Below are 102,913 nucleotides of genomic sequence, written 5' to 3'. Positions count from 1 at the left end.
CTTCTTCCTCGAACTCCTCCTACATTTTCAAAAGTAGACAAATCATCTTTTGGAATATGTTTTAGCGTATCCTATAGATGCGCAATAAGGTTTCGGAATTTTCAATTTTGTCCTGGGGGTCATTTAATGGCTAAAAAATGACGTTTTTTTTTTACAAAAAAACTGGTTTAAAAAACGTCATTTTTTTTTAGCAGTAGCCAAATGATCTTCTAGAATATGATTGGGGGTGTCATATTGAGACATGATCAGGTTCCAGAATTTTTTTTTTAATTAAGGGGATCAGTGGGCAACAAAAAATGACGTTTTTTGGCAAAAAAAATATGGTTCCCAGAACTCCTCTTACAACTTTTGGAGTAGCTAAGTCATCTCTTGGGATATAATTGGGGCTGTCCTATAGATGTGCAATAAGGTTTTAAAAATTTAAATTTCATCCTGGGAGTCAAATAGTAGCAGAAAATTGATGTTTATCACTAAAAAAACAAACATTGATCCAAGAGCTCCTCTTATGATTTAATGGATAGACAATCATATCTTGGGATATGATAGGGACTGTTCTATAGATGTGCAGTAAGGTTTTCAAAATTTAAATTTCATCCAGGGAGTCAAAATGTAGCAGAAAATTGACGTTTATCACTTTAAAAAAGCAGAGATCCTAGAACTCCTTTTATGATTTAATGGATAGACACATCATATCTTGGGATATGAAAGGAACTGTTCCATAGATGTGCATTACGGTTTTGAAAAATTAAATTTAACCCTGAGGCGCATTACCTACCGGTACATACCTTTTGATGCCCTTTAAGGATCAAGAATATATTTGGTTAAGGGGTGGGGATCTCAACCGTTTTTGAGATATTCGTGCACTTCCTGTTCAAGGGGGGTCATGACCACCCCCGGGGCCCATGACCTACATACCGTTTGATGCCCCTTGACACAAGGAACAAGAATATATATATGGTTTAAGGGTGGGGATCTCAACTGTTTTGAAGATATTAAGGGACTTGCTGTTTGAGGGCGTCAGGACCACCCACAGGGCCCATGACCTACATAACATTTGATGCCCCTTGACATCAGAAACATGAATATATATGTATAGGGGTCATGATTATAACAGTTTCTGAGATATATGGTAATTTCAAATTCCTGGGGGGTGGGGATGACCCCAGGGGTCAGATCTAATAAACCCTATATATTGCCAGTAACAGCCAATATATGATTATGAAAACCCTATATTATTATCTTTGTCCGTTTTCAAGTTACCATTTACAATAGAGTCTATGATTCTTCCTACAAGGTTCAATGTTAGACCCCACACCCTTTTGACACCCCCTCCCCCCCCCCCCCCCCCTCCCCCGAAAAGTGGTTGTCTAACCCAAAATGAGAAAATTCAAAACAAGGTGCACAACTAGATTTGCAGGCCTATCATATCCTAGAGTTTTGTACAATTATGTTCAGCCATCTCTGAGAAACAAGTTCAGAGCGGGAAAGAAGAAAAAGAAGATGAAGAATATATACATGTATTAAGAACCGTACAAAAACAATAAGTCTCCAAACTTCATTCAGGAGACTTAATAATTAATAAAGATTAAATAGAGATAGGATCATCAAACATCAATAATTTAAAGATAATTGACAATTTCTGATTCTAAGGGGGTCAGGATGACCCCTTAGGGTCATGACTTACATGCCATAATGATCTGATGCGCCTGCATGACCTAAGGAGGAATAATATCTTTGGATTAAGGTGGGGATCTCAATGGTTTTTATGATATTTGATAATTTCAGGAAGAGCACTTGGGATCATGACCTACATACCATCTTAAATGCCTTGAACAAAGAAACAATAATATAATATGTACATGATATATGATAAAATTTAAGAACCCAGATATAGATCAATCATCTGTTTTGTAATACTTCCTATGTATATATACATGTGCATGTATTAGTTTGTGTTTTGTTCTATACTATTCATGTTCATGACTGTAGTATGGCTTAGTCTTATTTTAAATTACATTAAAAAATTGTCAAATATATGACTTGGAACCCCCACTCCCAAACAAACTCAAATATAAACTGTTCCTTCCCCCCCCCCCCCCCTTCCTTGTCGAATAATCTATTAAAATCAAAATATAATTTGGGTGTCTAAAAACTTTTATAAACTGGAAAAAAATGTTATTCTTAACAAAAATTACATTACACCTTGCATAATTGACAAATGATCTATTGAGATACGATCAGAGGTCATATTTCTACCTTGGGATCACCTTGGGAACCTGCTTATAAAGATTCAGTCTTCTTAATACATTCTTACATGTGTACAGTAGCAAATTTTAAATCATTTCTTGATTGCTTTTTCTCTCGTGATTCACATTAACATTTTGGAAATTGCTTAATTCAATTTTTAAAGATTTATAAACAAAATGTTATATGCATCACTGCCATGTGTATTCACCTATTTGGGGCAATTGTAAAGTCTCCTAAACAAAGCAGTGACATCATTAGGCTAGGAATTACCCACATGGATCAAACACTACTGTATAACATATGAATAAGATAAAATACATTATTATTTCTAGTTCTAAAATGTCAGGGTGTCTCCAAGGGGGCATAATCTTACAATACAATTTTATGCGCAATGACACAAAGAGCAAAAATAAATTAAACGGTTTAGGGATGAGGATCTCATATCTCAGAAGTTAACAAAATATACAGTGTATCATATCATTTCCTATTTCATAAAGGCGGGGGGGGGGGGGGGGGGGGGGGGGGTTTAAAGACAACACCTGGGGGTCATTAATGTACTTTACACCAGTTGATGCATCATAATGACTTTAGAAGATATTTTGTATTTTCCTGTTTCGTGGGGTCAGAACAGTCCCATAAGGTCATGACCTACATTGTATTTGATGCATTATAATACATTAAGAAAGAAATACTCCTATTATTACTCATATAAAAAATATAAGTGTCTACACTTACTTACATATGTAATACACAAATTTAATAAGAAATTGTTTATACAGGGTCAATATGGGGTCAACTCAACAGTGCATGCAGTCTGACAAATGAAAAAAATAACTTTTGCAACTAAAATGACAGAAACTTTACAAATGCGATAGGATAGGTAACGATGATAAGCTTATTTAAATATTAAAAGATGATGATACAGTATGCTGCCAAAGGGAGATTACATTTAGAAAGTGAAAGTAGAACTTATATACATGTGTATGTATGCTGGCAGGAATCCCATGCTGGCATCTTATTATATTGTGCTACTGCTACTACATGTATTATGCTTACCTAAATTGGTCAACATCATAATGATAATCCAATTAAAACACAATAATGAATTCCTTTAGCTGATCTTAACTACCGTAATCCTTTTCTGCATACGGAAAACACAGACAATGAGACATGTATGTATGGGTGTTGCTAAAACGCGGAACGGAAAACGGAACGGAATGGAAAATATCATCACGTGTATCGCTTAAAAAGGGTATAGACTGGCCAGAAACGATTTACTTTGTATCTTTTATTTATATCTAATGAATGATTATCAACATGTTGCTATCTTATTAATATTCATATGAATGTCTATCAATTATAGCATTGTATTCATTCGGCTTTAGTTGAGTACGAAACGGAAAAATCAAATGTATACGAATTGGGAAACATTAACATGATTAAACGAGCAAATTATATAGCTATAACTTTTTACTTATTTCTCTTATATGGTATTGCTGGCATATTAGCGTAACGTACGCAGTTAGTGAAAGCGTTTTATGCCTGTTTTGAGTATTTTTATATTATTTTCAAATATGATGTACATATATATACTTACATCAAAATTGAATTTTCGGTGTTCTAGATGAAATTATCATACAGACGATACAGTATCATTGAGATGGAAGAAAAAAACTGTAGGACTGACGACATTAAAAAATTAAAATACAGTAAACATTAAAATACCCGGTAATTTGTGAAACTAGTAATTTGTGAAACTAGTATTTTTAGCAATGCAATTTTGTTTACGTTTGCATTACAAAGCATGCAGTTGTTTATTCCAGCAGCTATATACATATGATCCGAATAGAGAGCTCTAGACGTTGCCTGGTTTGATTTTCCGATTATATATTGGGACTATAGTCTGTCGATCCTAAAATATTCATGCAGCACATTTGGACGATTTATAATGGAAAATGTTGACATCTTTTCTCCATTTGGAAGTCACTCAGAAGACCTTGCACAATTTTTCAACACTATCATCCGGATCTGTTAAAATGCAAAACCCCGTAGACTTCTTTATTTTTAGCCGTGTATTTATACCAGCTGATAAGCTAGAGAGGACGTTTTAAAGAAAGAATAATGAGAATGTTTAATGCTTCTAAAAGAGAATCGCTTGAACCCTGAGGTATATAAAATATACAGCAAAAAGTGAATCGAGGATATTTTGGGACAGAATATAGTGGCCAATGCATGTACTGTTAATTTTGAGGAAATAAATATTCTTGAATAAATAATCTAATATTGCTAATCTTTCAAAAAAAATTAAAAAGGTACATAAAGTATATCGTTTTAGCATACTTAACAAATCTATGAGGTAAATAACATTAGATAAGATTTTCCGTTTTCCTTCCGTTCCGTTTTCCGTTCCGCGTTTTAGCAACACCCATGTATGTATACACGTGAACCCATCTAATCGAAGAGCTGGGTAAAACTAGTACCCGCTAATGAGACATGCAAACCTGTGTTGTGTACGTAACTTCAGACAAAGATCAGTCATTTGTAACATGCATGTATTTTTATGACCTATTCTTCAAATCCACTTGCACTATTTTATTAGGTAAATAACAGCTTTAAGGTGGTGCAGGACACCTGCATATTGTGATGTACATGTATACTTTCTATTGAGATAAACAATAAAGTATATTAAATATTGATTGAATATTTACCCCCCAAATAATGTTACCTAACATTGAAGCGCAATGGGTTTGAGCGTTTACATGTCTGTAAGAGCAGTTAGGTCCAAGGTGTATTTTTGGTAATTTTACAATTGATATAAATGAATTTTCATGGGGGGGGGGGGGGGGGGGGTCTGGACCCCTCACTCCCACCCCTTCTCTAAATCTGTGCACACATTGATGTTCATGTAGGCACACAGAAGCAAATCTAAAACCGGCAACCGCTTCGGGGAGGGGGCATAATTTAATTTTTAATTTTGTTTGTAAGAATTATGTAGACCATTATACTTTCTATGACATAAAATGTTAAGATTATTGATTAACTGAAAATTCACTGCAAACAGTTCTACCCCAAATTGCACATAAAGTGCTGCTCATGTCACGATGTGTATTATCATATGGGAAGGGATCTCATCCTTCAGTTATGAAAATTATAAATTTTAATTGTATTACCGGAGCTTGCATATAGCCTTCATTTTTAATTAAACTGGTACAAAACAGTGTTATTTAGGGGCAAACACATGGTGCGGGTATTACTGTCTAATGACAGCATCTAGTTTAATATGTAGTACATGTAATTGTCTTTCGTCAACGTGTGTGTGTTGTGTTGTGTTGTGAATGTGTTTTCTGTGTTTTCTAGGTTTCTTTTCATATATAATATAAAAGCAAAGTACGAATCCAAGTCTTTGATCGTTATTATTTAACGACCCTGTGACAGAAGTATACATCTAGTTTTTCTTAAATTATGTATGGATCTTTTAAATTACAAAAAACCTCGCCAAATCCTCGGCATCGAGCATCTAAAAGTTAATCCTTTAACGTGTTTTGTTCACCCTTTGACCGTAGTTCTAGGGTACAGGCCATTCTGATGATGTAAATATAGTAAAGAACAGAAAACCCTTAACTCATAACTCTTAGAAGTCTAAAATGTAGGGAACCTCGATCTTGCAACTGGCATTATAATATTATACATATTATGAATTCTATAAAAGGATACACCATACGAAAAAAAGACCTTATCACGTTTTCAGAATGGATAAGACAGGTTTGATGAATGTTAAAATCTCGCAATTAGCGATTAAAGCACAATTTGAAACCATTTTTCTTTTACATTCAATAATTTAGAAGTGAAAATGAAAGTACTTAAGTACTGACGGGAGTTGATTTTATCGATTATCATTTATTTTAAAATCAACTTGCGTGGCAATTAGATTCTAGTCTGTATTTAGTTTACGCTTTTTTATAATATGAATTTTAATTAGACATTTCAGACAAGAATATTGAGAAACCCGATATGAATCATGTTGTGTAATATTTAAAGATAGATTTCAAACTATGTATTAGTAATCGAAACAATTCTAAAAACCGTATGGATCCAAGCACTATTGATATTGAACTCCAGTCTCGTTCATCCAGACGCTCAACTGTCTCCGTTAATCTCCGACAAGCAAGAGAGCCTCTCTGTTTGTCGGAGATTTACTGAGACAGCCGAGCTTTTTGGTTGAACGAGACTATATTAAAGTCTGGCGTACGAATACATGAATATCTTAATTGTTTGTATTATATAAAATCTTACTATTTTCAGAGTATTTATAGATAAGTTTCCTTGAAAACAACGGTTGTAGATGTAGAAAACCATGAACCTGATTGCTTGCCGAAAATTAGCTAGTGTGAAATGTCAAATAAACATATGCGAATGGTAAGAAGTTAATCAAAAGCCGGCACGAAAAAGTTGAAACGGAAAGCAGGACTAATTACTGGCTCAAAAGTTTAATCAACTTAATGGGCTGTTTGTTGTTTCTTTATGAATTAATGGAATCTCTTTTACGTAAACAAAAGTCTGAACTATTAGTATTGGAAACTCTTTTACGTAAACAAAAGTTTGTAAAGAAATATAGAACTCAAAGATTTCGTCACAACATATACATTTGTACACCTTAGCTTCTTTGTGAAGTTCACAGTGTATATATTTTGGAAGCTGCGGCGCCTATCCCACACTAGAAAGCCTCTAAGTTTGACCTGCTTTACAGCAGTACATATTAGCAAATTTTCTTCAGCAAAGTATTTATAAAACATTGTAAAAAATTCTATAACAAAGAAAGGCGTTAAACTTTCAAGCTAAAACAAAACATCCGAAAGATTTAAATATAAAATTTACAGGATAAGGGAAAATATATCAGAAATATCAAAAACTGAGATCAACCCTGATGGAAATATTTAAGGATTCAAACAGTTTTCCTATTTCCAATAAATTGGTTTACAGGAGAAAAAAATATCAGAATTGAATCACAAATTTTGTCAAAAGAACATTTCAATAATTATATGGATACATTTTACACAAGTGCATATGTGTATTTGTTATTTTTTGTGGGCTTATGATTATGTTTCTTCATTTTAAATTAATGCTCAGCAACGTTTACCAATGCCAAGTTCCCAAGCCTTTCCTACAGAGTCCCAAAATACGCACCAAAGGCATGTTTGTTTGAATTGGTGTTTTTTTTAAACTTAAGATATATTTTTATTTTATTTTATAGTCGCTTCTCCGCGGATTAAAGTAATTGAAGTACTTGTTAAAAACTTAGTTAATTAAATGTCTTTGTTATCTTTCGAGTCATAACTTTAGATTTAGATAAGAGTAACTTAAATTTAAACAGACGATAGAATGTCCAAGGTTACTAAACTCTGTCCCGAGTTTTTGCTTCCAACACTTTTCGCTTGATATTTTGATATAAATAATAATTAAGTTTGTGCTCAAACTACGTTCATCTACTATATGAAAAATATCCAGATTATCTGTTTTGAAACGACCCCTCTACCTCTTCAGGTTTCAATATACATCCCAAAATAAATAGTTTACGGGGATTTTGCATTGCACCAGCCATTAATTAGCCCGAATAATAACGTTTGAAAATTGCGCGAGGTTTCCCGATACTTCCGAATGGAGAAAAGATGAAAACATTTGCCATTATAAATCTCCGTAAGAAATTTGTTTTCGTTCCTGTAACTTTAAGTAAAAAGGGATAATTTGTCAATGAAGATATCTTGGATATTTTCCATTTCATCGATTTCAGTTGTATCTCTTTCACAGGTATGTGTATTTTTATTAAACATCATCAAAAAGTGATGGAAGCAATAACTATGGACAGACTATAGGTAATTTTGATCGTTATGCACATGTATAGGGAAGTTGTCTGGGATGCCTAGATATGTATATACAAAACCAATTGATACATTTGGGATGTTTCTTATCGGAAAGTTACATTAATTTTGAAGTGTTTTGGAGTCCAAAAATATACATGTTTATGATATCTAGATATAAAAAAATAAGTTGTGGGAACATGGGATCTGCAAAGTTAACAACAGGTATATAATGTTAAAAATGGTATTGGTAAATTTGATCCGATTAAATGCAAGAGTACGAAGGATTGATAAGCAAGTTATTTTCTATCAAAGAACAACTGTCCAACTTCCATTGAATTGATGTGATTACGAAATCCGCAGACGTTGTCTTTGCGTTACTATTTTTGGCAAAGCAAACATTTCAATTCAAGGGTAAACAAAACGGAAGAAACACAGGAAATTAATGTTTAAATCTGTAGAAATGCAGCGCGATTCATTGATTCCCGATCCCGATTCATTTCATTCCGTGCCAATTTGTTTGCAAAGAGCATTGCCAGGAGACAAAAGGAAATAGGCCCGTAATCAAAGAATGCACCAGAAGAGTTATGACATTCGATCAACATCGCGTGGGATTAACTTCATTCTTGACCATTTTATGGGTACGATGACTTTCCTTGAGTTATGGGTGATTGTTTAGTTGTCAAATCACTGGAGCAGACAAATGAACAGTTACTGTTAAAGACGTGCGTTCAGACGAAGAAACAGAGACTGTTGAAGAAGTGAGAGCAGAAGAAGGGACAGTGAATGTTGTGTTCAGACGAAGGGATAGTGACAGTTGAAGAAGAGCGTTTAGATGAAGTGACAGCGACTGATGAAGAAGTGTGTTTAGGTGAAGATAAAGTAACTGCTGAAGAAGTACGTTCTGATGAATGGACAGTGACTGCGGACGAAGTGCGTTCAGATGAAGATACTGTGACTGCTGAATAAGCGTGTTCAGATGAAGGGACGGTGACTGCTGAAGAAGTGCGTTCAGAAAAGGGACAATAACAGCTAACGAAGTGAGAGCAGAGGATTGTTGAGGTTGATTGCAGACGAATGATTGAGCGGTGACAAGCTGGCAAGGAATCACTATTGATGCTGTAGCAATTGGTGAATGGGTGCTGTGTTGATTAGCCATGGTCTGACGAAACTGCATTAAAAGTTTGCCTTGCATGTACATTATACCTCAAAATGAACAGGCAACATTATGTTTTAGTATCCTTGATTTTGTGCTGATGAAGTAATGTTGAAAATCCAGACACTGTTGAAATTTGACTGCCAAAACTTGAAGCATGACCTGTTGTCTAATGGAAAACCCATGAGCACTTTTTCTTACCTGTTTTGAAATTTGTTTGCATAGTTTTGCTGTTGGAGCTCTGTGAGTTTACTGGCCATATGGTGATCCGATTGCTCGACAGCTTTGATGTTTTGATACAAAGTCTCAGAACTCTGGAGTTTAAGACCTTAGAAGGTTAAATGGTATGGATAGAAAATTGAAAAAATGTGGTTATGCCCTTTGAAGTAGATAGGTGAGTTAGAAGCATAATGAATGAAAGTCAAGGAAGTGTGTGTAATAGAAGAAGAAAGATTGGAGGCGCAACTCTTTGCAATGGAAGTAGAGGAGATGCTTGGAGAGGAAGTTTGTGCTCTGGGAATACCTGAAGAGGATATGCGTGCAGCAGAGGAGTGAGAAGATGTAGCTGGAACAATAAAGGTGCTATGAGGGAATGTTGAAGCAAGAAATTGTTGCAGTTGGTATTGTTGAGATGCATTAAGAGGATATGTGTGGAGTTGAGATGCGTGGAGAAAAGATGGCTGCAGCAGAGAAGCGTGAAGAGGAAGTCAGTGCAGTAGATAATGCATGTAGCATAGGGGTGTGACTTTATTTAGCCATGAACTCAATTCACTTTATAAACAGTGTACAAACCTAACCAGCAGCTGACATGTTAATTTATAAAATGATACCACTCTATAAAAACATCTCAAACCACGGGAACTCGAGAGGATGTAGATAAATCATATATTACCTCTTTCCTGTAAAATCAGAGTACTCAAAATTGAGGGGGAGTAGTATCCTTAGATAGAGATAGATAGAAATCTACTTTCGTTTTGGGAAGGTCGGGACAAATCGCCAAATGGGTTTAAGGTATTCTCATTTGAGAAGTGGACAGGCACAGCCTACATCCACTTCTCCTTGCAAGCCCTCATATTTTGATTTTGGAAAACGTGTATATGTCGGAACTGTAGACGTTCTACACTTCGACTCATTTTGACTCCAGTTTCCCTGAACTTTCATAACAGACCTATTATTTCTACATTTTAATCATTAATGCATGCATATATCACAAATAAATAAACACTAATCCACTGTCAAATCATTTTCTCATCGTCTACATTCTGGGTTTATATTATGAGATCGCTTGCTATTTTTTAGTCAGAAAAACTGGAAAAATATTTTTCAGATTGAAGGCTGAGGGTATTCTTATTATTTAAAGAGGTAAAAGGATGCTTTTAAAATTTAATAAAAATTAACAAAACACAAATGATAAAATAAGTAATTATGTTACATAAAACAAAAAAAATCATTTTAATCTGTTTAGTATTGTAGGAGTCAAACCCTACTTTATATAAGATTTTTTTACCCAGGTTCGTTCCGCAATTTATTTATTCTGGACCAAGGTTAACTCTCCTGAAATAAAGCAACTTGTAAAGTATTCATCAATTTATTATGAAAAAAAACATATACAAAAATACTGAGACTTACATGTAATACCTGATTCAGGTGGAAAAGGTGTGCACATTGGCCTTGAGTAGATACACTACTGATGTCTTAAAGCTTTGTCATGATTTAAATAGCCAAAAGAATAAAGAACTGAAAGTGACCAATAAAAACTTTTCATGCTTGACTGACATTTGACCACCGAAAGCCAGAGTATATCCCTCGATACAGCTATATTAAACAGAATACCTTTAATTCTAAGAGATGGTTTAAAAGGGCAGAATGTATACCACTTTGTAATAATTATTGTGACTCACTATTTGTTTGCACATTGTAAGATCGAGTTGATTTAGTAACGTTTTCGTCATTATTGTTTTAGATAAAGGACTATGTGCGGTATGGTCAAATATCTGCCCCCGATTTTAACCAATTTTTAAATAGTATCGTATAAAAATAAAATCTTCACAAATTATTGTATAGAGGATGCCTATAACTATAATAATGATTTTAGTCATCATTGCTCTTTCGCTGTGTATCTATGACGTCACCTAAATGACCTAATTCCCGCAAATTTGCAAACAAATGAAAATATTCTCATTTTTGCTCTATATTTTGCATTCGGAAGTATAGAGCGCAGGTCTGCTCAAGTGCGATTTTAACATATGTTTTTCTTCAGATAGTTATACACATTATTATACAAATATTGACTGGGGTTAAGGGCAACATTGATTATATTAGCCCCTGAGGGACGAAATATTGCCCGACGCGAAGCGGAGGGCAATATTTTCGGTCCAAGGGGGCTAATATAATCAATGTTGCCCGAAAACACAGTCAACATTTGTTTTGTTATATGAAGAAACAAACCAAAATTTAAGAAAGTGATTGAAAACAGATCGCCGTAATTTTCTCAGCTCAACAAAGAATTCACGAATTCAATTTTGTGCAAAGTTCATTTTCAAAATATCCTCCGCATTAAACGGTGACTGGTGATATTCCGCCGACCGTAAGAATTAAAATACAGATGTTCTACCTGATTTTCCTTTACAGTTTTTCGCAAATCCTTTCATCCGTTGTGATAGCAAACCGTCGCATTGCGCGTCCGTTGTTTACTTGGTTTGACTGACTGTCTATTATGACGTCACCTTGTTTTGGAATAGCAAATGGTTATTTACGTCATCGTTTACAAATCAACAAATCAGAGGCGATTATTTGAAATAGAGGGAATGTTCTCTAGATATTTTTCCTAGCCGGTCAATATCAAAAAAATATTGACCGGTCAATATTTTTCGGACGAGCTAATATTACAATTATTGACTATTCGTCTATATAGAGTTATATACGGAGAATATACTACTGAATATAACAAACTAAAATATGGTACTTGAGCAAGCCTGCGCTCGATGTTTCCCAGTCGAAAAACCATCGGAAAACACCCATATTTTGCTACAAAACATCAATTTTTCAAAATAATGCAATATTCATGACGTCATTTCTACATTATGACGTCACTGTGGTGATAACCTTTTACACCTTTATTTCCAATATGATTTTAGCTATCTTTCACCTAATTTTAAAGCTCTTTCTAAAACTTTGATTTTGGGGGGCAAAAATTGCATAAAACCGCACTTAGTCCTTTCCAATTTTATCCGAAACACAAACATTTTATCTGCGCAGACTGCGTTGACCTAGAAAACTTTCGGATACACAAAATTTAAATTGGGAATGTAGAAGTTGAAAATGATTTGTTAGTTGAAGTTTTCACTTAATAAAAATGATAGGATTTCCATAGATAGGCTGATGTTTTTTCGAAAGTTTAAATATAGTTAACGATAATTTGAACTTATAACTTGTATAAAGCAAACAATGCATTAATGTTTGTGACATATATATGATATCTTGTTTACTTTTTAGGTGTTTCATCTTTGTTCAAGGTAGAACTCACTGATCCAGGTTTGGAAAAACATTAATAACTGTGGTATAGTATTGAAATTAATTTTATTTAATTTTGATAAGCAGTAATTCATTCAGCTAATCTCTCATTATCAACAATAGTATTAGTTGGTTGAATTAATTGACATCTGTATACATTACTGGTACATTCAAAATTTGATTCAAATAAAAGGTTATCTCGGACACTACTGAATCGGGTGAAGCGCGGTAAGGCCATCAAAAATTAAATACTTGATTCTCAGGCCTGCATCTGATTTAACATTGTGCATTGACCATTTTTGTTATTAAATAAATAAGATAAAATTTTGATAGCCTGCGTACTTATTCCAGAAATAAAATTCTGGATTTAGGACCGCATTTTAGATATTTTTTGATTTTTTGAGAAAGCACAACCCAAAACACTTTTACAGTTTATTCTCTAAGGGGAAAAGCAAGTCTGGAAAATGTAGCCTAACAATTGACGACTTCCAAGCATATTTTAAAAGACTTATTGAAGGTAACAGCGTTGACCACACAGAAAGTACTTGTGACTTTGTGAATTATAATGCCGTATATGAAGAGTTAGATAAAGACATTACCTATGATGAAATTAGAGTTAGTAAGGCTATTAAAAAACTAAAATGTAACAAAAGTTGTAGTGAGGACTACATTGTAAATGAGTTATTTATAAGATGTAATGATATTTTGATGCCTGTGTTACATAAACTTTTTAACAAAATACTAATGTCAGGTTTATTCCCTGATCTGTGGACAAAAAGTTGTATTGTACCAGTCCACAAAAAAGGTGACATTGATGATGTAAACAACTACAGGGGTATCTCTATTGTCAGTTGTTTTGGAAAACTATTTACAAGTGTTTTAAATGATAGAATCCTAGAATGGGATAACAAATACGATATTTTGACTGATGCTCAGTTTGGGTTTCGACCAGTACTTAGTACAGTAGATGCTATATTTGTTTTACAATCACTTATTAACAAAACTCTATGTAACAAAAAACGTCTATATTGTTGTTTTGTGGATTTTCAAAAGGCATTTGACTCTATTAACAGATGCAAGTTATGGGATAAAATATATAAAGTTGGTATACGAGGGGAATTATTACAAGTTATACAATCACTGTAATACTGTGAAGTCATGTGTCAAATATGGTGGTGTTTTAAGTGATAACTTTAGTAATGACATGGGTCTTACGCAAGGTGAAGTGTTATCACCACTACTTTTTGCTTTTTATGTTAACGATTTTGAGATAAACTTTATAAAAAACAATTGTCCATCAATTGAACTACAAATGATTAATATTTTCCTGCTAATGTTTGCAGATGACATGGTATTGATTGCTGAAACCCCTGCTGGGTTACAGAGTATGTTAAATACACTTAAGGAATATACTATAGAATGGGATCTGAATGTAAATGTGTCTAAAGCCAAGGTTGTCATTTTTAGAAATGGTGGGAAAATATCAGATCTTGAAAGCTGGTCATACAATGAACAAAAACTAGAAGTTGTGAATACTTTTAAGTATCTTGGTATATTATTTAACTTCAATGGACAAATTTTACAAACACAAAAATATGTAGCAGATCAAGGTCGGAAAGCACTTTTTGCAATATCAAACACTATGAAAAATTATTCTTTTAATGTTGAAACTCAGTGTTCTGTATTTGATACGTATGTACATAGTATTCTTTCATATGCCTGTGAAATTTAGGGTTTCCACAAAGCACCCGATATAGAAAAGGTACATCTCAATTTTTATAAGAGAATTCTTGGGGTCAACAAAAAAACTACAAATAATTTAGTGTATTATGAACTGGGTAGATTTCCTTTGTATATTAGAAGAAAACTACGAATTTTCAAATACTGATTAAAAATTAAAAATACAAATAACATTATCTTGAAGGAGGCATACGAAAGCATGCTTGTCAATAACGATAACTGGATGGTTTCCATACAAAGCGAGTTATCTAGCATGGGTCTAAAATATTTGTTTGACGAAACTTGTCCAAATCAATGTAAAACCTACAAGATAATTGAGTGTAGAATATTAGATATTTATAAACAAAGTTTGATGTCATCGTTTCCGACATCTCCAAAGAGTAGGTTATATCAACACCTTGTGGATAATTTTTTTTGCAAACTTATCTTAGGAGACCGATTAATTATACTTCAAAAAAATTTATATGTATTTTTCGAACTTCATCACACTCTTTTAAAAATATTGAAAAAGGTCGACACAACAAGGTGCCAAGAAATGAAAGATTTTGCAATCACTGTAATAAAAAAGATTTAGAAGATGAGTTCCACTTTATACTCATATGTCCCTTTTACACTGAATTACGAAAGAAATATATAAAGAGTTTTTATTACAAAAAAAAACCAAGTGTTTTTAAGCTAGCTAAACTTTTAAGTGTTAACAATACAAAGGAACTCAATAATTTAGGAAAATATTTATCTAGCGCTTCCAAAATGAGAGCGCAGCATTGTAATAATACTACAGTTTAAGCTACTTATACATTTATGTTGATATGTACATGATTATATTGTCTTAATATGTCCACTCACTTACTGCACATTGCACATTTGTATATAATTTTATATGTATTATAATTTGTATTCCGATGAGTTGTAAAGCTCAAGGATAATAAATTGAATTGAAATTGAATTACTTAGGTCAGTAAAACGCTTAAATTAATAAAGAACATAATTGCAAGCATCGCGATGATTTAGATTTGATTATATAGCAATTGCAAATGGCCACCCAATCTATTTACGTGACGCTGTGTTTAGTTATGATCGCGACAGCATTGATTTTAGTTTTGGTATATGAAGAAAAATGTCAATTAACCTGTAATGCATATAAGAGGAGAGTTGCCGCAGCTTGCACTGTACTTAACATCCCATTATACTTAAACACATTGCTCTCTTAGGCCTCGTAGTTGTGGTATTTCTTGAAGAACATGATGACTTATTATTTCATTTAGTTTGAGCTAATAAACCCGATACATTCATTGCAAGGTAACTTTTCATTTGTTTTAAAACATTCCTTTTTCTGGATTTGAATTAGAGTTGCACGTGTTAAAATAAAAGGAAAAATACCGCATCCTTTTTTATGAAATAAAAATTATCACCGCCCGACTGCATCTGTTTTTGAAAATGTTGGCCTGAAAACCAAGAGATTAATTCTTTATGGCCTAATGTTGATCATTTTCAAATGCATTTTATTCAGCTTATCCCTCTCTATTCCTTTATTAATAGTATAAATTGATGACTTGATCATAATGTTTATGTTTACACAAGACTTTGACCCGTGCGTGCATGGGTTGGCATTTACATTTTGTAACATATGATATCGGACATTTACGAAATAGATACATCGATAAGGCGCCATATTGTTGACATTTACATAACCAACCTTTAAGCCTGAAATAATGCTATGAATTTCACTACACTCTGCTTAGTTAGAAAAATCTCGGGACGGGCCTTCACCACATTTAAAACGCCTCCGATATGTACACCCGTATAAATGTAGCAAAAATTGCAGATTCGCTCCAAAACGATTTTGGAGAAAATTAATGAAGCTGCATTGAAAATAACAGTCAAATAATTTACAAAAAACCATTTTGAGGCTATACATATCTTTCATTTAAAAAATCAATTCATACTAATGAAGGATTCAACACTTTTAACAAAAAAAATTCCTCGCTTTGAATTTACACACCATGTTGACATTCGGAACTCTCGGGATTTTTCTTGCACTGAGTTATGGTTATATGACAAATTTTCAATGAAAATTTACAAGTATTTGAAATAATGTGTCTGAGTTTATCCATAAAATGTGATATTTTGGAAACATAATCTAAAGAGCCTCCCGTGATTTAGGGTGAATGTAACGCGCATGCGCAAGATTGTAAAATCCAAAAAATTCAGATGATTTCCAGATTTTTTATAGGAATGTTCTTTGATTATTAATTAGCGAAGCTTGATTGAGAAAAAACAAAAACAAATTGGTTATCTTCAAGTACCAATGATTTTAGAATATATAAAACTAAAGACAGTACTCATCCGATTTTTCGGTATTAAAGCCCAAAAAAATCGAGTCAATTATATTAATATGGTAGTATAGATACAAATCTGAAGGTTGATTGAGCTAAGTTTCTGGGACACTACATCTTCGCTAGCCAAGGGTGACGATTCACTCTGCTACTCTTTTCACGTGAACGTGGTTTGGTGATAAGTTTTGCCGTAGTTTCGATAAAAGTTTATCGATTTGTTATTTTGAATTTCGACATTAAATTACAATGCTATTAAGTTACTCTTGATCGGTATGGAAGTTTACCAATTTCAAACAACTTTCAATATTGAACTTGGACACAGACCACACAGACCACACAGACCACACACAGACCACAATTATTTTTCCCTTTTATTCCTTTATACAACAATAAATCATATAAAACCGGATCAAATACAGCATACCTATAGAATGACACTAGTCCAACAACATATCCAAACTATAGGAAAATAGGGGACTATGGCCTCTAAAAAAACCTACCATGAACAATTCACTTTAATTTTGGAATTTGTGCAAACATTGGCCTCTTTACACCCATTTTATTGCGCCTATAAAGATAATTTTTATAATTTTTCCTGCCAGTATTTTTTTCAAACCTTCTTCTTTCCATCCATACGTGTACCATAAAAGGAACCAAATTCGACTATTTAGTACCCCTGGGAATTTTCGAAATAGTACATATATTTTTATAATGGAACTACTTGCGTGGTCAATGAGCACTGGGTAAAACTAGTGGTATGTGACCTGTTGTGGATTTTAGTTTTTACAGTTTTGATTCATTAGACCAAACACATATGTTAAGAAAGACAAAGGAACAAAATGTAGTAAAGAGAAAAGATTATAAAAAGAAATGTAATTTATTTTAGGTTCATTCATCATCGGTAAAATATGTTTAGTTTTAAAAAACAGCTGAGAATGCAATTTCAGATGACAAACAGTTATTTTTAAATCTGATGCTAAATTTAAAATGTAATGCTAAATTTGCCATCATGATGACAGAGCTACAGCTGACAAATCATTTTTGAAATAATGTTATATGGAACAAACACATACAAAAAAGACACTTGAAGTTTCCATTTTAAAATTAGTTCCAGTAATTAACTAAAGCAAGAAAAATTAATGAAAATGGACTTCATTTTAGAAATATGGAACTGTAGTTTTCAAGATGACAATATTTGATGTTTTAGATTGAACAATTTTCAGACAAGTGAAGTTGAAGTTTGGAGAAGTAAATGTCTTAGTCACTTGTCCGAATGGACAAATTGGACAAAAAAAGTTAATGTAGAGCCCTGACAATGCATCATTTCTGTTCTTAAATCATTTTTTTTTCATATATTCAATTTAACATGTGTTAATTAAGCTAGAAATTCACAGAGTAATTTATTATTTGGATTATTACAAAACAGTTCCAAACACAAGTTAGATAAGAATTAGTGTGTTAGTAATTCTCTCTCTCTCTCTCTCTCTCTCTCTCTCTCTCTCTCTCTCTGGTGCTAAAAGGTCACTCATCAGCTTATATATTTCTTCTGCCACACACACTGAGCAAAATAGACCGCCTCTTTTTTATCCGGTGTCAATGATGTCATTTGCTATGAAATAATGTCGCAGACGCTAACAGTAATGTTCCCATGCCTCTTTGTCATCCTCTTAAGAATCTTTTTCCCGAAAACTGCTGCCATCTTAACACTTTTATCCTCGTCGCCAAAAAGTTAGTCAGAAATCAGTCACACAAAACATATGTTGTTTATAAGGGCGGAAACATACAATGATATATAACAGACAAAACCAACATGATAAGGCAAAGACAATTCCGGAATACAGAACAAGTTTTGTATTCATGCGGGGTCTAAGGTTAACATTAGTAAAACTGAATGTATTGTGCTTGGTCCTTTCAAAAACATGTTTACAGAAATCGAGGGTATATCAGTCACGAACAAAGCAGTAAAATGTTTAGGAATTCATGTAGGTCATGATAAAATTGAATGTTATAATAAAAATTGGATGAAAATTTTTCATGATATAGATACTTTATTCGAATCTTGGAAAAGAAGAAAATTAACATTATTTGGGAAATGCACCGTAATAAACTCTTTAGCACTATCAAAACTCATATATGTTGCAAGTATTTTGGAAATTCCCGATGAAGACTTTATCAAAAGTGTTAATAAGTTGATATATAATTTTATTTGGAATAAAACTGATAGGATTAAAAGAAATACGTTAATTGGTCACGTAAAAGAAGGCGGACTAGGTATTACTGACGTCGAATCTAAGATTAATGCATTAAAAGCCTCATGGGTCCCCAGTTTAAAAGAAACAAAACATTGTATTAAAAGTTATGTAAATAGTTATTGCACTCCAATCAACATAGACATAAACTATTTAATTAATACAACTGAAAATAAAATTGAAAATTATGAAATATTAAAAACTATGCCGCTATTTTATAAACAAGCTTTTGCATGTTTTAACACATGCAAAGACTTACAAAACAAACTAAGCCCTGAAACATTTTTGAAGCAACCGATATGTTCAAACCTGATGTTTTTATATAAAGGGAAAACAATTTTTTTCAAAACTTGGCTTAAAAGTAATATTTTATTTGGTAAAGACTTATACTCTGAGGCGGGAACTTTAAAATCGCCCGAGGAAATAGCAGACATATTAATAAACAAAAATAACTGGTTGTGCGAATATAAGATAATTAAAACAATATTCAAGAATTATGAAAACAAATTGGATCTTAGAGTTTGCCAGTATATGAATCAAGTACAATTATATTCCCCTTCGTACAATCAATACTCAACTAAAGATTTCTATAATCATTTTATAAAGAAGAAATTTCAAAAACCAACCATGCAATCAAAATACAATAAAGAATTTGATATTCTCAAAAGCGATTGTGAAAATATTTATATGAATAAAATCGTTTTGTTACAAGACAAAAAGATTTCGGAATTTAATTATGAATCGTTAAATAATTTACTTTCAAATAATTATTTTGTGAGTAAGATAAATAAAAATTGTGATTATATGTGTAAAATATGTACAGAAAAAATTGAAAATTCACACCACCTTATTTTTGAGTGTGTGAATGTACAACATACATGGAAGATAGTGAGCAATATTTTTGGTTTTGATGTTAAATGGAAACACATAGTTATTGGTTTTTACTCTGTAAGAAATGAAACCACTGCCATGTATAATTTACTTTTATCTTTTGTTGCATTAAAAATTTACAAATATAAGATGTTTTGTAGACTAGAAAATATTGTAGAAACATCAGAAGGAATCGTATGTAATTTGAAATTATGCATTCAGAAATACTTAGAAATTCTACATTGTATCGGAAATACTAGATATTATGCATTCTTCAAAATGCTCTTGGATAAATTGTAGATAATTTTATGTTGTCATGGGTGACCTGGCCCGTGGTTTTTCACAAAAATAGGGAGGTAAAAAGAGACTATGATGACGATGGATCTACCTCCCTACAAAACGCTTTTCTTATTACAACCTATCAACTTCAATATTTCTGTACACTTCTCTTTATTCAGATCAATCAATAATAATATTATCTTTGTAAAAAAAATAACAGTGATTTGTATAAAATATTATTGTAACTTTATATATATATATATATGATAATTAGTCGATATAATAGCTGTTATTACTACTAAAAAAAAAAAAAAAAAAAAAAAAAAAAAAGACAATTCCGGAATACTACAGTGTTTTTTGGGGGAGTGTCATTATTACGGAAAGTATTGAATGCATCCAAAATACGGCTGGAAGTTATAAGCATCGCGGTGCTAATAATAGGAGTATGTATAGAGAGACGATGTTCAGAAACCATTATAAAATCTCCACGAAGGAATTATACCCGAGAAAGAGGGTTTCTTTGGGGGTCAATCACAAAAACAGTGGGGCTTGGTTTTTTCGGGGGTGTCACAATTACAGTGTGTTCAATGGATCCAAAATACGGCTGGAAATTATTAGCCTCGCAGTGCTAATAACTGGAGTATATATAGAGAGACGATGTTCAGATATCATTATAAAATCTCCACGAAGGGAAGTATTGTCGGGAAAAATTGTTTCTTTGGGGGGTAGGCATCAGATAAAAACTGGGGCTTTGTGTTTTTTGGGGGTGTCAAAATTACAGAGTGATCAATACATCCAAAATACGGCTAGAAGTTAGAAATTATGCTCATAACAGGCGGTTTTATAGACAATACATGAGACGAGTGATTTAAACAAGGAGTTGAATGACAATGCATTGAAACCTCCAACAGGTTTACTATCTTCTTGAACTACAGAATAAACGGCAACGATGCCAGTTATTTTCATTGGACATCCAATGCTAGAACATTCAATTTCTCCCAATTGTTCTGTTCTCTCTCTCTAATTCTCTCTCCTCTCTCTTTCTCTCTCTCTCAGTACTTTGTTTTCCTATATATTTTGAAAGTAAAATCATTTAACATCCAAACTATTTCTGTATAATATTACTTTGTGCTAATCATGTGCTTTGTGTAGAATTGTGTGGTCTCATTATGAATTTGTCATATATATATATATATATATAAATATATATATATATATATATATATATATATATATATATATATATATATATATATATATATATATATATATATATATATATATATATATATATTTATATATGAACTTTTATAAGGCAGTTATTTCTTCTTCTTTTTTTCGTGGTCACTCAGGAGGACCTATTGCTATCACTCGTCCGTCGTTGTGTGTCATTCATAGACGTCATAGTATACAGCTCTTAGACAGAGAGAACCAGTACCTGTCTGAGTTAGAGTCAGAGAGAGAGAGAGAGAAAAGTGAGAGAGAGAGAGAGAGAGAGAAAAGGATATATGTTAAGTCAGAAAGAGAGAAAGTACAAGAGAATAGGTTTAGCAATGAAACTCTCTTACTCTCTCTCAGAGAAAGCAACCATGTTAAAAACAAAGGCATAACAAATGAAAATAGACATGAGTTCAAGCTAAGCCAGAAAATATTAAGAGAAAGAAAGAGAGAGAGAGAGAGAGAGAGAGAGAGAGAGAGAGAGAGAGAGAGAGAGAGAGAGCTTGTGTGTTGATTATAATACTTAAATTAAAGTTTTATAACTGAACTAAATTATTTCGCTTTAAGGGTGTTGTTTACTCAGGGTTTGAGTTCTCGAATTCGGATTGTTATAAAGTTCAATGTCATGAGTAAAATTTGTTCTAAACATAAAAAGTATCTGTGAAATGAATTATTATTGACATAACATTCGATATTTCTACTATATTATGGAATAATGCCAAAACAAAAATAGACTTTTAGCCAAAAAGAGGAAATTCGGACTAAATTTTGCAGATTTTGTTTTCTGCTAAAACATTTTTGGAAGTACTCTAATATTAAAAGTTAAGATTTTATATTTTAGTTTATATAATTTTGCATATTTTCTGGTAGTTTTACCTCATTTATTCATTATAATAACCGTACGGCATGAACTTAAAAAATATTGAAATATGCTTAAAAACAAGAAAATATCAAAATGTTGATCATTGACCTCATATAAATTATATGCCAACAGAATAAGATCAATATAAGTAGTTTAATACTATAAATGTTTTTGTATTATCATCATTCATTTTTTTTGTAAAATTGGATCAAAAACAGGTAGGAATTTGAAAAGTGATAGAGGAAATTCGGACTGGAATATTTATAAAAATTGTGAAGGGAAACTTAATGCTTTGTATGTATTTATAATTAGTGTCACTGCCATTCATAAATTGTGTTTCATTTTCAAAAGTATGGCGGCATAGATCTGCCACCACTTGTCAGATAATTATGTTAACTTCTCATATGATAATGTCGACTTGTCAGATATTTATGTCAACTTGACAGATCTTTATGTTGACCTGTCAGAAAATAACCATAGTGACTATAGAGACTCAACATTTTGTTGTCAAAGCGTGTTAGTGCCTTTAACTGCCATTTACTTGTCATCTTAATACCATATAAATCGACATAAATATCTGACAAGTTTACATAATCATCTGACAAGTCGACATAAAGATCTGACATGTTAACATAATTATCTGTCAAGTTGACATAAAGATCTGACAAGTTAACATAATTATCTGACAGAAAAATTAATATGGCCACTAGTTTAAAGAAAATTATCATTCATATTGTAAGTCGACTTGTCAGATAATGATGTTGTCTTGTCAGATGTTATGTCATCTTGGCAAATAATTATGTTGACTTGTCAGATAATTATGTCGACTTGTCAAATAATTAGATCGACTTAAAAGATGATAATGTCGACTTTTCAGATCCTTATGTCGACTTGTCAGATCCTATTATTTCAAATTGATGGCACAAATTGGGCGTGAAAAGGTTAAAGTGTTGAATTCTTAACCACGTAAAAAGTGACAAGTCGACTTTAAGAACTGACAAGTGAACATAATTATCTGACAAGTCGACATCAAGATCTGACAAGTCGACATAATCATCTGACAAGTGGTGGCAGATCTATGCCACCATACAAAAGTGTTGAGCAATTTGTGATTTTTTCACAAATAAGAAAATCTTAATCACAGTGTAAAATTTGAAGTAATTTTCCTTTAATTTTCCAAAAATATACAATGGCCATTAACTCAAAAAGTAGGTCATTGACCTACTTTTTTGAAAATGAAAAATAACACTACAATAATAGGTCTATAACACACAATGGTTGGTTTTTCATTATCATCAGTGGAATTTTTTTTCATTCTGAGTAAACGTCATCCTTAAGTTTCAATAGTTGGTCACTTCAAGAGGATTTTTATTTCAGGACTCCACATGCTTTGCCTGTTAGTCAGTACAGATCACACTATGCGCTGCGTGCTACTTGGCTCCTCCTATAAAGATAGAAGAAAATTATCGAATGAAAACGTTTTTGTTTTATGTTTTCTTAAATCCTTATTTAAAAGAGTGTTCCTATTTAAAAAAAATTCAACAATAATTTCCTTACTACTTCATGATTATATAACTCATGTACTGACGATCAGATTCTTTTTCCCTCGCTGTCGTATTATATTTGTTGCTAGATAAATTCTTATTTATTTACATCTATCACTTTTAACATTCATTTGTTTTTGCCGTGTCCTGTTTACAACAAGTACACGTATGTGTGTAAAAAGGTAAATAAAATATAAACAGGTTAGTCAGCATTTGTAAAACGTCAGCTAAATCGCATGCATACAGTGAAGAGCGGACAGGTTCAATAGAATAATAAATATTGCCATTAAAAGCTATTGACTTGTTGTGTAAATCCTGTTGTGTACAAATCGTAAGAAATATGTTACATGTATAGTTTAACGAAAAAAACAAAAACTAATAGTCATATTTTGACTATATACGCGATCTAATTTCAGAAAAGAGAAGCGATGACGGGTTACATCTAGGTGTGATCTGTGTATACGAACAGAAAATAATATAATCAGTATTTTAATGAATAAAAAATTGTGTCAAAAAACTATATAACAGTTGATTTCAACATTTTTTATTTGAAATTCATTGTTTATCGTATTATTAACTGTGTGAAATTTTACATCGTTTAGGGTAATTTGATCTGCAATAGTACTACAGTAGTACGAAATAAAGAATGATCGTACGAATTATGTTTGAAAAAAAAGAAGAAAGATGCTTGTAAAAAAAACAACTAGCCGAAAATAAAGACAACGATAAAGGAAACTTAAGAAATATCGGAATAAAGTCGGGGCAATTTTTTATAGCAATTTTAATTGCATTAGAAATATTTAATTCAAGTACGTGTATGGAAATAAAAACTTAAGATGCTTTGAAAATCCCCTTGCATAATTGGCGCACGAGCACTTTACAACACTTTGCGACCGAATATACATACGTTGCACGAGCTCTCGCATTCGTTGCATGCGTTCAAGTGCTCGCATCAAGTCTTCTCAAAATAGTGGACATGCATACTATTCAGACGCAACCGAATGCGATCCAAACGGTTTTTAGCTCACCTGAGCTGAAAGCTCAAGTGAGCTATTCTGATCACATTTTGTCCGTCGTCCGTCTGTCCGCCGTCTGTCTGTCTGTCTGTCTGTCCGTCTGTAAACTTTTCACATTTTGAACTTCTTCTCTAAAACCACTTAACCACATTCAACCAAGTTTGGCTCAAAGCATTTTTATGGAAAGATGAATATTAATTGCAGAAATGAAAGAAAAATTTTCATTAAAAGCGGAGAAAACCTCAAAACTGTAAAAAGGGGGTGGTGCATTTTAAAAAAATATTCTTCTCAAGAACTACTGAGGCAAATTCAACGTAATTTAGCATGAATAATCTTTATGGGAAGGAAAATATAAATTGCGAAAATTATGGGCTAATTCTGTTTCAAATCTGAGTTATTACAAAAATAATAAGAAAGAAAAGGCGTGTTTCAAGCAATTTATAGCATCCATGAGTCTTCGTAAAATGGGTTAAGGCATGACCGGGCCAGGGCAAAACAAAAGATTGACAGTTATTAATCTGCCAATCTCATTAAAATTTCAAGATATTTACTGACCAGTATATTTGTATTTGCTGTAAATATTGCTGCAAAATAATGCGTTATTGGAATTGACGATTGCCGATCTGCCCCGGCTTTTATTTTGCCCCAGCCCGGGTTTGCTTACCCATTTTACCAAGACTCGTATTCCATAATTCTTAAACGAGGTTCTTTGTTTAAAGCAGCCATGACACTATATTATAATAAACGGGTCGATCTGACAATGATGAATTTGTTTGTTGTGCAACAGTTCGTGTACGAAGGGAATCTTTGAAACATGAAAACTACATTCAATTTGGTTCCGATTTTGTGAAGTAAGTTGAGGCTAAATATTTCAATGCGTTGACAGTTTTCACATATGACGGTGGTGTTAGCTTGTTGTGATTTTCGTTTCGTTTTCATTTATGCTTTGCGTTAACCTGGGAACTGTCGCTTGTATTTCCTGATTTTTACGTATCAAATCAAACAGAGACTTCGGTAAATCAAACAGCTTACTGTTTACCTGCGCAAATTAAGCAACATCTGATGTATTAAGAAAGAACTAAAATGCAATTCATTCAGGCTATCGGTAATTCGGTATCATCTTTTGCGTAATGTTAGAATAATGCAATTTGTTTTGTTGAGATGCTCGGCATTTTCTCGAGTTTATTCAGTTTAAATAGAGTTTAATATCGCTGACGGAAATATCTTGGTATATACATGTATATGATTCATTTTGAAAAATAAATTGTGTTCTTTATTTGTTATAGTGCATGTTTCTTGTGTTTAATTGTTTACAATTTCTATTTATATTACCATATTTGAGTGTAAAGCTTCGAATTATAAGCAAGATACAGAGATTTGCTCATAATTCTATGTTTGTACACAGATCTAAGGCCATTTATTTTTTTTCCATTTTAAATGCCGAATATGAAATACCAAGTTTAAAATCTTAAGCTGAATGTAATTAATAAACTCATGTGAACAAAATATGACTCAATCCTAGCAAAATTTTGAGCTCATCTTCCTTATAATTCTACGATCGACGCTGAAATTTTGGTTGATCATTAGAAATTCTATATGAATTAGAGTACGTTAAATACTTGTACACAAAAAAATTAAAGAATGATATGCTGTATATAACTACTCTCTGGGGCCCCCTCTTTATACATTGAATAATGTGAAATGTGAGTAAATAAAAACGACATTGTTAAACAGTTTCCATAGGTCTGACACATTTCTGTTGCGGGGATAAAAGAATTAACGCTATTCCTAAGACAATATTACAGCGGAAAATTATCCTGGTTTGTAGCCGTTTGTTATTTTTGAATAAAAATGAAAATAATGGGTGCATAGGCCATAGTAAATCAGAGTGACGTGCCTGTCAATACGGTAACATTGATTTTTATAACTCTTTAACATGTCATGTGACAACTTTTTTTTATTCCAGTGTATTCATCAATCAAGTGTGAGTAAAGTTATAAAAGTCACGAGTTTACGCAAGGTAAACAACAGTCATTTTAATTATAATGGAGAAGACAAATTAAATTATTGAATATTTTTTATTTGAGAAATTGAGCGCATTGAGGTGCAATTTTCTTTTTCACATATATACATGTAGGATTTTTTTGATAAAATACAATAACTATTATATTTAAAACAATACAATAACTAGTAAGTAGTTGAGGAAGAAAATGTACCTATATGCTCTCATATAGTTTGATCGCTTTATTAACTGGAGGGGGGGGGGCAGAACGAAAATACAGGGAATAAGAAGTTATATAACAGTGTACCCCTACCAAATATTTAGTTCTATATCTTGCGTAGGATTTTCTTATTCTGTGTAAAAACAGTTTTTCATGAAGGTACAATGTCAAAGATTACGTGTATGCAAAAATAAGTGTCAAATTCGAATACTTTACAATTTTTTTTTTGTTATTCTACCGAGGGCCATATGGCACAATATTTTTTGAACGACCATTGTTGCTCAGGTGAGCGATGTGGCCCCATGGGCCTCTTGTTTTATTCATATGAAATCGCCCTTGCAGATGAATTTTTAAACCAATCAAATATGATATAATAATAATACTGAAGCATAATAATAAACGTTGCTGCATCTCTGTTTTTCTCATGTTCTTTCAGTTTCATCTATGTCTACTAAAGAGCGACGAAAACGGGCGGTATATACACCCCCTCTGATTCGCACGATAATTCGTACCATGGAACGCATGATGGCACGTCCAATCGTATTGGCGCACGTTCAATTGTCCGATCACCTAGTCTCTCGCGCGATCCTATCGCATTGTCTTTCAACAGTCGCTTTCAATGTTCAACAGTCGCATATAGACGCAAGGTATATCGCAAGATTTAATGCATTTACATCGCACAACGCTCGCTTAGATCGTGCGAGTTTCGTAGGAATATTTTGTTTTCAAATGCGATTATTTCGGTAACAGTTTACGAGTCATATCTAATTTTATCAGTCTCACGAATATTCAGTCGCTTCTGCTCGTGTGTCAATTGTGAAAGGGGCTTTTAATTATCGACAGCTCGCTGAATTAACAAAAATATATCGGATTAAGGTTGCTCTATACACCACTTTTTGATGACGCAGTACGCAAAAAGTAAATCTGGAAACATGCAATTCCGGTACTGGCTGATTTAAACTGAGGCGAATTGTATGGGAACCGCTCTTTTAATGAATAGATTTAATTTGAAAATTGGAAAATTCATTACTTACAAGTAATGTGGTATGTGACACCTTCACGTTGTGTGGTATTATTCATCGAAATAAACAATGAAATCAAGTATATTTTTAGTGGGTTCACTACAAACCAGTAGGTGATGAGTTCGATTCCCGTTGAGAACAATAATTTTTTCAACTTTCAAAAAAATTTTAAAACGTATTTTTTGGTTGAATTCAGTGAAAGAAAATTCTAAACCAATGAAAATATTTCAGTTATGATATCCTTTAATGCACATTAATATCGACACCTAACGGGAATGAGAGGGTTGCTTTGAATTTCTCTCAGGCTGGGATACATACATCCTATTAGCCTTGTCAGTATTCCCCTTTATTTATTTGATTTAGTTTTGCATTAAAGTGAATATATTCACTTATACAGGGCGAAGTCTATAATGAAATATGTATGTATTTATCATTCCAACATTATATTTAGGAAATTTTCTTCAACTCAGAAATGAAAAGTCCCCAAGGTGTTTGGGCCCTGGGACTTAGGAACGGTAACCCTTACCTGAGGAACTTTTATACCAAATAAAGAACTATACATGATAAGAGTTAAATTCGGCTCCCATAATTCGCCATTTTTTAAGTGTTTCGGGTACAATAAAATGTTAACTAATTTTTTTAGAAAAGATAATATAAAATATATTTTTCATCTATTTATTTTATTTATTTGCACTCACTGGCAGTATATGACGTCAGAACTAACGCCATTTCTATAATTTAACCAAAATCAGGCAAAAATTGACATTTTTTTTTTATCTATTTACGAATGGGAAATATAGATCGCATGCTTGAACAAGGACATTTTTTTTGTCACTTATTAGTCTTGGTTAGATACATGTACATCTCTGATTAAAATATTTTATTTGGTCAAGAATGCGCTCTGTGTTTTCAGAAGGAAAAACTGCTTGAAAATAAGCTGTTTTACGCTAAAAATGCAAAAATGGCGGGAAAAGGTTGTCGTTACATTGTACGGTGCCATATTTCTAAATTGTGGGCACTTGAACCAAAATGAATATTATGTAAACACATCACATACATATTTGACTAAGAAAACAAAGAATGATAGTAAAATGATGATGTTCTTTTTAGGGGGTCATTTTAGGCCCTCATCATGTATAGTCCTTTAAGATATTTTTTGTGTTTATTTGCAATGGTTTTCATTAAAGTTTTTATGTCATATTTATTTAAATACATTTTCTTATAACATAAAGCAACTTTTTCAGATGATTTGTCAACAGAGTAAGAAAATATGAAAAATTATGTTTTGGGGAAATACTTAAAAAAAATTGCAATAATAACATTTTTGAATGTTAAAAAGTGTTATATATTTTTTATTTGTTTAAAGGAAATATCCATCATATGACAAACAAATTTCCCCAATTGTTAATAGCTGTCTTTTTAAAAAATAGTTTACAAGAACACGAAAAAACATTAAACAATTCTTTTAAAATACCTATAGTATCCCTATCATCATTTAAATATTTGATAAGTATATGTTTTTTGGTCTTCTATTGAAAATTGGAATAAACTGTGGGTGTATAGAGCCACCTTAAAGTCAGACAGTTCTTTAAATCTATCTTAATGATTTCATTTATCTAAAAGTTAATACTAATAATAACAGACTAATCAAAATTAAAACTACCTCCGCTTTCCGTTTGTCATTGAGTACAGGTTTCACGCAATGTATTAAAAACGGGGAACGGATAAATAGATTGAAATACATTTGAAATATATCATATAAATAAAGAAAACATATTGTCATATATACCACCTTGCTGAAGTATATCGGGCAAAAAATAAACAAAATGATATCGAGAAAAATAAGGACAAAGCGTTTAGGCCACGCATACCTCATTGATAAAGCGCGCAAACCGTTAACAAAGCATGCAGCTGTTTTTAGCAAAGTGTACCGTGTAAGAAGCGAACTGTTCCGTTCCAGTCCGTTCACAAAGCGAACCGTACCGTTCAAAAAGCGAACCGAAATAAACTGTGCAAGTGGTGTAGTAGCACGTTTCAAGGTCTGTAAAAGAGAGAGAGAGAGAGAGAGAGAGAGAGAGAGAGAGAGAGAATGATATATGTTAAGTCAGAGAGAGAGAGAGAGAGATAAGAAGGGAATGGTTTTAGCAATAAAACTCTCTTTCTCTCTCAGAGAAACGACCGTGTTAAAAGCAGAGGGATAACGAATGAAACAATATGTGAAAAACATGAGTTCAAGTTAAGCCAGAAAAAAATTAAGAGATATACAGAGAGAGAGAGAGAGAGAGAGAGAGAGAGAGAGAGAGTTTCAGGGAGATGATTTTCTTTCTCTCTCTCTCATCTCTCTCTCTCTCTCTCTCTCTCTCTCTCTCTCTCTCTCTCTCTCTCTCTCTCTCTCTCTCTCTCTGATGTCAATCATATTTTAGGCCTTTCTTTAATAAGTTGAGTGTTTCTGTAACCAGAGCCATATTGATGAATCATTATTATATGAATCATTATTATCTTTGTAGGAATGATATATCATTACATTAAAGAAACATATTTAAAATTTCATATTAAAATGTGAAAAGAATGTGGTTGACTTCATTTAAAACACTTTATTTTTAATTAATCAGGTTTTGATTTTGAGACCTAGTCCCTCCACACAATGGAAACAGCAAGCACTCCATGTAAAGTACACCAGTGTTCTAAGTGTCCGAGGGACACAGAGTACTATTGTGTAGCGTGTCCATGTGATCTGTGTCCCCAGTGTAAAGAGAACCATGTAAAGGATCTCAAAACAATTGACCATGATGTTGTGTCATACCGTGATAAAATCAACTACATCCCAACACAAGAGATCTGTGTGAGACATCCTAGCCATGTTTATATAAAGTACTGTGAACCTTGTGAACTCCCTGTCTGCTATCATTGTTCAGAACATAGATCACATGGATTGATAAATCTTCAAATAGTATATCAAAGAGAGCGCCAACAACACAGAGGAACCATTCACACCATCAGAAGTGAGGCTCTCTTTTACAGACCTGTTCTCCTGTCACGAATCAAAACTGATTTCAAAACCTGTCGCACAGAATTCTCCCTCTATCAATCAGAGATGTTAACAAAGGCCAAGACAATAAAGCATCTCATTGACTATATAGAATACTACTTCTTGTGTAATGTGTTTTGTGACCTTGATTTCAAACACAGATGTTTAAAACAGAAGAAAACTATGATTATACATATTGTCAGCCTACAGAGATATATTCACATATACGAACAGAGGAGAGTAATCAGACCGCTACAATTCCTCTCCTCCATAAAGACAGCCCTCCCCCAGATACATCCTACACTCCACACCACCCAGCTCTCCATGGCTGAGTCACTCAACATGAAGGGCGTGATGGAGTCACTGAGTGCAATCCACGTCTCGGACAGAGAAAACCGACGCGTAAATAAAAAGTGTCTGCTGAAACTGACGTCCAGTGCTGAGGTCCATCAATCTTTCACAGTGACAGGTGTTTGTGGTTGTTCACACATTTCCTGTGTGACATCAGACCGGGTCTGGGTCAGTGATGATAAAAACAATCTGATCTTGACAGACACAACAGGTGTCCCTCTACATCGTGTGAAGGATTTATGTAGTGATTTATATGGAGGATCACACACAGTGAACAGTGAGAGTGAACTGATTTATATAGATAGGAAATATAATATCAACAAACTGGCAAAGGATATGAAAACAACCACCACATTTATAGAGAAAACAGACTATACATGGGAACCACGGTGTGTGTACTGGTCCCCGTCCACTGGGGATCTACTGGTCGGGATGCGTTATAAATATACAAGGATAGGCAAGGTAACCCGGTACAACCAGAGCGGACAACTCACACAAACCATACAGAACAACAACACAGGACGGGAACTGTATAGAATACCTTACTATATAACAGAGAACAACAATGGGAATGTTGTGGTGTCTGACTTGTGTGGTGCTGTAGTTGTGACAGAGCGTGGAGGAAGACATCGTTTCTCTTACAAAGGACATCCATCAGGATCACGACTACAACCACGTGCAATCTGTACTGACGCGCTGTCACACATCCTAGTGTGCGATTATAAAACCAAAACAATACAGATGTTGAACAAGGACGGTCAGTTTTTGTCACGTCTAACGACACATGCTCCACGGGGCCTGAGTTATGATGTCAACACTCACCGTCTCTGGGTCGGATCAGGGTGGGTCAAAAGCAGGGTGCGTGTCTACAGGTTTTTCAGACAGGACTCTCTGAAAGGTAATTCTGAGTAATTATCATTCACATTAATTAGATATAGAAAACTAAGACTCACAGTCCGTGTTAATTATCAGTCAATTAGATACAAATAATTAAGACATGTTTTCTGTGTGAATGTTTGTCAATATAAACAGCTCATTGTTACAGGGTTAGCTGCATCTACCAGTCATTGGGATTCATTGTTTATCTAAAATAAAGAGAAATTATTTTTTTTTATGAGAAGATGTACAATCACATGTTATTCTAATTGATAAATTAATTTGTAATTTGTCTTGTTACGAGTACGTATGGATTGCATCGATTTAATTAATTACATTACTATCAAAGCGTGTGTCAATGTAAATAGGTTAAAATTATTTTTAGATATAACTCTGTCTTCATTAATTTAATTGCAGTTGCGTATGTATCATTCCATAACCTGTATGATATAGATTAATGAACAGCTAATTAATGACTTGTTGTAGATGGACACAGACCCCGTCCTGATGGGGAGGCCATGTTCAGCGCATCAGCCGTAGAATGGAGATAGTTTGAATATTGACAGCTTGTAAATCTAGGGTGCTTTCAAAACCACACATGTTGTTTGTCTCTTTGTTCAACATCTGCAGCTGAAATTGACCTGTGTATAATTCACATGGACTGTAATACTGACTCCTGTTTATTTCACACTTTGTGACCACGCAGAACAGTTTAGGCTGTCAATAAACTCCGTTCAGACAAAAAAGTATGGGAAATGTGCATTATGACATCACAGTATATTACAAACTTCGAAAGTACTTATTAATCTATTTATTAGCAAAATTATCTTATACTAATCTTTTAATTGAAAACAACAAATGCTATTACTTATAATTTTGATGTCCCTTATATCGTACACACTGAAAAATAAGCGAGAGGTCGTTCTAGCTTTACTACAAATATGACGTCATATGCTTTAAAATGACGCATTAAGCAAATTCAAGTACATGCACTGGCCTTAGGATCATGGGGCGTTCTTAGACTTAATTGATTAAGCTAAAATCTGTATCCCCGAGTACCCAAACTCCGTCACCATAAGCAGAAAACCTCCCGCGTTTCTCTGTAAATTATTTTTTGTGGTTTTTATCATTTGCAATCACTAAATATAATCTGAAACAATATAATTTATAAAATCAATAACAAAAATATTTTTATTTTTATTCAAATAAGCCCTCTGAATACGACGTTTATCACCCTTGCTATCATAACTTATGAACCTAACTCCGTCACCCACATGCTCTATGATATGGCAGGGAATGAAGACACATTAACAATTTAGTTAAAACTCAATTTGTATCTAGGCCAAGTTATAATAAGTAAAAATGGTGCATACAATTTAAATTGTATTTAATTTCATCGAAATGAAATGATCGCCAGAATAAAAAATGGGTCCATGTAACAACAATCACAATGGCCTTTTCAGAATTTATGGATGCCGTTTGATTTATGTCCTTATATATTTCAAATATTTTATATCATTTTAATATATTACTTATTAAATTATTTATTTATTACATTTTTAGAAATGTAGCATATTCTAAATAGCGATATACCGGATATGTCTATACCCTGTATAAGGCAAAAGTATCGGCATGAGCGATTTGACGTTATCATCAAGAGTAGTGCATAAAGGCTATTGCGGTCTGAAAAAAATGTATTAATTACCTTAATCAAAAATGTATTACATGTAAAATGTTTCATCTTGACCGCTCTAAAAATGACTGACCACCGTAAATCGTCGAATGGGCCCGCATGTCAGAAATATCGATATTTTAGTGCACCTGTGAAAAAGTTTTAGCTGATTTCACACAATTAATGGTGCATAAAATGAACAACGTTTAATTCTGTTATTTTTTGACATATTCTTAAATTTAACCGTTGCAAATTGTTTACATTTGATTAAAGACTTTTGACATGTAAAAAATGACGTCATAATCGTACTTGATTTCAAACGGCGAGGAGTTTCCGGAAAGTGACGGAGTTAGGGTAGTGACGGAGTTAGGGGGCTATGCGATACAGTTTTATTGTCTTGTGATTGAAAACATTGAACAAATAAAATGCTGGTATTCAATCATGTTCTATATTAAGCTTATGTTGAAAGAACCCCCCGGACATCTCCCATAGGCCACACCTCACAGATATATGGACATCAACAAAACTACATGTACATTATGTAGTATCATAAGAATCGTTTATAAGCACAAATGGAGATAGTATCGCTGCACAGTAAGCCAACTACAGTATTTATAAAGACAGTGAAGTTACTGTTGACAACACAATATTTGTACAGAGTTTATATTTATAGGGTCTCAGCTCCTCACTAACATATCTATATACATTGCATATATGTAAAGCACTAACAAGAGTGGATGTTAGGCCACGAAACCTATATAATATGTAATATGTAGAGTCACTGTTCTATAGACACACCACAGCTAACCTGTCTGGACGTCCATCTAATCACCCAACACAACTAGATCGGCCCAGCTTTAAAACTTAATTTTGGTCAAAAACTGAGTATAAATAATACAGAAAAAATCCAAATATAAAAATTGAAATTTGAATAATTTTTCAACGAATTAATTATAAGCAGAGCTTTTTGACTAAAGAAGGTAATATTGCTTATAAAATGACCACAGCCATTCATCCAGCTCTCTTAAATATATGGCGCCGTCACACTTCGCAGACATAGAGGAAATACCGTCCACAGCGGACTGTGGCCCAGTCTCCGCGGTAGTCCACCGTTATACAGTTCTCGTTGGTTCCGCCGTTGGGTTCAGGGCTCACCCAGTTTGTGTACACGATGTCCCTGCCTGAGGTCCCCCACTTATACTTCCCCTCCTTGGCCACGTCATTACCCCCCGTCCACCAAGATCCCCATGCACCTGAAACAAACACGCAGGTGCGACTTTTAACATTATTACATGTTCTTTAAAAGATCTGTATTTAAGGTTTGAATTTAATTTCAACAGAGAGAGAGAGAGAGAGAGAGAGAGAGAGAGAGAGAGAGAGAGAGAGAGAGAGACAGACAGACAGACAGACACAGAGAGAGAGAGAGAGCGGTGACATCATAGTTACCCTGGTTGTAGTAGAAGAAATACATTCGCTGGGAGAGCCAGCGGTTTTCTGTGGAGCTTTCAATTTCCAGTAAGTAACCACCAATGGAGGAACAGTTTGACTGTACAAGAAACAACACATATAACAACTCGTATGTCACCGATGGAAATAACACCGAAACAACAAAAAAGGCCTTAAACAACTCGATCTATAAAAAAAAAATATGCACAGACTGTCAGGTCCAAGTTCAGTTTTCTGTCTGTTTGATGTGTACAATACTTTTATTTTTATTTTTATTTCATTATGAGTATTCATATTACACCAGTAACAAATACTTAAAAATATTAAGAAGAACACAATTTCAAAGAGAATAGCATATTTAAATATAAAAAATAAAATGAAAACAACCCCGAAACAAAGTAGTTTACATGTACACCACACAAACGAAACTGTCTGAGACATATCAAATTATTCTGAGTACATGTATTTGTTTCTAAGACAACCAGGTGTTTAAAAGTTGAACATTACTTATAAATAGGCATAGTTTCGCCAAAAGAAAAATGACTCTAGTTTTTTTTTTTTTATCAGCACGCTATTGCATTGAACCATTTTAACAAGAGCTTGGACTTTGGGTAGTTGTGTCAAACAGCAATGTGACGTAGGCCTGTTTATTTCACTGCTGGCCACTGAGCCATGGCTCTTTGAAATCAACAAGATTTGTCTGGCTTTTGAGCTAAGACTACGCAATCGGTGCATATTTCGCTTGAAACCGCGTCATTTTTAAGTTGTTTTGACCCAAGAAATAGATAGCTTAGTCCTACTGAAAGTCCAAGGTCTTGTTAAGATGGTTCTAATAAGCATACGATATAGCGCAAATCTTCGACGGTAAAAAAAAAGGGTTGGGGTAACTTCCTGTTTCCCCTTGATAACCATTACACTGTAAACAACATATTCTGATTTTGTAATTAATATCAAAGTACTGAAGTACTGACGGAAGTTGATTTTATCGATTATTATTTATCTTAAAATCAACGATATGTTATTTTGCTTGGCAAGTAGTTTATAATCTCTATTTGAATTAGTCGCACATTTCCGACAAGAATTTCTAGAAAACTCTTATAAATCATGTTGTGTAATATTTAAAAATAGAATTGATTTCATCAAACTATGTATCGGTATTCGAAATATTTCAAAAAGTGTATGGATCCAACCAATAATGAACTCTAGTCTCGTTCAACCAGATGCTCGGCTGTCTCCGTTAATTTCCGACAAGTAAGATATCAGGTCACGTGATAGCTTGATGATGCGACCTCTAAATATAGACTGACTCTCTGCTTGTCGGAGATGTACGGAGACAGCCGATGGTTGAACGAGACTTTATTGAACTCTGGCGTAGGAATACATACGACTGCAAAAAACTTGTTCGTACTATTTAAAATCGTACTATTTCTTATGTATTTATAAATAAGTTTCCTTAAAAAAAAATGCTTCAGCGTACATTACATTCGAATTTATCGATTATTTTCAAGAACTAACTCTTGTTAGCGGCGATGATTTGTGCTTAGGTCCAATTAACACTGTTTCAGTTTCGGTTTGCCAGAGTAACTGCATAGGAGAGTTGATTAAAAAATCAACTCCCAATAACACAATCATATAAGTTTACACTTAGGGGAAAAAAACTTGTCTGCATAACTTATCTTAAAAGTTGGTCTATTCCCACATAGCCAAAAATATTTTTTTCATATTTCCATAGCCAACATTGATATGAGTTTTCGTATGTTTCCCTTTGATAATAATTAAACTGAAAATAATATATTACCTGACGTTGTTCTAACATTAATTGGACCAACGTTATGTACCTAACGCCAACAATGTACCTTACGCCAACAGACCTACTATTACTCAAACGTTGGCACAGCGCAAGCATGCTACGAGTACATCCTGGGACAGGGTAAAGAAATGTTAAATCCATTTAACCTCGTTGCACACCTGAAACTCATGGCCGGCGTGTTGCATACCTTACATTTTTTTCAGATTCTGTGGAAACTAATTGAGAATTTTTAAGTATGTAACGAAGATCGCTTGTGTTATAAAAAATTCATAGAGCTAGATAACCTTTACTGGGGTAGAAAGGAGCCATTTGTTATATGTCATGAATTATTCATGCAAACGACAAAAGTTCAATGAGTGAGCTATGCAATGGCCATGGTCAGTACATGTATGTGTATACGATACGAGCTCTGAAATTCCGATCGACAATGCATGTTTCAAACATCCTACCTTAGCGTGTCCCAAGCTAGCAGTTCTTAAATGGAAACAGTACAGATGTCCGTTATATGGTTCCATGGCCCGTGGACAGCCGGCTACAAATAGGAACGTATGTGGATATTGTTACTGTATAGAACTTCTTGTCCATTTTTATTTTCACTGTATATACATGTATTGCATTCGGAGACTTAAAATGGAGGCTCTTTTTAATATTAGAAGTATTAAATATAATTCAATAAAGAAAAGTTTTTGCATGGTGATTTATATATAATACCAAAAAAAATTATACATGAACGAAACATTAAAATACTTTATAAAGAAAATCACTAAATATATAAACCTATATATTATAAATAAACTTACTATATCCTGGTTTTTCGTAATACATCCAGCTTAGATCAGAGGAAATTCGCAAGCTCCAAGGAAGAATTCTCTCATCAAGGCAGTAGCACTGTTTCAGATCTCTGTGATATAGCAGCGCCACCGCTTGTGACAGAATACTGCAGATACTGGTAGCTGCTATCAAACTTGGTGACGAAACATTTAGAAGAATTGTCCTTGTCAGCGCCGTGGCGCCATCAAAATCCGCTCTTCTCTCAAACCCGTGTTCGATGTGCAACGAAGAAGCAGCATTGCCGAAAACTAACAAACAGTACATGTTGACCGCAAGAAACACACATGGGTGTCGGTGATTAGTCTGTGGCACCATTGTTGTATACATGCTCATATGAAAATGATGAAAGCCTAGTTTGTGATAAATATTAAGTAAGTGAAGTCGTTAAACTCAAAGTATGTTCCGCGTTACAAGGTCTCGATTTGAACAATGGTCGACCATTAATTGTTGTGTCATGCACGCATATGTTCAGAAGAAAGAATCGGATACCGCGCATTACTGAATAGGCCCGGAATATGTATGTCCCCAATTCACGCGAAGGCATGAGAAAAATTGAATCAAAGTGTTAAACAACTTAGAGATACTTCTTACTGCACGCAAAGGTTTATCAAACATTAATATATCTTCAAAACGTTAATAGGCAAACGTCAAAACTTTCTGGGCGAAGACTATAATTTGACAAATTTCAGTTGATTTTTTGTTCCAATTTCAATTTTTCACAATGCTTCTTCTGATGCGTAATAAAAAAAAAACGTAGAGATGAAAGCTCATTTATATCGTGAATTTTACTTTTACCGGTACAATGTAATGCAAACAAGTTTGGTTAATGCTGCTTCGTGTCATAAAAAGACGCAAATGTACTTAGGCCAGACATGTAGTTTTAAATTCTAAAAAAAAATTGAATAGGTGAATTAGAACCATTTCAACAAGAGCTTGGACTTCGGGTAGCTGTATCAAACAGCAATGTGACGTAGGCATGTCTATTTCTTTGTATTCCACTCAGCCATGGCTCTTTGAAATTAACAGGATTTGTCTGGCTTTTGAGTTAAGACTACGCTATTGATGCATATAAATATCGCTTGAAATCGCGTCATTTTTATTTTGTTTTGACACAAGAAATAGCTAGGTACGCTCTACTGAAAGTCCAAAGTCTTGTTAAAATGGTTCTAGATAAATTCAATCGTGGGTTCACATCATATATAATCAGAGAGAGAGAGAGAGAGAGAGAGAGAGAGAGAGAGAGAGAGAGAGAGAGAGAGAGGCTGGGGGTTGCAGAGGAAGTGGTTATGTTTTGAATTTTTACTTTAAGTACATGTTTGTGTTTTCTTAATTGAATTTTTTCTGAGAGGATTAGAGTGTCCCTCACCCCGACCCCCCAGTTGATAAGTACAAATACATATACATGTAGTCCATATACATATTCTGAATGGAGTAACCGTTATGGTTTAATGAAGTCAAAATGTGACGTATTATCAAGATTTTGAGTTGTTATTTTAAAACAATAGAATGCTGTCTTTAGTGATTCATGCGGGATATGAAGGTAAAGACATTGCAGATAAATACGCGTTAGTGGGTTGTGCATTTCTTTTTCTGCGTTGGCAGTGACATACTGTACATGCATTCATGTACCGCAAAAATTATCAAAGGAAGCATTTTATTGTTTATACAATGTATTTACATCTTTCTTTAAATAATTATTGTGAATGAAACAAATGGTAAAAGTTACTAAATTTTGTTTATATAAATCAGTAGCAAAAAGAAATATTGGCCAAATCGTCTTAATCTTATGTGAATTTGAGTCTGACATCATCATGATTGTTTCGTGCAGTCCGATTTTCCTGAGGTCGCTAAATGTTTCAGCCCTGTCAGTTTAGAGAACTATGAATCAAATTACAATCCGTTAAATTTTCTTAATTGGTAGACTGAGAAGTGAGACAAACAATATTATACTTTCGTGTTAAATACTGATATCTGATTGGTTTAGGCGCCGTTGATAATCCGTTCTATTACCCTCAGCGTTAGCAACACACTTAGCAACGGATAACACAACAAATTGCTACATGCTTGTAAATCATGCGCGTACGGTTCGCCGTAGAATTCACGCCAATTCTATATAAAAGCAGTAAAATTTTCTTTAAAATAAGACATTCAGTATAATAAAATAAATAGTGCCTGTTTGGGAGGGTAACTGTGGAAATTGACACCCCGAGACAACCATGTAACGATTCAATTCTAGTCAATTCCCAGGACAAAAAAGCTGATGTCTTTGGAAATCCAACTGATGTTTATAAAGATGATGTGGGAATAAGATAGCCCAAATGCCCATTCGGTTTAGATGTAAAATACAATTTTGAATTTATGTTTTTTCCATTAAGGAGGCCGGCTTTAGTTTGCGCTATTATGACGTTATGATAAAATGAAGCTTTGTAGGAGTGCGTTATAAGAAATAACATAAAAGAAAAAGTAAAAATTGTACGCTGTTGAAATTTTATATACAGAATGATGCTATCCTCGAGGACATTTTCCTCATTTTTGGAATGAATCCATTATACCAATCATCATTTGTGATGATCCAAATATATAGCAAAATTTTGTGCATTTTAGTTTTTTGAGATGGCCCCCACTAAAAACCAGACCGTAGAATTTTGTGTTTTTTACATATAAGGTAGGAAATGATACATGTATTACTAATCATATATAACAATTTGAGAAAAAAAGCTATTGTAGTATTTTTTTAAAACTGCTTTGATGTGTGGAAAATGACAGTTTCCTATATTTTCCTATAGTAAATATACCTCTATTTTGAGATGGTCCCTAAAAAGAACCAGACGTTCGATTTTCATGAACCTTCGCAAATGAACTAGAGTTGGTTTAAATTACATATGGTTAAATAAAGAGCTATGCTATAATATTGTAGTTTTCCCGCAAAAAAACCCCAAATCGGCCTCCTTATATCTATTCAAATATATTATTATACAAGTTTACAAAAGCACAATTTGTAACTATATTCAGTTTTTAATTTATTTAACAAAAGATAAGAAAAAAAATATTGCCTGAAATTTTTGTGGTATCGAACCCATAACATAAAAACCCTAGATATACAAGGTTATCTTGAGTCATGGTCAGGTACTATTACCACCGAGCCATTTCAGACACAACAAAGTAGGCTGTTTAAATATATTATGTGTGACTTTGACCACGAACTTAGTTACGGACTTGTATTAGTATTATTTTTTCAAAACGTTCAATTGTTGGGATAAAAAAATGATAATTTTAATGTATAGTGGGTCATCTCTCCACGTTTGTTTTTATTGAAATCGGTTTGTTTTCCAATAGACCTTATTTAGAAATTAGACTATGAGAAAAATATGGAGCACAGACCCACTCTATAAAAGGAAATGCCTTGAAGTTCTAAAAAATGACAGTATTTGGAGGTTTTGATACGTATAAGCCTGTTTGAGTCAACATATTCCAAGTATTGAACATATTTATAGGTTAACAATCAATGATGTGTTAAATATACTGTGGTTTCATCAATATTCGTTGAACGAAATGAGTAAGAAGAAATACAAATCATATTGAAACAGATTGTTTAATGGTACAGGGTATATTGAATCTACAAACAAAAACAGGGCAAGAGCTTTGTTTTCATATCAAAGAACTGTGAGCCCTGTATCTTGCTTATAACTCAAAGACTCAGACTCTCAAATTTCATTTGATTATTAGAAATGCATTCCTAAAGTATATTGTAAAAAATAGAAACAAAAAAAATAGAATTTGACCAAAATCGAGACCATGGTTCTTTAAGAATAGGGTAAGTCAAGTGGAGTAGTAATCTACTCTTTATTCAAAAGAGAGTACTGTAATCCTCAACTATTGAAAATTCTACACGTAAACCGTATGGTTGATAGCATTCATATAGAAATTCTACAGGTAAACCGTATGGTTGATCACATTCATATAGAAATTCCACACGTAAACCGTATGGTTGTTCACATTCATATAGAAATTCCACACGTAAACCGTATGGTTGATCACATTCATATAGAAATTCCACACGTAAACCGTATGGTTGATCACATTCATATAGAAATTCCACACGTAAACCGTATGGTTGATCACATTCATATAGAAATCCTACACGTAAACTGTATGGTTGATGACATTTATATAGATATTCTACACGCAAACCGTATGGTTGATTTCATTCATAGAGATATTCTACACGTAAACTGCATGGTTGATCACATTCATATAGAAATCCTACACGTAAACTGTATGGTTGATGACATTTATATAGATATTCTACACGCAAACCGTATGGTTGATCACATTCATATAGAAATCCTACACGTAAACTGTATGGTTGATGACATTTATATAGATATTCTACACGCAAACCGTATGGTTGATCACATTCATATAGAAATCCTACACGTAAACTGTATGGTTGATGACATTTATATAGATATTCTACACGCAAACCGTATGGTTGATCACATTCATATAGAAATCCTACACGTAAACTGTATGGTTGATGACATTTATATAGATATTCTACACGCAAACCGTATGGTTGATTTCATTCATAGAGATATTCTACACGTAAACTGCATGGTTGATAACCCTACACGTAAACCGTATGGTTGATCACATTTATATGGAAATTCTACATGTAAACCGTATGGTTGATAACATTCAATATGACATATGGAAATTCTACACGTAAACTGTATGGTTGATCACATCCATATAGAAATTCTACACGTAAACCGTATGATTGATCACATTCATATAGGTCATAATTTTTGTTGTGACTTGTAAAACTCTTGATCAACACAACTTGCATACTAGTATTTTTCAAAATGTTTAAATTTTAAGAAGATTTAGGACGTGGGAACATATTATGTTTAATGTAGGTCGCGGGTTTGCTTTCATGAAATTTTGTATGCAATTTAGACAACTCGAGTGGTCATTTTGTGCACATTCGTTTATGACGTCATAATGGAGACAACCCAAGAGAGAGAGAGAGAGAGAGAGAGAGAGAGAGAGAGAGAAATTACTTCAGAATGGAAAATCACAGCTGTATGGTCTTGATATGATTTAAAAGTGCTCCTATATTTTGTACCTCACTAAGAGACTGGGAGAAACAATAAAGAAAATCCAATATCACCAATTTCTTTCATTTTTATTTAAAAATCATGAATTTTTTAATAAAACATAATTTAGCTTGTATACTTGCTTGACTATATTTTAAAATATAGAAATAAGGTACAAAATATTAAAATGAAAATTTAAACCTTAAACAATTTCAACCATTCTCATAAAGCAATAGAATAGTGTGCAATAGTACAGATGTATGTTTAAAAAACAGCATGAGGCCCATGGGCCACATCGCTCATCTGAACAACAGTACCTTGTAACATTCTATTTCATAGCATATGCTATTTCTATTTCAAACTTTAAACCCCTTACTGGGCCCCAGTATTGGTTCAGGGTTTATGGATGGCTTTAAAGATTCAGAATCTACACTATTTGAGGATCCTTGCAAAAAAATCTCACAAAGTATGGCATTGTAGTGTCGAGATGAAGATTTTTAAACAGTTCTCAATAAATATTTCTGTTTAACTTTAAACCCCTCTTGGAGCCCCAGTATTAGTCTCACAATTTTACCAATTTAGAATCTACAATAGCCATGGATGCTTCCATAGTAATCTCACAAACTGTTGCACTGTAGTTCTTGAGAAGAAGATTTTCAAACATGTTCCCCATATATTTCTATGTCGAATTTGAATCCCTTCTGGGACCATGATATTAGTCCACAATTCAGAATCTTCACAATTTAAGGATGCTTGCATAGTAACCTCACAAACTGTAGCATTGTAGTTCTTGAGAATATTTTTAAACACTTTACCTTTATATTCCTATGTTAAACTTTGAACCCTGTCTGGGGCTCCAGTTTTAGTCCAGGGGTCACGATTTTTATAATTTAGAATCTTCACTATAAATATAAGCTTTTTAGTAAATATTGGCATATCTGGTACAGTGGTTCTTGAGAAGAAAATTTTTAAAGACACACAACCTATACTCATTGTTTTTCAAAATTATCTCCCTTATAAAAAGGGTTTAGCCCTTTATTTAAACAATTTAGAATTCCATTTAGACAAGAATGCTTAGCATCTATTTTGGTTAAATTTGGCCCAGTGGTTTTAGACAAGAAGTTAAAAATGTGAAAAGTTGGACGGACGACGGGTGATCAGAAAAGCTCACGTTAACCTTTGGTTCAGGTGAGCTAAAAATGACATCTGATTCTAATTTTTAAAACATACATAAAATAATTATCTTAAGCTACGAGTTAATTGTAATATTTTAATACGTAAACAATAACAAAAAAAAAATAACAATAATATAATCTGTGTAAATTATAAGCATATACACGTACAGAAAAAGGAGGGTGGGTTAGGAGGAATGTCAATCTTGAAATTCTGGGACTGCTTTATATTATATAAGTTAACATCTATAGGCCAAAAAATTATATGTATAAATGGTTCTCAGGCACTCCTGCACTTGCTCCAATGCATCTGCATTGATTGTATTTTATTGCCACATAACTCAATGATGAAAATTGAATTATTCCCCTTTGCAAATTTTGCAATAAAACATAAAATACCTGCCTGCCTCATTAAATTTTTCATTCTTGGTCTGACAACCAGTATTTTAATTCTTTTGGCCTTAATCGCAAAATTAATGAACATTTCAGGATGGGAGTCTGGCTAGTTGGGAGTTCTATTCCACTACCGGTAGTTCAGATTAATGTGACGTATAAATTAATACAATTATATATAAACCAACAGTATAAATTAATACAATATAAACCAACAGTACTCAAAGACTGACACATGTATTAATGCATATATAACATGTGCAATCACAGGAATATCAATACATTTCTGAATATATACATTGAAACTTTCTAAAATTTGGAGACTTTTAATACCATGAATTGATTTGTACTGATAATATACCTTGAACCCAAATTATATTTCATATCTTTTACTTATTAAAATCTAAAATAAATCATTGCTTAAATTATCATAAATATATTTTTAAAACATTGATATTGTGCTTGTTATAAAGTACATTCTAATGTTTAAAACAAGGACATTTTTCTTTCGGATACATATACAACTTCACTTTCATGAAATTCATTTTGTCCAATAATCTAATTTTCTTTGGTAATAAAAGTAACAAAGTTTAAAATGAGGCATAAAAAAAACAATTAATAATTTTTGAAATGCTTTTCGAACAAAATCCATAATATGTTCTTTAAAACACCTTTTTCATAGAATTTTCTTTTCTACATGTGTAAAATACCATTAAAACTATTAATAAAGGAAAACAATGCATTGCTATATAAAAACAATTGTAAAAATAATCAAAATGTTCACGCATATGTTCTCAGGCTGCTGCATGATTTGCAGTTGTTTTTCATCCAGTTTCCCAGCATCTTTGATGTGATTAATGGTCTCACATTCTTAAAAAAATATGTAAATTATATGCATCATATATTTTCATTCAGCAGCTGTTTTATATTTCTAATATATATATATTTTTTTTCTCTTTTATTTTCTATTGCATAGATATACAACATAGTGACATGTATATTCTTAGTACTATATTTTTCTTTTCTTTATTCCTTATAAAATGATAAAAACTTAAAATGCATAGAAACAAGCTAAATATTAAAAACTAAAGAATCTTTAAACACAAACAATTCCTAAGCTTTAATGACACGCCCATTTCTGACTAACAAGGATTCAATCAAATCAAATTAACAAAAACTAACAAATTTTATTCTTTATTAACACATGAGATTTATAAAAATGTGATGTATTTCTATGTAAAATTAAACCTCACTTATGACCCAATCCTCCTCAAATTATCTCATAACTTCCCGTAATATTTCCTTAAGTTAAGTTAATATTGGCCTAGCGGTTCTAGAGAAAATTATATTGACAGTGGTGGGAAATATTCAGATGACAACATCGGAGTTTAGACAAAATTTAACCGGAAAAGCTTAAGGAGGTATGGGACACTTACATATTGTGACGCATTGTTTATCGAAATAAACAAAAAAATAAAGTGTAATTATGTAAATAGTTTCTTTCCCAGTACTGTCACCTAACAGCGTAGCGCAGTGGGTTAAAGGGTTTACTACAAATCTGTAGGTCATGAGTTTGAATCCCGCTTGAATTTTTATGTCTCCAAATATTTCTAAAATCTAATTTTTGGTTAAATATCATAAAATTTGAAATTTCTACACCAGTGAAAGTATTTCAATAATAATGTACTTTAATCCACATCAATATCGACAGATACCATCTTAATTGAGAATTAAGTACAGCTAACCTTACTTGTTATTTACAAGAATATTTCAATTACTTACCGTATTGATTCCATCTTTAGGTTAAAAACCATCGGGTTAGAGCAAATATCACCAGGAGGACAACGAATATAAACATGGACATGAAAACTATTTTTCTTCTTCTCATCCGTCTCTGAAAAAGAAATCATAAAAACTTCAAAATGTAGTGTTGATTTTTTAAGCACTTTCCTATGTGTAAATTGCGCATCTAAATAAATTCATACCCCTTTATTTATATTATTTCCAAAATAATATTTTTGTATCCTACACGTACCGGGTACAGTAGATTCCTTATTTTACACCAGTACTTAATTTCGATTCAACCGTGTAAAAGCATCAAAGAGCGAGAATATCAAATTGCAAACACCGGATTTGTATCAAAGTTTCATAAAGTTTACATTCTGTTTGAAAAAAAAAAGCGAGATTTCAAAATCCTCGAGATTCTTGGGATTTTATGTGGATATTATTAATTCCTTGCATTTAATTAGGAATCTAAAGTATACCGGGTACAAAGCCTGCAGCTTTCAACATTTTTGTTTATTTTTGGTCTCTTTTAGAGCCATATATATAACTATATACCAAGTTTTGATTCACGCACTTCAAAAATATTTCATTCTAGATATACCGATAGAAAAGATATTTCAATATGATGATAACAATATGCCAGAAAAGCTGAAACTTGTGTGGAGGCATCCTCAGCTGGTGTAAATTCAAGTTTATTCAAATCATGATCCCCAGGGTTGAGTTGGGCCACAATGGGGGGGGGGCAAATTTTTAAATAGGAATGAATAGAGAAAAATTTAAAAATCTTTTCAAAAGGGGTTTTAATATCCCATACAGGCGATTGGTCCCAAACTGCTCAAATGCCTGTACTCACATCTAGTTCCGATGGAATCTGTTGATTTTGTCCATACTGTCCATATCCAACTCCACAAGTAGGACCTATTAATGATTATATAATATGTAAAACAAAATTTACTTACAAAATATGAAGACTTTAAGTAAAAAAATAACATCATGCATATGATAAATGCAAATAAAATTATGTTCAAACTTCTTTTCCATGAATCCAATACGTCCACAAGCCAATAGTAATGTCAACATCACTTCCCAGTATTTTGGGCAGTTGGTTTGAAATAAAGAATTCAAGACAAGATGTTCTAAAACAAGAGGCCCATGGGCCACATCGCTCACCTGAGGAACAATAGGTATGATAAAATCAGCCTAATGGAGTCATAATACAAACTATCTGGACAATGTACAATAATACATGTTGATTCTGTATAAATAAAATCCATTTTTCCCCTGGATATTCTTATGTTTATAATCATTAGTCCCTTTTCTAACAGGATGATTTTATAGTCATATCATATGTTGAGTATTGCAGTTCTCAAAAAGATCCTTAACAATTGTTTATATATGGGATATAAACGTACATAAACTCTGAACCTTCTTATGAGGCCAAAGAATTGTCCTGGGGCCAAAATCTTAACAATTATAAAGAATCATCTGGCTGATTAATTTCTGAGAAGAAGATTTTTAAAGATTTACCATATATATTCCTTTGTTAAACTTTGGCCCCCCATTGTGGCCCACCCTACCCCTGGGGATCATGATTTTCACAACTTTGAATTTACACTACCTGAGGACGCTTCCACACAAGTTTAAGCTTTCCTGGCTGATTAGTTTCTGAGAAGAAGATTTTTAAAGATTTACTCTATATATTCCTATGTAAAACTTTGACCTTCCATTATGGCCCCACCCTACCCTCGGGGGTCATGATTTTCACAACTTTGTATCTACACTACCTGAGGATGCTTCCACACAAGTGTCAGCTTTACTGGCTGATTAGTTTCTGAGAAGAAGATTTTTAAAGATTTACTCGATATATTCCTATGTAAAACTTCGATCCCCCATTGTGGCCCCACCCTACCCCCGGGGGGTCATGATTTTCACAAATTAGAATCTACACTACCTGAGGATGCTTTCACACAAGTGTCAGCTTTCCTGGCTGATTAGTTTCTGAGAAGAAGATTTTTAAAGATTTACTCTATATATTCCTATGTAAAACTTCGATCCCCCATTGTGGCCCCTCCCTGCCCCCGGGGGTCATGATTTTCACAACTATGAATCTACACTACCTGAGGATGCTTTCACACAAGTTTCAGCTTTACTGACTGATTAGTTTTTGAGAAGAAGATTTTTAAAGATTTACTCTATATATTCCTATGTAAAACTTCGTTCCCCCCATTGTGGCCCCACCCTACCCCCGGTGATCATGATTTTCACAACTTTGAATCTACACTACCTGAGGATGCTTCCACTCAAGTTTCAGCTTTTCTGGCTGATTAGTTTCTGAGAAGAAGATTTTTAAAGATTTACTCTATATATTCCTATGTAAAATTTCGACCACCCATTAAGGCCCCACCCTACCCTCGGGGGTCATGATTTTCACAAATTAGAATCTACACTACCTGAGGATGCTTCCATACAAGTTTCAGCTTTCCTGGTCTTATGGTTCATGAGAAGAAGATTTTTAAAGATTTACTCTTTATATTCCTATGTAAAACTTCGACCCCCCATTGTGGCCCCACCCTACCCCCGGGGGTCATGATTTTCACAAATTAGAATCTACACTACCTGAGGATGCTTCCACACAAGTTTCAGCTTTCCTGGTCTTATGGTTCATGAGAAGAAGATTTTCAAAGATTTACTCTATATATTCCTATGTTAAATTTCGACCCCCCATTGTGGTCCCACCCTACCCCCGGGGGTCATGATTTTCACAAATTAGAATCTACACTACCTGAGGATGCTTCCACACAAGTTTCAGCTTTCCTGGTCTTATGGTTCATGAGAAGAAGATTTTCAAAGATTTACTCTGTATATTCCTATGTAAAACTTCGACCCCCCATTGTGGCCCCACCCTACCCCTGGGGGTCATGATTTTCACAAATAGAATCTACACTACCTGATGATGCTTCCACACAAGTTTCAGCTTTCTTGGTCTTATGGTTCATGAGAAGAAGATTTTTGAAAATTTCTTAAAAATTTTCATAAATTCCTAATTATCTCCCTTTGCAAAAGGGTGTGATCCTTAATTTTCACAAATTTAAATCCCCTTAGGCTAAGGATGCTTTGTGCCAAGTTTGGTTGAAATTGGCCCAGTGGTTCTTGAGAAGATGTTGAAAATGTGAAAAGTTTACAGACAGACGGACGGACGGACGGACAGACGGACGGACAGACAGACAGACGGACGACAGACAAAATGTGATCAGAATAGCTCACTTGAGCTTTCAGCTCAGGTGAGCTAAAAAACCATTCTGAAATCTACCTTGATATGTTGCTGCTGTGTTGATGGGATAGCCGGACTGGGGTGGATATGGAGAAGATGGATAGCTGCTTGGATATTGTGAATACTGTGGATATGGTAGCCCCTGTGTACCCTCAGAACTCAAAAAATGGGGCTGAGTATCTGAGGTGCCAGTTGTGGTAGCACTTAACCCACTTTGAGCTACAGGGTAACCGCTTGGATCTGTTGTTGGTGGGATGCCAGATGTTGCCTCTTCGTATGATGGTGGTGCTCCGTATTTGGAAGGATCTAAATACAAGCAAAAGAAAAGTTTGGTTACAAAACTACCATTTTAACAAGACCTTGGGCTTTTGGTTGGACGTAGCTCTCTATTTCTTGCATCAAAACAAGTTAAAAATGACGCGTTTCAAGAGAAATATGCACCGGTTGCATAGTCTTAGCTCGAAAGCCAGATAAATCTTGTTGATTTCGAAGAGTCATGGCTGAGTGGCCAGAAAATAATAGACAAGCCTACATCACATTGCTGTTTGACACAACTAACTACCCAAAGTCCAAGCTCTTGTTAAAATGGTTCTAATATAGATACTGTGGAATCATTAAATTTCGTCGTGGCTTAATTTTCGTGGAACTCGTGGGTACTTTTTATCCACGAATTTACATCCTCCACGAATTAATAAATTAGTGTTATAAAACTATATGCCCTTATGTTGGTATAAAAGAATACACGAAATTACGTCCCCACGAACCTGTTAAAGTTAACCAATCCACGAAAATTGGTCCCCACGAATTATAATGATTTCACAGTACCTCATCGACTGTAAAGAAAACAAGGACCAAAAGCATTTGAATTTGTGGCACAGCTTATTTTTTAAGGAACCTATATTGTGAATCCAGATCCTTCAAAATGATTAATCCACTTCCTTTCTGATTGAGCATACTGTTCACACGCTGAATTATGACACAAAAACATAAAAAATTGCAAACATCTTTAATGTGAATCAGCTGCATCCTTGAATTCATTACTTTTCGTTGATGTATGTACCTTTTAGATATAAATCATTGGCTATTTCATTTACACAGCCCACTTATATAAAACCTCACGTGAAAATTAAAGTCAGGCGATAATATCTTAATATCAAAGCTGCTTAAGAAATCAAATTTTTGTTGAGTATTGCAGTTCTCAAAAAGATCCTTAACAATTGTTTATATATGGGATATAAACCTACATCAAACTCTGAACCTTCTTGTGAGGCCAAAACATTTTGGTAGGGCAAAAGTCTTAACAATTACGGTATAAAGAATCATCTGGCTGATTAGTTTCTGAGAAGATGATTTTTAAAGATTTACTCTACATATTCCTATGTAAAACTTTGACCCCCCCCCCCCCCAATCCATTGTGGCCCCGGGAGTGTCATTATTTTCACAACTTTGAATCTACACTACCTAAGGATGCTTCCAAAAAAGTTTCAGCTTTCCTGGCTGATTAGTTTTTGAGAAGAAGATTTTTAAATATTTACTTTATATATTCCTATGTTAAACTTTCACACACACCCCCCAAATGTGGCCCCACACAACCCCCAGGGATCATGATTTTCACAACTTTGAATCTACACTACCTGAGGCATCTTTACTAGCCAAGGGTTTTCGGTCCACTTTGGTGATGTGGTTGCGCTATCTAGCGAGCAACTTGAGTTGCGCCCCTTGCATATTTACATTTTAATTGAATTAAACAACAGGTTATATACACACTACGGCATTAATACAACTTGAAAACATGTTGACTACCGAATAACAGAACATAATTAACGATGCTATTAAATATGAATTAAGTTATAACCTAGGGAAAGCACGGAATGTTTTATCCATAGTGTTTCGTAAGGACCTGTACCGGGAGTGAAAAAGTCGCCGATTTATATGAAAGCTTTCATGCCATAAAATACAATTTCGGATGTTAAAAGTGGCAGTGATTTCATTTCAAAAACAGTGAATGTGGTAAAATGGGATTATAAAAGAGCAACATTGTAGGTATTTGAGATTAATCATATAAAATTAGGCGAGATACAGCTCAATATATATATTTTATTTTTTTTTCTAAGAAGCGAGTACATGGAAATTCTATCGTTAAACCGGGTACGTAGGACATCTGTTATTTCAACGATAAAACATTCTATCTAAGATAGGGAATATATCTCTCTCTTAGTCTTACCCCACATTACGGCTTATTGATAGAAATTCAGAGGCCTGTGCTGTGTGCGTTTCAAAAAAATGTTGTTTACAAAAAAAATCAAACTGCACTGTGTTAAATCTGCGCTCTGTTCAACAGTCACGCCGTTTACATATTAAATATATTTAGGACATTAGATTGAGAATAAAGAAATGATGAAAAAATGAAAAAATACCATTGTAAGACATTTTAGCCTACTATTTTCCTTCTTCTACGTCTAATGACTCAAAAATACCGGAAATGACGGTAATGCAGACAATTGTGGAGTCGGTTGAGGACGTATTATTATAATAAATTGATTATAGAATAATATGAGTATATGAATTTTTATTTCTTGTATTAATTATCGTTAACAACCCCTTATATATGTCTCCAGTCGAAAAATAAAAGAAATATCACGACTCGGTAGCATTTTATAATCACACTCGTTTCCCCTATAGATAAGCCTTTGGGTCCATTTGGGGGAATCAAGTGAAGTCGTACCCAACCCGACTCGCACCCAAACCAACTCGTACTCAAATGGTCAGGTCGTACCCAAAACTATGTGGTTTACTCGTAACCAAATATTTGAGTACGACTTCACTAGTCAACTCGTACCCACGGGGAAAATATATTTAAGTAAGTGATTTACTTACCGTTTTCTTGCAGGAAACACACCTCTCTCGAACTAGTACTATGTTGATTTTCCAAAAGTGATGAAAATGTGTGTTTCTTCTTATAATTATGAGCAGCATGTTTATTTTGTGCTGACAAACTCATTGGTTGATCGGTTGAACGGAATCACATTAAGCAATTAATTTTAATTGATGATAGTTAACCTGCTCATAATCATTCTTTGATCCGTCCGCATTCAAGTACAGAACTATAGTATACTAGATTTTTATAACGAATTCTTTTAAATTTGTTATACAATTCGCATATTAATGTTATCAATAATATACAAAACATAACAACATACAAATAAAAGCCATTCATTTTATATTCTTAGTATAAATATATTTTTTCCCCGTGGGTACGAGTTGACTAGTGAAGTCGTACTCAAATATTTGGGTACGAGTGAACCACATAGTTTTGGGTACGACCTTACCATTTGAGTACGAGTTGGTTTGGGTGCGAGTCGGGTTGGGTACGACTTGACTGTAATTCCATTTGGGTAAATCGACGCACCCCCTTCTCGAAATTGGTTTTAACTTTTACAATTTTTGCGGGAAACTCGGATGAAAAAAAACAAAACTCGCGACGGTGAAGAGGTTCGCGTTTCGAAAAGAAAACGATCTGTTATCACAGACGTAATTCATTTCACGGATTAGATCTGTATGTTGTAATATCTACACTAACAGGTAAAGATGACTTGACGTGTTCTTACTACGAACTGTCACTGAATGGAGGCCAATTTTGTTTCGTTCGAATTTCCTCAATTGTTTGATGACCAGTTTTAGAAACAGTTAAAGGGACTTTATTGTCCCTGATGATAATTACTAATTAAATTAGTGTTGTGAAAAGTACAATATCAATAAATTCTATTTTCAGAAATTTAAAGTTATATCAAATAGAACTCTCTGTCTATCGCAAAACAGTCTGTCCCAAGATATAATTTACTGATTTATGCAGCACATTTGGACGATTTTTAATAAAAATACACATACCTGTGAAAGAAGTGCAATTGAAATAGTTGAAAGGGATATTTTCCAAGATAATTTCATTGACACATTATCATCTCAGACATCTTTCACTCGGAAAAATTCACAGGAACGATAACAGATTCCTTACGGAGATTTATAATGGGGAATGTTTACATCTTTTCTCCATTCGGAATACACTCGCAATGCATCGCGTAATTTTTCAACGTTATCATCCGGGCTTGCTGCAATACAAAATCTCCGTAGACATCACAATTTTTAGCATTGTATTGAAACCTGACACGCTAACAGGGGCGTTTTGATTAAGAAATCTTGGAAATTTTTCATACTTTTGAATGAACATTGTTTGAACCCTGAGGTATTTATGAATATCAAGCAATTAAGCCAAATGTAAATCCAGAATATCTTGGGACAGAGTATAACCCAAAACAGCCTGTCGTAGCCCTTTTCTTTTTCCTGTTTCTGGAGATAACGTTAGGTTCCAACTTGTTTATGTGTATTTTGTCTATTGCAGAGAAATCAACAGTGTGTTCCTCTGAATTATTACAGCAAACTCCAGGCAAGCAGAATATGTCAGAGAACAGCATCTTCTCCATCTTTCCCCCTGCCCCCACGGAAGGAACCATCACAATTTGTGAACAAAATGGTGGACTGGTTAACTTGTCAAGTAGTTCTAAACCATACAAAAAGGTACACAGTCAACTTGTCAAGTATGTCTAAACCATACAAAAAGGTACACAGTCAACTTGTCAAGTAGTTCTAAACCATACAAAAAGGTACACAGTCAACTTGTCAAGTATTTCTAAACCATACAAAAAGGTACACAGTCAACTTGTCAAGTATGTCTAAACCATACAAAAAGGTACACAGTCAACTTGTCAAGTATGTCTAAACCATACAAAAAGGTACACAGTCAACTTGTCAAGTAGTTCTAAACCATACAAAAAGGTACACAGTCAACTTATCAAGTAGTTCTAAACCATACAAAAAGGTACACAGTCAACTTGTCAAGTAGTTCTAAACCATACAAAAAGGTATACAGTCAACTTGTCAAGTAGTTCTAAAGTCTAAACTGTGTAAAAAGGAACATTTCAAATAATTCTAAACAGGTTCTTTAATTTTATACTAAGTTTCCTTGTTCTGAAGCATATAAAAAGGTACCACATGGACTGGTCCTTGGTCAGCAGCTGGTCAGTACCTCATGGACTGGTCCTTGGTCAGTAGGGCCAGCAGAGACTTATCCTATCAGTCTTGTAAGGCTACTGTGATTCTTGTTTCCCTGTTAGTGTTTGAACTAGTGGTTCCTGATACCAAGAGGTTATAACATCTGAAATCACCAAATGCGCCCCTTGTTTATGGGGTCCAATGTTCGTGGGTAACTCGTGGGCCCTCAACTTTTTACATCCCCACGAACATATACACAACCATTTGTTCAATATTTATCAAAATTATCCAGAATACACACCAATGAAATTATGTCCCCATGAACCAGGAAAATTTTGGCTACCCCAAAAAATTGACCCCCAAAAATGATTCCACAGAATGTATCTACCGAATGCAGGTAGTATATTTATCCAACTGCATTTCCTTTGGATGTTCTGTTTAGAAATCAATTTTAAGATTTTTTGTTCCCACAGCCTCCTTCCTACCCAGAGGTTGTGATTTCCGGGGGTGGATCAAGTAGTTTGACTCACCGAGAAAATGCCAAGTCAGCATTTCTGCCCCACAATGAGACGGTGTGGAAGAGAGCACTACACGCTTGGTAATGATTCTTATTTTGATCATTTATGTGTAACAGTATTCAAGCCTAGAGAGACAGACTAACAGACAAACAGACTAAGGTCTACATACAAACCAATACTGTGCAAGTTGGAGAACAATAATGTACTTTTGCTGTGATGAGAACCTTTATAAAAAGCCTCTCAACATACAAATGGTTACAGTAGCCTGGGTAATGACCAAAAATCTCCAGCATGGACTGAAACTTGCTGCTCATATTTCACCGAATTCAATACAGATTACAGTATTTTTTGCTGTAGGTATGAGATGGGCTCTCCAGGTGTATTACTGTGGACTAGTGTATTTCTTGCTGTAGGTATGAGATGGGCTCTCCGGGTGTATTACTGTAGACTAGTGTATTTCTTGCTGTAGGTATGAGATGGGCTCTCCAGGTGTATTCGAGGAAATTGTCAACAGTAGCAGTGAAGGTGAGAAGTTTGAATATATTAAATAATGAATTCTTCTGAAGTTATTTTGTTCATATACTAATCAAGAAAAATATTGGGGGGAGGGTAGGGGGGTTTAATTTTTGGTAATTTTACTATCTGAGTTTGAACATTGATTAACTATTGTAAAATCCATGAAATCTAACACACACATGTATATATACATGACTGAGTTTTTCTACTTTTAATTTGATTCAGAAATTTTTTTTCGGGGGGGGGGGGTAATTTTAAATTATTAAATTTGAATTGTCCACATTGTCCTATATGCATATTGCATTAAAACATTCTTCTGCTTACGTACATGTAAATACCACTATAAATGCACCTACCCATATATATTTTGAAATCAAAATCCAAAAATTTGTAATTTCAGAAAAATTGTTTTATGCTATGATAAATATTTGCACCTGCAGAAAAAAAACCCCAGTTGTTTATTCATAGAATCATTTTAACAAGAGCTTGGATTTGGGGTAAATATGTCAAACAGCAATGTGACGTAGGCCTGTTTCATTGCTGGACAATCAGCCTTAGCTTTTTGAAATCCACACGATTTGTTTGGCTTTTGAGCTAAGACTATGCAATCTAAGATCTATGCATGTTTTTTTCACTCGAAACCAGCCTCATTTTTAACTTGTTTTAATGCTAGAAAAGATTCAGTTACAATGTATGTCCTTTCGAAAGTCCAAGGTCTTGTTACAGAGGTTCTACTTTGAAAACTGATGTTAGCGTAGCATCCATCCTCCATTGTTTTTTTCAGTCCCTGACTGGGTCGGTGTTGCTGCCAAGAAAACCTTGACCTTTGTTCGGTGGGCCAACTCCCTCCATGGTTCTATCTTCCCCCATCTCTCTGTGAGTAAAGGATAGAACGCGTGTAATACATGTACAGTATAGGACTAGAACACGTGTAATACATGTACAGTAAAGGACTAGAACGTCTGTAATACATGTACACTAGGGAAGTCCTAGGGACCAATGGATTTACTTCATTATATCTGTAATTTGTTATATCCGTATAACGAATTCGTAATTACTATAGCGAATTCACTATATACATGTTTTCTTTCACCAGACTATAATTTTTGCTAATTAAGGCTTAGAATAAAAATACATTACTTTGATGCCTTTCATAATCGGATGGTGAATTGAAAAATTTATGTGAAAAATAATAAATTCATTCAAACTATTATGTTAAATGGTAGTGCAAACTTTTTAATTTGTAAAGAAGTTTCTTTTAAAAGTGTTAATTTCGTTATTATTCACCTTTACGGGACTCAAAATCAGTTTGTTATATCCGTAAATTCGTTATATTCAAAAGCGTTTTAACCGTAAAATTTTGCAAAGATTTAAATAAGAATTTTTACCAGGGACTTAAAAAAACTCCGTTTATATCTGAGAATTTGCTATATTTGTGTTTGTATTAAACAAGTTTCATTGTAGCTAGTGTGTTATTACTGTTTATGTAGCCTAAACTTGTTGAAATTTGAGGAAACATCTCTCAATTCTATCACGAACTGGTTAATGTTAAAATGATTTGACTGTCTTTCATAATCTTTGTTGGAAAAGTTAATATTTAAGTTTATGACTACAGTGTTTGTTCTTTTTAAAGCTGTACTGTGAAAATATATACATATGCATTGCTGAATATATCCATGGTTACTTTATATAGATGTCAAATGAAGAAATCATAACCAAGTTCTCGGACATTGTAAACTGGTAAGTCATTAACTCTGACGTTCTAAATTCAGGTTCTCAGGCAATGTCAATATATTATAATGGGCAAGTTTTCAGGTATTGTAAGGAGCAAGAACTGGTAGGGCCATATAGAATTAACCCAGAGTCTGCTCACGTCTATTCAAATGGTGCTGCCAGACTGGAAGGCTAATTTTATTGCCTTTTGAATAAAAAAAATAAGCTTTGAATTGATATTTCAGAAAAATTGGCCTTTAAGGCTTTACTTGAAATATTGGAAGTATTGGGAAAACAAGATCAATTCAAGAACAAATTTTGTTTTATGTTAATTGGCATACGAAATAAAGATATGGACAAGATTTGCAAATGTTATGAACATGAACTTCTGTTATAATTAAATGTTTACATCTCTGTCGTTATCTAGGTCTAGGAGTCCTGTAAAAGCTTTTGCTTGGCATCCTCACACCCTCAAATTTGCGTATGCCCTTGGAGACGATTCCATCAAAGTGCATTCTGGGAAGAGTGACCTGGTGCCAACGCTCAAACACAAACTACAGAAGAATGTGGCAGACTTAGCGTGGCAGTGAGTGTTCAGGGCCTTTATTTCTGTGTTTAATGAAATTATGTCTACCCTAGTTAACTTAAACTTGTATCTTTTACATCAGAGGATTGACACTACTATTAAAGGGGGGAATGGGACAATTTAGTAGGTTCAAAATTTCTTAGTACTGGAAAATCAATATAGCTTACACTTTCATTTTCTAGAGTGATATGGTGGGGGTTATTTTTGAAAATTTTACCACAAGAAAACTAAAAATCTGCATACACTTTAAAACTAGTACAAGATTACTGTGTCAAATTTTTGTCAGACTTACTTCGTTTCGTGTGCGTTTTGGATTTCGTTTTGTTTGGTTTCTTTTGGTTTCGTTTCAGTTTTTGCACTTTACAGGTACCCTATTTCGAAGCTGCTTTTAAATTTACTGAAACTTACAATAAGATTTTAATGCTGTAAACATTGTGAAAATTTCCTAAGATGGCTGCTTTGTGTTGATGCTGGGAGGGTTTCCCTGTAATGGTCGTGTTACAAAATGTATGTGTACCCTGTACTTTGTAATGTCTGTGTTGTGTTTTTAGGCCTCAGTCTGCCTCGGTCCTGACAGTAGCCTGTCAGTCCTGTAATGTCTGTGTTGTGTTTTTAGGCCTCAGTCTGCCTCGGTCCTGGCAGTAGCCTGTCTGTCCTGTAATGTCTGTGTTGTGTTTTTAGGCCTCAGTCTGCCTCGGTCCTGACAGTAGCCTGTCAGTCCTGTAATGTCTGTGATGTGTTTTTAGGCCTCAGTCTGCCTCGGTCCTGGCAGTAGCCTGTCTGTCCTGTAATGTCTGTGTTGTGTTTTTAGGCCTCAGTCTGCCTCGGTCCTGACAGTAGCCTGTCTGTCCTGTAATGTCTGTGTTGTGTTTTTAGGCCTCAGTCTGCCTCGGTCCTGGCAGTAGCCTGTCAGTCCTTTAATGTCTGTGTTGTGTTTTTAGGCCTCAGTCTGCCTCGGTCCTGGCAGTAGCCTGTCAGTCCTGTAATGTCTGTGTTGTGTTTTTAGGCCTCAGTCTGCCTCGGTCCTGGCAGTAGCCTGTCAGTCCTGTAATGTCTGTGTTAAGTTTTTAGGCCTCAGTCTGCCTCGGTCCTGGCAGTAGCCTGTCAGTCCTGTAATGTCTGTGTTGTGTTTTTAGGCCTCAGTCTGCCTCGGTCCTGACAGTAGCCTGTCAGTCCTGTAATGTCTGTGTTGTGTTTTTAGGCCTCAGTCTGCCTCGGTCCTGGCAGTAGCCTGTCTGTCCTGTAATGTCTGTGTTGTGTTTTTAGGCCCTGTCAGTCCTGTAATGTCTGTGTTGTGTTTTTAGGCCTCAGTCTGCCTCGGTCCTGGCAGTAGCCTGTCAGTCCTGTAATGTCTGTGTTGTGTTTTCAGGCCTCAGTCTGCCTCGGTCCTGGCAGTAGCCTGTCAGTCCTGTGTCCTCATCTGGCACGTGGAGCCCACATCACTGGCCACCAGGTACTCAAATCTCACCTGTACCTTGTTAACTTAAATCTCTCCTTCTTAAATCTTACCTGTACATTTTGTACATACATAGTATAACATACCAGGTATGTTATACCTTAAATGTAAATACCAAATAAGTCTATTGAAATCATTTTATTACCTTTCAGACCGTCTACGAGTTCCTGCCAGGTGTTACAACAACAGAACCACGCCCCCGTCACCTACCTGGCCTGGGACCCCAGCGGTCGCATCCTCCTGTCTGCCTCGCCAGTCGACACCTCTTTAATGGTTAGGATACAGTGTTTGTGACATTAATACTGATCTAGACAGTACATACAATTAATTTTATCCTCCTCTCGGATGGTTAGGAAATTATGTAATATAAGTACAGTACAGTACTGACATTGTTAATGAATGTGTTTTAATGTTTAACTTTATTTAAAATTTTGAATTTAATCCCTGCTAAAACAATGCCATATTCAAAGTAGTTTTTAGTAGTGAACATTGGCAATGTAATTTTGTGTATATAATTATGGTACTTATTAATACTTACTAGGTTAGTTACTTACTCACTACGGAAATATATTGGGTTGATCAATATCATAGATGGCGAGGCAAAGATGAGCCGTCTATGAGATTGATCAACCCAACATATTTCCGAAGTGAGTCAGTAACTAACATAATAAATGTGTGACATTTCAGTCCAAGGGAAAACAATTATTAACAATGACCATGTGATGATAGAACTGCATATAAAATATGAAATTGTTAATGTTACAGTACATATGTGATATCGATTTAAACTACATCCAAATTATAGACAGATATTGATATTATATATATCTACTTTTATTAACTATCAATCCACATTGTATGTAAATATTGTGATAACAACTTCTTTATAAAGTGGTAACATTGTAGGCTTGGGATGTCCCCATGGAGACGTGTGTTCCGCTTCGGCGGTTAGGAGGGGGTGGGGTCTCCCTCATCAGGTGGTCACCGGATGGATCCAAAGTCTTCTCTGCCACGCCTTCCCAGCTGTTCAGGTATTTGATGGGAATTCTTAGTGTCTCTTTCTAAGTCCAAAATTTTCTCTACTACTTTCTCAGCTGTAACTCCAGTGAAAGGTCTAAAACTAAGGTCCTTAAAATCTAAGGGCTTCATCGCCTTTTCTTCTTAAATAAGTAATTCAAGGAAAGTTATTTTAGGGAAAACTAACCTTGGGCCAAATAATGTTAAAAGTGCAAATACCAGAACTTATGTCCTTATTGAAACTTAAAGTCTTGTCTGCCACTTTTTGGCTGTACAGGTAACTGATGGGAATGCTCAGTGTCTCTATTTAAGTCCACAGTCCTTTCAGCTGTTAAGCTAACTCCAGTGGAAGTTCTAAAACTAAAGTCCTTTCAGCTACTCAGATAACTCCGGTGGAATTTCTAAAACTAAAGTCCTTTTAGCTGTTAAGCTTACTCCAGTGGAAGTTCTAAAACTAATGTCCTTTTAGCTGTTAAGCTAACTCCAGTGGAAGTTCTAAAACTAAAGTCCTTTTAGCTGTTCAGATAACTCCAGTGGAAGTTCTAAAACTAAAGTCATTTTAGCTGTTAAGCTAACTCCAGTGGAAGTTCTCAAACTAAAGTCCTTTTAGCTGTTCAGATAACTCCAGTGGAAGTTCTAAAACTAAAGTCATTTTAGCTGTTAAGCTAACTCCAGTGGAAGTTCTAAAACTAATGTCCTTTCAGCTGTTAAGCTAACTCCAGTGGAAGTTCTAAAACTAAAGTCCTTTCAGCTGTTAAGCTATCTCCAGTGGAAGTTCTAAAACTAAAGTCCTTTCAGCTGTTAAGCTAACTCCAGTGGAAGTTCTAAAACTAAAGTCCTTTTAGCTGTTAAGCTAACTCCAGTGGAAGTTCTAAAACTAAAGTCCTTTCAGCTGTTAAGCTAACTCCAGTGGAAGTTCTAAAAATAAAGTCCTTTCAGCTGTTAAGCTAACTTCGGTGGAATTTCTAAAACTAAAGTCCTTTCAGCTGTTAAGCTAACTCCAGTGGAAGTTCTAAAACTAAAGTCCTTTCAGCTGTTAAGCTAACTCCAGTGGAAGTTCTAAAACTAAAGTCCTTTTAGCTGTTAAGCTAACTCCAGTGGATGTTCTAAAACTAAAGTCATTTTAGCTGTTAAGCTAACTCCAGTGGAAGTTCTAAAACTAAAGTCCTTTCAGCTGTTAAGCTAACTCCAGTGGAAGTTCTAAAACTAAATTCCTTCAAGTCTGAGGTCTTCATTCTCATATCTTCTTTAAGTAAGGAAGTGTGAAGTTATTTTAGGAAAGTGTGAAGTTATTTTAGTGAAAACTTACCTTTGGCCAACAATTTTATACATGTAAGTGCAAATGCCAGAACTAAAGTCCTTATTTCAATATTGAAACCAAAAGACTTTCCTGTCACAACTTGTGGACTGACCAGGTTATATCCCAGTGAGATTCCTTAGTGATGAAAGATGAAACTTAAACTTTTTATGTAAGACGGTACTGTATAATATATGTACACAAGGAGGAATAAACTACAAACAGATTTGTGATATTTTTTTTATAATTAGGGTTGATACGTGATCAAATCTTCCATAAAGCCCTTCGGGGCCCGAAGGGCTTTATGGGATTTGATCACGTGACGAACCCGTACTTATATCCTAATGCACAACCAAAAATGATACCTTTTTTCTTCTTCTGATTAAAACTACTAACTAAAAATATATTTTAGATCCAGTATATTTCATATTGAAACAGACATTTCTCCTTTATACTGGTTATATGAAGACTTTGAATTTCAGGGTATGGGAAACCAAACAATGGACGTGTGAGGTCTGGACCAAATGTACAAGTCGTTGTAAGGTAGTGTACAAGTTGTTGTAAGGTAGTGTACAAGTCCATGTAAGGTAGTGTCCAAGTTGTTTTAAGGTAGAGTACATTAGTACAAGTCATTGTAAGGTACAGTACAAGTTTTTTTTAAGTAGTGTACAAGTTGTTGTAACGTTATTTTAAACAACAAATGGAAGATAGCTGCTAAGAGGAGGAAAGTGGGGTGTGCAAATTAAAGAGACAGGGGGAGAATCTATTCTCTCTCAGTTGCTTTGTACCATAAAGGCACAGTGGTATAGGAGTCCGCTATAGGTAGGAGCATTATCAGTATTTACTCTAATCATGCCAAGTATGAAGTTGATCAAGGAGGCTGGATGCCCAACAAATTAACCATCAGATATACCCCTTTATTTTAGATTTTAGTGAGCAGTCCGCTGTATTAATTTTTTTTTAAAGAAAAAATCCAGATATCTCTATACAGAGCTTTATGGAGATAGATATAGTAAAGCATTGGCCATGACTGTTTAGCCCTGTTAGAAATATGCAATTTTCCCCACAGTGCAAAGTGAGCTCAATTTAACTGCATAATGCATCGGGCTACTAATTACTAATTACAAAATTAATGAGTATAAATATGTATTCAAGAATTATAACCCTAATGAAATGCATGTACATGTAACTCGCTTTCTCTCACAGGTGGCTTGTTGGAGTCCTTTATTTTACAGAGATAGTTATAGTCTAAAATTGGCCATGACTATCCAGCTCTATTAGCATGATTAGAAATATGTAATTGACTACACAGTGCAAAGTGAGCTCTGTTTTACCTGAATCATGCATTTGGCTGCTAGTGAAATGCATGCACATGTAACTCTCTCTTTTGTTTTCTTTGACAGGCGGCATGTTGGAGTCCTGATGGTAGAACCTTGCTGTTTGCAACAGAATCTGAACCAATCATATACTCTCTTACATTTTCCACCAGCATTGATGATACGAGCACTGTGATTGGTGGATCTCAGTCAGCTGTTGTGTCTGTCAGCTTGACAGAGGTGGATCTAGTTACAGAGGATGGGGACATTGTAAGGTAAGAACAGTAACTCTTTCTTAGTCCCAGCAGAATCTCAGAGTTTTATCATAATGGCAAACATATAGAATTTGGAAACATTTTCCAGTCATATATGGCATATTTTAGGGGGGGGGGGGGGGGGGTAATATTTTGCAGCAAAATATTGAACCTGAGTTTTGAAAATTGCATGTTGTTTTGAACCCAGATTCAAAATTTTGCGGAATCAAAGTTTTAAATGACTCCTATCTAGGAGGTTTCAATGATTCTCATCCCTTCATAACCAAATCGAGGATAAGCAGCGACCCTATGCGATATTGGCTGGGAGAAGAATTAACTTTAATACCATTCTGATTGTCACAAATAACTGAGAGTAATTTTCATCTGTTGCTGATTGTGACATCATTGGTTGTTTTTTTTTCAGGGTCGGGGGACTAGTGCAGAGCATGGTGATGGACCGACACGGAGAGAGACTGGCGGTCACACTACACGGTATGGTACAGAACCTTTTTACACTGGAGGTCATACTAGGTTTAAAACTTAAAGACCATGAAAAAAAGCACCGTCTTTAAATTTACCTCATCAGTGTACCCCTCTCAATCAACTGAGTTGAGGCCCTAGATTGGATGTTAGAAAATAATTTATAATTGTTCACTTGTCCTGTGTATACCATGTCTAGCGCTCGTGACGATCGTGCAATTTACTTCTGTCTTTTCATCCATACCTTGACGGTAAAATCCAATGTCTATTAGCACAATTATATAATTCATTATACAATCAACAATTTGTTTTTCCTTGTACATATACATATTTAAACAATAATCAGTCTAGACGGACTCCCAAAACGGAGTCAACGGAAGTGAATTTCTGCAGGCATTTTGGACTCCGTTTTGGGAGTCTACGCATGCGCACTGGTACAAAATATGGCGATTTTTCGATGAAAACGTGGGGTCAACAAGAAATCGTCTTGCAAAGAGCTGCATGTGTTGGCAGCCTTCTAACATGTTTTAAAAGACCCAGGATACAATGTACTATCGATCGTATTTGCACGAAATAGGGGTTTATTTGCACTTAAGAAAGTTATTTCTCTTCGAAGTTGGACATTTGACGATGCTTAAAAAGTGATTTTTTTGTGTTTTTCATGGAATTTTATCGTTAACAAAAGGTAAATTGCATTAAATTTTACTTTTTTCGAATTGAGTTACAATTTAAAATCACCAAACATACAAATTGATAAGTGCGTAAACGGAAAAAGCTTCGATTACAAACAAATACTGGCTGCTCTATTGATTAAAAACGTCTAATTTGTATTTAAAAAATAGGATTGTTTGTTTAAAAGCCTAGAAAATTAAACAAATTGTCACTCTAGCCACAATAACTCTTTAAATTGAACTGATAATTATCATCAAAACAATTATAATGGCTCGCGGCATTTGCGATGTTAGGAAACCATGTTGAATACATAATTATTCAAGATAATTAAATAATTTAGCATGAAAATGATTAAAATGATACTATACTTTTAACAATCAATGATAAATAAACATATCCAAGCGTTTAATTTATTTCAAAACAGTTATAGTTGTGCGTGATAGAAGTTTTGGGTGAATTTTTCGTTTTGAAAATTAATTTTACGTAATACAAGTAAACGGTTATGAACATATGACATTAATATGATCCATAAACGTTAAGAAATATTTTTGAAAATTTAGAATTAATTTTTGTCGTGTTTTTGGCCAATTTTAGAGATTTATTAAGAACCAAGGGGCATAACTCACACGTTGTTTACATTAGAAACGCCATTTTACCGCAATGCATGATGGAGCCAAAGACTCCGTTTTGGGAGTTAACTCCGTTTTGGGAGTCCCGTCCAGACTGATAATATGCTTTCTTTGGTGATTCATTCGGGATATGAAGGTAGCAACATTGCAGAAAAAATACATAACCCGCGTTAGTGGGTTATGTAAATTTTTTCTGCAATGATCGCTACCTTCATTACCCAAATGAATCATCAAAGAAAGCATTTTATTGTTTATATTAACATCTTTCTTTAAGCCAATTGATAAATTGATTATGAAAATTAAGTAAAATTCACTAAATTACCGTTAATGTACGCAAGTACGTTAACTAAAAGAAACAGCCAAATCGCCTCCTGTGAGACTGAGAGTCTGCCGTCGTCATGATTATTTCGTGCAGTCCGTGATTTTTCCTAGGTACCGTAGTTGTAGGACTCGACCAATCGATAAACTGGGCGTGTCAAGTTTGGTCCTGTCACTTTCTTGTCAGTTTCAGCCGCTGTAGATTTCGACCAATCAATAAACGGGGCGTGTAGATTTCAATCTGGCTGTTTCTATAGAGCTATGAATTAACTATAAGTTTCCGTAAGAAATAGAGGGAATAATACTTGGTAGATGTAAATATATAAATATGATAGTTTTCAAGATCATCAGAAAAACTATAATAAGAGCGTTTTAACATCCCATGTATATAGACATGTATACACAGGCGAGCGTGTTTTCCCTTAGGGCTCCACCCCCCACCTGAACTGACCTGAGGTTAACCGAACAGTTGAAAACCCCGGTCTTTAAACAAGATATTTTCTCTTGTTCTCATCAGAGTGTAAAAGAGAAGGCCACGTGCAATTTACAGCAAATTGTTGGTCTGATTTGCAGCTAAATTCTTTGTTCACATACAACATATGTATAAGTACACTGGTAGAGCTTGCAATGCTTCACTGATGTAGCTGTTGATGTAATAGTATTGTTGACATCATTGACACCATAGAGGTGGGTAACAAATGTTATAATGTATTGATGTCCTTGTTAATCTGTTTGTAGACGACAAGGAACAAGTGTTGCCGTACGTCGCCCTCTTCAGAACTCGAATTAACCCAATGCTGGAAATCACACCTTGGTGAGACCTCACAAATCTTTTCAAAAATTTATTTTTTTTATGCCCCCCCCCACCCCCGAACAAGGTAAATGTTAAAAATGTTAAAAGTTTCTTTTCTTATCAGGTTCAGTGGCATTCATTTCATTATGTCAAATTCTGTCACAATGATAAATTTTATTGTTTTTATATTAAATCTTTTTGGTTAAAAAATTGAGTTTTTCCTTTTTACATGTACAATCCTCTGTAGGAGAAAAAAGCCACTTGAATTTTTCAGCTAGAAAAATAAAATCAAAATGTTTGTCTTATTTAGGACTGGTTGAATTATTTTATAAATGTGAGCATACTTCTAAGTTGGAGTTTGTTGCTTTGTCTTTTCAGTGGCTTGATACAGGGAGAGTCTGGGGAATACCCGCTACATGTGTCATTCCAACCCAGCTTTGACAAAGGAGCTCTCCTATCCATTGTGAGTGTTAATTAAAGGTTTAGCAATAAATTATTAAAAGTGGGTTAATATATTTTTATAAAGTTTTTTTACAAACTTTTCTTTGCATTTCAATCTTTGCAAAAGTGAATAATTAGAATAATTTGCATAAATTAATATTTGTGATATAAATAATATTTTATTGCATAAAGAGCTTACAAACTGTTGTACTACTTTTCTATGGTTTAAAACACGGATAAATGATTTGATTTTTACTGTATCCTATTTTGCAATATAAAAATGATCAAGAAAATAGCGTAAAAAAGATCATTGCCTGAAAGAAATACAGAGTAGTTTTATATGTGGAGATAAGGTACAGTCCCTGAAACGTTCTACTTTCACTTTACCATCTTGCCATGTGTTCACTCTGCACTTACAGTGTGTTAACCATGCATTCACTTGCACTCTTGGCTCCGCTCCGTTTGCACTCACAGTTTATAAAGCGCTCACCTTGTTCACCTTGTTCACTTACAATTCAGTCAGATAATATTATATTTAGGCTCATAACAAGACATACCTGTAGTTTAGATTTATTTGTTAAGTTTCCTGATTACCAACGAAACACAATTTACGATTTACTTGGAGTCACTCCAAATAAATCGTTCATCTTGCGTTCACATATTGTTAACTGTGTGTTCACATATTGTTTACTGTGTGTTCACATATTGTTTACTGTGTGTTCACCATTCACTTTGTGCTTCGTTTGCACTCTGCATTCACTCACTATTCATAAGCGCCAACCAGATTCCATTCAGCATGCGCCCACAGTGTGCTCACCATTCACTCAGAACGTTTCAGGGACTGATCCTCAGTACATGTATTTTGATTCTGATTATTTTAGATCTGGAGTTCTGGCGTGGTACGATACGTCCCTCTTTACTTCATTCCTAGTGAGGAGATTCAGAACATTCAGCACAGACATGTAGCCCCTCCCTCCCTAAACGGACAGATCCTCTCTCCCATACCCTCACACTGACAGCGTCTAGTACAGAAACCCACCCTTAAGGAACAGATCCTTTATCCCATACCCTCACACTGATTACAGAGATTATATAGAATACTAGTGATAAAAACAGACAAAAATCTTCCCCGTGTCATTTTACTGATACCGCTCGACAAAGAGACTTATTGTATCCACCATATGCAACCACTGACCATGGATACTACTGCACAGCTTGTCTCTTCTATTCCCATAGTGCAGGAACTGCAAGTTATTGCGTTACAGTAGGTTGATTTATGACTAGAACATTAGAACATACAAATCATGGTTCTAAACACGAAAAGAGAGAGAGAGAGAGAGAGAGGAGGGTCCATTGTGTTACTCTCATAGTGAAACAAGCTAGGGCCTATTTTGTATCCTTGTGACGTCTGGGTTTATATTCTCATCAAGCACATCAGACTGTATTCAACTTGTCAGTAATTGAAGCAGTGGATTTATTAACGAAAAAGCTGTTTTGATAATTATGCACTTTGTTCTAAATCAACAATTTGCAGCAATATGATTCACATTATAATTCTTTATTACATACTTAGTAATTAAAACAGTTTTTTTGCATATGTGATAAAGATGACATCCCAAAACTCATATCTGCCTCCGGGGCTGATACAGGTTATCAAACCTAGAGCTGATACGGATCCGTATCTCACCCCTTGCCTTTTTTCCGTTTCGGCATTTGTGCATGTTTACAGAAGGAAACTAAAACATTTTTTACGTCGACATTTTTAAATGCAGTTGAACACTTCAGTTTTGGAGCAGTTAATTTTATACAACACTAGGAAATTCCGGTTCAGTAGCTAAATGTTTGGTAAAACAACAAGATCTCATATTTTATTTAATACATGTACAGACTACTTTCAAATAATATTTAAAATCAATTTGTTCAAGTTGATGCCTTTTTAATTTTTTCTTATTACTAAGTATGTAATAAATTTAATGATAAATACCCTTTTCAATATCAAAGCCTGTATCAGCCCTCGACCAATATCATCCCTCGGGCCTTTGGCCCTCTGGCTGATATTGGAGTCTCGGGCTGTTATATGGAAAAGGGTATGTATTATTCTTTATTTATATTGTGGAAATTTGTTTTTCTTTATAAATCAGTTTCATATTTAGTTTGTATTGAATACATGTATATCTGATAGGTACAAAAAGTTTGTTATAGAAATAAAAAATAAATCAAATTCGTTTTAATGAATGACTGCATGGGGTTTAATTTTTTTCAAGATCTTCATAATTATATCAGACCATTGGACGAAAGATGAGGGTTCCCCAATGGTAGCAAAATTTGGAAGTACACAAGTCTACAAAGTTACCAAGTTTGATAAAATCAGATTGATGGAAAAAATACTGTTGCAGTATTGGTTAACTGAACAATTTATTCTGTAGACACTTAATGGTTTATTTTTCACATTTAATAAATTTAAAAAAGTTGGTCCATCTATACCCAGTTATATTTACATCTACCAAGTATTATTTGCTCTAGTTCTTACGGAAACTTAGTTAATTCATAGCTCTATAGAAACAGATTGGTTGAAATCTACAGCAGTTGAAATTGACAAGAAACTGACAGGACAGAAATCGACACGCCCTGTTTATCGATTGGTCGAAGCCTACAGCAACCCAAGAAAAATAACGGACTGCACGGAATATTCATGATGATGTCAGACTAAAAGTCTCACAAGAGGGCGTTTCTTTTAGCTAACGTACTTTTGTACATTAACAGTAATTAAGTGAATTTTTCATACTCAATAATCAATATACAGTATTAGTTAAATATAAACAAAGACAGCATTTTATTGTTTAAATAACTGAAAAAGAGTTTATTAACATTTATTACTGGTTAATAGTCAGACAGTCAGTAGTGTTGGTATAACATGTATAAGGTATATACACTCATTCACACACAGAGTCACTTTGTCACTGATTAGACATGTACATGTATTGCATTTCATATTATTTAAAGTTTGTTTACATGCAATATTGGATTTTTTTCACGTTTCCCGTTGCTATCTCACCCACAAAGAGGTTGTCTCTGGTGTCCACACATAAAGCATATGGACCCTGTAAGCGAAAGTTGTCAATGTAGCGGAGGAACTGTCCGTCCTGATCCAGGATGTGGATACGGTGGTTGTGAAAGTCTGCTGTCAGGATCCGACCCTTGCTGTCTGTTGTGATGCCGCCTGGACCAAATGATTTCTTGGTAGTAGAGGGAGGACCAGTGTAGGTAAACCGGAGTTTTCCGGCCTGGTTGACCACCACTACTGCACGGGCTTTTAAGTCTGACACACAGATATCTAGGTTCCTGTTTTCACTGATGTAATAACCAGATGAATAGAGAGGCCGTCCATTGTCATTGAATTGAATACATAGTTTCTCTGTGGAGCCAGAGTAACGCACAACTTTTGATTGTTTATCATCAGTGTTCATGACAACCAGGATGTCACCAGAGGAGGTACTACAGACACCGCGAGGGTTCCAACCCTGTAGTCTGATCACTGGCTGTATCTGTGTATTCTTCACTATGTTCACAGTTCCATCAAAGTAATCAGTATAAACTAGATCCCCACTCCTTGTCACTGCTATGTCCTGTGGACCGTTCCCTGACTTGGTTTGGATTGACATCACTGGTTTTCCCAAGAGATTATAGAGTCTTATAATATGATCATTACCACCAGTCCATATATCTTCATCACTCAGACAGGTCACACTAGTTATTGGGTTTTTTCCATTAGGGTATCCCTTAAACTCAGTGCTGATTTCCGTAATTATCCGTGGTACATCAATGAGCGGTCTGTTCGGAAGAGAGGACTCAGCACCGGGGGATTCCATGGTGTAGCCATGTTCTTCTGTTTCGATAGATAACGCAGACAGAGAACCAAACTGTTGATAAAGCTGTTCTTTGTTGATCTTCTGAGGGGTAAAACTTGGTAAGGAAACTGTGAGTTTTGGAGGCAATCTTTTGAATTTATCATTCCTGGATTTATAGGCAGAGACAATGCTGACATCATTGGAGTTAAGTAGTATCTTTAGTTCAGCAATGCTCTTGGTGATTTCAGAAATGGTGCGTTTGATTTCATCCTCTTGTTTATTTAGGACAGCCAGGTGTTTGGAGTCCATTTCATCAAGATCTGATTTCATTTTCTGGATAGTAATGTGTATTTCTCTGTGCAAGTCTTCTCCATGTTTGTCAAAAGCTGTTGTTATTTTTCTAGAGTTTTGAGACAGATCAGCTTTCTGAACTGGGAAGCTAGCGGCCATTTCTTGATATTTAGGATAAATTGATTTTTCTAATTCTTTTAAATCTTTCTCTAAGACTTTCTTTTGAAGTTCTAGTGATTTGGCAATGTCAACAAATTCATGACCTTTGTGTTCTTTAGAAGAAGCACACTGCACACAGATAGGAATGTCACATTGTTCACAGTAAAGTACACTTATGTTTGAAGGGTGTTTTGGACATTTTGCAGTAGCTCCACGCTTTTCAATTGGCACAACTTTGTGTTCTTTTGATAAATCTGAGAGATGTTCCCCCACACAGGCTTTACACAGATGTATGTGACAAATGTCACAGTACATAGGGGGGCATGGGGTCTCACAGAGACGACACCGTAACACATCCTGGGCCCAAGTTCGTGTGGCCATAATCAGTCACCTGGTAGCGTTTCTAAGAAAGTTCTGCAATTTAAAAAAAATGAGCACCTGAATGAATTGAGTCAACACAAAAAAATTCACTAGTTGAAGCGATTAATACATTTAGGTTTAGATTAGTCACCCATATAGGTCTTGGCCTGTTTCTAATACGAAAAAATATTATGCAAAATCTATTGCTTCCTATTTAAAAAAATGATCAAAATCTAACATCCATTTATATTTAAGCAAGTTTTCCAGAAATATCCTGTTTGGAAGAATATTAATAAATAGTATCTCAAAAGATCCAACAAAGATTAATCATCTTATCAAATGTTTATTAAATGCGCAGATCTTGATGTAGGTTTGGTGTCTTTTATACACCATTTTCCTTCTGGGAAATTAAAATTTCTTCAATTTACAGAATAAAATTTCAATAAATATGCCTAGGAACCCCCAACCCCTCCCACCGGGCAAACGTAAATTATATCAATTGCGCGCTTTTATTAAATTACAACCAAAACCAATAAGGTCAAGAATATTGGCGATATTACGGATAATTTCAGTTGTTTTAAACGTACATTTAATAACAATTATAAAGACCTGTCCTTTCCACATAAACTTCAGTTAATGATACAAAAAACTATGAGAACAAACCTTTCAAACGCAACTTCTCGGGCCTTTCCTGCAAGCTCGGAAAAAACACCTCGAATGTATTACCTAGGCGTCCATGACAACCCCCTTTTTTGTAAAACTTGAAATAGAACACATTTTACGATCTGTTGAGATGTGAGCTATACTTCATTAAAGTAAACGATACACACTAAAATATAACACATAAGCGACATGCAAGACTGTCTAGTCGATACTTATTTTAATGAGAAGCGACTCCATTTGTATAAAATTCTGTATAACATCCGGTGTTTTTTAAAGTACATTCTTTGTGTTTTTCCGCGGTGCGTCGATTTACCCAAATGGACCCAAATAGAACGTAAAATTACCCAAATGGAAACAAATGGAAATTGAATGGCATAATTGAAGATTTTATTTAATAATTTCAATCATTATTTTAAATATAATGAGTTTTTTTAATTGAAAAGTTTCAAAGAAAACATAAAACAACAATTTCTGACCAAATGGAAAAAGTATTGTCGTATATCCACGCAATGGTTGTTTTCTCTCACATCAACGTAAACGTTGTATTCCAGATGCAAACTTTGCGCTTCGTTCTTGAGAGTGGTTTCTTAAACGGAGTCTATTGCCGATAGCAGTGATTTGAGCTGAATTGATTTCTGGCAAAACCTTTTTTTTTTTTATTTGTCGTTCGTACCTCTTTACTGAATGCGTTGTTACAACGCACTTTGAAAAATTACGCACTTTGAAAAAAAAAATTCAAAGTGCGTTAATTTTGGGACTAAGTCAACGCACTTTGAAAAAAAATATTTTTTTTTTCAAAGTGCGTTGATATCGTCGATATCGTCGTTGAAAAAAAATGTTCATGGTTTAGTGAAAATATTTGATAGTTTTATATACACGTAAAATAAATTATTGTTTTAACCTTGTTTAGCTTAATGTGATATATTTCACAAAAAAAAACTTATTGCATTCTCAGGTAACTTGAATTGATAAACAGTTTCTAGATGAGAATTTTTTTCTTTTCTCATAAGACAATAATTATCGCAGAAAAAAAAAAAATTCGGGAGGTTTGAATTATCCAATATGACATAAACTTCATCGCCCAGCAATTGCGTTTTCCTTTTTTTTTTTTAGTATGCAGCAAATTTACCTTTTATCTAGTATGTTGGGCTATGCCCGAACGAATATGATTTATATATATGAATAATGGAGATCAATGTACAATAAATTTCAACTAGCTTATTACAAATATGATGTGAAAAAAGAATACCTTAGTTATGTTTTTCAAAAACAATATGATCTTTTAGAAGACCAGTGCGAGAAATTAACCCACATCCTAATGCTTGTTTTTAATTTTATAATAATTTAATGTTCGTTAATGTTAATATCCTTTTATTGAAGTGATTAATTTGATTAGAATACGAAAAGAGGGTTACAGTAACTTTTGAAACACATAGATTCTTTAACATAACAATGGAGAAATTATTGTTCGACCAGCACGTTTTTTTCAATAACACTGCAGGTACTTATACAGAGCATATTTCTTTTTCCAAACTTAAATATTTACCCAAAGTTGCTGAATATCATATGTTTTGGAAGGAAAAATGAGGGGTGGGTGACCTACATCCTGTAATCAATTAAATGATGCACTTGTATTTGACCTGTATCTTATTTGGTTAACCCCCACCCCATCATCGTTCTAAAAACGTTATAAGTGAGATTCACGAGTGTTAACAAATCATCATAAAATAAAAAAATTAGAAATTCAGTTCCAGAATTTGTGATATAAAAATATTTTTTCAAAGTGCGTTAAGAGTGTCGATACTAAAAAATGTTGATGTACCTTCATAATGCACTTTGAATTTTTTTGTCTTGGTCCAAAATTTAACGCACTTTGAAGCACTTTGAATTTTTTTTTCAAAGTGCGTAATTTTTTTAAAGTGCGTTGCCACAATGCGTCCTTTTCCTTTAGATGTTGATGGATGTATGGAAGACAATATTCTTTCTTTTTGTTTCATACCCGTCCTGAGAGGAATATGGGTCTCGTTTTTATGCATGGATTCTTAAAATTTCGGTAGGGCTCTCACAAAAATTCGCTTTTAAAGGCTTACTGGTAGACATCGAAAACTGCACTCCGGAATTGAAAAACTTAAAATGTTGTTCAGAACGCGATGATCATTAAAATCAATTGGGAATGCTACAATGCATTTGCAACCCTAGCGATTTCTCAAAGTGGTAAAAAAAAAAACAGTGATGAAAAAATACTTTTGAAAAAAAATTGTTTGTAATTTTACAACACTTTTTTCTCCAAGCTTTGTCATTTATCATGTTCTACTTTATTTTCTCTGTGCCATTTGAATTTCATGTAGAAACTGCATATGTATGTGTATATTTTAATGTATTTTTTTTATCAGAATAAATTGATAGAAAATTACACGTTTTTTAACTTCGTTTTTAAAGCCTGAAAAACATCAAAATCAAATATAAAAAAGTCATAAATAGTTTCGCATCAAACATACAAACGCGTTTGCTTAAAAAAAGCCCCGATTAAATTGTCTTTAAACTATTTCGTCTATATGATTGTGTCCTTACTTTAACTAACCATGTGTGTATACATTTTTATTTAAAAGGACGGGTGTCATTTTTCTCATTATAAATATATACGGTAATAAGGTAAAACTGACTGATTTTCCATTTTAAAAAGTCCCTCAATCGTGTTCATTTTAACAGAACGTTTGTTTTTTTAAAACAGTTATTTATACTGATATACTTAAGAAACACCAAAATGTATTTTTCTCTCGACGTTTAGCTATCTTCACCGATTTTTAAACGATTTTTACTACACTCAGGTATTCATTCTACCCAGTGTCTAACAGTAGGGTCGATCTCTTACTCTACCCTTTTATTAAACACGTGTTCAACCAAGTCTCCTTCCTTCTAACTCTTTTTAAAGGTCACTGACGCATTCCTCCATACAACACCCATTGTGTTTGGGAGTTCCTGTTTCTTGGTCGGGTAATCGTTAGTCTAAAAATAATCATTAGTCTTGATTTGTTGCTACGTTCAGGTCTCATGTCGGGCACCTGTCCCCAAATGTAGGTCAACCCCCCCCCCCCCCCCCATTGTTTTCCTTTTGTTACCCCAAAACAATTTAATAGACTCCCCATTGTTTTCATGATCCATACAGACGTATATACTACTAGTATATCTATAACTTCAATATAACTTCAATTTCACTCCTTAATATTTCCTTATTTTCATAAGAATTTTGTACACATTCCCATAAAAGTGTGTGTGTGTGGGGGGGGGGGGGGCAACTCCATGATTATTCATTTTTTTATATGTGAATTTAAAATAAAATTATTTGCTGCGATAAAAAGTGGGGGGAGGAGAATGGATGACCTACACAACTACACCATCACAAAATTTCAGGTCAGCCCAAATTTTCAGGTCAATTCAAATATTCAGGTTTTTCATATTCCTGTGTAAATAATATATTGTAACACTTATATACCTGGAAATATAATAAAAACTCACAAATAGACATTAATATTGACACAGATCATAGAAATGTATCAATTATATATAATTTCAGGTCAGCTCAAATTTTCAGGTCTTTCGTACTCCTGCATAAATAATTGATCGGTATGATATATTTTAACACTTATATACCTGGAAATAGGATAAAAACTTACAAAAAGACATTAATATTGACACAAAACATAAAAAATGTATCAATTATATAATATTTCAGGTCATTTGAAATTTTCAGGTCAATTCAAATTTTAAGGTCTTTCATATTTCTGCGTGAATAACTGGTCATTATGATATTTTTTAAACAAAATTAATCCTGGAAATATGATTTAAACCCCCACAAGTAATTTTATTTGATAAAAATCTTAGAAAAGTATCATTTATATAAAATTTCAGGTCTTTCAGGTCATTAGTATTTCAGGGCTGGGATTCATAAAGATACTTTAACAGCACTTAAGGTCAAGATCTAGTAAATGAAAGGTGCCTACAGGTTTATGAAATTCAAGATATAAATTCTTTTAATGATGCTTCATAACAATATCTTTATTTCATAGGGTGTCCCGGGGCTTAAATTTTTGGTAAACACAATGAAAAATCATGTTTTAAACAACCATTCTTTATGAAATATGAAGGATAAAAGTAACAAATCTCGGAGTTTTGTCCATTTTTGAATAATGAAACATATCTAGAATGCCTACAGTCTATCGTAAAACAGCATTAAACAAGATCTTGACCTCCTCTTTAAAATGATTTCAAATTGAATATAGGTACCGGGATTACTTTTCACGTGATTAAATATAGAATGTCAAAATATTGTTTTATTTTCTACATTATTCCTTATAAGCCTTAAAATACGGGAAAAGATTCATCAAATCAATTATGACGTCACAATGGTTTTAGCACCAAAAAGACAGTCTGGAATCATTTACTAGATCTTGACCTTAAGTGTAAGAAAATACTTAAACTCATAAAAAATACTTAAGTCACGCTAAGAATTTGTTTTAAACTTAAGTTTTATTCATAAAACAACTTATGCCTAAGAAAAATCTTAAGCAATACTTAAATCTAAGAGTCCTCTTGAGGTGTCTTAAAGTTCTAAGAAAAACTTAAGTTCAAAATCAAAATGGCTGCCATCGGAGCACACAGAAGATGTTTTCGCAAAAGAAAAGACTGTTTGGTAGAGTACAGTGATGCTGAACTTGTTGAGAGGTACAGATTTGATTCAGCCGGTATCCGTTTTCTAGAGGGGTTGATTGGTAACGAACTTATGAGTGGTTCACGCAGAAACTGTGCACTTTCTCCACTGCAGAAAATTTTATTAACACTTAGATTTTTAGCTACCGGTAAAATGCAGTTGTGCAATGGAGACGACATGGGTGTCTCGCAGCCTACTGTTTCTAGGTCAATTACTGCAACTCTAAGATGTCTCTCTTCTCCACGAATTTGTGCTCAGTTTATTAAATTTCCACTAAATCTTCAGGAAATTCGCAAAAACCAAGAAGAGTTTTTCAAAATCGCTGGGTTTCCTGGAATTGTTGGGGCCATCGATGGCACACATGTACAAATTATCGCTCCTTCTCAATACGAAAACGAATATGTCAACAGACATCATTACCACAGCATCAACACACAGGTCGTCTTTGATCCATTCCACAAGATAATTGATGTCGTAGCGAAATGGCCAGGCTCAACACATGACGCTAGGATCTTGAATGAGAGTGGACTCAAGTCATTGTTTGACCAAAACAAAATCCCTGTGCATACGCATTTGCTAGGGTCATACTAAAACACGCCTGCCGACGCCTGCCGGGGAAAACACGCCTGCCGAGAGAAAACCGCACGCCTGCCGTTTACCTGATGGATTATTTTAATATTTTCTTTGATATTTTATTTAACTTAACTAAATTAAGTATCATAATAACAAAAAGTTGACTTTATATTGATTATTTAGCACAAAATTAGCAAAAATGTTCAATAGTGGTAAAGATAGATAACTCTTACGTAGAATTCATACGCCTGCCGAGGAAATCTAGACGCCTGCCGTTTATTTGATGGATTATTTTACTTTTTTCTTTGATATTTTATTTCTTTTAACTAAATAGATGATAATAGAAATCAAAAGTTGATTTTATATTAATTAATTAACACAAAATAAGTAAAAATCGAGTAAGCTGATCGCTCTTACGAAGAAATCATTCGCCTGCCGAGGAAATCTAGACGCCTGCCGTTTATTTGATGGATTATTTTACTTTTTTCTTTGATATTTTATTTCTTTTAACTAAATAGATGATAATAGAAATCAAAAGTTGATTTTATATTAATTAATTAACACGAAATAAGTAAAAATCGAGTAAGCTGATCGCTCTTACGAAGAAATCATACGCCTGCCAAGAAAATGTATACGCCTGCCGTTTATTTGATGGATTATTTTACTTTTTTCTTTGATATTTTAGTTTACTTAGCTTAATAATTGATAACAGAAATAAAAAGTTGACTTTATATTCGTTAATTAACACAAAATTGGTAAAAATCGGTAAAATAGATAACTCTTACGCAGAATGCATTCGCCCGCCGAGAAGAGTACACGCCTGCCGCTTTACCTGCTGGTGGATGATTTTAAACTTTTTTATTTATATTTAATGTTTTGTAACTTGATAAATGATCAGATTAAATAAAAATTAACCACATTTTTAAATTAACACAACATGAGAAAAAAACATGGGTAAATATAGGCGGAATCCATACGCCTGCCGTTTACCTGAAGATGATTTAATTTTTTTCTTGCGTTAGTATTTTATTTTACTGTACTAAATAGCAAGCATAGATAAAAAGGAAAAAAATTGCGAAGGGCTTAAAAATAAAGGGAAAACTCTTATGTAGAAATCTTACGACTGTCGATTTAATATGCACGCTTGCCATTTTATTTATGTCATTTTTATTTGTATAAATTAATTTATGAATTACTTAAGATTGCTATATATAGACTTAACATTTTGCCTTATAATTATGTTCAAAACTGTACTTATTGCTGCTATTGATTCATCATATTATATGAAGTCGGGTGATACGAGTATGATATAATACATGTATGTATGTCATCCCTTTTAAGTTTGACAAAGTTTTGTTTTCTATCAGAATTTAATATTTTGATTGCGCCTGTCACAGAAGCTTTTTATGATAGAAATACAGGGTAAGATTTATCAACACGTCTATAGATACAAAACGCCCAAGGAATATACATGTGTACGCTTTTACGCTTGTCGAATACCTATATTATTGCATTAAATGATTTTTTCATTATTTTTTTTTCTTCAGTCAGCTGTGTACATGATCATAGAATAAGAATGAAATAAAACTGTCTGTGAAGTAAAGAGGGATACTATTAATCAATATCATAACTTTTCGCTTAACGCAAAAATTGATAATCTTGTATTTTCAAACAATATTTCATTAAACTTTACCAAGTAAATGAATAAAGACATAACAATTAGATTTCAATGATATTAAAACGCAACACGAAACGTGTGCATCAAGTATATTTTTTTCCGGGGGAGGGGGATTAGCATTTAGGTTTGTCCGGGGGGGGGGGGTGGTGTCGAGGCAAATAATTGGTGATTTTACTAGTATGTAAAAAAATATTTTCCAAGGGAGGTGGGGACTCCGTCACCCCCACTTCCGTAAGAAATTTGTGTTTTACCGGGGGGGGGGGGGGGGGGGGGGGTAACTCTACCCACCTCCCCCCGAGTAGATCCACTCATGAAAAGAATGAGTGAAAATCATTTACAAAGCCAAAGAAAAATTCTTAGATCTACCCCCCAAAAATTATGAATGGTGACTGATATAAATATTTGATGGACGTTAATAAGTTATACTAACATTGTTATTGTTAGCAAGAACATTGATATTGACATATCCCAATCTACGACAGCTTACTGATCACAAGGACCGATCGATCGATCTATGATACTGTTCCACGATCAAGGATGGTCTACAGACCAATCCTGTTTTTCTAAATACTGGATAAAAATCGTGTTTTAAAAATGTAAACCAACAGAAATCGTGATACCAGTGGTTTCCTATACATAGGCGTCGGAACCGGGGGGGGGGGGTTGAACCCCCCCTTTTTTTTTTGCTAAGTTAGACCTAACCAATGGGCACATAGCATCATTAGAGGGTTCAGCCCCCCTCCCCCCCCCCCCCCCACTTTTTCTCGCAAGAAAGATAATTTTTGCGAAATTTACAATGGAAAGATGAAAGATGGAAATATTGAAATGTTGGAGTCACAGGTATAATAGCCAGCCCCCCCCCCCCCACACACACACACACGGATTTGGAATTTCAAGATTTGTGGTGAAAAAATTTTGGTAGGTAAGAATTTTTTTTTAACAACAGCCCCCCCCCCCCCCCCCCCCACACACACACACACATTAGGATTTTCATGATTTAGGGAATTAGGTTTTTCCTTCCTTGTCAAGATTTCAGAGAATTAGTTTAGCCCCCCCCCCCCACTTTCAATATGCTTCCGACGCCACTGCTATATATGGAAACCCTTATTTATGAGAAAGGAGAGGGCTTTAGAAACGTACATACGTGTATATAGTTATTTGCGTGTTAAAGGAAGAAAATAAGCTGTTTTCTTGCATCTCTATCTCTCTCCCTCTATCTTTGTCTCCTCTCCTTCTTTCACTTCCTCTCTCTCTCTCTCTCTCTCATCTCTCCGTCTTTTCCATCCACTGCCCTCTCTTTCTTTCTCTCTTCATTAACGGAAACAGTTCAAATATCAAGAGAAAAAAATAATAGTAAGTGTAGTTGCACCTGCGTTTAACTGTTCTAGTACTTGTATTTTTCAATAAAAAAAATTATCAATAAAAATATGGAGAAAACTGCAGCGAGTCGGTAAGCGTAAGACATTCACATTCCAAATGTTCGACATCAGAACGTGGTGTTTTTTTTTCGGTTTTAATTTATTTCATGAGTAAAAATTTTCTGAGTCAAAATAATCATACCATACGGCTTACAATATCATTCACTTCACTATCCCTCAAACGGTTACACTCACAGTTTAATGTATTTTTATCTCATTTTATTACAAATTATGCATGTACGAATAACAAAATAATTTACTCATTATGTTCTTTGCTATAATATTTTGGGCGAATCGGGGTTGGGGCTACATGTCCAAAGATAACTAATGATCGTTGCTCTACTGATACACGTGTATACATACGTGTTAGTTTCTTGTGTATTCTGTGTGAATTGAACGGGTTTTTGTCTCTTAAGAAACAATAGACCTTACCTACCTGTATATTGGAAGTCGACCGTGAAGCACACACCTTGTACACAAGCCTCTCTCTCTCTCTCTCTCTCTCTCTCTCTCTCTCTCTCTCTCTCCTCTCTCTCTCTCTCTCTCTCACATGTGTTTTAGGTGATCTACCTAAGTATGTCTTAAGATACTATGTATAGCCTTTGAACTTACACCTAATTATTAACCCAAAAGTATTATCAAAACCTTGCAGTCCACTTTATTTATATTCCAATTGATAGAGTAAGGTCGCCATATCATGGTTTCTGACTCTTATATTTGTATTTTTTATGTATCTATATGAAATTGAAGAATAATACCATTTTATCCTTATATATGTATATATCATGTACAAGCACTGAATAAAAAAAAATATTTCTGATTAATATATATGCCATCAGTTTTTAATTGGTCAGACTTACGTCTCTTCATAAAACGTGTATAGTCCATTCATAACCGAAAACATTGAAATATGTGTGTTACTATATATCTTCGAAAAACTTATAAAATGTACAGAAAAACAAAACTTATTTTGTAGGGGGAAATTATCATTCATTAATATTTACGAGACAGTCCAGGCTTATAACCAAGAATATTGACATGATTTGAATCACTTTACAACGTTAAACCAGGCTCTTTTTTTTTCTCCATTAAAAACTGAGACCATAAATCGTAAAATTTTAACCCGGTCACATTTTCATCAGCTTGGGAAAATTAAACGAACTTAATACTGAATGATAGCCTCAAAATAAAGCATATACTGAACATGAATAATTATACCAGTATATTGATTGTGTTGAATATTGAATCAACCTACAGAGTTCTGCTTTGATTTGGTAATTGCATGCTCTATAAGTCTGGTTTTTTTTCTTATACGTACAGAATAAGTCATCACTGGAAGGTTAAGCGTGTATTGGGTTTCAAAAGTCTATAGTGGGGTATGATTGAGTCTATGTTAGATTTTCTTGTTAAAAAAAGCCTGTTTTTTTTTTTTTTTAAATATTCAAACTGATACCCCCATACCCGTCTTTCCCTTGAATGGATAATTATCCGCTACACTGATATCATGCAATGTAAAATTTTGCTACAGGCTTATGAATGTCCTGTACATATTTGATTTTAAAAACGCAGCGAAACAGAATCAGAATCTAGAGATTTAGATATAGTTTGGTGAACTAGGCAGTGATAGTCTTGAGATGAAAAAGTTTTCAAGATGTAAACAGTTACAAACATTAATATTGTACAGAACTAATTGTGTACGAAAATGTAAATGTACTTTGCTTAAAAAGTCTAACCTTTCCCCATATACATTTACTAGAATGAATAGTTTAGGAGCATAAATATTTATAAAATCTGGAATGCTTACACAATTTAAGTACGCTAGCCTGTTTGGTTAAGAAATACATTAATATATAGCCCTCATACACGGATGAAGTTTATGCCAGTCCACTTGTCTAAAGAAATGAAATTGTCGAATTGCATCTTTTGAATTGATTGAGTTTGTGTAAATATTAATTTCCATTACATGTCTTGAATTTTGTATTTACATGTTCACCCAACACAGTATTTACAGTTTGACTACATACGTATTTCTGAACTTAGTATAACAGTGCATTAATTATATATATTCACATCAGTATACTTTCCTTCTTATTTCAGACACCACTTTTAGATCGTATGAATATATAACATAAACTATTTTGATTATACGTAAAAAAAACATGCATATTTTAAGGGTTCTTCGAAAAACAAGAGACTATCTTTAATCTTAAAATTCGAGCAGAGACATACAAAAGTCATGTACATGTATATTATAACAGTACATATGTTTGTAATATATCTTTAATTAATTGCAACAAAAGAATAAGGGTATGAAAACACTAATACAATATAACGATAACCATGTAAAAAGCTGAAGTTTTTCAAGAAATAAAAATAAAAGACATGGATAAATGATTAAATCAGCAGGCTTACAACTCAGTGTCTCGGCAGGCGTAAGCAGGGTAAGAACTCTTTGTCTTCTTTACCGACTTTGAACATTTTTAATAATATTTTTCATTAAACAGCGAATACAAAATAACTTTTATTTCTATTATCAGTTATTGTATTTAGTTAGGAAACATAAAATATCCAAGAAAAAAAAATTATCAGATAAACGGCAGGCGTATAGATTTTCTCGGCAGGCGTATGCATTCTGCGTAAGAGTTATCTATTTTACCGATTTTTACCAATTTTGTGTTAATTAACGAATTTAAAGTAAATTTTTTTATTTCTGTTATCAATTATTAAGCTAAGTAAACAAAAATATCAAAGAAAAAATTAAAATAATCCATCAAATAAACGGCAGGCGTATACATTTTCTTGGCAGGCGTATGATTTCTTCGTAAGAGCGATCAGCTTACTCGATTTTTACTTATTTTGTGTTAATTAATTAATATAAAATCAACTTTTGATTTCTATTATCATCTATGTAGTTAAAAGAAATAAAATATCAAAGAAAAAAGTAAAATAATCCATCAAATAAACGGCAGGCGTCTAGATTTCCTCGGCAGGCGTATGAATTCTACGTAAGAGTTATCTATCTTAACCAACATTGTACATTTTTGCTAATTTTGTGCTAAATAATCAATATAAAGTCAACTTTTTGTTAATATGATGCCTAATATAGTTAAGTTAAATAAAATATCAAAGAAAATATTAAAATAATCCATCAGGTAAACGGCAGGCGTGTGGTTTTCTCTCGGCAGGCGTGTTTTCCCCGGCAGGCGTCGGCAGGCGTGTTTTAGTATGACCGATTTGCTAGGAGACAGCGGGTATCCTTCAAAGAGATGGCTCCTAACTCCATTTTTGCGACCAAACCAAGGTTGTCAAACAAACTATAACAGGTACGTTTCCCATTTCACATAATTCTCTGTCAGGTAAAAGCTAAGTAATGTCTAATATATACATCCACCCTGTCCATACATGATACAACCAACACGAAAAAAGCAGCGAAAAAATGGCCATGACCTTCCTGATAAGCGCCCTCTGGAGACAGCAGTGCTAAATATATACATAACATGGGGCGGATCAATGAATTTCATTCCACCAAAATTTTATTTCATTCAAAACTGTCACTGTACAGAATATAACGGGATGATATGGCATTTTGCTGCTAGTTCTACATTACTGTTTAAACTATCTCTCTCTATCAATTTAGGAAATTTCCCATTTATATTTTTTTTAATGGGGGGGGGGGGGGGGGGGGAGTAATATCATTTGGTTAATTTGATTTTTGAACCATTAAGAATTATTTTCCCTAGTATATCATTTCAATATCTAAAAATATCCACACATATACATGTAATTATATGCCTATATAAGTAGTCATATACTTATATCATAATTATAAATTGAAAAGCAACATATGTACATGGTAATTATAATCTTTGCTGGGGAATATTTTACAGAAGTATTATTTTAAATTTGACAATTTCATAAAAGAATCATTTAATCTGTGTGAGACCATTCACTTCATCTGTCAAGGGTTCATATTAATTATATAATTCCAAATCTTTTATATGCTGAGATTTATCAGAAATAAAGTGCATCAACATGTTCTGAATTTAAAATGCACCTTGCTGCTGATGCTATAGCTTTTACTGGACATGTGTATAGAAGTAAGCAGAAAGAAGCTTACAGTAATTCTTAGGCATTTATCTGCCAAGTAGTATCATTGAGCTGCTTAATAGGGATCTGTTAATTAGTGTTCTTATCTATGGAATTTGATAATTTTTATGATTAAAAAATATGCATAATTTTTTATTTTAAATTTCAAAGACATGTGAAAGAATTGATTTATTAAGGGTATTTTATAGGGCTCATAAAAAGACAAGAAGTATTGTGGAGAGAGGCATAGGACAGCTTAAGAGAAGATTCCACGTTCTGCATGGAGAGGTTAGATTATCCCCAGACAAGACTTGCCAAGTAATTGTTGCTTGTTGCATCTTACACAATATCTGCAAAGACAGACAGATACCATGCCCCCTGGATGGTGACCTGGATGACAATCAGCAGAATGATGGGCTGAATGTACAGAATGGTCAACAGAATGATGGAATTCGTTACAGACAGCTGTTCGCTGAAACTCACTTTTGACTGGTAGGCATTTGAGTGAAAACAAACATACATGTTTTAAAATATTCAGGTTTTTTTTTAAATAACATTAACAGCAACAACAACAACAACATTTGTATTATTAATAAAATAAATTTCATAAAATATCACATAAAAATCACTAATTGTACATGTAGATTATCATCATAGGTGCACATATTTCAAGTCTTTCTTACTAAATTCATTGATTTAACTACTGAATCTCTAAAATTTGTCATAAATACTATTTCTTTTAAGTTTAACTTTACATTTCTATTGACATTTTACTTCATTATTTATATAAATTAATTTCTGTTTTACTAATGGATTGAATGGACATAGTTTTTTTTCATTCCTCTTTCTTCAGCTTTTTGATTTTCAACTCTAGATACTGAACTTCTAATTCTAGCTTCTTCAAAGTCAGTTCCTCAATTTTCCTTTTAGGATTAGAGCAGTTGGTGCGACCTCTGCTTAATGGCAGCATCCATGAAGATGGAGATGGCGGCGGAGGTGATTCTGGGTCCAGAATGTGGGGAACTGTATCTGGTGGTCCCTCAATAATATTGATCCCACTGCAAAAAATGTGAAGATTAAAATTTTGTTTGTCTGTAGATGTTACCATATTTGGAGTTTTATGATTTTATGATCTTTGCAAAAACATTTTTTTATAAATATTTTATTTCATACTTGGAATGATTGATATCAATGAAAAGTCATTAAATATGCCTATCTCAATAAATTTCATCAGTTTTGTTCATACAGCTCAAGTTACTTATTTTTCTTTATATATACCTTTTTCTATGAATTCTTGATACCAGTAATTTTAAATGAGATTGTTTAGTCACACACGCATACTAGTGTATATATTCTTACACTGGCTCTTCTCCAATAAGTCCGCCCAACTGAATGATAGAGGTGTCCAAACCTCCGGGAATACCAGACAGGCAAGTGTTGTTTTCCCCCACCACATTTGAAACAGCCATGGCGATTGTGCTGAGTGTCTTTTGGGGAGGACCACCACCTTCAATCATCAATTAATCAATTGAGAATAGTACACAGCAACATAATTTGATATGCAAAATAACAGTAAAAGATTATACAAAAATTCAAAATATATTGCGATTCCATCTAATTGTGATCATAATTTCTTTATTACATTTATACATGTGGTATTTATAATCATAATTGAAATCCAAGTATTATATTTTCATGTGTGCATGCGCAGATCTAAATAGGGTCTGTGGAAGCCCCCCCCCCGCGGCAGAAAATTCATATTAATTTTATTAAATTCCTAATGTCCATATTTTTCCATGGAAGGAGGGTTTTCCAAGGTTTGACATTGTGAGGGGATCCAAGGCATAGTTACAACTTGATTTTAAATAAATTTCCCGGGGTTGGGGGTCAAAACGCCAATGACCCCCCCCCCCCTTAGGTCGGTGCATGTATTTTTTTCAGTGTTAATTGTTTACAATTTAATTTCCATTGCTTTTGCATTAAAAAACAACATTGTTTAACACAAGGCCTCATACAACTTCTCATTTGTGGTTTAGCTGAACATGATAATGAATAACACACCGAAAATGTGAATTGTTCAAATTTGGCGATCCACATTTCCTCGGTTATAGCAAATGAATTCTATCGGAGTTTATACAAATCCTTTCGCGGCAAATTTTGTATTGTACAGGAAATATTAAATTGATTAGTCTTTTTTATTATACAGTGAATCAAATTATATATAAGTATAGGCCTACATTGTATCCTTCAATTGTCATTACCATGATTACTGAAACGAAATAAATGCGAACTTAAATTTTGAAAACAAGCTCAATTTTGTGCGTAATAACAAACCTGTTCCAGTCGTAGCTCTTCTGTGATCAGATATCTCTGATTTAGATTTAGAGAAAATGTTGTGCCATTTCTTCTCAACCTCTGCAGCGGTTCTACCGGGCCCAACACCCATGGCAGTCAATGAAACTGCAATGTTTCGCCACATCCGGCTTTTCATTTCTGAAGTCAGCGATGGTCCTAATTTCCCCCTCAATATCTGCTTATTTTCATCGACTAGGTTTGTTAGTGCTAGCGTTTCATCGGCGTTCCAATTGGGTTTTCTTTTCGTCTGCGAATCCATTGTTTTGACTTTTTCCCGTCTGCTAATTCACGTCACAGTCTTAACTTTTTTACCTCTTTCACAAAAGAGCGCGTTTGTAGGCAAGGAAAATTCCGGGAATTTGTAAGTGTTGTCATGGAGCTTTGACTTAAGTACATGAATTTCTTAAGTTTATACTCAGTTAAGAATTATGTTTAGTATTTTTATGAATTTGTTCTTAAGTTTTTTTCTTAACTAAGAATTTATTTAACACTTAAGTGCATTTTTTAAGAAAAATCTTAGAATCTTTATGAATCCCGGCCCAGGGGGTCTATTCACAAAAAGTCGTACGTCTACGAATACACTTTAAACTTACGACAAACGTACGTTTACGTTTATGGTGCTATTCACAAAAGCTGTCGTAAGATAATAACGTTGTCGTACGTCTGTTACAGTCGTAAGTGCGTATAAGTTCTTAGTTACCGACAATGCTCATGCGCAGTGGGCATTGTGGAAAAATGACGTCACGCTGTATTTTCGCTCATTTATATTCGCAGAACTTTTATAGCGCCTTTGAGCACAGACGTATATAACAAAGTCACTTTTTTTCTTCTCATACGCCTATTTAAATGTATGTGTGTTTACAATTATCGACACTGTTTTATAATAGTGTTATTATATTCCTGGGATAATTTTGTTGTGAAAAAAAAAATTTGAACGTCAGACGCATGTGAGAAAATCTTAGTTCTGTATGAAATTTATGTTAAAAACATGAACTAAGACTTCCAAAAAATATACTGCAGAATTTGTTTGTAATAAAACGTGGCATTTTTAAAATACTGTCAAAAACACTGAGTTTATCGCTACATGTACATTCTAAATATGCCGGTTTATTTTGTCTGTTTTGGCGATAATAAAGTTGCTAAGTGTTATTACCCAGGTCGGCGTGTCCATTGATAATTTTCCTTTCGATATTGTGAATTTTTTAAAGGTCGTCTGAAGAATAAATGTAATATTTCTTTCATATTTTTTCTGTAGAAAAGTGAATAAGAAGTTATTTAGTTCATGACTATCATTAAATTTTTATTAAAAATATGACCTAACATGATAAATTTTTGTGCATAATTTAATAACTCTTGAGATCATGCTTCATTGTATTAATATTTGGCGGTTGAATATTTGGATCTTGTCGTGAGCTGAAGCTCAGAATAGGAAAACCAACGTGCAATGGTATAAATATTTCGGTCTTTTTAATAAGTTTAAAAGTTGTTTTAAAAAAAAGGTTTGACACAAATTTCTTAAAGGCTGGGAGTACCTTAAATAATTAAATTGTTTAGGGGGACCAGACGGACCCCCCCCCCCCCCCCCCCGATCCATGCATGATATGTAGTACGCTGATTACATTACATACTGATATCTAATTAGTGTGTATGCATATGACTACTGTTTAACTGATTTAATGCATTTGTAGGAATAAAAGAAAACGCCTATAGTATCAAATAATTTTCGTAGTTTTAACTAATACTGATTCGATATACCCGGTGTAACAACGAAAAGTGACCCTGTAGAATACTGACCCGGGTGTCAAATTTCTACGGAGAAAACTGACCCAGGGTCAGTATTCTATGACAAGTAGGGTCCTTTTACTACAGTAGAAAACCATTCCAGACCTGTAGATCTACGACCCCCACACGTTGAAAACTGGCCCCATCAAATTTTGACCTCGCTTAAAAACAACATCAAAAAGTTTCTACTTGAGAAAAAAGTAATTGCAGAGACCAGTTGGTGTATTCCAACAAACACGAATGGTCGCAAACTGGTTTGCTTTGTTCAAATTCTTATATCAAATTTTCCCCCATAGGAGAAAACTTGTTTCCTTAATATATAAACAACACGTGCAAGAAACTTAATTCTAGTCAAAAGGTAACGATTAACGCATCGCTGAAACAAGTTATTGGAGGATGCAATTTTGCAGTGATTCACAAATGACATCATATTATGCTACCAATATTTACATGTAATATTTCACATAATAAAATATTGTTTAAATTATTAAACATTATACATGTATGTATTAGACCGAATGCTTTTTACCTGACAGATCATACATTTTGCCTCAAATAAACTGTAAAGGACTTCCCTTCCGGACTTTCTGTATGCAACATGTTGACGATGACTTAATTTTTTACTTATCGGCAAACATATCTCAATAGATGATATACTTTATTAACACTTAGTTAAGAGTTCACTTTTTCAAGAATATTAATAAAATAACCGCTGGGTTTTTTTTCTCTAGATATTCTAGATTGAATATAAATGCCTGTGCTAAATCAAAGGAGAGTTTAATGTTAAGTCAGAATATGCCGATATTAATTGCTAGATTCAGATGTCGTTTATACATGTACACTGTAAGTACCGTGGTTGTATTCAATAGGAGTCAAAGTCAATGCTACATGTAAAGCCCTTTTTAGTGTCATAGTTACTTTGCGATTTGCTATCACTGTTATATACCGAAGTTTGCAAGTACATTTTAATTTTGATTACGATAGTGATCGATTTCAAACTCACACAGAATCATCGGTAAAGTATTTTGTTTCTTTTGTTCAATTCTAAATTCGAAGTTTTGGAATTTGTGACATTTACATTGACCGATTATTATATTATATCAAGAATTGTATTTGTCTAACATATATTCTTCTTAGTAAACATGTTGTAACAAAAAAAAATTGTTCTTAGAAAAATCAAAATGGGATGATGCATGCAATCGTGGATTTAAGGAGTGGGGGAATTCAAACTTTTTAAATTCACTCATCAAATTGACCGATAATAGGCCTAGAGCCCCCCCCCCCTTTGGCAAATATAATTATCCCTCGGATCCCCCTCCCCCACCCATTTTTTCTTTCTGTTTTTTTCTGCATACAATAAAGGCGTGTTTTTTATTCATACAGATTGATATTATACCTTTTCAGTCATGGTTTGACAATGTAAACATACCGGTATGTCATTCCTCTCCCCCCCCCCCCCCCCAACTCCCCTAACATTTTGATTTTTTTTCTCCTAGATTTGCGCCTGTTTTAACTATCTATTTCTCTAAGGTACGTCTTTTTCTTCTGTTGCCTTGATTTAATGTGAGGGAAACATTTTTTAATCAATGTACTTTAATAAACTAAACGTGACTATATCTTTCATTTTCAATTTGAAAAATTAAATAACAGACTAAGATAACAATGCAGAAAAGCAGTAACAGGTGATCGGAAAAGCGTACTCAAGCTGGTTTTTCGAACAATTTAGTATCAAACAGGCAACCCCCCCCCCCCCCCCCCCCCCGGCCAGGCACCAGCACCACCCCTGCATCCACCCTAAAGACAATAATAATATAAAGTTGATATTCTACACGATCATTTTTCTACAACTCTTACGGAGAATAATGACCCACAGGCCATAATTCCTATGATGTAATCCAAGTATTCTACAACGAAGTGGGTCATTATTCTACGTAGAAAAATGACCCCCGGTCAATATTCTATGGGGGTCCCTTTTCGTCGTTACACCGGCATTGCTGTCGCGTAACATCTTTTCCAATATGTGTAAGGTTTTTAATGGTGATTTTGGATTATATACTTGAATGATTATAATTGAGCTTCAAATAAGATTAAGAAATATAAATTTCAACCACCATTAACATATTTTGCAATACGGGATACAAAAGGATCTCCGGCACTGTTTTTTCATGGCAAACCACAGCGCGTTATCAAATAGGAGTTTCTTCTCTTAATTTTGCTTATGACAAAAAGAAGGTAGAACTGCCATAACTCAACTATAAACATACCAATTATAGACTTACGTCAACCCAATAGTAGACGTAAACTTACGACTGTGTTTTGACGTAACGTCACACGTACGATATTTTGTGAATAAGCAAAAGCTTTCGAAAAACTCTTACGTCAAACTTACGTCTTCGATTAAACGTACGACTTTTTGTGAATAGATCCCCTGGTCTTTAGTACGTCCCCCTAAAACGAAGTGAAAACGCAGTGGCGGGGGCGGGTACCAGACTAGTAGACTGGCAATGCTTGTGTGATATGCGCGATGTACCAGACTAGTAGACTGGCAATGCCTGTCTGATATGCGCGATCTTTCGTACGATAGAGACAGAGGACCAGCCTACCAGACTAGCAGATCGTCTGATTCAAGATAATGTAAGAGTTTTCTGTTTTTCTCCGTTTTTTTCTTGGTATTTATTTTATTTACATATCAGTATACTTCATTTAAAGTGATCGCTTTATTTTGGCCTCGAAATTTGTGGAATTATCGTTACCGGGCTACAAAACAAAGTAGTTGACTATAAAAGAGGAGTGTAGTTAGCCATTGCATGTATATCACTTTATTAACTGTGTGCAAACTGAACATATAAACTTATAAAATGATACCACTCTATAATAACACCACAAACTACTGGAACTCAGAAATCGAGAGGATGTATATAAATCATATATTTCCTTTTTCTTGTAAAATCTACTTTCGTTTTGGGAGGGTTGGGGACGAATCGCCAAATGAAATGAGTTAAGGTATTCTCTTCTGAGAAGTTGACAGGCATAGCCTACATCAACTTCTCTTTGCAAGTCCTCATATTAACGTGTAATTGTCGGAACTGAAGACGGTCTATGTGTTGACCCATGCTTCGACTCAAGTTTCCCTGAATTTTCTTAACACACCGGGGACGTATATACTATCGGGATAGGCAACTTCTACATTACCCATGTCTACTTCCCAAACTATCACACGAGCCTTGACAAGCTTTTTGAAATTTCGTCATTTTTTATTAGATTTTTCATTTTCTTAAAAACTTGTTCAAAAGGATAGCTTTTTCAGACATTTTTAATCGTATGTAGTGAATTAATGTAGATATAAAGAAAATAAACATCGATTTTTACGTTATCTCCAAAATAAGACAAAAACGGGTCTCTTGGTTTTAAGAACTCTGTCGGTATTATGATCAAATAAGGGTTATAAAGTACAAATAGCAATTATGGAATAATTTCAAGATGGTTTTTTAAAGGTTTTACTGTGGTATATCGATATATCAGGTAACATCTTAAAAAAATGAAGTTAAAAATGACCTACAAAATCACGTACCGCATGATTTCGGCGAGACTTGTGAGAGCTGCCTATCCCGTTAGTATATACCAGTATATACGTCCCTATAACAGACGTTTTATTTAAATATTTATGCATGCATATATCATAAATAAATCAACACTAACCCACTGTCAAATCATTTTTTCAACTTCTACATTCTGGCTTTAAATTATGAGATAGCTCGCTTTATGTGGTTTAAAAAAGTAGAAAATTTTTAATTGAAAAGAAACCTGGATAAATATTGTTTTGATTTATTTTTCTTATAATTTAAAGAGGTATTTAAAAAATTGTTTTACAGTTTAAGAAAAATTAGCATACAAATGAATGAATAAGTAATAAAAAAAAACCAAAAATCATTTTAATCTTTCTAGCATGCTATATTAATCAATGTATCATATGTTTAATGTTGAAAAACAGATGTATAGCATAATTTGTCGCCTAAAGAGATGGTTTAAAGAGAAGAAATACCACTTTGTAATAATGTGACTCACTATTTGTTTGCATATTGTAAGATTAAGTTGATTTAGTTACATTTTCAGCATTATTGCATGTATTGTTTTAAATAAGTTTCCAATTTTATCAGAAACACAAACATTTAATCTGCGCTGACCTAGATAAACAATGTGATACAAGAACTTTAAACCGAGAATGTAGGACTTGAGAAAATGATTTGTTAGTTAAAGTTTTCAATTAATAAAAAATGATAGGATTTTCATAGATAGTCTGATGTGCTTTCGAAAGGTTACATATAGTTAACACTAAATAAATTTGAACTTATAACATGTTTAAAGCAAACGATGCATGTTTGTGACTGACATACATAATTATGATATTTTGTTTACTTTTTAGGTGTTTTATCCTCATTCAAGGTAGAAGTCACTGATCCAGTTTTGGAAAACATTAGTAACTGTGGTATAGTATGAACATTTATTTCCAATTATGATACAGCAGTAATTTATTCAGCTATCAAATCTCACATTATTTTCCCAACAATGGTATAAGTTGGATGAATTGATTGATATCTGTATACATTATGTTTAAACTGTGATTTAGATAAGAGGTAACTTCTCTGACACTACTCTAAAAGCAGTATAATGTTGATTGTATAGATCTATTAACTTTTTAATCGGCTGATCCCTCTCTTTTCTTTCCATAATAGTGTAAATTGATGAATTGATTGGGGATAATCTGTTTAAATACAAAATAACCTTGATTGACTCAGATTGAGCTAAGTTTCTGGGACACTGCCGTTTTCAATTAAACACAGTCTCACTGATCAAGCTGAGTGAAAAGGGGAATAACTCAATTTCCAATTTTAACATGAAAGGAGTTGTTCCCCTTTTCACCTCTACTTAAAACATTCCAAGTTTTAAATAAATGTACAACATGTTTTTCTGTTCTGAAATCATTAGATTCATGTTTAACATGTTTAATTAAGTTGTAAATGCACAGAGGAATTAATATGAATCTTGATTTTTACAAAACAGTTTCAAACACACAAGTTAGATAAAAATTAGTGTGTTAGTCTCTCTCTCTCTCTCTCTCTCTCTCTCTCTCTCTCTCTCTCTCTCTCTCTCAGTATTTTTGCTTTCCTATATGTTTTAATTGAAATGTTCTGTATAATATTACTTTGTGTTATACATGTACTGGTGTGTAGAATTGTATGGTCTCTTTTTAGGTTTTAAGCGTATGATACACGGAGATACAGTGGACAAAGTCAAGAAAAACAAAATACATATGTGGTAAAGTATTCATTAATTTTTAATGTATATATGAATTTATCATTAGGCAGCTAATCTTTTTGTTTCTTGGTCACTCAGGAGATCTATTGCAATCGCTCGTCTGTCGTTGTGTGTCATTCATAGACATCATATTATACAGCTCTTAAATAAGTATGAGGGCAGTAGTCATTGTGTTAGCCCTGGGGTAAGAACTGTTGTCCGAGAGGAAAGGTCAAGGTCAACATCAATTTCTTACCAAGGTATTGACAAAATAACTATTGCCCTCATCCTTATTTAAGGTTTGTTTTATCAAACAAGAGAAAAGTATATTTCCTGGTAATGTCAGGGTTGGGATATTGTCAAATTATTTTCCCAAGGGACAGTCAAATACTCATCCAGGGTAAGGGGGGAAGCCAGTCGTAGGCCACAGTCCAATACTCAGCCAGGGTAAGGGGGAAAGCCAGTCATAGGCCACAGTCAAATACTCAGCAAGGGTAATGGGGAAAGCCAGTCATAGGCCACAGTCAAATACTCAGCCATGGTAAGGGGAAAAGCTGGTCATAGGCCACAGTCAAATACTCAGCAAGGGTAATGGGAAAAGCTGGTCATAGGCCACAGTCAAATACTCAGCAAGGGTAATGGGGAAAGCCAGTCGTAGGCCACAGTCAAACACTCAGCCAGGGTAAGGGGAAAAGCTGGTCATAGGCCACAGTCAAATACTCAGCAAGGGTAATGGGGAAAGCCAGTCATAGGCCACAGTCAAATACTCAGCCAGGGTAAGGGGGAAAGCCAGTCATAGGCCACAGTCAAATACTCAGCCAGGGTGGGGGAAAAAGCTAGTCATAGACCATCAGCAAATTGTCAAGTGACATCAAATATAATTGATGTGTTGCTATTTTTGAACATATTTGATAATTGGGTGAGAGAAGGAGAAGAACAGTACATGTTTGAGAGAGTAAATAGAGAGAGAGAGAGAGAGAGAGAGAGAGAGAGAGAGAGAGAGAGAGAGACCTGTGTCATAGAGAGTGGATACTTTTTTAGCAGTCTCTCAATCCCATTTGTTTGTTCTCTCTCTCTCTCTCTCTCTCTCTCTCTCTCCAGAGAAAGCAAGGCTTTTAGCATGTATGAAAACAGAGAAAGGGATATAGAATGAATTAAGGAATGGGCAATAAGCTTAGCAAGAAAAGTCTGAGATATATACAGAGAGAAAGAAAGAGAAAAAATGAAAGACAGGACACAAGGATCTATGTTCAGTCAGAAAGAGGGAGAGAAAGAGAGATTAAGTTAAGCAATTAAACTCTCTTTCTCGCTCTCAGAATAAGCAACTGTGTTAAAATCCGAGAAATTTTGAGAAATTGAGAATGAAAGAAGGAATGAAAAACATGAGTTCAAGTTAAACAAGTTGCTGTCCTTTAAAAAAGGACTACAATACGTGGACCATTTGCATGTGTTTCCAACGAAAAAGTGAAAGCCTTAAGATTATCAGAGTTTCCACCGACTCTAGCCCTCTGCTTTTAACCACTAAATTTGTACGTTGTATTACGTATACATGTATGTATAGCCCTGACTTTTTATCTCAGAATTATAGGGTTCATACTTCTAAAATAATTATGATCTATCTATGAATGAAGTTTGTGTGTATAGTATCAGGCATTCGGTGAATTCTACTATTTGCGCACACTTTACGATTCGCACTACTTTGTTAACTAGTATGCAGTGACAGCTTTGTGTAAATTAAAAATTTCATATTTTAATGCATTTTTCTTGAGATTTAAACTTTTCTACAGTGACATATTTATTCAATCATACTTAAATGCTTAAAAAATTTAATCGGGAAGTTCTCTAGCCTTGCCTACTATAAAAGTAAAGTTAAGTTACATGTGTATTCGGAAAACAACAAAACATTCATGATTGCAAATTATGCTATTTGATGCATGTTGTAGTTTCGGCATAACATTAACTTATAAAAAAATACTGATAGTTCATATCACATGCAAATCATTTCTTTAAACGTATACTTTGTTTCTATACTGTTTACCGACAACTTTACAATTACAGCGCCTTTGAACTTATGTGTGCATATGGCACGGAATCCTGATCCCGATTCAGATAAACGTGTGCTAGCCTGGTTCCCTGAGCTACCCATTAGGCACAGGAACCAGGCTAGCTCATGCGCAGGCTGAATTTTCCCCATAGCATGCGGTTTAACTTTGCTTATATATTTTCTGCATGGACCTCAGGGTCCACGCAGCAAAAACATTTTAAGGGATATACAGAGAGAGAGAGAGAAAAGAGAAGTTTCTCCTCTCTCTCTCTCTCTCATAGAAAGCAAGCATGTATGAAAGCAAAGAAATATTGAGAAAAGGATATAGAATGAAAGAAAGAATGAGAAATGAGCTAAGCAAGACAATTCTGAGATATATACTGAGAGAGAGAGAGCGAGAGAGAGAGAGAGAGAGAGAGAGAGAGATAAAGTTAAGCTATGAAGCTCCTTTTCTCTCTCAGAGAAAGCAACCATGTAAAAAGCAGGGAAATTTTGAGAAAGAGGGATAAAGAATGAAAGAAGGAATTAGAAACATGAGATCAAGCTAAGCAAGAAAATTCTGAGGGATATACAGAGAAATAGAGAGAGAGAGAAAAGAGAGAGAGATTGAAAGAAAAGAATCAAGGGTACATGTTAAGCCTCAGAGAGAGAGAGAGAGAATTCTTGTCTTGAAAATGTTTTAGAGAGTAAGAAAAGGATAGATAGAGAGATAGAAAGAGAAAACAAGATTACACAGAGGTCTCAGAGAGAGAGAAAGAGAGAATTCTCTTTCTCTCTCGCTCTCTATCTCTCTCTCTCTCTCTCTCTCTCTCTCTCAGAGAAAGCAAGCACGTATGAAAGCAGAAAAATATTGAGAAGGGATATAGAATGAATTAAGGAATGTGAAATAAGCTAAGCAATAAAAGTCTGAGATATATACAGAGAGAGAGAGAAAGAGAGAGAGAGAAAGAGAAAGAGAAACAAGAGTACATGTTAAGCCTGAGAGAGAGAATTCTGTCTGGAAAATTTTCTAGAAAGGGATAGAGAGATAACAAGAGAAAACAAAATAGCATGTTTACTTAATAAGAATGAGTTCTCTCTCTCTCTATCTCTTTCTCCCTCTCTCTAATGTCAATCATATTTTGGGCCATTTCCTCAACAAGTTGAGTGTTTCTGTAACCAAAGCCATATTGATGAATCATTATATATATGAATCATTATTATCTTTGTAGGAATGATATATTATTACATTAAAGAAACATACTTTAAATGAAAACATTTTATAATAAATGTGATAGTTATATGTGGAAAGAATGTGGTTGACTTCATTTAAAACTGTCACTTTATTTTTAATTAAACAGGTTGTGATTTTGAGACCTAGTTCCTCCACACAATGGAAACAGCAAGCACTCCATGTAAAGTACATCAGTGTTCTAAGTGTCCGGGGGACACAGAGTACTATTGTGTATCGTGTCCATGTGATCTGTGTCCCCAGTGTAAAGAGAACCATGTAAAAGATCTCCAAACAATAGACCATGATGTTGTGTCACACCGTGATAAAATCAACTACATCCCAACACAAGAGATCTGTGTGAGACATTCTAGCCATGTTTATATAAAGTACTGTGAACCGTGTCAAGTTCCTGTATGTTACCATTGCACACAGCATAGAAATCACCGACAATTAGTTATTACAACATCATATGACACAAAGCGACAACAACACAGAGGAACCATTCACACCATCAGAAGTGAGGCTCTATTTTACAGACCTGTTCTTCTGCCACGAATCAAAACTGATTTCAAAACCTGTCGCACAGAATTCTCCCTCTATCAATCAGAGATGTTAACAAAGGCCCAGACACTGAAGCATCTCATTGACTATATACAGAAAGATTTCATGTGTAATGTGTTCTGTGACTTTGATTTCAAACACAGATGTTTAAAACAGAAGAAAGAAATGATCATACATATTGTCAGCCTACAGAGATATGTACACATATATGAACAGAGGAGAGTCATCAGACCGCTACAATTCCTCTCCTCCATAAAGACAGCCCTCCCCCAGATACATCCTACACTCCACACCAGCCAGCTCTCCATGACTGAGTCACTCAACAAGGAGGATGTGATGGAGTCACTGAGTGCAATCCAAATCACAGAGAGAGGAAACCGACGCGTAGGAAACCAGTGTCTGCTGAAACTGACGTCTGGTGCTGAGCTCCATCAATCTCTCACACTGACAGGTGTTGATTGTTGTTTACACATTTCCTGTGTGACATCAGACCGGGTCTGGGTCAGTGATGGTAGAAACAATCTCATGTTGACAGACACAACAGGTGTCCCTCTACATCGTGTGGAGGATTCATGTCGTGGTTTAAATGTAGGTAATGGATTACACACAGTGAACAGTGAGAGTGAACTGATTTATATAGATAGGAATGATAACATCAACAAACTGTCAAAGGATATGAAAACAACCACCACATTTATAGAGAGAACAGACTCTACATGGAGACCACTGTGTGTGTTCTGGTCCCCGTCCACTGGGGATCTACTGGTCGGGATGCGTTATATACAAAAATATACAGACACAGGCAAGGTAACCCGGTACAACCAGAATGGACAACAGACACAAACCATACAGAACAACAACACAGGATGGGGACTGTATAGAAAACCTATCTATATAACAGAGAACAACAATGGGGATGTTGTGGTGTCTGACTATAGTGCTGTAGTGGTGACAGAGCGTGGAGGAAGACATCGTTTCTCCTACAGAGGACATCCATCAGGATCAGGACTACAGCCATGGGGAATCTGTACTGATGCGCTGTCACACATCCTGGTGTGTGATGGTAGAACCAAAACAGTAGAGATGTTGGACAAGGACGGTCAGTTCCTGTCACATCTACTGACAGCATCACAACGGATGGGTGGACCATACAGCCTGAGTTATGATGTCAACACTCACCGTCTCTGGGTCGGATCATGGAACAACAAGGTGTGTGTCTACAGGTATATCACCAGACAGGACGCTCTGACAGGTAAGTCTGAGTCATTATCATTGATGTAGTATATATAAGTGTTGGGTATCATAAAAGTTTCAAGTATACCTTAGTTATTTTTGTTATATCACACAAGTCATATTAAATTGTTAATTCAGTTTATATCTGTTTCATTGTGATTGTAATTCATATATTAGTTATATATCCATGTAATTGTTATTCATTATTACATGTATGTACATGTTACCATATGTAGTTTATTCCTCAAACTTATTTAAATAAGAAGATGCAAACATTTTCATGTTTATGAATTTAAGATATACAAGAGAAATTCATTTAAAGTATTTAAATGAGTTTGATAATTACTTTAATCAGAGTATTTAATTAACTAAATATACTCCTTGTTACAATACAGGATTAGTACTCTATGTTTGATGTTTGTAGATCAAAGTCGTGTGATGGAGTCACTGAGTGGAATCCCAACCCCAGGGACTGAAAAACCACAGCAAGGAAACCAGTGTCTGCTGAAACTGATGTCTCCCCCCGAGTTACTTCACTCTCTCACAGTGACAGGTGTTGATTGTTGTTTACACATTTCCTGTGTGACATCAGACCGGGTCTGGGTCAGTGATGATGAAGACAATCTCATCTTGACAGACACAACAGGTGTCCCTCTACATCGTGTGAAGGATTCATGTAGTGATTTATATGGAGGATTACACACAGTGAACAGTGAGAGTGAACTGATTTATATAGAAAGGAATGAAAACATCAATAAACTGTCAAAGGATATGAAAACAACCACCACATTTATAGAGAGAACAGACTTTACATGGGGACCACGGTGTGTGTACTGGTCCCCGTCCACTGGGGATCTACTGGTCGGGATGGGTTATATATATACAGACACAGGCAAGGTAACCCGGTACAACCAGAGTGGACAACTCACACAAACCATACAACGCGACAACACAGGACGGGGACTGTATAGTGTACCTAACTATATAACAGAGAACAACAATGGGGATGTCATGGTGTCTGACTATAGAGCTGTAGTGGTGACAGAGCGTGGAGGAAGACATCGTTTCTCTTACACAGGACATCAATTAGGATCAGGACTATGGCCAGGTGGAATCTGTACTGACGCGCTGTCACACATCCTGGTGTGTGATGGTAGAACCAAAACAGTACAGATGTTGGACAAGGACGGTCAGTTCCTGTCACATCTACTGACAGCATCACAACAGATGGGTGGACCATACAGCCTGAGTTATGATGTCAACACTCACCGTCTCTGGGTCGGATCAGGGGACAACAACACGGTGTGTGTCTACAGGTATATCACCAGACAGCACGGTCTGACAGGTAAGTCTGAGTCATTATCATTCACATTAATTAGATATAGATAACTAAGACACACAGTCCGTGTTAATTATCAGTCAATAAGATACATGTAAGACATGTTTATCTGTGTGATTGTTTGTCAATATAAACAGCTCATTGTTACAGGGTTAGCTGTATCTACCAGTCACTGGGATTCATTTTTTGTTTGTCTAAATAAAAATTGAAATTGAATGTATTTTATAATAAGATGTGCAGTCACATGTCATTCTAATTAGTTAATTAATATAACAGGTCAGTGTAATTAATAAACCAGATATTAATGTAGTGACACATGTATTTGTAATTTGTTTTGTTGCGAGTACAAGTTGAATGAAATGATTTAATAAATTACATAACTATTAAAGCATGTGTCAGTGTAATTAGGTTAAACTTATTTGTAGATGTAGCTCTGTCTTATATATACTGTATGATGTTGATTCATCAATTAACAGCTAATTAATCTCTTGTTGTAGATGTACGCACACCCCGTCCTAATGAGGAGGCCATGTTCAGCTCATCAGCTGTAGAATGGAGATAGCTTGGATATTGACAGGTTGTAAATGTTTCTGTACAAATCTAGTCTGCTCTCAAAACCACACATGTTGTTTGTCACTTTGTTCAACTTTTGCAGCTGAAATTGAGCTGTGTATAATTCACATGGACTGTAATACTGACTCCTGTTTATTTCACACTTTGTGATCATCCAAACATGGCATTCTGTTGCTATATATGGAATAAAATGTAATTGAAATGGACTGGAGATATAAATAAGATAATAATTAATTAATAACATACTAATTAAATAATAAACACTTAGTCTTTAGATTTATACTTGTATCTTTTTTCACCATTAGATATGAAGAATGTTATTGAAGTCATACACACATTGTGGATTCCTGACCATGATTTTCCATTTAAAGTATCCAACACAGTTTATGGTGGAATCGGACAAAATATTTCCTAAGGAGACGGATACCAGCATCTTATTGAGTGATGAAATGGACTGTGTGTTTATAGCTCTACACAAACTTATTCCGTGATGTAACGGACCGTGTGTTTATAGCTCTACACAAACTTATTCAGTGATGTAACGGACCGTGTGTTTATAGCTATACACAAACTTATTCCGTGATGTAACGGACCGTGTGTTTATAGCTCTACACAAACTTATTCAATGATGTAACGGACCAAGTGTTTATAGCTCTACACAAACGTATTCAATGATGTAATGGACAGTGTGTTTATACCTCTAGTCTGCTTTACACAGACTTATTCAGTGATGTAACGGAAGTTTTTATTTATAGCTTAACATGAACTGTTGTTGTGGGAAAATGATTTATTAGAGAACTGGTTTTTAATGAAATTTCTCATCACTTATACATGTATCGTGGTTTTACTTACATGTTGATTCCAAAATTTTATGTCTTCTTAATACAATTATTCAACATTGTACACCCATCCCCCCCCCCCCCAATATCTTTATGTCTGTCAACTAGAAGTATTTGAAAATAGTTTTTGAGAAGTTCAAATACATACACTCATTGTACATGCATAAATGTTCGATCAATGTTTTAATAATTTAAAATTAATAATTATAGCTGATAGAAACGATATTGATCATTGAACTGAGTAAACATGAAATATAGGGATGACTAGCTTTTAAAGGTGTACATTTATACAGAATTCCATCTTAATTTAGTCAGTAAATGGCACATTGCTAAAATCTAATTCATCTGTGGCAAAGCTTGTTTAATTTGTTTACATTTATCCTAAATATTAAAAATTGAAGTATTAAGTAAATTTAATGTTGTTCGAACTCAAGTACAAAATGTTTCTATGCCCCCCTGTACACAATCTGATTAAAATCAGCTGTTCTGATACGCTACCGCGTTCAAAAGTGGTAGCATATCAGAACGGCTGGTTTTAATCAGATTGCCCTGTACAACAACAGTTTATTAATGACATTTCTAGATATGAGAATACTATTGATTTTAATGTCATCTTTAAAGTCAAGTTAGCTTCTTTAACATTGGTGCAGTCTTTTTGTGTGCACATATACTGCATTTTTGCGCTTCATGTTATGTTTTTTCCCAAGTAATCTGATTTATGATTCACATTTGATGTATATGAAAGTGAATAAAATACATTAAACTATCCATATAGTTATATCTTTTTAATAGTCGGACTCTGTGCAGTTTACAAAAGAACAAGAAAACAATAATGGATCAAAATAATCATCTAAGTATTGTGAATCTACCTCAGTATGATGGTCTATCAGGTATAAAAAGCAGGAAACAAAATGATTTGATTTTAAAAGGGGCATAACTCCTCAAAAATCTATCATATCAAATTTTCCTGCAATCATGCA

At 34.3% G+C, this 102,913-nt stretch overlaps 7 protein-coding genes and 1 long non-coding RNA gene across 13 annotated transcripts; 4 read left to right on the top strand and 4 right to left on the bottom strand.

Moving 5' to 3' along the window:
* The first annotated feature begins 30,773 nt into the window (after positions 1-30,773).
* Positions 30,774-32,935, top strand: LOC136272022 (uncharacterized). Its single transcript, XM_066072692.1, has 2 exons — positions 30,774-32,406; positions 32,871-32,935. The coding sequence occupies exons 1-2, from the start codon at positions 30,774-30,776 to the stop codon at positions 32,933-32,935; spliced, it is 1,698 nt and encodes a 565-aa protein (XP_065928764.1).
* Positions 32,936-34,444: 1,509 nt separating this feature from the next.
* On the bottom strand, positions 34,445-38,902 carry LOC105334840 (secretory phospholipase A2 receptor). The gene is made up of 4 exons (XM_034454435.2): positions 38,113-38,902; positions 37,762-37,844; positions 35,503-35,602; positions 34,445-35,309 (listed from the first exon to the last, which is right to left on the bottom strand). The coding sequence occupies exons 1-4, from the start codon at positions 38,474-38,476 to the stop codon at positions 35,098-35,100; spliced, it is 759 nt and encodes a 252-aa protein (XP_034310326.2). The 5' UTR covers positions 38,477-38,902; the 3' UTR covers positions 34,445-35,097.
* A 6,549-nt stretch (positions 38,903-45,451) lies between these two features.
* Positions 45,452-52,382, bottom strand: LOC105337831 (uncharacterized). 2 transcript variants are annotated; one of them, XM_034454437.2, is made up of 5 exons: positions 52,281-52,382; positions 49,903-50,169; positions 47,446-47,510; positions 46,590-46,701; positions 45,452-45,677 (listed from the first exon to the last, which is right to left on the bottom strand). In XM_034454437.2, exons 1-4 carry the CDS (start codon positions 52,291-52,293, stop codon positions 46,606-46,608), a joined length of 441 nt encoding a protein of 146 aa, XP_034310328.2. In that variant the 5' UTR covers positions 52,294-52,382; the 3' UTR covers positions 45,452-45,677; positions 46,590-46,605. The 2 variants fall into 2 exon arrangements, with proteins under 2 accessions (XP_034310328.2, XP_065929193.1); XM_066073121.1 differs by lacking the exon at positions 52,281-52,382 and adding an exon at positions 52,088-52,109 and having other exon boundaries at positions 45,536-45,677.
* Positions 52,383-53,284: 902 nt separating this feature from the next.
* LOC105331213 (aladin) lies at positions 53,285-69,150 on the top strand. 5 transcript variants are annotated; one of them, XM_066073381.1, is made up of 17 exons: positions 53,285-53,445; positions 54,260-54,435; positions 55,383-55,507; positions 55,841-55,860; positions 55,917-55,952; positions 56,728-56,819; positions 57,637-57,683; positions 58,084-58,242; positions 59,612-59,695; positions 59,851-59,971; positions 60,605-60,729; positions 62,495-62,555; positions 63,416-63,603; positions 64,007-64,074; positions 66,420-66,495; positions 66,853-66,937; positions 67,797-69,150. In XM_066073381.1, the coding sequence occupies exons 2-17, from the start codon at positions 54,316-54,318 to the stop codon at positions 67,929-67,931; spliced, it is 1,542 nt and encodes a 513-aa protein (XP_065929453.1). In that variant the 5' UTR covers positions 53,285-53,445; positions 54,260-54,315; the 3' UTR covers positions 67,932-69,150. The 5 variants fall into 5 exon arrangements, with proteins under 5 accessions (XP_065929453.1, XP_065929452.1, XP_065929454.1 ...); XM_066073380.1 differs by lacking the exon at positions 55,841-55,860 and having other exon boundaries at positions 55,897-55,952; XM_066073382.1 differs by lacking the exon at positions 55,841-55,860 and having other exon boundaries at positions 53,294-53,445; positions 54,295-54,435; positions 55,897-55,952.
* Positions 69,151-69,786: 636 nt separating this feature from the next.
* Positions 69,787-72,514, bottom strand: LOC109619114 (tripartite motif-containing protein 2). Its single transcript, XM_034454446.2, has 2 exons — positions 72,237-72,514; positions 69,787-71,627 (listed from the first exon to the last, which is right to left on the bottom strand). The coding sequence occupies exon 2, from the start codon at positions 71,592-71,594 to the stop codon at positions 69,924-69,926; it is 1,671 nt and encodes a 556-aa protein (XP_034310337.2). The 5' UTR covers positions 71,595-71,627; positions 72,237-72,514; the 3' UTR covers positions 69,787-69,923.
* Positions 72,515-83,845: 11,331 nt separating this feature from the next.
* LOC136272243 (uncharacterized) lies at positions 83,846-85,766 on the top strand. Its single transcript, XR_010710206.1, has 3 exons — positions 83,846-83,936; positions 84,909-85,191; positions 85,630-85,766. It is a non-coding gene; the product is annotated as an uncharacterized lncRNA (long non-coding RNA).
* Positions 85,356-87,598, bottom strand: LOC105343083 (uncharacterized). The gene is made up of 3 exons (XM_011450268.4): positions 87,034-87,598; positions 86,059-86,206; positions 85,356-85,757 (listed from the first exon to the last, which is right to left on the bottom strand). The coding sequence occupies exons 1-3, from the start codon at positions 87,311-87,313 to the stop codon at positions 85,535-85,537; spliced, it is 651 nt and encodes a 216-aa protein (XP_011448570.3). The 5' UTR covers positions 87,314-87,598; the 3' UTR covers positions 85,356-85,534.
* A 3,704-nt stretch (positions 87,599-91,302) lies between these two features.
* Positions 91,303-102,634, top strand: LOC105332554 (uncharacterized). The gene is made up of 7 exons (XM_066073502.1): positions 91,303-91,470; positions 93,260-93,322; positions 94,089-94,152; positions 97,516-99,201; positions 99,607-100,527; positions 101,019-101,098; positions 101,400-102,634. Exons 4-6 carry the CDS (start codon positions 97,548-97,550, stop codon positions 101,081-101,083), a joined length of 2,640 nt encoding a protein of 879 aa, XP_065929574.1. The 5' UTR covers positions 91,303-91,470; positions 93,260-93,322; positions 94,089-94,152; positions 97,516-97,547; the 3' UTR covers positions 101,084-101,098; positions 101,400-102,634.
* The last annotated feature ends 279 nt before the right edge of the window (positions 102,635-102,913 follow it).

Source organism: Magallana gigas, chromosome 10 (assembly GCF_963853765.1).
Source record: "Magallana gigas chromosome 10, xbMagGiga1.1, whole genome shotgun sequence".
NCBI lineage: Eukaryota > Metazoa > Mollusca > Bivalvia > Ostreida > Ostreidae > Magallana > Magallana gigas.
The sequence above is the reverse complement of the archived record's forward strand: the minus strand, read 5'-3'. Positions and strand labels throughout refer to the sequence as shown.

Coding starts and splice junctions, on each gene's coding strand:
- LOC136272022 (XM_066072692.1), top strand. CDS start 30,774: ATGGAAACAGCAAGCACTCCATGTAAAGTACACCAGTGTTCTAAGTGT. Junction 32,407..32,870: donor CAGACAGGACTCTCTGAAAG/GTAATTCTGAGT, acceptor GACTTGTTGTAG/ATGGACACAGACCCCGTCCT.
- LOC105334840 (XM_034454435.2), bottom strand. CDS start 38,476: ATGAGCATGTATACAACAATGGTGCCACAGACTAATCACCGACACCCA. Junction 37,845..38,112: donor TTACGAAAAACCAGGATATA/GTAAGTTTATTT, acceptor TCCTATTTGTAG/CCGGCTGTCCACGGGCCATG. Junction 35,310..35,502: donor TTTCTTCTACTACAACCAGG/GTAACTATGATG, acceptor TGTTTGTTTCAG/GTGCATGGGGATCTTGGTGG.
- LOC105337831 (XM_034454437.2), bottom strand. Junction 47,511..49,902: donor CACAGCAGCAACATATCAAG/GTAGATTTCAGA, acceptor AATCATTAATAG/GTCCTACTTGTGGAGTTGGA. Junction 46,702..47,445: donor AGATTCCATCGGAACTAGAT/GTGAGTACAGGC, acceptor TTTCTTTTTCAG/AGACGGATGAGAAGAAGAAA.
- LOC105331213 (XM_066073380.1), top strand. CDS start 54,316: ATGTCAGAGAACAGCATCTTCTCCATCTTTCCCCCTGCCCCCACGGAA. Junction 55,953..56,727: donor TGTCAACAGTAGCAGTGAAG/GTGAGAAGTTTG, acceptor TGTTTTTTTCAG/TCCCTGACTGGGTCGGTGTT. Junction 64,075..66,419: donor ACTGGCGGTCACACTACACG/GTATGGTACAGA, acceptor ATCTGTTTGTAG/ACGACAAGGAACAAGTGTTG.
- LOC109619114 (XM_034454446.2), bottom strand. CDS start 71,594: ATGGCCACACGAACTTGGGCCCAGGATGTGTTACGGTGTCGTCTCTGT.
- LOC105343083 (XM_011450268.4), bottom strand. CDS start 87,313: ATGGATTCGCAGACGAAAAGAAAACCCAATTGGAACGCCGATGAAACG. Junction 86,207..87,033: donor AAGAGCTACGACTGGAACAG/GTTTGTTATTAC, acceptor TGATGATTGAAG/GTGGTGGTCCTCCCCAAAAG. Junction 85,758..86,058: donor CTTATTGGAGAAGAGCCAGT/GTAAGAATATAT, acceptor CATTTTTTGCAG/TGGGATCAATATTATTGAGG.
- LOC105332554 (XM_066073502.1), top strand. CDS start 97,548: ATGGAAACAGCAAGCACTCCATGTAAAGTACATCAGTGTTCTAAGTGT. Junction 99,202..99,606: donor CAGACAGGACGCTCTGACAG/GTAAGTCTGAGT, acceptor TGATGTTTGTAG/ATCAAAGTCGTGTGATGGAG. Junction 100,528..101,018: donor CAGACAGCACGGTCTGACAG/GTAAGTCTGAGT, acceptor CTCTTGTTGTAG/ATGTACGCACACCCCGTCCT.